Raw genomic sequence first — 108,381 nt, forward strand, 5'->3', positions numbered from 1 at the left:
GACATAGACTTAAAAAAGAGGAGGAGGTGTTACATTGTATGTTAGGAAAACATTAATCTTCACAGAGATTCAAGCTTCAGAGCATAGTCGTTCTGTGGAAACTGTTTGGGTAAGAATACAAGGAGAGAACAGGAATACCATTGTAGTCATTTACTATAGGCCGCCTGGACAAGCAAAAGATATGGATGAACTCTTTCTACATCAGGTGGCCAAGCTCTCAAAAAAGCATGACATAGTGATTATGGGAGATTGTAACTATCCAGACATTTTTTGGGAATCTCTCTCAGGTAAAAGTAATGGATCCAACAAATTCGCATCCGCTCTTGCTTACAGCTTTATCTTCCAAAAGATCAAAGAGAAAACAAGGGGATCTGCTATCTTGGACCTAATTCTTACCAACAGGGAGGGAATGGTTGAGGAAGTAAGGGTGGCTGGGACCCTAGGAGGCAGTGATCACGCTATCCTTGAATTTTGGATAAAAGGGGAGGAAGGCCTGAGAAAACTCAGACCTCAAAGCTGGATTTCAGAAAGGCAGATTTTAATGAACTCAGAAAGAGGGTAGGAAGGATCCAATGGCTGGATGTTTTTAAGGACAGAAATGTCCAAGAAGGTTGGGAAATATTATGAAATGAGATTCTCTATTTTAACAATCCCTAAAACAAAGAAGAATGGGAAGCATTTAAAGAGACCAGGATGGATGAACACAGAACTTACACATATGCTAAAAGCAAAGAAAAATATGTTAATCAAATGGGAAGAGGGGGGAATATCTAAAGAAGAATATAATGTGGTCCAGATGTAGGACTTCTTGATTGCACAAGAAAATAGATCTTGCTCTCTTTGAGCCCCACAAAAGTCTATTGGAGGTGCGCAAATGTGCAAACAATATGCTATGGGATATGCAAAATACGGTGTAATGCCGCGAAAAAATAACACATCTGGACCTCATTTTGCTAAACAGCCATGGTGGAGTTTAGTGCAAGGTTTCTTATTGACACTAATGGGAAACACTTGCTGATCCCCTAGAGCACTTCAAAGCTACGCTGGGGGATTGATACCTCACAGAAGTGATAGGAGGCTTTTTGCCTGAAAAATGCCTCATATCCCATGAAAACGCACGTCGGTGAGCATGATATCGCGCTCTCCCGTGTGTAGGTAGACTCATAGGAATGAATGAGCGATTCTTTAACAGAATCACCCAAAATAGGAAAGGCTGCGATTTTTCTATCTTTGACTCCCATGTAAACCTATTTAAAACAATGGGTTCTTTTCATGTGTGATTTCTGTGCAGAAATTGCGTGTGAAAATCACCTGTATAAATACACCTTAAATATTGCACATTGATCACTTATCCTAAGCATAAGCAATCAGTTTTATATCCTGGAAAATCTTGTTATGTCTTAAAGGGTTAAAGGAATAGCTAACAGCTTGTGATTCTGTTGATGCAATGGGTGGATTTCTACATAAAGCTTATATAACAAAGGAATTTGTGTTTAACCGGCTACAGCAGTTGTTACCCAAATCCCCCATGTAACCCTATTTCACATTGGTAAGTGCCACGGCTTGTACAAGCTCATGTTACCGGAGTATAAATAGAAGTAAACAGTTCACATGATGTACTCGGCTGAGCAGAACTGAATCTCAAATACTATTTTAATGCTACATCAAACAACACTGCTGGAGTGCTAATCCTCCAAACTCTCGGCCAGATAGCAAGCATGGACCTTCTCACCATCGGCGTTCTCTTATTAGGCCCTTTCAGACTTTCCGAACTCGTTAAACTGTCTTTTACAGGCTTAACAATCAGCTTATGTGGACAAATGTTCGCTAGTATGATCATTCTTCCCCATAGTCCGGCTCTACACCTCTTTGTTCACACTGATGTACAGCCGATCAGCGAGCATTTTAATGCTTGCTGAAACTGAACGATCAACTGATGAACACGCGCTCACTAGTTCATCAACTGATCGTTGGTCCTTTTTACGCAGCCAAAACATATGTTGGTTTGTAGATAGCGTGGCCTGCAGCAAACATGGAGGGTCACATCTAGCCTGTGCTCCATGGGGAACCTACTTATCCTGCCTTTATCCTGAGTTGCTACCCTCTGTCCTAAATGTAAATTATCTGCCCTAGCAGACTGGAATCCCTTCGACCAGCCACATGTGGTGAAGGGAGTCTCTGCCAAGAGGTCCACACCATTCCTGTAGGCCCTATTTATGCTGGACTGCTTCCACCGCTCGCCGCTGACTGGCTGCAATAGCTCAGTGGAGGTCTGCTCTGGGGCTGAAATCAGTATCTCCCTGCAGTTCCTGGCATCTGGACTAAGTGAGGTGGTGTCTGGTCATCCTGCTGCTCTGGTGCTTTGCAGATTGCAGGAAAGGGGATTCTACCACCATACCACAGATGCCTGCGGTATCTTCAACGTCCTCCCTGCTAGTCTGTGCTCCTGGCATAAAAACTGCACCCTGAGTACGGATTGTGACAAGTAAAAACAATGAGTATCTGTCTTAATTTGGACTCCACAGACGCCATTTTAATGCTTCTTTGGATATTTCCCCTGCACACTGCCCACCTTATCCTTGTGATCTGCACTATCTACTTATACCTGTCAGTTGCTAGTTATGTGCCTACAGTCCTGCTCTGGCTATAATTCCACTGGGAGGTTTTTTTGCCACTTCTGCCTCCGATTTATAGAATCATAGAGTTGGAAGGGACCTCCAGGATCATCAGATCCAACCCCATGCTCAATACAGGATTCACTAAATCATCCCAGACAGATGTCTATCCAGCCTCTGTTTGTAGACTTCCATTAATGGAGAACTCACCACCTCCCATGGCAGACTGTTCCACTCATAGATCACCCTCACTATCAGAATTTTTTTTCCTAATATCTAGTCTGTCTCCTCCTTTTCAGTTTCATCCCATTCCTTCTAGTCTTTCCTTGTACAAATGAGAACAGGGCTTATCCCTCTGCACTGTGACAACCCTTCAGATATTTGTAGACCGCTATTAAGTCTCCTCTCAGCCTTCTTTTTTGCAAGCTAAACCTTCCAAGATGCTTTAACCGTTCCTCATAGGACATGATTTGCAGACCGCTCACTGTCTTGGTAACGCTTCTCTGAACTTGCTTCAGTTTGTCTACGTCTTTTTTAAATCGGGGTGCCCAAAACTGGACAGTATTCCAGCCACTATATCTTCTTTATCTTTCCGTAAGCTGGGGGAATCGCAAGACCCTAAAATGAATCAAAACTCACTGCTCTCAATATTAGATTGCTTAAAGGAGTTTGCCAGAGCGTCACCTAATGATCATGCTCGGGAGCCCATTGCCCCTTCCAGGCAGTCATTGCTAAGTCAGGACTCTTTCCCTGAGAAGCAGGAGCCCACCTTGCAGCAAGTTACCACACAGTTACTGGAGGCTATCCAAGTAAGTACCACCTCACTCACTGGCAAAATAGAAGTCAAAATTATGTGGGTCTCTTGCGTCAGGACTTACACAATCTTCTGGATTGTGTCAAAGAAGTAGAGGCCCGTAATTCACACTTGGAGGATGTCACTGCTTCGGTACCGGCTGAGATGGCTGAGTTGGAAAAAGCCAGAGAGGCATGGGTGCAGTGAGCAGACGATGTGGAAAACAGGATGTGAAGAAACAACTTGCCCATCCTTGGTCTGCTGGAGCGTTCGGAAGGTCAGGATCCTTGTGAAGTTTATGAAAAGTGGTTGAAAGACATTCTACAGAATGCTCAGTTTACAGCTACATTTGCCATTGGGTTTCAGTGTGCCAGCCACCTCCGGGAGCTCCTTTCGAGACCTATGCTGGCCCATTTGTTCAGCAGTAAAGACAGAAATGCGGCGCTACAGGAGAGGGGCATGGGTCACACAGAAGCCCCCTCCTAGTGATGGTAGTTAGCGTTCTTAGTTGTTGAAAGTATTTACAGCTCTAATCTCACTAGCTAACTACCATCAATGGGAGGAGGCCTCTGTGTGACCCATACCCCTCTCCTTCAAAGTAAGTGTCTGTCATTACCTCTATTGACACCTTAAACTTTGGTTTCATTTTATATCCGTCTTATGAGTGCAGAAGTTTAAAAAAAATTAATTAATTAATTTGTTTTATGCTGTGGAGAGCTCTTTTAGAACTCTCTGAAATCCATGCAGATCTCCTTTTCACCACTGGATGCCTTAAAGGCGTAGGAAAGATTTACCCAGTAAGGGCTCAGTCACATGGGCGTTTTGACACATGAATATTTGAACGCATCGGTTATGCGTTCAAAAATTTGCGTGACCGAAGCGGGCATCACGGCACAAAAAACGCTGCTAGCAGAGTTTATACGCTCAAAAAGAACGCTGCCCGCTATCCCCCGCTGTGGCTGTGACAGCTGCAGCAAGAGAATCCTTGGATGTGAAACCCCTGGATGCTGTCACATCCAGCGGTTTCACCTGTGGTCATTGGGGCCGGCGGAAGCTGCGTCGACCCCATTGACATACAGAGAACATTGCAATCCTCTGCTACAGCTGTGACAGCTGTGGCAGAGGATTTCTTCATCTCTGTGGTGAGTCCTATTGTCACTGGACACTGTGAAAGCATTGTGACATTGAGACTCCCTGTGGAGATAATGAAATCCTCTGCAACAGCTGTCACAGCTGTAGCAGAGGATCATGATGATCTCCCATTGAATTCAATGGAGCTGGCAATACAGCCGGCTCCATTGAAAGCAATGGGCTGCCAGCCCTTAAAATATAAGCCCTTCCCTGAAAACCATTCTAAAAATATGTAAAAAATAGAAAAAAATCTATACTCGCCTTTCTGCAGCTGCCAGGGCTCAGTCGCGTCTAGACGGGACTACAGGTGTGGCAGCTGGTTATCGTTTGGTGGGTCCAGGTGTCCACACCAGGTAAGTCACCCGTTTTCTTTCATTATAAACTTTCATTGGACATCTTTCCAAGGCACTTTTCCTAACTGTTGTTGTTTTTGACATAAAAACGCCTTTCATCGCAGTGAAAACGCACGTTGACAAGCACGATATCGAGACGAGTTTCTCGGGATCTGAGAAAAGATGCTCTAGAATTGTTGTTTCATGGGGGTTACTAAAACAGACATGTCAGGAGAGGTGAGAGATCATCTTTAAATGTTCTTTGCTTTCAGCAAGCTGTTTTGCACAGTAACACACACATATGTACTACTGTGTTGTTGTGTGTGTATTTTGATGCTTCTTACATTCAAATTGGCAATTTTCTAAAAATGTCCCTATGTGAACTTGGCCATAAAGTGGGAGTTTGTGTCCATAAATTACCAGATGACCACTGGTTCTTGCCTGTACTACAGCTGTGTTGTTAGAGTAGCTTGGCTTCACGACATAGAATGGATAATGAGGGAATGTCTCTGTTCTTGACTCATCAGAGCTTCAGAATTCCCTCCTGCACTGACACACGCGGAGCCCTTCATGGAATGTGCCTTATTTATAACAAAATAACATTAAAACTGTTGTGGTCGTCCAATTCCACCATCCCTTGAGATATTGATATCTCTGCTCTATCTAAAAAAAAGAAAACAAAGCGGAAAAAAGACAGAACACAAACATTGTACATTCTTGGATGACAACATGGAAAAAACTCAAAATAAAACAAATGAGGCACAATATAAGTTATAATAACGGATCTGTCAATGTGAAAATGTGCAGATCGTAAAAAATCTTCTCAACAAAGGGAGATTACACTTTCAGCAATCTCAATGTCATATCAGGAAATATCATTAGTTGTAGTCTATGTAAGAGGAAGTCTATGATGCCAAAATCAAAGGGGCTAAATAATGGTGTAGTGGCCCGGGGGTCCTACAGGGTAGTCATCCAGTCCTGTAAAACCATGTGTTCCTAGGTGGCATAGAAGGTGGCATAGAAGGTGCCGTAAGTTGGAAAACCCCTGTTTTCCCCTTTCTTCTCAAGCTTCAGCTAAACTGCTTGGCAACAGCTGGCCGCTTATTGGCTGCTTGTCAGCCAACTGATTGGTAGAGGGGAATGGTGTGATAGTGCACTGCGGGAAAGGATCAGGGTGAGGCAGGATGTTAGGGGGAGGTGTAGACAGAAAGTGGGGGAGTTAGACACGAAGAGAAGGAGTGGTAGGGAGGAGTTCGTAGTGAGCAGTCGGAGGAGGAGAACTCGGGAGGAAGTGCAGTAGCATGAATTAGATCTAGAATGCTCCAAAGGAGTTTCCTAACAAGCTGCAATGCAGAGGATAAAGTGTGGGACCCACCATCACAACAGTGAGTTACACGAGCCTCTGTTAACAGTGAAGCCAGGAAAGTGTAAAAAGGTCCATAACAAAACTATCTTCACTAGCTGCATAACAAAACAAGCGCCAGAGTAACCTTACAGATAACTAGGGCTGTTGGAATTTCTCTGGTGTTTTACAGCATTTTTAAATGGCGTTTTCAAATGCATTTAGCAGTGTTTGCAGTGTTTTTAACCACCCCCCATCATTGCAAAGGGTGAGGAGGTGCGTTAAAAATAGCTGAAATGCACTAAAATACAGCAGTGTTTGAAAATTGCGTCCTTAGAAAATGAGAAGCCCCATTGAAATCAATGGAGGTGTTTGAAATGCCACGCAAAACAGCTGGTGTGAGAGTGGCCTAAGGGCTCATGTCCACGACCATGTTTTCACCGCGTATGACGCAGGTGTTGCAAGGACGCATGATACGCGGTGAATGAAGTTAATGAAAGTCAATGGACTGCATATTGATACACAAGAGAAATAAATAGCAGCATGCGCTTTCTCTGTGCGTATGTACTTAGTGTGAGCTCTATTCACTTGTATGGGCTGCATATGATACACTGCCCATACGCAATACATTGCATATGAGCAGCGAATTAAAAAAAAATCAAACTGCGCATATCCATGTGGGTGTGATTCGCAGGCATGCGCAGTGCCATACGCAGTCTCTGCCAGCAAAGTGTATGGCTGCAGAATGTGTAAAACCCTGGAGGGACACCCACAGTGTTTTAAGCATACCGCCATCGGCATGAGCCCTAATGTAATAATTAGTGTTGCTCGTCTTGATTTTAGCTAAATCAAATTAGCTAACTCTGAACCACTTTTTGCAAAAAACGAATTTCCCATAATGCCTCCTGCAGAGGCTAGAATGCAGCCAATCAGCTGCAACTTTGGGCGCAAACTTTGGTGCACACTACAATTTTGGCACCATTTGGCATCATTAACCCCCTGTCATGTTGTGCTCCTGGGACCTAGAGCTCTATGGGTTTCCAGGAGCACACTGCTGCAGGTGTGGTTAATTTGGCTGGCTGATGGTGTGGAGTTCTCCAGCCAGCCAATCACCATGCATCTGTATACATAAATACCTGCCCCTCTTACTATAAGGTGCTGGTCATTATCCATTCCTCATCCTTCCTCTCAGAACTCTGGTGTTTGGAGCCCTGCATGCTGTCTTGTTGTTTGTGTCGTTCTCCCACACACTCCCTGAAGATAGTCTGGATACCTGATTCCACAGTTCACATGAAGATGGCCCCATAGAGCGCTTATATGGCACTATATGGGGCAGTCTCCAGCTGCCAGAAGGAGACGAAAACGGCCGAAAGAGCAGAAGCACTCCGAAGTGAAAGTGCAGATACTCTTTAAGTATAATGATCACCTGACAGCAGTTGGCAGCAAGTGACCTCTACTGATAGCTATGCATTATAGCAATGCTTTACAGCAAAAAGGCAAGAAGTGTACAGACACTCACAGACAAAAAGCCACTCCATGAAGAAATACTCGAAATGAGATGACACTCAACAGACAGATAGAAGTAAGTTCTAAACAATCAATTTGAATATCAAACAATTACACATCACTTGTCGCCTACTAAAACTGGCCAGAACCAACAGATGTGGATCCACTGTGCCACACACGGGTTTGACTTTGGATCAAATCTAGAAGCGACAATGAGGAAGCCCGGTCTTCACTTTTTAAAGCCCAGCAGACAGGTTCTGTCCTTCGCTCCAGGGTACCCAGGCCATCAAACTTGAAGTGGTCCCAGTCAGGGGCGTAACTATAGGGGATGCGGTTGCATTCCCAATAGGGGGCCCATAAGGCCTCTCTTTTCCATACAGGGATCCCAGTACTATGAATAAAGCATTTGGGGGCCCCATTACAGGTTTTGCATTGGGGCCCAGAAGTGTGAACATACACCTCTTGTCCCAGTTATATAACTGCTGATGCAACTACAGACCAAGGTGTGGTACCTGATTGTGTGAGCAGAGGCATGGTCAGAGGACTCCTGGATCGAGGCAGACAACGTAAACTTCAACACAAGAGACAGTCCAGAGTTCAGGGCACACAGAGTAGGATCATCATGGTACGAGGGTCTGCTGATAAGTCTTTGGCTTTACTCAGAAAGAAACGAGATGGGAAGATGAAACTTTACATTTATTCCACATACTCTCCACTGATGCCAACACACTTCTTACATCAGTATTCCAAGTTCTGTAAGCCTTGCAAAAAGAAGGATTTTGTATATATATACACCTTTTGTTTTGAGACATCTCCAACAGAGCGAAGAGTAGTTTTTATCTATTTTGTTAAGAAGTTCGGGGGTTTTGTACCATCTTGATATGATCTTGTAGTTTAGTTTCTGGATATTAAGCTTGAGTGCGAGTTTTGTAAGATTTGTTTCACTTCTTCTGGAGAGAATGATATATCTAAATCTCTCTCCCAACTAGCTATATAGGAGGGTGTTTCTTTGTTGTACAGAAGGGTTTGGTAAATTCTAGATATCTTCCTCTTAGTGCGATAATCCCTTCCACATTAATTTATGAAAAAGTAAGTCATGGTTAGTATTAAGTATATCTGCTTGGTAAAGGGAGATTCAGTCCTTAATAATATGAAAATCTTGATGAGGGAGACCTAGTTTATTTTTAAGCATATTTTGGTAAATAAATATATTATTTTCATATAACTCCAGAGAGCAAGTGGAGGCGATATTGGGGATACCTGATATTTTTAATATGCTTAAATTTGTTGGGTATTATTAAATTTGAATCCAGCTATTGGCAACATGGGAAAAACAAACTTGCTTCCATTCCTTATAAACGCCGCCAAAGTATTAATTCCCAGACATTGGAAAGATACAGATCCTCCTGTCATTCAAGAGTGGTACAATGAGCTAAATACCATGAGCAGCTATGAAAAAACTATATGCCTCCGAGATGTAAATCTGGATAGATATCTGGAGACTTGGAGTAAATGGCTATGCTACAAAAACAGATAGAATCTCTTACCTAATAGCAATGCATAAGCTTCCTAATGACAAACCACTCTCTCCATTGTAAGGAAAAGGGGGAGGGAGGAGGGGGGAAAAAAGATGGAATTTTTGCTACCTGACTACATTCAGCATAGATATACTTTCTATTACAAATTAAATATTGTAACCATTTGGATAATTAAACAGAATCGTCCACTTTTAATTTGTTCTAATAATGCTCTGCATGTTCGCAGAGAAACCGTTTCTTGTTTTTCTTTCCCACATGCTTCCCGGGTTTGAATCCGGATAAGTGGATTTCCTTTTTTTCTTATTGTGTCCACCCCAAAATTTATAAATAAAGAATTTATACAAAAAAAAAAAAGGATTTTGGTTGTGCCTCAAACCAGCCATCCGTAGCAGCCATGACATCAAAAATGGTGTGACATTTGGTACCCCTGAGGTGTTTCTTCAGGTTTGGAAACAGATGAAAGTCGGAGGGAGCTAGATCTGGTGAATAAGGTGGTTGGTCAACCAGCTGGAAGCCTACCTCCACCCGTTTTGCCATGGTCGCTTGTGCAGTGTGAGCGGAGGCGTTGTCTTGCAGGAACAAGATTCCTTTGGACAGCTTGCTGCACCTTTTGGCCTTTAGAGCTGCCTTCAATTGGTCCAAAAGTTCAATGTAATACTTTGCATTGATGGTGGAACCATTTTGAAGGTAGTCCACTAGCAGCACGCCCTCCTTATCCCAGAACACAGACGCCATCACCTTAGTGGCTGATTTTTGCACCCTGAACCTCTTTGGGCAAGGAGAACCACTGTGCATCCCCTCTTTTGACTGCTCCTTGGTTTCAGAGTCATACAAATAAATCCAGGTCTCATCCATAGTGACCAGCCGATCCAGGAAGTTCTTCTTAGTCCGGAAACACCGTCAAATGGACCGCATGCTTTTCTGATCTGTTGTCAAACATTGGGGGACCCACTTTGCAGATAGCTTCTTCTTGTTCGAATGTTCATGGATAATGACACAAACACGTTCACGAGAAATCCCCATGATGTCTGCTATTCCTTTAGCTGAAATTGGCCGATTCTCCAGTATGAGGTTGTGCGCAGCATCGACGATCTCTGGAACAACAATCTCTCTCGGTCGTCCAGGATGTTCCTCATCATTGGTGCTGAAGTGGCCCGTTTTAAATTTGACAACCCAGTTCTTAACTGTAGAATATGAAGAGCATTGATTCCCCAATGTCTGCAACATCTCACCATGAATATCCTTTGCGGACTTTCCTTGCAGAAACAAGAATTTTATCACTCCTCTGCTTTCATTTGCTGTGAATATCGCCTTAGACTCCGCCATATTGTTTTTCCGCGTGCCTAGATCACTGTTGCCATAAGCTACAAACACAATATTTTGAAAACATATATTAGATACATAAGGGTTTGATGTGATGTAACATACGTTACCATAGAAACAAAAAAAGAACACAAAGCCAAAGACTTATCAGCAGCCCCTCATATAATCAGGCCAGTAGTTGGGGCAGGCAGCAAACAGGAGAATGGTGAATAAAGCAAGCTGTGGTCAGGAGTGGAAAATGCAGAGTAGCCAGAAACCAGGAAATCGGTACCTTCAGCTGGAGAAGAAGACCAAAAGCTTAGTCATCTTCCTTTAGGGGGAAAGTGCTTTGTGATTGGAGGAGGAAAGATTTCAGGACACGTGCTGGCCTTTTAACTCCTTTTTACGTCCTGCTTTGCTGGGTGTTAATCCCCTGGGCTGTAAAAACATGCTTCCTCTAGGGATTACAGCCCTGCAGGCTGTCAACGTGACTGGAGCTGTCATGAGGGGCTGCGGGGAGCTTTCCTACGAATCACTTAAAAGTAAACATGAGGGCAGCTGAGTGTACTCACCCCCGTCCTTCACGATGTTTCGCAGTGATCTGGTCCAGAAAGGACCTGACGCCGCCTTCTGCACATGCGCACCAGACATATGACGTCACGCGCAGAAGCCCGAGAGGCCCGGGAGATTTGACATCTCCTGGCTCCCGACTACTGAAGGTAGCTGGGGGGACAGGAGATGTTACCCGGGACCACGGTGAGTGGTCCTTGGGCCTGTGATCGCCATTATCACGGAAAAGTGAAAAAAAAGGTAAAGTTTGGATCCATAACAGCAGCTGAAAATACACACCTTCGTCCTCCGTGATGTCCAGTGGCGATCTGGACCTGCCACGGGCTTCTGCTCATGTGCTGATGTGGGACGCATGCGCAGAAGGCTGGAGAGCCCGGCAAATTTAAAATCTCCCTCCTCCCGGTTGTCAAAGATAGCCGAGTGCAAGGAGATGTGACCGGGGACCGCTGTATGCGGCTCCCGGTCACATGATCACTGTTATCCAAATGGTAGATTTCATTCTGCTGACTACCTAATTCAAATTCGACCCAGCTCCAGGTTCTAGCTGCCTGTTAAGTGTCTGCAGCCCAACGATCCAAAGACGTTCGATAAAACGTCTCTCAACAGCATCTTAATGTCTCAAAGAGGAAGTCCCGCAGCACTCCAAAGTAAGCCTGTATCGTGCCGAGGTATTTACTTACTTAGGCCTGAAAAAGACTTCTTACAAAACGTTGCCTGTATTTTTAATATGGAGCAATAAAAGTTGTTTTTATTTGAAATCCACTGCTGATGCTGCCACTTCTTTTGTTTCTCTGGTCAACAGCATCTTAGAGATATCTTTGTTTAGTCGTTCACGACTTTCAGCGACCCTAAAGGTGAGCTCCCTCCATCCTTAATCTTTATCCAGACACAATAAAAAGACACAAAATCATGTCCATTGGTGTGATAAATCCTCCAAGGTTAATTGTGATTGGCCTGAAACTGCATTCTCTGGTCAACAGCATCTTAGAGATATCTTCGTTTAGTCGTTCACGACTTTCAGCGACCCTAAAGGTGAGCTCCCTCCATCCTTAATCTTTATCCAGACACAATAAAAAGACACAAAATCATGTCCATTGGTGTGATAAATCCTCCAAGGTTAATTGTGATTGGCCTGAAACTGCATTAATTTGCTTGTTCGTCGAGACATTGTATAATGCTGCGACTACGTGAATTTCCATGGTTGGGCATTTTGTCTGTGGGGCAGTGTAGTTGGCTGTGTGCGCCTGTAGCGATAAAATGTACAGTCCATGGATTACTGCAGGGATACAAGAATAAATGAGGTTTCTTCTTTTTAACTGGCCTCTTGCCATTGACCAGACACTTCCAGCACATCCACTATTGCGTTTGGAATAATTTGCTCAGATTAAAATAAAAAAGCATTTCCATCAAAGTGTAAAACTGACCATATTTGGTTATTCTTGTGTTTATTCTTCTGCTTCCTTGATGAGGGGTCCTTTTTTGCTAAAGTGAGAACAGCTGTCATATTTATTATCACTCAACTTCTTAAAGGAGTTCTCCCACCTCGGCACTTCCTGGCTAAGATGAGAAACCCGCAGCTGGTTTCCCAATCACCTGGATACAGCTGTATCCATAACTTCCTTAGGGCTCCTTTACACTGGCGATTGCGATAATGCCGCGAGAAAATCATAGCAAAATCGCATCTTTTTCCCCCAGAATTTTTGAGCATCCGTGCTGCTTTTTTTCACAAACACATAGTTGCCACTTACGATTTTCTCATCCATTTTTTTTTTTAGAGCAAAAGTCAATAGGATTTTCTAAAGTTAAAAACGCATTGCATCGCACGAAAATCGCAGGTTTGTGCTTTGCAATGCGATAAAAAGGAGGCTCCATAGGAAAATATAGGAGATAAAAAAACAGCAAAATGCAGAAAGATAGGACGCGATTTTTTTCCTTGCAACATCGCATGAGTGAAAACATCGCAAATGTGAAGTAAACCATTTAAAATCATTGGGTCCATAATTGTGCATTTTCACTCACTCTCGCATCACACGAAAATCGCGTGATTTTATCACCAGTGTGAAGGCAGCCTTAGGGATTATTCAGATGACCGTATATCGGCTGCGTTTTCACGCTGAGCTGATATACGGCGTCCTTGTCTGCAGGGGGGGGAGGATGGAAGAGCCAGGAGCAGGAGCTGAGCTCTCACCCCTTCCCCGCCCCTCACCACTATTTGCAATGGGAGGGGTGGGACAGGGGCGGAGCTAAGCACGGTTACTTAGCTCCACCCCTGTCCCGCCCCCTTGTATTGCAAATAGTGGCATGGGGTGAAGAGGGGGCGGGAGCTCAGTTCCTGCTCCTGGCTCTTCCATCCTCCCCCCTGGCAGACAAGGACACCATATATCAGCCGGGCGTGAAAACTGAGCCGATATACGGTCGTCTGAATAAGCCCTTAGGGTGGTTACACGCAGGCGAGAAAATAGTGCGATTTTCGCCTGATGCGAGAGTCAGTCAAAAAGCAGATTCTGAAACCAATGATGTACAATAGCTTCCTTCCCAACTGCGATGTTTTTACTGATGCGATGTTGAGAGAACAAAAAAATCTTTCTGCGGTGTGTGATTTTTTTTTTAATCTCCCATGTTTCCCTAGGGCCCCTCCATAGTGTTGAATATGTTTGTCTTGCTCAATGGTATTGTCAGTGTCTACGGTGTTGTATGCATTTGACGTGTATTGCACCTCTGCAGCACTGAATGGGTTAATGTCTGGGTTATGTTTGAGAAATGTATCATGTTATGTGTCATGTGACCTTGTGGGCTATACATGTGTTTAGAAGGGGAATGCAAGGGTGGTTATGAGCTTTGGTGTGAGTCCGACGGGAGCCTGGCAAGAGTTTGCAAGCTAGCCAGTAAGAGAGGAGTCTACCCACACACAACCACTGTCTTATTGGTCGGTGTGTGAAGGCATGGAAGAGGCTGAGCGATTCCCTGTTGTGCGGCCCGGAATAACTCTGCCTGGTATGTACCAATGCTACAACTACGTACCGGGTGAGAAGAGGGATTGTTACTTAGCATGTTCAGGCTCAGGAAGCATGAGTGTGTACTGGTAGAGAGAGAAAGAGAATCGCCGGGTCAACTGTGGATTGCCCGAGTATCCTCCCTGTCACACCACCTTCACATTATTATTATATATATATATTATTATTATAGATATTGGCTATATCTGTGCCAATCTACTGTCGAACTGTTATCAAAAGTTACAGTAAACGGACATTAATGACTCTTCCCGGTTTTGTTCAGAAAGTTATCCCTGTGTGTGGACTAAGTTATTTCCAACAACAAGCTTCACCACAGAGGACAGAACAGTGGCGTCACGGGTGACAAAGGACATTAGGGTAACTCCTGGTTACTATTCCCCTTTGACTTCCCCCATTAGTAAGGCCTCATGTTCTCTGGGAAATTCAGGCCCGCTCGGATTCTACATGCAGAATCCTACAGCGAGTCCCTCCTTTCCTGCGGACATGAGGCCTGAAAATAAGATTTACTTACCTGTCCGGACGCTGCAGATCTGCCCACCGTCACGGCCGAAATTCATCTGCAGGTGTGCCGCAGGAGCGGACTGCTCCCATAGGCTTCAATGGAAGCCGCAGGAGACCCGCACGAAATGGAGCATGCTGCGGGTGTTTTCCCACACGTGCGATCCACGCGGCAGGAAAAAAATGACATCCGCAGTTATTTAATTACTTGCAGGTGTCCAATGCATCCCTATGGGGCGCGGATCACAGATGCGGGAATTTCTAATGTTAAAAACGCATCGCACAAAAATCGCAAAGCACATATTTGCAATTTTGGTGCGTTGCATTTTTAACATTAGAAAGTCCCATTGACAATCGCGTGAAAAAAACGCAGCGATATTCCAGCGTTAAAAAAAACGCTAGTGGAAAGGCACCCTTAGGGTGAATACCCACTTGCGTTTTTCCTTCCGCGTTTTTTTCACGCAATATCGCTGTGTTTTTTTTCAGCGATTGCCAATGGGATTTTCAAATGTTAAAAACGCATCGCACAAAAATTGCAAAGCACCAACTTGCGATGCGTTTTTAACATTAGAAAGTCCCATTGACCATCGCGTAAAAAAACGCGCAAGAAAAACGCAAGTGTGCAGGAGCCCTAAGAAGTGAATTAGGAGTTCTTCAGAAACAGCGTTGCACAGCATAGCGCACTGTGCTACACTATTTCCATAACTGCCATTCACTTTAAGGGCGCCCACCCACTGGCGTTTTTTTTCCCTGCGAAATTCGCAGCATTTTTTTCTCTGCAGGGGTCTATGGGACTTGTAATGTTAAAATCACGATCGCGCAAAATCGCGATTTCGCGGTAAATTGCGATTTTGCGCGATCACGATTTTAACATTACAAGTCCCATAGACCCCAGGAGAAAAAAAATGCTGCGAATTTCGCAGGGAAAAAAAATCGCCAGTGGGTGGGCGCCCTAATGGGAGTTACAGAAACAGCATAATAGCTTAATTATACGAGTGTTGTTTTTACACAAGTTTTATGCAATGCGATGTGTACAGAACTCGCACAAATATGAAATCCATTCTTTTGAATGCATTTATTCACATAAGTTTTCCTTGCAGCAGGTTCCATTTTTGGGACCTTGTAACAATGACTAGGAATTTAAAAGCAAAGCCAGACTCCATGTACAGACAGCTGTTTCAGGGTGCTTGCCTTCATCAGTGTACAGTAGGAGTCTGGCTTTGCTAGTGAGACGCCTGAGATGGGGGTTCAGAAATGCTATCTTTTCTCCTTTGGCTTGAAAGAATGCTGCCTTCCAATAGGTGGCACTGTGGAGGATTTATTCCATCTCCCTTATTTGCATATTACCCAGAGGAGCGTGCGTGGCCATTTGAGTATTCTCACTCACCGTCTAGATGCTCTCCCTATGGAGAACATGCCAGGACCTTTTAACCGTTGTTAGGCAAATGAGCGCCTGCAGGATATGTCGTTTTCCTCACTGCCCGTCCCAGAAACTGGAACAAAGAGCACAATTGCACAACAACTGAACGGATAATTACAGATTTGACTATTTCAGCAGTACGACCGGTCTGACTGCCCTACTTTCCTATAAACTTCTATTGTTTATCCAACTACCTAAACAAAGCAGTGCAGGCAGCAGGCTGGCACATTTCTCTGTGATACCCAACCACACTTCTAACATACACTATTTTAGTGTAAAGGAATTGCATAACATGTCCTTTTTTTCTGACTTATGCAATCCTCCCCCTTGTAAATCCAAAAAGGACTCTCATGTTTTCTTCCTGGAAACAATAGAACAGAATACTGAAGTGTTTCCATGAAATGTTGTTGACTTTTTTTTTTTAATTAAAGGGATATTACAGTTTTTTTGCATTTTGTAAGATCTGGTCTTGCTGCCATTCAGCGGGAACTTTCTTTGTTTACTTTCAGAGAACAAAAGCCTCTGTCTTGGTCATGTGATGCCAGCAAGTACAGAGGTTACCTCAGTACAGTTATCAGAGCCATGTCGTGTACAGGCATGTCGGCTCACCTGGTTTTACAGGGACTCATCTTATTTTCAACCTCCCTCACCCAGTGATACTTGGTTTTCACCCTGTTGCTGAGGAGAGGGGCTAAAAACAGGGAGCAGGTGCAGCAACTAAAACCAATAAACTAAATCAGCCATTGGATTAAACCAATCAGCAGTGGCCTGTAGCTCCCTTTATATGCGCATGCCTCAGCACAACTTTTTTACACACTGAACAAGTTTTTCTTACGCACATATTAGCATATTCTACCGTACTTTTTCCACCCGCAGGGTATGTTCATTTACACGTGGCAAACAAAGACCCACCAATTGAGATGGCTAATTCATGAGTTCCAGATGTGTTTCATTTCCACCGGAATCACACAATGTATTACGCATCTCCTTGAGTATTACGCTCACATTCGCGCACCCACTATTGACTTCAATCGAAATCTTTGATGTGCAAATGTGTAGGAAAATAGGGCATGCTGCGGGTTTTTGCGCAACCGAAATGCGCAGCAAAAATGAGCACGTGTGAAGGAAGCCATTGAAATCAATGGGTTCTATTCTCTGTGAATGAGACACACAAATTTCGCCTTCCAAATTCAAGGGCAAATACATTTGTGTGAAGGGGGCCTCAGGGCTATTTTGCACAGCACAATTTTCAGCCAGCATATGGTCAGCGATAAATCATTAGATTATCACAAATTGAATCTTATTATTATTTCGCAGGTTGTGGACCAGATTTTCGAAATCTCGTCCACTTTGCTACTACTGTAAATGTAGTGGCCCAGTAGATATGTTCCTGGGCCCCTCCATAATGTCATACATGTAATGACTTGTGTTGATGCCCTGTGCAAAATGTCTTGCCATTCTGTTATATGTATTGCGGAGCTGCAGTGTGTGATGGGTTAATGTCTGTCTGTAATGTAACAATTTCAGTATTATTGTATCTTGACGTCACCAGGAAGTACTGCAGGTCCTGGCGGGCAAATATAATTATCCCGTCCTGGCTCCCAGCCTCCCTGGCTGTTAATAGTGCTCCTCGCTCCTGCAGTTTTTTCCCCTTACAGCAGCGCTGCTGTCAGTGAGCCCGCCCATCTCCCCTTAGCATGTCCCCTTAGCAGCTGCAAAGTAGAGGAGGGGCACAGTAGGGAGCCCACAGTGGCAGGGAACAGTGAGTGACAGCCGGCACGAACAGCCAATTTACACTCAGGCTGGGGAGGAAAGTCAGACGCCTAGGAAAAATGCATCCTAGGACCCTCAAGGACCTTCTGCTATTCCACCATTCGGGAGCTAGGGGTGTGACAGGTGCATTTCTGCATCCAAGGCCTGTCAAACCCCTAGCTTCCGGTGGCGTCAAGATACAATAATACCAACAATTTCTGTTCTGTCACGTGGTATGAGAGAGGTTATAAATGTGTGTGATAGAGAGCGGGAAAGGAGTTCCATGTCTTCAGGAGTGGTGGTCGGATGGTCCAGCTGCATGGGGGCACCTTTAGCCCTCATGTAGGGAAGCATGGAAGAGGAGGAGAGGTTTCCTGTCATGGATGTACTTGTGATGAGGAGTGAGTCCCGCCTGAGAGGGGTGAGAGCAAGAGCAGTTGTGAGCAAGTTCACATCAAGGCCCAGTGCAGAGGTACTTAATTATCTGTTTTGCACACTTGCACGTCCTGAAGTCTGGGACTGCCTGGTGGAGGTACTCCCTAGTTATTGCTCACACTCAAGCGTCCAGAAGTCTGAATCCTACTAAGTGAAGGTACGCGTCTTTAATAAATCACGCACAGGTTGGTCTGAAGTGTGGAGGTACTACCTTCAAGTTAATTGATTTGCCTGCACTGTCTCTTCTTCAAAGTGTGCCTTGTATTGCTAAAGTTTCCACTTAAGTTATTTCTAGGCCCTGGGCGTTCCCGGGGACCTGAGGTACTCAAACTATCTATGGCTCATTTATTTTCCCTGGAAATGTTCATGCCGGTAGGTACCGGAACAGTGGCGTTACTTGTGACAAATCTCTCTACACCTGTTGCCATATTTAGTGTCCAGAAGAGGCCCAGCGCTGCCCTGGCCTTGGCTGCGTGTACCCCTCCGGTAGGGAGCCTGGTAAGTGCCGCCGTGACAAGCCAACACTTTACCCTCCCAGCTCCTCAACATATACCATGTGTCTGGAATTACCCTACGCGACACTGCATAAGTGCTGCAGAATTTTTATGTGGAGGGCCCGCATGGAAAATTTGGGGCAATTCCTCTATGCGTGAACCCCCCTTACAGAAAGTAAGGAAAAAGGATATTTTGTCAGTTCAAAAAAATAGCAGTGCCAGCATTTTGCCTATAAAAACTGAAAAAAATGTTTAACTCCTTAAGGACCAGACACTGCAAATTTTTGGCACTTGGTCCTGGGCTTTAATCCTGGCTGATAATAAAAAATAGGGCACAGGATTAAAACTCCTCCTGCAATGTAGCAGAAACAGGTAGGGTTCTCAGCTGTTAGTTACAGCCGAGGACCTAGAGAAGAAGGGAGAAGCAGTTTCTAACCACTTCTACCTCCTCTTTTGCAGGCTACATAGAGCTCAATGTGCACTATGTAGTGAATAGAGATAGCGTAAGTGTCACTTCCGCTATTCGACCTGGTGATCGCCCCTTGCTATGGCAGAGCTGCAGAGTCCTAGCAGACCCAGATTAGCTCTGTTAGTGACTGATGTCACTACAGGGGGATGTTTTTCCCCATAGCTGGGGCTCCTATGAATGTGAAAAATAAAAAAAGGCAATCAATGGCCCCCAGAGGTCTTAAATAACGTCATGGGGGTTATAAATGTTAAAATGAAAAGATGCGAGAATATTAAAAATAAATAAAGTAAAAAAAAAAAAAATCACAAAATAAAATAAAAATTTATATATAAAAAAAAACGATCCAAAGCCGACGCTGAATAAAACCGCCATATGCACCTTTAAGACTATACAAATTATATATCAAAACGTTTGAAACAAAAGAGGAACCAATTCCTGTACTTTGTTTTAGCGTAAATATACTAATTTTAAAAATAAAAAAACCTATACATTTTAAAGAATCCTTTTTTCAGCTTTTAATTCCTAATAAAACTTAAAAAATAATATATGCTACCATCTGATGCATTAGATTCCAATGCATCAGATCACACAGACGTATTTCAGCGGCGTAAAAGCACAAGGCCCACTAATATAGCGCCGGGCATTTTTATGCCAGGCAGCAAAGAGGGTCCTGGAACTATATTTAAGCCTGGAATACAGCGACCGGAGAAGGGAAGTGGGAGGGAGTTTAGCAGCGGGACTGCTAAACTCCCTCCACCTTTTCTCCTCCTCTCTGCTGCCCTCCAGCTGTTTGCAATGGGAGGGGCGGGGCAGGGGTGGAGCTAAACAGCGCAATTTCCCTCCATACACGTCTTGCAACGGCAGGATGTAAAACTATGATAGGGTGGTCACTAAGGGGTTAAGATTTAACTCTCATTGAATTTTTGAACTAATATTTAGTGTCATAACTGAGAACTGCTTTGACATTGGTGTTGTATGGAGTCTACCAACTTCTGGCACCTCTCGACAGGTATTTCAGCACCACATTCCACAGTTCTTTTGCATTTTTTAGTTTTGCCTCATTAACCACATTTCTGATGTCACCCCACAAGGGATTGAGGTCACTCCTCTTCCTTAATCTTGTTTGTCTGGAACCAAGATGTTGTTCACTTACTGGTGTGTTTTGGGTCATCGTTGTGTTGAAACACCCAAGTCAAGGACATTTCTTCATCGGCATGGGGCAACATGATCTCCTCAGGTATTCTCATATATTCAAACTGGTCCATGATCCCTCATATGTGATATATAGACCCAACAGCGTGGTATAAGAAACATCCCTATATAATGATTTTTGAGCCACCATACTTTGCTGTCTTCACAGTGTACTGGGGCAGTGTCTATTAGCTGCAGTTCACTGCCTAGCAGGAAATACATGACTATTTGGCAGCCCACTTTAGCGCGCATGCGCAATATCTTGCCGCTAGTGTTTCATATAGTATATGAAACACTAGCAGCAAGACATCACCTATGCACAGTCGCACTAAAGCAGGCTGCCGAGGATTCGGCATTCCCTGCTAGGCAGGGAATGCTACGTTGATTGTAGCGTTTACTGCCCTGCAGGAAGCAGAATGTACCTTCGTCACAGGAAGAAGAGACGAGAAATAGGTAAGTATAGATTTTGGAAATCTGACATGTGTCACTTTAACATAGAACAGCTCCGTAAAGGTTTTGCATATCCAAGTGATTCTGACATTGTTTTTTCGTCACATGTTGTACTTCATTTAGGTGGTAAAAATAGACTGATAGAATTTGTGTATAATTATTAAAAGTGCAATAATTGGGAAAATTTTGAAAAAAATTGTAATTTTTTCACATTTTCATCTGCAATATGTCACATATGTGCAAACATACTGTACAAATTTTTGATTAGATATACATGTCCATCTGTTTTACTTTATTCTAGAAGCACATTTGATAAACCCTAAGTTTTTTTCGTAACCATTTAGGAGACGTACAAATTTAACATTAATTATTAACATTTTGAGGAACACTTTATTTTCCTACAAAGGCTCATAGGTGTCAGCATGATAGATCCCCCCACAAATGACCCCATTTAAAAAAAAACTGCACCCCTTAATGTATTCACTGAGGGGTGTCATGAGTATTTTGACCCCACAGGTTTTTTCAGAAATACATGCAATTTAGGGGAGAAAAAATAAAAGTTCATATTTTTTTTTTAAAATATGTCATTTTCAAGACAGTTTTTTCTTTTATAGTGCACATGAAAAGGAGGATTTGCACCCCAAAATGGATACCCTAGTTTGTTCTGTGTTCATCAACAAACCCACTGTTTCCCTGATCTTGTGTCTGTATGCACAACGGGGCCCAAACCAAAAGGAGCAGCCGGTGGCATTTAGAATAGAAAGTTTGCTTGAATATGTTTCAGGCCCCATTGCACACTTGTAGATCACCGAGGGAACCACTAAATAATATAATATAAAATATAACCTTTATTACTTAAAATTAAAATACTTTATACAAAAGGGCGTGATGAATCTGTGATAAGTATCGTGCCTGTCACGACCAAATGGCACCGTACCATACGTTTGATACCTAGGACCTATATGATATTATGGTTACCATAAGATGTTGTATCTAACACGGTGAAGATTCCCCACACAGTGGATACTGTCTAACCGTGTGTTCACCGTGTATCGACATCCACTATATATCCAACAGTCTGTTAAATCTCATCCAATAGTTTAAGATTGATCTGGTGTATCTGTGACATTGATAGTATAATCACAAGATAGTTTAATATTGGATGGAAACATTAATAAAATAGTTTACCATTATTTATTTACTTGGCTATATACAATGACCAACAAACTATGATGCATAAGCTATCACAGAGAAGTTTCTAGGGATATTTAGACTCCTGTCACTATCACCCTTTCACAGTAAGTGGTAGTGATATAGATACAGGAGCTACACCCCTGATGATAGAATAGCGATGAAGGTATGCGTGCTCATATGATAGTTATGACATGCAAGAGTTCCACCATTAAATGGTATGGATCGGACTCATTGGATAGTGGGAGGATATGTAACTACTGTCCCAAGTATCAATTAATATGGTGTATAACTGTTAGCTGAGATGTACTGTCAGCAGTAATACACCAAGCTGCTAGAACGTGCTTATTCTTATTTCAATTATATTGAATAAGCACTAAGTACTTATAACAGCGACAGCGGAAAAATGAAAAGTCCAGCTGTTCATAAGTTATAAAGTACTTAAAGGGGTTGTCCCGCGGCAGCAAGTGGGTCTATACACTTCTGTATGGCCATATTAATGCACTTTGTAATGTACATTGTGCATTAATTATGAGCCATACAGAAGTTATAAAAAGTTTTATACTTACCTGCTCCGTTGCTAGCATCCTCGTTCCCATGGAGCCGACTAATTTTCGGCCTCCGATGGCCAAATTAGCCGCGCTTGCGCAGTCCGGGTCTTCTGCTCTCTTCAATGGAGCCGCTCGTGCAGAATGCCGGCTCCGTGTAGCTCCGCCCCGTCACGTGCCGATTCCAGCCAATCAGGAGGCTGGAATCGGCAATGGACTGCACAGAAGCCCTGCGGTCCACGGAGACAGAGGATCCTGGCGGCCATCTTCAGCAGGTGAGTATGAAGACGCTGGACCGCCGGGATTCAGGTAAGCGCTGTGCGGGTTGTTTTTTTAACCCCTGCATCGGGGTTGTCTCGCGCCGAACAGGGGGGGGGGGGGTTAAAAAAAAACAAAAACCCGTTTCGGCGCGGGACAACACCTTTAAAGATCTGGTGTAAAAGGCAGGACTAATTCATGGTCCAACAATCGCCTAACACCTGATCTTCTACTGAGATCCGTTTAGATAGCTCAAATAGAACCAGCATCTAAGGCACGACTGATTTAATGCACATGCATGCCTGATGCTTAGTCTATTAATTTTATTCACTTGATAGCACAGTGATGAACTAACAACAGTAAGTAGTCTATAAAAAGACTCACTACTGATTACTCAATCAAATGAGACCATCTCAAATAGAACCAACATAGAACCATCTACGCGTTTCAACAGCTCAATCATAAAGCTGTATCATCAGGATGGTATGGATTGATACAATCAAACGGCAAGAGATTGCATCAAAAATTGCTAAGTGCTGCGCCAGTCATAGATATAAGACCGTGCAGCACAGTTAGCTAATATTAGGGATGGTAAAATTAGTTGCAATCCAGATAGAGCGATTGCATCTATAAGTCAGCTCAATACTGCAACAGTCATAGATGTAAGACTGTGCAGTAAAAGTAGCTAGTGTAGAACGGATAGAGATGTGAACAGCCTGGCCGGCTGTATACAACTGAGCAGCAATGGTCAGTAGCCCGATGACAGGGCTTTAAAAAGAACAAACCACGCCTCCCTGAGTGGAGGGCTCGTCCCCGCTCAGCCAATCTGCTTCACTCCTTCACTCAGCACTGCTAGTACCGAAATCTCGCGATAATTGAGATCCCGCGCATGCGCAGACACACACAGCGTCCAAAATGATAGAAAACCTCACAAATGACCCCATTTTGAAAACTAGACCCCTTAACAAAATTATCTTGGGGTGTACTGCGTATTTTGGCCTACAGTTTTTTAATGCGTTTAAGCAAAGCAGAAGGAAAAAAACTGCGATTTTTCATTTTTTTTGCAATTGTGTAATTTTAAAAACAGTGTTTTTTTGTAGAGCACACATATGAATAAAAACTTTCCCCCCAAAATTGATACCCCCATTTGTCCTGTGCTCATAAATATACCCATTGTAGCCCCAATCTGCTTACTGGACACATAGTTAGGCCTATAATAAAGGGAACACCTTTTGGGGGCACAACTGAATAAATTCCAGGCCCTATTGCTCACTTGTAGGGCCATTAAGGTGCCAAAACGATAGAACGCCCCCCACAAGTGACCCCATTTTGAAATCTAGACCCAGTAGCCCATTTGTCTAGGTGTGTACTGAGCATTCTGACCCCACAGTTTTTTGCAAAACTCTAATATAAAGGAGCCTACAGACTTTTTCTTGCGCCACACTTTGACCCCTTTGCATGATATTTAGTGGATGATATTGCTGTAATTAGATTTGTGACATCCTCAGCACTACCTTAAAATCATAACATTTGAGCTTGATACATTTAGTGACCTGTCAGGCAAGGTCAAAGTTCCTATGTTAAGCCTAGCAGTGCTATAAACACTCAGCTCTGCTACATCAGGTAAATACCCTCAGCTCTGCTACACTTGGCTATATATACTCAGCTCTCCTACATGCAGCTATATACACTCAGCTCTGCTACACTCAGGTAAATACCCTCAGCTCTGCTACACACAGCTATATACACTGAGCTCTGCTACATGCAGCTATACACACTCAGCTCTGCTACACACGGCTATATATACTCAGCTCTCCTACATGCAGCTATATACACTCAGCTCTGCTACACACAGGTAAATACCCTCAGCTCTGCTACACACAGCTATATATACTCAGCTCTCCTACATGCAGCTATATACACTCAGCTCTGCTACACACAGGTAAATATACTCAGCTCTGCTACACGCAGCTATATACACTGAGCTCTGCTACATGCAGCTATACACACTCAGCTCTGCTACACACAGATATATACACTCAGCTCTGGTACATGCAGCTATATACATTCAACTCTGCTACATGCAGCTATACACACTCAGCTCTGCTACATGCAGCTATACACACTCAGCTCTGCTACATGCAGATATACACACTCAGCTCTGCTGCATGCAGGTCTATAGTGGTCTACAGCTCAGTGACTGTATTCTCTCTATGTAGTAGATCCAATCTGTAGAGTACACTAGAAATTTTTGCCTTACTCTGGATTAACAAGGGGGAATGGAAATAGGCTGAACTAGATGGACATTCTTTTCTTTCAACCTAACACACTATGTTATGTTCCAAGATATTACATGGGGTAACATACACAGTAACATATACTATACTAAGTGATGTAATATACTGGCATATATTATATACTAATTGACTGTTCCCATGTCCCCAAAACGTGGAAGACCAAGCTGTGGACGGCTTAAAACACTATACAACCATTTTTCCAAAGATTGTATTTTTGCGTAGCGAACATCAGGTTAATCTAGTTATCATAAAAGTATGTGAAAAATAAATAAAATGAATTTTTTTTCATAAATGTCAATTTCCTGACAGTTTTCTTTGTTTCAAGCAGGGAAAACTGGGGAGATTCATCCCAAATTTTATAGCACTAGTTTTTCTGTGTTCAGCACAACCCCCTTGTAGCCCCAATCTACTTATAGGACACATGGCTAGGCCTATAATGGAGGGAACAGCTACTGAATTTCAGGGCACAACTGAATAAATTCCAGGCCCATTGCTCAGTTGTGCAAAAAAAAATTGACTCCCTAAAAAGAATCTCCCTTCCCTTTTCGACATTCCCTAGATACAAGTAATAATGTAAACTGTGTGGTATGTCCGAAGACGGAGGTAATTACGGAGGGGCATTTCTCGACTTCAGTGGCAGGGATGGGGTGTAAAAAGTGGCACTCTGTGAGGCTTCGTAATCTTGCTGAGGTGCAGCGGTCTCACACAGAAGGTGCTTCTCAAGCTGCTCCTGGAACTGGAGGAAGGCGAGCGTTCCCAGGGACTTCTTGTAAATTACATCGGCATTACAGGTAACGATCTGAATAATGCCGAACTCACACGGCCAGCTGTGAGCCCGTCCGTAGCCCTGTGTACGGCCACGTAATGTACCGCGCATAGCTGTGTACTCATACAGGCGGTCCGGCGCACTACACCTTTTTTTGTTTGTTTATATTTCACTTAGATAACGATGATCATATGCCCGAGAATGGCTCACCGCGGCCCTTGGTCACTGCTCCAGGCTCTTGGCTACTTTGGTAGCCAAGAGCAAGGAGACTTTAAATTTCCCGGGGCTCTCTCCAGCTTCTGCACTTGCGTCCACTATTTTGCTGATGGGCACTTGCACAGGAGCCGGGGAAAGGTCAGTGGATCAAGATCCCATTGGGGAACAAGTCTGGGGGCCTTAGGTAAGTAATTTTATGTCCCCTCATGGATCTGATCATGAGGTGAGGTGAAACTTTAACTCTCTAAAACTTTTTTAACTTTTACATGATCACCGTTTCCATTGGATAATAGTGATCACGTGACCGGGGACTGCATACTGCGACCCACGGTGAAATTTCCAGGCTCTATTTGAGAGCAGGGAGATTTTAAATTTGCCAGGCTCTCCTGACTTCTGCACCCGACATCCTTGTAGAATCAGATCATTGCGGAGACCAGAGGTGAGTAGTTCCACATTTAGTTCAGCTTTTATATTCATTTCTCTACTCCTCAAACTGAACAGAGAAACGCGAATGTATAAGTGAGGATAACGCCGGGGTGGATGAGCCATAAGAAATAAAGTGCCTCTACATCACGAGAAATTAACATTTTGCAACTGAACTGTGATGCCGAACATTGCAGAGAATTAAGAGAGACTGATCCCTTGTACTGAAGATTTGGCATAGATGCAAGATAAGGCAAGGTGGCAGAAAGCACATACTGCTATTTACAAAACTCTGGATAGCGTGTATCAATAGTCATAAAAAATTACATATCCCTTATATGAATGACTCATATACAGTAGAAGTGCTCACAACAAACTATGAGGCATCCTGTATACACTGCAGGGACTTGCCACAAGCACTATGACACTGGGATAGGCAGAGTTTACAATTCTTGTGAACATAATAGAGTCCTAATAACACAGCACCTCCTACAAACTGCAGCTTTTAAAGGGATTTTATAAGATTTTGGAAACATTGCCCCATAGCAGGTAATGGTATAAAGTAACATTTAACCATCCAGCGCTGTCCCCCCGCCCCATCCACGACACCCTGGCTCTCCACTGATACAGGAAATTATGTTCATTCAGGTCTTACTCACCTTGCCTATACGAATGCTGGAACCTTTAGACAGAAACAACCGACAAAGACCTAACACACAACAGGCGTCTACACATCTACAGACACAAGGAATTCTTGTGTCTTTGAAAATTCCTGGAGAACAGGAGAAGTCCTAGAAGATTGGAAAAGGGCAAATGTTGTCCCTATCTTCAAAGAAGGGAAGAAGGTGGATCCAGGAAACTACAGGCCTGTTAGCCTGACTTCTATAACGGGAAAGATCTTTAAACAAATTATTAAAACAGCATGAATGCAAGTACTTGGATATAAATGAAGTGATAAACCAGAGCCAGCATGGGTTTGTAACAAACAAGTCATGCCAGACAAATCTAATTTCCATCTATGACAGATTCACCGACTGGGTTTATCAGGGAAATGCGGTGGATATAGTATATCTTGACATTAGTAAAGCATTTGACAAAGTATCTCATACTGTACTTATTGAAAAAATGAGCAAATATGGGATTGACAAGGCAACTGTTAGGTGGATTCAGAACTGGCTGAGTGGTCGTACTCAAAGAGTTGTCATAAATGGCTGCACATCCAAGTGGAAGAATGTACCACGTGGGGAACCACAAGGCTCTGTCCTAGGCCCAGTGTTGTTTAACATTTTTATAAATGATATGGGGGAGGGAATGATGGGAAACTGATCAAATTTGCCGACGACACAAAGCCAGGAGGCATAGCTAATACTAGGGAAGATAGAGCATTCAAAAAGATCTAGAAAAGCTTGCATAGTGGGCAGCGAAAAACGAAAAAAGCACATAAGAAGGGGAGAAATTGGGCTAAGCAGCAGCACATGTGAAAAAGACTTGGGTATACTAATAAATCATAGACTGAACATGAGTCAACAATGTGATGCTTCAGCCAAAAAGGCAAACACAATTCTGGGATGTATTAAGAGAAGCATAGAGTCTAGATCACGTGAGGTAATTGTTCTCCTCTGCTCTTCCTTAGTAAGACCTCATCTGGAATACTGTGTCTAGTTCTGGGCACCCCACTTTAAAAAAGATATAGACAAACTGGAGCAAGTTCAGAGAAGAGCTACCAAGATGGTGAGCGGTCTGCAAACCATGAATGGTTAAAGGATCTGGGAATGTTTAGCTTGCAACAAAGAAGGCTGAGAGGAGACTTAATAGCTACCTACAAATATCTGAAGAGTTGTCACACTGCAGAGGGATCAGCCCTATTCTCATTTGTACAAGGAAAGACTAGAAGCAATGGGATGAAACTGAAAAGGAGGAGACACAGATTGGATATTAGAAAAACATTGTGACCACTGAGTATAACAGGTTACCACAGGAGGTGGTGAGTTCTTCTTTAATGGAAGTGTTCAAACAAAGGCTGGACCAATACCTGTCTGGGATGATTAGTGATCCTGCACTGAGCAGGAAGTTGGACCAGATGTCCCTGGAGGTTACTTCCAACTCTACCATTCTATGATTCTAATTCCAACATACAACCTGCAGATACACCAAATAAGCTGATGACACCAGGTATCTGCACTTCAGCTAAAAGCCCATTTAGACACAACGATTATCGCTCAAAATTAGCTCAAAAGCCATCTTTTGAGTGACAATCGTTGTGTCTAAATGCAAGGCCATCGTGCACTGTTGATGCATTATTCATTCATCATTGATTTCTAGCAAGCTGGAAATCACAAATGACTCTTAGCGCTGCACGCTGATTTTCTCTGGTGGTGGCGCTAATAGCATTCTTTCAGCTGGTGTCCCAGCTCCAAGAACAATGCAGCTGTTTGCATACACAAAACAGCTGCTTTGTTTTCGCAATGCAGGGTGTCCTGCTCTGCCTGCATTAACCTTTAAGTAGCTAATTAGCTACTTAGAGTTATGCAAAGATGATAGCTCAAAACTGTCACTCAAACTGTCGCTTGAGCAATTTTTGAGCGATCATCTTTCAGTCTAAATGTACCTTAACAGACACTGAACAAGACATTGTTCGCACCCCACTGAAAAAGATACTGTTCACACCAGGTGTCTGCATACCTACAGTTACACCAAACACATTTCTTATACCATGTGATCGCACACCTACAGACACAGGGGAATCCCACCCAGAACTTCATACATGCATACATACACCGAAACAGCCATAGTTTAAACATCCACACCCACACACATAAGGGACAAGATATCAGACATCACCCATATGACAGTGTAAAGAGCATCAGATGTCTGAAACCACACCTGACAGACGGGTAAAAGAGCAGAGGCCCGCAGAACATGCGAACAGGGGAATCAGGTGTCCAGACCATTTTCAGGGAGTGTGTGGGAGAACAACACAAACAACAAGAAGGCATGCATGACTCCAAACACCAAAGTTCTGAGAGGGAAGGATGAGGAATGGAGCAAGAGGAGCTGGTATTTATATGTACAGACGCATGGCGATTGGCTGGCTGGAGAACTTCACACCATCAGCCAGCCAAATCAACCACACTTGCAGCAGTGTGCCCCTGGAAACCTATGGTAACTACAGGTCCCAGGAGCACAATGTGACAGATGTCAAATTTATTGTCCACATGACAGCTGCAGCCAATCGCTAGCCTCAGTGAGAATGCGTGTATGAATGGCATGTGACTGCTGAGATCAGTGATTGGCTGCAGTGGTCATGTGAATGGTGATATTATGATCGTGTGGGCAACTAAGCACGGGGCCCACACAATCGTGACCAAGGGGTGGATACACACAGGTTTCAGACAAGTTGCCCTGTGCTACAGGGAGGATGACATGGCCCTACCTAAGCGAGGACCTCGCCCCAATAAAGGGCAGCCCACCGGTCTTTGGATCTGGGCCCTAGCTGCTCCTAGGAGCCACACATCAGAATAGGATACATAAACATGCCACATGACAGGGACAGAACAAGAGGACACGCAGAGCCAGAAAACACAGCATACAGCAGCCAAAATGCAACCACTAGTAATAGTGGATAAGCTATATATAAATACCATGTATTAGTTGACATTTTGATCAAAACATGGAAGCTAGCGGGCCACTTCACAGATCCTGGCTATACCACTAGTCCCTACACTAACCAGGAGTCCAGCACCGGACACAAGTCACACAGCAAGCTGCAACAGGACAGACAACGGCACATAGGTCACACAGCAAGCTGCAACAGGACAGGACAGAACACAGATCACACAGCAAGCTGCACCAGGACAGAACAGAGCACAGATCACAGATGAAACTCACAGCAAGTCTATGTGTCCTCATAAAGGGGGGATAGACAGTCAGCCACCGAGCTGACATAGGGAGCTGTGTCAGGGATCCACTAACTGACACACAGAGCGAGACATAAGTCGTTTGGAGGCCGCACTTGTGAGGGAAGAAAAAAGGGATGCTGCATGTGCTGCAGACTAGAACTACAGGTGTCCAAACTGTCTTTAGGGAAGCAGAGAGACACAACAGACCTATATGCAAACACAGATCTAAGTGGGAACAAGACAGATACATCCTAACAGGACAAGACCAGTCTCAGACTGACAGGAGCTGGGTTTATAAGTGCTGCAGACTAAAGGGGATTGGCTGCTGGAGAATACCACACCCAATTAACCCCAACCTGCAAAGGTGTGCTGCTAGGAACCTTAGTACTACAGATCCTAACAGCACACCCTGACAGGTGAACCTTGCTCTCCCATACCTCCTTAAAGAGACTGTATCAGATTTAGGTAACTTGATAATCGGTGGGGGTCTCACCACTGAGACTCCTGCCAATCTCGAGTACTAGACTCCCATATCCTGATTTCCTGTCACTACGGGGGTCACTTCTCCCCCAATGTGACATCACTCTGAATGAAGTGCTAACTGAGCATGCACGTTCAGCATTCTATTCATTTCAATGGAGTTGACAGAAATACCCAAACAATTGCTACTCGGCTATCTCCATAATCCTATTGAAAAAAAATTGAAGCACTGGTGTGCTTGTGCATTTGGTGCTTCATTCAGTCTCCTCCTCATTGTGAATAGGGAATAACTTAAAATTCTGGTACAACCCATTTAAAGATTGGACAAAGCACTCACAGTTGCCTGATCATTGGGAGAATTGACTGGCCACTCACAGCTGCACTGTTCTCCCACCACAGATCTGCATGATCGGTCCAGGGCAGAAAGGGAGGCCGATCGTCAACTTCACATCGTGTTTAGCTTCCTTATAGGACACATCGCTGGAGCCTAGGAAGGTTGGCAAACCAAAAGACTGCATTGGTGTGTTCTATAAAGTAGATGAAACACGGAAGACGTAACAAAAGTAGGAACTTGAAATTCCCAATAGAGTATCATGATATGTGCTAGATGAAGTGCATGACGTAGGTTCTTCTAACATACCCCACATATATGATGCCTACCAATGCAGTGATCTTGTCCTAATCTTGAGAGGAACTACATATTCCCTGTTAGAATGCGTAGAATACCTCAGCACTAACCAATGGGGTCTATAGTTTACCATGAAGTTCTCTGATAAAGATATTGATTACTTAATTTGATCTTATTTCATAATTAAGGAAAAATGTGTACAAAAACATTTTTTATTTAAGTAAACCGTAACAAATATTTAGATTTTCACAGTAGCCATTGTAAGAAGTAGAATATTCCATTCAGCCCAATTCAAAAGATTGAAAAGAAATGTAGTAGAATAGGGATGCTTTGTGTTGTGTCATGTATGCTTGAGAACGGGGGTTATAGTTCCCGAGAAGTGTTGGTACAAGGATAGTTTCATCATAAATCACGAGAGAGAGAGAGAGAGAGAGAGAGAGAAGGCAGAGAGAGAAGAGAGAGATGCAAATCAAAATGAGAAGTGTTCATACTTTTAATCCATACAGATGGTCACCTTTCTGTTCAATGTACTCAGGCAATATCAGTAGATGTCATGATTAAAAAGTGGTTGCCCCACAAAAAATATTACGGCAGATTTACTATTGAAAAGTCACCAGAAAACTCTTGGAAATGCTTTGTGCCACATTGATCATGTGTTTTAGACACTATCGTCCAGCCAAAGGGGCATGGCTTAAAATCGACATTGTACACCAAAAGCTGTGCCAAATTTTTAGAGCCACCTAATAGCTCATATAAACTTAGACCAGATAGTCTAAAAATGTTCCAGATTTATTATCCAGCAGAGTCACTGTGATAAATTTGGCACACTTTAAGGCCCAATGTCCACTTGCACGCATGGATTCCACTGCTGGATCCTGCAGCAGAATCCCGCCGTGTCTGCGGACATTGAGAGAAAGAAACATTTTCTTACCTCTCCGGGTCCAGCGCGGATCTCCTTTGCGCCAGCCGGAGCTTCTTTCTTCAGTACGGCGGAATGCATTCGGACATGCTAGCAACGAGCCGGACGCATACACAGTGCTATTTTTTTTTAATCTCCTGCTTGCCCGCGGATCCGCGGCACAGCCACAATGACAGCTGCAGGTGTGCCACAGATGGGACGGCTTCCATTGACTTCTGCAGGATCCACCGGGATCTGCAGGGAAATGGAGCATGTTGCGATTTCTTCCTGCGCGTGCGCTCCGCACGTCGGGAAAAAAAAAATCACATCCGCATGCTTTTATTTGCAATCCTATGGGCTTCTAGAGCTGCGGATCTCCCGCGCAGGAGACGCGCAGATTTATAATTAAAATCTGCCTGTGGACATTGGGCCTAAGACTGCCTTGTCTAAGTTTGCACTAATCATTAGACCATATTAGTAAATCTACCCTATTGTTTCTAGTTAAATGCAGCCCATAATTATAAATATTTTTTTTGTATTTACACTTATTAAATTTAATGTTTCTATCCTCTGATATTCCAGGACTGATGTTAGAATGTCGCCACCTGCTGTTTCTATTAATGAGCCCTTCTGTGTCCGGTCCACCTCAGTAAATGTCCCAGGCTGATCACACTGCTCAGTCTTGCTTCTCTGCAGTATCGCTGTCTCCTCTCTCATCACTCACTCTGCATATCTTCTGACATCAGCAACTTCAGATGCAGCCGCTAACCGCAGCAGGGATCCTTCCTTTTACTCAAGGGAGCAGAGACAGAAGCAAGACTGAGCAGGTGTGACCACTTCTGAACATTTACTGAGGCTGGGCTCACACACGCGTAACTTCCAGTGTGCCATCTGTGAGAGATACGTGTATTGGCTGCATGCTGCCCAATTGCCATATACTATATTGGCATGTACACGCCTTATACGCACCAAGATAGAACATGCTGTGATTATTCTTGCATGCGCATCTTACGGACTTTGTGTAAGTAACAACATGGCTGCCTATGTGATATTGGTACAGCGTATTACACAAAAAAACCTCTACATGATATGCTATGACCATAGGCTTGTGTGAGACAGCCCTAAGGTGGACACAGAATAGAAACAGCAGGTGGCGCTATTCTATCTGGGGATATAAACTTTTTTTAAGAAGTGTAAATACAAGTAAAATTTTATTATTATGGGCTGGATTTAACTAGAAACACTTTTCATCAGATAACCTCTTTTATACCGACTTAAAGTGAAGCTCAACCTCAAAGGCACTTAAAGGGGTATTCCCCTCCCAGAGTCCTACAGTATATCGACAGGATAAGCAATAAAAATATAATAGATGTGGGTTCAAGAGGTAGGACCCACAGCTACCTCAAGATCTGACGTCCCCAACCCCCAGCCTGGCTCTGCATGAGGGCTGGGAGAGGTCTGCCATGATTACCTGAAATTGGTATACCCCTTTAATATGCCGGGTAATCGCTGCAATAGCAATTCCCCTAAAATGTTACTACTGGAATCAACAACTGGTGAACGCATTCTGATAACAGCAAGAAGAATTCTTAATGTGTCATGCTTTCCCTGCAGACACATTAGTCAGACAGTAGCGCTTCATTGGACTCCAGGCTATAGTCTATTATATCATATCATATCAAATCATATCATAAAACAGGATTTGTCTGCTGCCTGTTCTGAAGGGCAAACAAAAACTCCCACATTCCTGCTTGTTGCTACCTGACTGCTTGCACAGCTAAAAAGTGACGCTGCAGTAACAGCCTTAGGGTGCGTTCACACGAGCGCATAAACGGCGCATTTTTGCGCCCAATCGTATAAACGTTACCATCTGAGGCATTGGTTTCCAATGTATTCGTTCGCACGGGCGATTTTACGGCGCGTAAAAACGTCAACCCGAAAAAAAACAGAACATATGCGACCGAAATACGCGCCAACGCATATTCGATGGCCGAAAAGACCGTTTGAAAAGTAGGAACAAACGGAAATACGCTTTCTAGCTCTGGTCGTGATTGGCGAAAAACGTTCTTTCCGGCGATTATACGCTGCGCTCGTGCGAACGTAAATACGCCTACGCTCGTGTGAACGCACCCTTAGCTCCAGTTCAACCTATGCTTTGACACATAGGCTGTTTTCACACACAGCATTTCGCAGCTTTTTTTTGTTGCATTTGTGTGTTTTTTTTTCCTTTTTATGTGTACAGTTGTTACGAATAACGGATATCCCATCTGGGAAAATCCTAGTTCAATGTGTTTGAAATCACAAACCAATGCAATCACCCATAACATGTTTATTTCCAAAATGCTCCGTTCTCCAGATATTGATTCCTCTGCCCTCTGGTTGTTTACTACTTGTTGCCAGGGAAACAGACCACCTCTTATATGGAAAGAAACAGCAGAGGAGGCTAAATCTGCTGGCCGGGATCTCAGGAGCGCTGCACACTAGCTTTCGGCCACCATCTACCATTCTTTCCATACAAGAGGTGGTCTGTTTCCTTGGCAACAAGCAGCAATCTGAGGGTAGAGGAATCAATATCTGGAGAACAGAGCATTTTGGAAATAGACATCTTATGGATGAAAATTAGACGGCACCATGGAGACGAGGACGCTAGCAACGGAACAGGTAAGTGTATAACTTCTGTATGGCTCATAATTAATGCACAATGTACATTACAAAGTGCATTAATATGGCCATACAGAAGTGTATACCCCCACTTTGTTTCGCGGGACAACCCCCAAAACTCTGCCAAAAAAAATGAAGTCTTCACTGTCCAGTCCGAGCCTCCAGGCTGATAAGCTCATGAAAGAAGACTAATACATAAAAACTGGAAGTATAAGATTTATTTAGGGGATCATGTCCATAGTGAGATGTCAGGGGCAAGAATGACTGGATAGGTCAAATTTAAGGGCACTTTTAGACAAAGAGATTTATGCCTGTAACGACCACCGATATCCATTCATAGCTCGTTAGTTGTAGATTTCCATGTAGCAATGATTGTGTGATGGTTCATATGACTGATCTTTGTTACAAACCGCTTTACATTATTGTTGGCAGCACATCCCTTTTTCACATGAGGAGATGTGCCGCCGGCAAACGATGTTTTATGCCCACATGAAAGATACGACAAACGACAAAGTAGCGTTTTATCAGCTGTAAAGATGAGCGGGCGTACTCGCTAAGGCAAATTACTGGAGCGGGTATTGCCTCTTGCGAGTACCTGCCCCCGCCGGCACCCGAATTTTTTGAGACGAGCGAGCAGGTACTCGCATAAGGCAATACTCGCTCGAGTAATTTGCCTTAGCGAGTATGCTCGCTCATCTCTAATCATCTCTAATCAGCTCCGCATATTCATGTTGATCAATGATCTGGAATGAGCATTGTTCAGCCTATTAACGGCACATGTGAAAGGGTCTTAACTAGAGATGAGCGAGTATACTTGCTAAAGGCAATTGCTCGAGCGAGCATTGCCTTTAGCGAGTACCTGCCCGCTCGAGACAAAAGGTTCAGGTGCCGGCGGAGGGCAGGCAGCTGCAGGGGAGAGCGGGGCGGAATGGAGGGGAGATCTCTCTCTCCCTGTCTCCCCCCCCCCCCCCCCCCCGGCTCCCTCCTGCTGACTGCCACTACTCACCGCTCCCCCGCGTCGGCACCCGAACCTTTCGTCTCGAGCGGGCAGGTACTCGCTAAAGGCAATGCTCGCTTGAGCAATTGCCTTTAGTGAGTATGCTCGCTCATCTCTAGTCTTAACCCCTTGGTGATATCCATCATACATGTAAAGCAGATGTGCATGGGGTTTGTATGCAGCGGGCTCAGGAGCTGAGCCTGTTTCATACACAGGGGATGTCATCTGTCTTTGACAGCTGACACCCGGGCACAGTTGCTGTGATCAGAGATGACTGATTGCAGCTGTTAACCTTGAGATTTCTGCTGTCAATTCTGACAGCGTCATTTAAATGGCCCAACAGAGTGAGCGCGCTCCATCTGACTCCCAAGCAATGATACTGTTTGAGTGTCATAGCAGCCTTTGGCCTTGTGACGGCCCCCAGGGCTGCCATGTATTTCTGCCTGTTAAGATGTGCCTGTGGCATGGCTTAATAGACTGCCTGCAGAAATACCATGTACTGAAGTATTGCAGTACATTGCATTAGTGATCAAACGATTGTTAATTCAAGTCCCCTATGGACAGTAAAAAAGTAAAAATGAGTGGAAAAAAAGGTTCTATTATAAAAAATATACAAAGTTAAAAAAACACTTTTCCCATTTTTCATTAAAAAGCAAAACAAAGAAAATAAACACACGTGACATCACCGCCTTTGGAAAAGTCTGACCTATTAAAATAATACACTATTTATACCACATGTTGAATGCTGCCAGAAAACAAAATCCACAATGCCAAAACTGCACTTTTTTGGTCATCCCATTTTCCAAAATAGAATTAAATAACAAGTGATCAAATAGTCATATGTACCCCAAATTGTACTAATGGAAACTACAAGTCATCCTGTAAAAACAAGCCTTCAAACAACCCCATGGACAGAAAGATTAAAAAAAAGGTTCTGGTGGTCAGCAGATGGCGACAGTGGGTCATTTTCTGTAAAGATATTTTATTCCTTATGTCCGGCTTCACCCAGGCGAGAAAATCGCGTGAGATTTATGCATTGCGAGACACACAAATCTCGCACAAATATGAACCCCGTTCTTTTGGATGGGGTCATATACATAAACGATGTTTTCCCGCATGGCACCGTAATGCGATGCAGGAAACAAATCACAGATGTTCTATCTTCCTGCGTGCTCTCGCATCACACCACCCATTCTCTTCAATGGGGCCGCCGGCAGCATCGCATTACATGCTAGGTGCAGGCGATGTGATGTTTCCAATTGTAGGATCCCTGCACCCCCGAAGTGATGCCAGGCTGTTTTGACATAAAAACGCCCCGCATCCCTGGGGAAATCACATGGTGGGGAGCGCGATATGGGGCTGGCATTCCCCAAAAATATGTTAAGTGGCCCTGTCCTCAAGGGGTTAATTTGCCAGCATTCGCCTACATTCACACGGGTGAGTGCGATATCAGGCCGATAAAGCTGGCCCAATATCTCACTTGCAAACACAGGATTTTCGCGGCAAAGCGTTTTTGATTAATAATCGCATTGCTTCTGTGAAATTGCGATCCTCAGTTTCCCATTGACCCGGCGGCACATGTTGCGGCATGCGGGTGTCATGCGAAGGCTTTTAGGGTCCCGGTGTAAAGAACAGTTGAGGCGTTTCGAGGTGATGGCTAAAAATAGAACGTGGCGCTATTTTTCACTAGTGTGAATGAATCCATTCAAAATAATGTATTTTCTATTTGTGCGAGTTGTGTGTTCGTGTGAATAAGCCCTTTATCTATCAAGCTGTTTATTGCACTCTCTCTACATGTATGTGACCCCAGTGCACTCATTTATAGGGGACCTATGGCTATTAAATATGTTTGGGCAGCTTCAGTCTCACCAACCTACAATGGCTGATAACAGAGAACAACAGACGTGGGATGCAGTTGGGGTGTCACTGTAAGAATCTACCCTCAATGGATAACTGAAGATTAGCACTTTCTAATCACCCCACTAACCCCCCCCATCCAGTGGTTAGCAGACATTCTGGGAGTTGTAGTCCAGTCCCATCCAGAGCCATGCCTGTCACACGCTGTCAGCAGGTGACGTGCCACCCGGCGAGAACTACAGCTCCCGGCATCCCCGGCGGCGCTGTGATTGGCCGGGGCGGGTGACGTCACATGTTTTGGATCCTCAGTGTCATGTGTTCAGTGCTCTTTGTTTTCACGGAGACGGATCAGAAGTTGTATCATCATCATCATCTTTATCGTGTGAGGACCCCGCATCCCTGCAGCTCCTCCATGCTGGGGACAGCAGCCAGGTCAGTCCTTATACCCTGCCATCTATATCTTAGTAAGTGCCCCCTACAGCAGCTATTGCCAGACTACCAGCCCCAGGTACGCTGGGAGTTGTAGTTCTCCATGACAGCTGGAGTGTCACAGCACAGAGAGGCGACGAGGAAGTTATATAACTATATTCCAGGCTTGTTTATAGACTTTCCACACTTTGTAGTCTCCATATATGAAGTTATAGGATGGAAATTACATCATCCGTAGCAAATCTGCCAAGAGAGACCCCTCTAGATTGCAGACCGCCACGGACGTACAGGTAAGACGTCCAAAACTGCCATTTATTATGCAAATTCCGTATCTAAAAAAAAAGTATAAGAGCTGCTGAAGTGTACAGAAGTTGCACAATGCACTTGACCTCTTGCACTGCTTTGACTTAAAGGGGAACTCCATCTAAACTGACTTTAAACCTGTGTTTGGGATGGTGCAGGTTGAGATCCCATAGGGTGCTATAGGGCACCCGGATCAGAGATTGCAGACACTGAAAAGGTAGCAGAAGAAGTTTGGAAAGTCTTTGGTCTGAATTTACCCCATAGGACATATCTATGTAATGAGGGTCACTGTAACAATATGGTTATTATAATAGATCGTATTTAGCATCATTGCTGCACTAGATGCTATTATGTAACATCACTGATATCTCAGTAAACACGTTATTATTGAGGTTCTGTCTACTTAGAAGACATATTATGGAGAATGTTCTCCGTTTCTGGCATTCGGCCAACTAGGTTTTTTTTTTGCTTTCTCACAATACTTTCAGTTGAGTTAAAGGGAAAGTGTCATCAGAAAATGACCTCTTGTATAAATCACGTTGTTGTAGTAAAATTATTGGTCCTTGTGGGTTACCTGGCACCACTTTTTAATATATTAAAGAATCTTTGGTAACGTTTTTCGGTCATGATATGTATATATAAATTTTTAAATTCTAAAATGCATTTTTCACACTGGCCGCATAGTCTGTCACTTCCTGAACTGTAGTGAAAGCTGGAAGAAAAAATGCTGCATGTAGCATTTTTCTCCACATCTGCGACAGAACCCCCGACCGGAGGTTCCAGTGCGGATGTGAACCTGGCCTGACACCTATACATAGATAACACAGGATCCACCATTCACCATAGTTGTGACTCTCTATTCCCCTTCCCTGTATAGGTCACAGAGCAAGTCTAGAGCAGTCTCCCATAATCAGTGGTCCCCTTCTGTCCATGAATGGCCCATGAGGCTGCAGTAAAAGCATCTCTCTAAATGCTGTAAATGGAGCTCAGGCAAGCTGGCCGCCCCCAATGTTATGTACTGACAACAAAATACAAAGTTTTACACTCCGAAAACAGATTTAAAAAAAAATGAATAATGTTTCTCTGTTTCTAACTAATACAAAGACACTTTGGTGATCTAGTCCCTTTAAGGTACCTTTACACAGTGAATGGCGGTGGAGCAGGAGATCGCTTCCAGTTGCCCACCTCCATTGAAACAGGCAGTCCTGCATAGTTGATTGACAGCCTGTATACACGGGCCGATTGACGCTTGGGTTTAGCTCTGCTGCAGGTACATTTACACAGGGCGATTATCACCATAATAATTGCTGGAAACAGTCGCCCCGTGCGCACAAGACATCGCTCACTTGTCGGGGTCACTTGCTTTTAGCAGAACTAAAAATAAAGCAAATGTTGACCCGTGTAAACAGGCAGTGGTTCATCTATGAATGACTGCCTGTTCAATGGAGGCGGGGGGGGGGGGGGGGGTGAAAGTGACCTGCTCGCTCTGCCTCCATTCACAGAACGTCTATTGCTCCTGTGAAAAAAACTTGCGCATGTGATCGCACCATAAGGACTTATTTAGACAACCGTATATCAGCTGGGTTTTCACGCCGAGCCGATATACAGTGTCCTTGTCTGCAGGGGGGGGGGATGGAAGAGCCAGGAGCAGGTACTGAGCTCCCGCCTCTCTCCACTATTTGCAATAGGAGGGGCGGTGGCAGAGCTAAGCACTGGTGCTTAGTCCTGCCCCCGTTTCGACCCCTCCTATTGCAAATAGTGGAGAGGGGGCGGGAGCTCAGTACCTGCTCCTGGCTCTTCCATCCTCCTCCCCTCGCAGACAAGGAAACCGTATATAGGCCAGGCGTGAAAACCCAGCTGATATACGGTTGTCTAAATAAGCCCTAGAGATGTTTAACCAGATCCAATCTATTTTTCAACCAGCAGAATTGTTACAATAAATATTGATACAACCCGTTGGGAGTGAACGGATCAGCCCAAATCATGGAAAGCTGTACTAGAATCATTATACTTGGGTCACTACTTGCCAATAAGCAAGGGGGGCTTTACTTGGGACAACGATCATGTGATTGGTGGCTCAGATTAGTAGCTAAGCATACCGGTGACTGTTTGTCTGCTTTCACATAGAGCGATTGTTGTCCTCTTGCTGTCATGTCTCACAGTGGCTGCAGCGCACGCCTCCCGGCAAACGTATCGGTTAATCATTGAAAACAAGTGATTGCCTCACAATCCTTTCAGCTGAGTTAGATATTATGTCCGCCCCATCTGTACAGCGCAGAATCATTTCTACCCCAGTGTGAAGCATTCAAATGTGAAGTTTTCAGATACTTTTGCAGAACTTTGCAGTTATACTCCTGACCACTAGCAAACTACAAGAACGCTTATCCAGATGCAATCCATTGATCAGTCGGGGGCATGGATTGTTGCATCAAATATTGATATAAGCCCTTGTGAGGGATTGGATGAGCGCTGCTAAACTCCCTCCCACCTCCTTTTTTCGGCGGCTCCCTATATGACCGGCTGCCGTATTCCGGCCAGAATATCTTTTCCGGACTGCATAAAAACAGCCGACCAGAATGCGCACCGTATGCGCTAAAACGGCCATCTGAACTGAGGCATTGGAAACCGATGCATCAGATGGGTAGCGTATAAAACGGGGCTGATATACGCTCTTGGGAATGATTTAAAAACGTGTCAATGTGGATGGGTCCTTATTGGTGATTAGGCAACTAGAATACTGATATTTGGGTCACTTCTTGCAAACAAGCAATAGGAGCGTCAGCGACTAAAGGTGGCTTTACATGGGCCAACCATCATCCGAATAGTCACTTAACATAGTGGCCAAGCATACGAATGACTGTGTGCTTTTGCACAGAGCGATTGTTGTTCACTTCTTTGCAGTTCAGTTTTGCAGAAGCGCTCACCTCCCTGCAAAGTTATTGGCCAGCCGCTAAAAGACACAGGATTGCCTGTTCGCACCAGAAGATAATCAACCCGGGACTATTTTTAGGTGACCTGAAGTGACTAGAGACCAGTGAACGACTTCTCGCTCTTCACTCAGTTGGTACACAGAACAACTGTCGCTTACATTCACTGTATCAAGTCCCATGTAAAACCACCCTGATCTGTACAGTCCTATGTAAATTGATTGTCGCCTGCATTGGGTCAGAGCTCCAGTATTGCTTGTCTCCAGCTGCCCTAAAAGGAAGATGGCAGCTGAGGGCACCCAGTGCTGGATCATGGATTGTGGCTACAATTGGTTGGCAGCGAATGTTGTGTCTCCTGCCAGCCTTTCTTATGTCTATACCTTGGGCTATAAAGTGAGGTTGACTACAGTGCAGATGACTCTGGTGATCCGGCGGCTCCAGGGTGTCTATAGAAATCAGCAGCACAATAGAGAAATCTCTCCCTTGGGTTAAAAACGGCTCTTAAAGGAAGTTCTGGTTGTTCTCCTCTGCAGACGGCTCACCTGTCCTCGCTCACCTGTGCACAAACACAAACAGCTGCTGGTGCGGGGCACAGTTGGGGCAGAGTAGTCCAATCATGTGAGCTTTCTTCTAATGTTTATTTACACCGTGTCCCAGTGCTTGCATCAGAGGGGAGGGCAAGGTTTCGTAACGTTAGGTAAGGTTATTTGTTCTTCACCAGCCTAAGACACCTTGTTGGCTGCATTACATGCCTGATTAATGTCTTCTGCAGATTAGTGTGAGATCTGTTTTTACTATCTGCTCCCTCGGGCAGAATAACTACATGACGTTCAAGTTCATATGAGATTTTTGAGAATTGGTATTATAGGAAAAATGTAAATGTTGTTGTGCCCACCACCTCTTCCACCTGGTGGGCACAGCACAAGTCCCTCTGACTTTCCATGCCAAAGGGTGATGTGACCATGCAGATGGTTACACAGGTTCATCAGCAATTAGGTACTGGATTGGTAAATCTAAATTATCCACTACGCTGGCAACATCAATAAGTAACTTTTTTTGGAGTGAAAAAAAGAAAAGCTGCTTAAAGGAATTGTCCAGTCGTGAACTATTGGTGGCGTATCTGCAGCAAAGGCCATCAATAGTAGATCAGCATGAGTCCACCACCTGGGAGTCTTGCAGATCAGCTGTTTGCTGGGCCGGTGTGCAGATGTACTGCATGATTTCTGAAGGAAGCAGACAGCTCCATTCACACTGCACTGGCAAGGCTTGGTATTACAGGCAAAGTTCCCATTGAAGTAAATGAGAACTTTGCCTGTAATACCAAGCTTGGCCACTGCAGAGAGAACAAAGCTGTCTCCTTTGTACAGAAATCAGCACAATGCATGAACACATTGGGCCAGTGAATAGGAGAGATCCCAGGTAGCGGAACCCTGCTGATCTGTTATAGATGGCTTATCCTAAGAATAGGCCATTAATAGTTTACAACCCCTTTAAATTAGATAAGTCACGGAAAGACTTTATTAATGAAGAATATCCTGTCCGAGATCCTGCTCCTTCCGCAGTTACTCTGGTCTTAAGATCTGTCATTTCCTTCCATGCAGAATACAAGTAACTGGCATCTTATGTAAGCTTTGTACACTGCCAGGAATTAGCCCAGATTGCTGTTTTTGCAAGTCGACTGGGGCTTGTTGAAGTCCATTTACATGGAGCAATTAGTGTATATGCCCAAACAATCAGTAATCGGCAATCTCTGTAACACATTATGCAGGTTTCTGTAGCCACCGGAAAACAGAGCCTGATATGTGGATCCATATTCAAGGCTGCATTGTCCTACAAGTGGTGGCAAATACAGATGTGCTATAGGAAATGCACCCATCAGCAAAATAGAGCATTTCAGGCTAAAGTGATTTAGTTAAAAACGGAAAGATGGCAGGTTCTCTACAGCCTCCTAACTGCAGATACCAACAACCTACCATTGGAGTTGTAAACTATTGATGGCCTATCTACAGGATAGTAGTAGATTGGAGGGGGTCTGCTGCCTGGGATCTTTTCTGATCAGCTATTTGCCAGACCAGTGTGCTTTTATGCAATGAGCTGATTTCTGAGGGAAGCAGACAGCTCCGTTCTCACTGCAGTGGCCAAGCTTGGTATTACAGGCAAAGTTCCCATTCACTTCAATGCCTGTAATACTGAGTCTGGCCACTACAGTGGTAACAGAGCTGTCTGCTTCCTGCAGAAATGAGCTTAGTCCAAAGAAGAGCTGATCAGAAGGGGTCCCAGATGGCGGACCTCTGTCAATCTACTATAGGTAAGCCATCAACGGTTTTCAAATTATCTATTGTTATCGGCTAACGATACTTGTTCTGTTCTTAATAACAATACGTCACTTTATGATCCGGGGCTATAAATGTAAATAATCAGTGAGGCTTCTGAACTTTGCTTTTGCAATAAAACGCAGAAGGATGTGCTGTGTTTATGGTTTTAAGTGTTTTCACCCGAATGGCCAATATCTGCTGAGAATGCTGTAATATTGATAGCGGTTTATTTGACATTTTAGTGGTTTAGCAGGTGATGTGTAATAAGTGTAGCGTGTCAGCGGCGCGGCCCCCTCCGCTGTTCTGGCACCATACACTTACACGGCCTGGCCCCAGCTCCATCCTACATTGTTTATAGCAGCTCTGTTGTTCTCTGTTGCCTGCCAAAGTTTTGCAAAGAGGAAACTGATCTGGCCGCTGGTAGAAGAGGAGCGTGCATCGCCTGCAGTACAGGTCACCGTGGCCAAAACGCTAAAGTACCCCCCTCCTGTTGCCACACGGCTCGCCCCTGGCCACTTATGAATAAAGTATCTGTTTCTGCTCGGAAATAGATTTTTCTCAGTTCCATATTGACTTAAGTGACTCAGAGAATACTGTAATTCTGCTTCACATTTCCCAAAGCCTCAGCTCCTCTTTAGTGAAACGTAAGGCCGGCCTCGGATAGCGCCGCCCAAAACAAAAACAAACAGGGTTTTTTATTACAAGTCCTGAGAATATAATAAAATCTATTGCAAACAAGGAAATGTGCTTGGAATCAAATTCGGAGGTGTTGTATGTGATTTAGAAAAGCGTTCGTTCCAGAAACAGCGCCACCATTGTCCATGGCTGTGTGTGGTATTGCAGCTCAAGCAAGTGAAATGATCTGAATTGCAGGCTAATGGACAACACTGGCGGTATTTCAGTAAGAAAGTATCTACATTATGCCCCTGTTACACGGCACAATTATGCGGCAAATTGCTCATTAGATGATAATTGCGCAGTGTGAACGCATGCAGGGAAAGAACTATCCGCATGCAACCTAAAAGTCATCGTTAGTCGTTGCATGTAAACAGACCGTCGTTTACCTGGAGACACCCAACAGTCGTCCTGTTTAAAAGGGCCTCAGGTCTGTATCACACGAGCGTATGTGTATTTACGCTCACATTTGTGACGCGTTATTGCGGAATCTTCGTTGCATTTTTGCATGCGGTTCGGCGTATTTTGCTGTACTTTTTTTGTGTCCAAGTTGTGCGCTAAAAAACACGCATTGATGCTCTCATCCGCTGAAAGGGTCAATTAGTTTAGTGATGTAAGATGCGCTTTTTTCCTGCAATGAGAAATAAATCATGCTGCATGTTTTTCTGCACGACCGAAATGCGCGGGAAAATAAGCGCGAACCCAATGAAATCAATGGGTTCTATTTTCTGTGTATTGTGCAAGTAAACTTTTTGTGCACAGATACACCTGTGTGACACCGACCTTTAGGACTTATTCCCACGAGCGTGTATCGGCCAGCGTTTTCACGGCCAGCCGATATACGCTTCCATTTAAGCAATCCCCCCTTCCCTCCCACTCACCGACTATCTGCCTCTCAACTCCATTCCTGCGTTTGCAATGGGAGGGGGCGGGATGGGGGTGGAGCTAAGCTCCGCTCTGTTCTGCCCACTCCCATTGCTGGCTATGGACGAGGGGTGGGGAGGGGCGGGAGCTTAGCTCTACTCCCACCCCACCCCCTCCCATTGTAAACCGCTAGGAGGGGAGGAGAGAAGCAGAGAGGCGGTGAGTGGGAGGGACAGCGTATATCGGGCAGACGTGAAAACCTGGCCAACATACGCACGCCTGAATAAGCCCTTATACAGCCACTTATAATATCACTGCAAAAGCGTTATATTCCAGTATAGACCAAATATAAAGCTACAAATATATCCCTACATGAAAACAATAATTTTTATTATTATTTCATTAAAAACATCCGAAAACGTATGTATCACATACTTTGAGCCTGGTTATTAGTCATTGAATATATGATATAGATGTTTTGAGATGTTTGAAATTAAATATTAATAAAAAATTATTGTTTTAAGATGGGGATATATTTGTAGTTTTATATATGGGAGAATGAGTCAAAAAATTATCCGCACTCTGGCTGTAGAATTTATTTTAATCCACTTTCAAAAAAGACAAGTACATTATATTTCGGCATCATCTTCCTGCTTTTCAGTACACTTTGTCCATCTGTCAACAAGTTTTCGAATTCCCTCATTATTAAATGTTTTAGGCTGACCTGCGAGCCATGAATGCACCGCTGTCTTCGCCTCTTCATCAGACGTGACTTTTCTTCCTCTTAGGGCTTCTTTCAGGGGACCAAACAGGTGATAGTCTGATGGGACAAGATCAGGACTATAGGGGGGATGCTGTAACATCTCAAAACAATCAAAAAAATCTGTTTGCGTGTACGCTCAATGTTGTCATCAGCCATGGGTGTCCACTCCTTCTTCATGGCTGACACTTGTGCGACTTTCCTCCATACCGTGCACAAAGTCTTCAGTAAATACCAGCACCCAACACACCCGCACACCACAAAAACCCAATCACTGCCCGCTACGGCAGTCTGCAACGGAAAGAGTTCACAAGACAGTGCAGCCAACAGAAGTTTTAATATAACTGGAGTAGGGATAACTTTTGACGCACTCTCATATCTTAGGGCACTTCCACACTTGCGTTTTTCTTGCGCGTTTTTTTACGTAATATTGCTGCATTTTTTTTAATGCGAATGCCAATGGGACTTTCTAATGTTAAAAGCACATTTGCACAAAAACGCAAGTTGTTCCTTCGGTGTCAGCGCAGGAAGACTGCTGAATGCATTGAGCAGCGCTTCCAAGTAGTCGCCCATTCTAATTTTATAACGGGCGGACTACTTATCAGCACTACTCAATGCATTTAGCATGAGCACTGGGGAAATGGAGGAGGTAAGTATAACACTTACATCCATGGACTCAGCGCATCACCTACTTTCAGCCCATGAGCTTAGCTCATAGGGCCAAAGGTAACTGACTGAGTCAAGCAAAATCCACACTCGTAAATTCTGACACAGATCCCACGTGGATCCATGTTAAGACACGTCATTTTTTTTTCCCCCAACAAACCGATTTGAAATCCATGATGGAAAATCCAAGATCGTGATGTAGATTTCTTATTCAACTGAATGGAATAAGTATTGTTAGCGGATTGTGGCACGAATATTGGTACAGATTCAGTGCCATATTCCACCACGTGAACATACTGGAGCGCGGAACAGAATTCTAAGGGGGACTATACGGGTCTGGATCATAGTCCTTGGAAAACTCCATCAGATTACTTTCTTTTTTTAAATTTTCTTTAAAGGAGTGAAAAGGCTACACTATATCGAAAAATCATAAACCATAGCACCGTTGGTGGGGACGAGATGGTAGCGACCCTTAGATGGAGAGCACTTGAGCAGCTCCCTCTTTGCCCATTCTTTACCAAGTCAAATGTATAAGGTTCAGTTCACATCTGCTCCATTTGGAGCCTCCATTGCCGATCTAGCACAAGATTCTGGGCAGAATAGCTCTGGGTGCTGTAAAACTTTGTCCGGGAGACATGAGAGAAACCCAACATACTCAGTGGGGTCCATATTTGTGCCCATCACGTGACAGAGCCATCCCCGGCTGGCATTTCTCTGATGGAAGCGGACAACGGAATGCCCTGACCTAGATGTGACTATGGAATGGCCCGCCCGTCCGTCCCCTATGATGTTGTGGTTCGGTAGGTCTGGCGGTGTGCTGTTGACACGATGTCCTGATCCGTTGATAAGAGGAACGTCTCCAATAATAACATTATACTAGTAGTTATGGCTCCGGACCAGGACTGCGCCGTGCCATCTGCCGTGTTGCTTTGGTTTCGGACTTGATTCACCTCCCAGCATTGTCTCTCTATTTGAATATTTCGTTGACCGAGGCGCGGAGGTACAGGACGTGTTTGTTCTGCTTTCCATACCCTGTCAGTTTGGCTCAGGTCGGAGGATCGGTTAGATCATTGCACGGCTGTTGCCGGGGAGGTTATTTTAGTATATCAGTGTTTTACTTGTCTTTTCTTTGAGTTTCAGGCAGCCTGCCAACACGTTAGGCCTCAGGCGACTAAACGAATCTCCGTGCCCGTGTCGGCCTTCTGTTACCCTTTTTACATTTTTTTTTTAAGCTGTTTTTTTCCTTTGCCTGTAATTCAAAGAAGAGGAAGGGGCGTTTTGCTTTGTTTCTACTTTTAACCATCAAGGAAGCTGACGTATTAGATCTGCCTTATGTCCGTGCTGCTTTTTTCTCTTCTCTCTCGTATGTTGATCAGGATGTTCTTCAGTTCGGCTTTTTTTTTCTTCTTAAAGTGACGGAATGTTTATTTACTGCTTCTTCAAGAACATTTAAATTACTTTTGAAGTTCTTTCTAAAAACATATAAGTTTCTGTTCCGTAGCTGGCCTAATATGTAACAGCTGGATGACATTATATCTACACAATTACAAATTTGTTAGGCTGTGTTCCCAGGCGCTGTTTAGGATGCCTGGCAACATAATTGACCTCTTTATAGTCAATGGGTTACGTTGGGTGCCATACGTTTCTGCCGGATCCTTCCCAGCTGGCATTCTGTTTTTTTATTACTGTGATGGAACAAAAAAATGAAATGCCCAAACACAGATGTGAAAGAAATCCTTAATATACTTTGTAACAAAGGATAACTCGGGATGTGTACCTAGTGACGGATTTAAACCTTTCCAATCCAATTTGTATCCTGGTTTTCCTAGGGGTCTTACTCTTTTTCTGCCATTAAACAGTGCCATCTGCTGGCTAAAGCCAGTACTGCATGAGGTGACATGTTGGATAGGCTCCGACAGCAGAGAGGCTGGCAATATACAGTAAGAGAACCCGAGGGACATCTTCCAACATCGGAGCTATACAGCCTTAAATCATAATGTCTTAAATCAGACATCACAGTGGATTGGAAAGGGTTACTTTAGGACTAAACCAGGGAGGGGAGTTTAAAGAATTGCATGTTCTCCACCCTTTTAAGGAGCTGTACCAGAATTACTTTCCATCACCCATCCTTAGGCCTCATTCACATGAGCATTGTGAGTTTACGACGGTCGTGTTGCGGCCAAAAATCGCAACAATGCAGAATAGTAGCTATCAAGGCCCAAGTTTAATTAGCGGTTTCTTGTCCATTCACATGGGCATATCGCGTGAAATGAATGACTTAAATAAAGCCAGCTGTCTTCTTTTCCGTGTACCGGACGCAGGTAAACTCCCTCCCCCTCTCTTTTCTTTCAGCTCTAGTTGGAGTCTATGGAAGACTATGCAATTTTCGTCAAAAGATAGGTCAAGACCTATCTTTTGACGCAGCGTGAAAAATCAGCGATCGTAATCTTATTTGACGTTTTAAAAAGTGTGAATAAGGCCTTGGTCTGATCGGCGAGAGCCTCGCCACTGAGCTCACCACCAATCCAGAGAATTGAATGATGCCTCCAGCTCATTCTGCTGGAGATGTCATACGTTCCACCAAACGTTCCTGTGCCTCACCAAGGGATCGGATATGTACACTGTGACTCCTGAATTATGTCACGCACATGCGCCTGATCCATCAGTGTGGCACAGGCATGTTTGGTGGAACACATGACGCCTCCAGCAGGGGGCATGATTTAGCAAAGAAAGGGGCATGTTTGAGTTGAAGAAGCAAGGAGAGAGCCCGAGCCACTTGCAGAGGTGAATTGTCCCTTGGACAGTTCACCTCTAATTTGCATGGAAGAAACCTGGTGGTGATATCTGAAGATAGGAGCCTCAGCGGAAAAAAATAAAGATATGGATGCATTCCTCGTTCAGGCACACATGCATCAATATATAGTGGTAATAGGACAAAAACAGATTTCCTTTAAACAACTGCCGATTGACTTGTTGCAGCGTCAATTGGGGCTCGTTATTGGGTGAAGTATAGACTTTCCCACAAGGATTCTCCAGGTTGCCACCACTGGAGTAGTCCTTGTTAGTAACAGCTGATGCATGGACGCTGAAGTTCTAAAATCCTGGTATGGAGGCTGTAGGTATGAATTGTTGTCAGGTAGAGCAAAGGTCGATCCATGCGGAGTTCTGATGTAGATCAGCTGGAGGTCAGGCCAGGCTGCAGATGAGAGAACGAGGTCAGAGGAACCAGCTAAGCCGAAACAATATTGCGCTGGAACAAACGCACGTTGCAGCAGAACCTAGTGGACCTTATTGCTTATATCCAAAGTGGAGGGTGGAAGAACCGAATAAAGCCTGGGATGCAAGATGATTGGCAGGATCAAGGCAGGGCGCTGAGCATGCACTGGCCCTATAAGGGTCTGGGAGCCAGCGCAAGCACATAACCTGCAGGCAGCAGAGGCGAGTGGCGGGTGACAGCAGAGCACCGGTTACCAGTGGAGGTGCATCGGCAGATAGTTATAGCAGCCTATTCATGAGCTGCTAGCCTCCCCAGCTTCTTTCCTATTAGCCTGGATGGGACGATAGCGGTCAGTCACTGTTTAACCCCATATAGAAATCTTTTAGAGAAGATGCATAGCTGATCTTAATTTCTGTACAGCACCTGTAATAACAGATAAATGGATACCATTATTTGATCCTAAAGTTAGAGGAATACCCATTAATGGCCTATCCTAAGCAATGTGTAATCCATGGGGTCCAACCTCAAGACCCCCGTATTCATCAGAACAAAGGAGCTGCTACACTTGGTAGATCAATGTGTCTCTTCCTTGTTTTCCCAGACACATAGATACATCCACACAAGCCGCTGGGCACCATTCCAGCACCCAAGTGATGTGGCCCCTTTGTTTTACTGGTTGTGGGGGTCCCAGGGGTCGGATCCCCATTCATCACACATTGATATATTCTAATGTGTGTGGTTAGCGTTAACCCTGTACTTCTTAGCTGTGTAAATTGCAAAGACAGTTATCCCCCAGGGGTACGAGACAACAGTACAGACACGTCGAGGCGCAGGTGTCTGATGCATGTTGGCTCCAGACTCTCCCGGTATTGGCATACTACATGTGAGGCCCTTTGTTAGTCTAGAATACCACTGATTATATCTTTGTGTGATACGGCCCCAGCATTTATCAGGCTCCTGAAATACTTCTTTGTACTCTAAAAAATGAGTAAAACGTACCTGAACTATTCATGAACCGTGACTGGAGGGACTTATCAGTTCTTCCATCTCGACTTTTACACCCTGAATTGTTATTTTCAGTAAACGCACTTTGTCTTAGTTTCCACTATAAAGGTGTAAGGCCGCCTGCAGACGGCCGGGTTGGACCCGAGACCCTGCAGGGACCAGCGTGGCACTCACCTCTCCCGCAGCTCTGGCTCTTTGATGTGCCGGCTGCCGGCCAGCCGGCGCATGCACAGAGCGGAGACGTCGGCCGGGGAGTGACATTTCTATGCCGCGATTTGTTTTCCGCGTGTGATTTCATGCAGACAGATCGCGGCCGTCTGTATATATTTAGTCCTACAAACCTGTGGGTGGCCAATCCCCCAGACATCTACGAGTCAAAGGTTACAAGACCATTCAGATACTTGATGGCTCAGGGCCAGGTAATTACAAGGCTCCATTTGTTTACAGGATACCCCTCCCCCCCTCCCCTCCTTAAGTCTTACAGAGATAACACCCTAGGCAAGTGCCTATCTCTGGTGCCCATTGCTTACATCTCCCCATGCTAAAGGGGCTTTCCAGGATAGGTCATCAATAGTTGATCGGCCAAGGTCCGTCGCTCGGGACCCCGATCAATCAGCTGAGAGGGTGCCATGCTGTCAGCGCCCGCAATAACACAGAGGTCGGAGCGTAAGTTTCTGCTCCAACCTCCGTGTAGTGGCCGGCACTTGAAACTGCAGGCACGGCTTGAAATCAGCGTGATCTGTGCTTGCAGTTACAAGCGTCGGACACTACACAGAGGTCGGCAAGGAGACTTCCACTCCGACCTTTGTGTATTTGGAGAAGAAGCCTCCACGCCAACCTCCCATATAGTGTCCAGCACTCATGGAAATCAATAGGAGCTGTGCCTGCAGTTACAAGCACCGGCCACTACACAGAGGTTGGCGCAGAGGCTTCCGCTCCAACCTCTGTTATTTTGGCGCTGACTGCATGCGCCCGCTCAGCTGATCGGTCGGGATCCTGATGATGGGTCATCAATAGTATTTCCCTGGAAAACCACTTTAAAAAGAGATGTACAGCCAAATTATAGGGACAAACGAATATAATAGTGATCATTAATCCCCATAAGCCAATACTAGGCCTGTGTAAAAGAAAATGAAACAAGCACTGACCAACATGCAGTGAGTGCAGTCTGTTTTTTTTATTTTATGCCGGAATTTTTTTTTTATAGTGATGATGCCCCTTTAAATACAATCAGCGTTCATGGATTTTCTTAAAAGTAAAAAAGCAAACCACCTTACATAAAGCCGCTATTAGTGAAGTATAAACATACACGGTCGCTTTTAGGAGCATATATAAGAAAAAATTCATAGGCGGAAAAACTTCCCTGGTCGTAGACTTCCCGTCACTGGCCTCAGAGCGAAACACAATAGACATTGTAGTCCGATAGTAGTGAACAATAGTTCACATTGTATCTGCTATGAAACATGCAGGTTGGTAGGGCTACGTATGAGGATACTCTGTGTTTTAGTAGCTTTCTAATGTGCTTTGTAGTTCCATGAACTAGAATGACCTCTCATTAGGTGCCTATGTACTGTAGCTTGCGGGATGCATGCAGTCGTGGCTATGAGGAGGAGAAGCATACAAGTCACATCTTCACTTCAGCTCCTACAAGCCCATAATTTTAGTTTTTGCATCTCCTAGGAGCTGACGGATTCCCCTCTAATTAAAATGATCCCTATTCTGCATCTACAGCTCCTATGCAGACCTATGTGTCTCCATGGTTACAGACTACAAAGGCTATGTAGCTTGATACGCCATCGTGTGTTGCTCCTTTCCATCCGTTATACCCATATACATTCGACTTGTAATCCAAACCCACCGACTCTTGGATATGTATGGGAGCGACGCAACTTTTCCCAACAGATGATATCAGAGGAAAGAAGGATCGGGGGATCTGAATTTTGCACACGGGCAGATTTGTGCTGCAGAATCCGGAGCAGGCATCCAGCTTCATGTTCCGCAGCAATAACCCTACATAGCACGTTATGGAAAAATGATGCTTCATGCACGCGAGTGGCAACTTATGGCGGTTTCCACTCACGGATAATAAAATCGCAGCATGCTCCATTTTCCTGCGGTTCCAGCACAGACGGCTTCCTGTCCGCACCATGGATTCTGCGGGAAAAGCCTGAGTTTTGAAAAAAAAAATCTGTACTGTGCATGTCGAACGGTGAGCCGTGCGGACCATCCCCATTACAGGTTCAAGATTCAGAAAGCAGGTGTGTGGGGACGCCGCTGCCATCAGGGCTGGATTCCACTGCAGGATTCTGCATGCGGAATCCAGCACTCCCGTGTGCAGGCGGCCTTTCAATGCCCCATCCTTTCATTTCTTGAGAAAGGCTTACCAGAGAAGCCGAAACGCGTTGCAGTGGATTAATAAATATAACCACTCCTCTTGCTAGCCTTCCTTTTGCGCTACACCTGTTACACTATACGATACCTGGGATTAGGAGTGCCGAGGCTCAGGCACCCCTGTGAAGTAAGTTCCATATTTCTCCTATAATATTCTTTATTCTCCTTCTCCCTATAACACGCACCGCTGGGAATTTTTACAACCTATACACATCTTTACTTTTCCGGTATTTACACATGCCTGGAACTATCGGATGATGCTCTCCCGATGGGATGTCGCAACTACACCGGTGTATCGGAAACTTATCATTCAGCTGTATATACAAACCAGAATATGTATACGCCGGTGTGAATGCACCCTAATGGATGTGTTTCTGTCCTCGGTGTAGTGCCTGGTCAGATTGCAGTGTACTAAGTAGAAGCCTTGGTTATTTAGGGATATGTTCTTTCTACTGTGGTGGGAAAACTCCAGGGTTTATCTGTTAGAAACCCGATTCCTTAGGGTGCATTTACACGGGCGAGCTTCATGCGAGTGTGATAGCGCTCCGAGACACTCTGGCCAATATTGCACTTGCAAAGATGTGATTTTTTTTATTTTTTTTTATGTGAGTGTGATACGTTTTGCGAGAAAAACACATCACACTTGCATCGCAGCACTTGTGAAAATCGCCCACTATACCCTATAGGAGTAAAAAAAATCACATCACACTTGCATGTACATTGGAGTGCAATGCAAAATTTTTTTTTTTTTTTAAAGCTCCCATAGGGAAGAACGAACCATATTGCCCCAAATTTTCTCTTGCATCGCTTCTTCTCGCAGGTTCTTTTCCCATGTGATTTCTGTGCATCTCACAATGTACAGAAATCATGCAGGAATGCTGTTGTATGTACCCATAGAAGCAGAAGGCTGGATGGAGATAAGAGCTTACATTAGCTTTCCTCCTCCATTCACATCTACACATTCATTCCAGTTCTGCTTCCAGGGAGCCGTGCACTGTGAGATTAGCCGACACACAGAGCTGGCTGAACTTGTTGAAAAGCCCTGAAATGTTCTCTGCGCTATTGTGTTGTGTTGAGATCTGCAGGAACTTGCAAACTTCCATCTTCTCTGCCAACTTATCTTTCTAACAATTCATGCATGCTCCGCTCAGATAACGGGCCATTAACCCATCGGGGGCCATATTAAAGCGGTTCTATCCAGAGATCAGGGTGATAAGAACTGAACACTTGCTATATCTGGACAGATGACTATCCGCCTGTGGCCGCTAATCCTGCGTTTAGCCAGCCATGTGGACGAAATTTGTCAAAAATCTCGTGCACACTGGCCGGCGAATCCATTGCGGATTCCCCGGCCACAGCATGTCTATTTTTTCTTTTTCCCGTTACGGTCCCGCTCTCCTCTATGGGAACGCTGGCCGCAACGGAAAAGCATGCGGCCAAGCCGCTCCACAACCCGCAGCTAAGTGCCGCGGGTTTTGAAGCAGCGTTTTTCCGTCAGAAATCTCACGTTTTTTCACTGCGCCCAAATCGTGAGATTTCCGGTGGGATTCCGCCCTGTGGGAACCCAGCCTTATGCTGCATTCAGAAACTTGTTCAAATGAGAGAAACTGAACGACAATCGTTGAGTGTAAACATGAGCCAACGACTTAACAACTTAGGCTGGTTTCCCACGGGATTGAAATCACGCGGAAATCTCGTGGAATGTCCCCAGTGGGACCGTGCGGAAATTCCAGGACATTTCCGCAGCTGAAGTCCAGCGAGTTTTAAAATGGGTTTTGAAGCAGCTTATTCCGCTGCGGCCATGTCTCCCCATAGAGAGGAGAGAGCCCGCAGCGGAAACAGTGATACCATTGACATGCCGCGGCTTTGAATTCCGTGCAGCTTGTCCAATTCAGTGCGGCTTGGCTGCAGCGGACTGTCAGCAGCGTGTGGATGAGAGTTTTGCACATCTCGTTCACTTTGCAGCGTAGTCTCCGGTTTAAGATTGAAGGTGGAATTTCCATGCGGAAACCGTTCAGTGTTTCACACAGGAATGCCGCCTCCCAATAGGTGGCGCTGCAGAGGTATTGTTCCATCTCCATTATTTGCACATGGAAAGGTGAAACACTGAATGAGAAGTGAACGATTCTCAATGCTAGTAGGCCTGTCTAATCAGAAAAACGAGACTCGAGTGGGCAAAAAGCACATAAATTGGATCAGGGGGCAGCGGAAATCATCACCTGGTTAGATGAATCCAGATGTCTGTTGCACCATGCTGATGGGAGGTCAGAATTTGGTGCAAGCAGCATAAATTGATGACCCTATCCTGTCAGGTGTTAGGAACATGTCAGCACCTCCATCTGATCTACTGCAATTGTAAGAAGCTTCCTGTCCGCACGGGCCAATATTCCTGCAGAACAATCTTATCACCTAGCAGAAGCTATACCTCGACAAACTGTTGTGGTTCTGAAGGCCAAAGGAGCCCCAACACACTGCGGGACGAGTGTCTCTAATAAAGTGCCTGTTCAGTGTATATATGGATGTTAGAGATAATTAAAAAAAATTTTAGGTTTCGTAAAAATTCTTTTAGCTCACGTCCTTACGTATGCGCCAGATGGAATAACTTAGTTGACTATGCTATTCTGTCCAGCATAAACTCCAGAGAGGAGCAGAGCCAGTATCGTGCCCCAATATAGGCAGCCCACGGGAGCGCTACAGCGCCTGTATGGCCGAGGGGCCGACCCTATAACTCAGTGTAGTCTTGCCAGGCTTTCCTTGAAAGTCCGTCTGGCAGCAGCACGAGTCTCCTTGTTACTCCCACTCCTGTGCCTCGTCTAGAAGAGTGCGTTTGTTTCCTGTTAGCTCTGCTGTGAACTGTAATTAACAATAAGTGGTATACAATTGATCCCAGAAAGGTTGACCTTGAGTGACTCGTGCCTTTTTTTCAACCTAAATACCCTAATGTAAGGGCCCTTTTACGTGGAACGATCAGCATTCATCTAATTATTGGATCATGCGAATCTGAACGGTATTCGTTCAGTTTAAGCACGGACAACGATTAAACGCTAATTAGTTTGCTTATCATTCGTTGTTCATTTTATGGTGGCATAAAAACTTAACAGTCGGCCTGTGTGAACAGGCAGTCGTTTATCTATGAGCAACTGACTGTTTACTGTGAATGGAGGTGGGCGGCTAGAAGAGATCTCCAGGCTGCTCCACCTCCATTCAGTTGTTCCGTGTAAAACGACTCTAAATTTACTTTTAGACTGTACAACTGTGGAGCACTTAAGCTTCCGACAGACGTTCCAACAACTATTGTTCCTATGCTTTCACACAGGAGCAATATTCGCTCCATGGATGGAGGTGGAGGACGCCGGAGATCTCTTCCGACCGACCACCACCAATCACTGTGAATAGGCAGTCGTTCATAGATGCATAGTTGCCTATTTATACTGAGTGAGAAGCCGCTTACCAGTTGCTTCGTTTCATTGAGCTGAAACAAAGTAACTTGCGACTAAAGAACGATTTCTCGCTCACTAGCTGTTGAGTCCTGTGTTTTTACAGGACAGCTATTGGTCAAAATCACTCATTTGAGCAATTTTTCGGCTGGTAGTTGGCCCGTGTAAAAGTACCCTAAGGATATGGAGGAAGAAGTACTTGTTTTGTAGCGTGAGTCAATCAAATGTGAATGCCAAAGAGAAGAACTGATAGGAATCTATTAACATTTTTACAGCTGGAGAAGTAACAGGCACCGTGAAGTGGAAACTGATGACAAGATAATACAGCCGGGACTATGTCAAGAAGAGTAAACGGCTGTGAAGGGTGGTGGAGGTGGCAGTGGATGGGTGACGACAGTGCTTTGTAACCATAGAACATAAGCAAACTGGATGAAATGGTTAAAAAGTAGAAGCAAATGCCTTACATGAACATTATGTGTTCATAGTTTTTTCCTATCAGGTTCTCCCTATCATCTTCCTGCTTTCTGATATCAGCCATACTTTTTATGGCTGCCATTGGGTTCTCGAGAAATCTGAGGGCAGATAAATGTTCACATAGCCTCAATGCACAAGATAAGCAATGCAGTACTTATCATGGGGAAGCTAAAATGTGGATGAAGAAGGAAGTAGCAGGTAGCTGTAATAGCATCTTGGGATCTCCTAAGTATGATATATCCCTTCCAAGGAACACCACACCTAGAAAACAGTGAGAAAAGTAAATAGGAGATAACCCGATCCACACTGTACGTCTGCAGGAATTTATTGTATATGTCTGAAACAGTCCTGTAGACAACACCGAGGTCATAGGAGTTGTGTCAGGATTGAAAGTTATCCAATAGGGAGTAACTATCTGATCGGTGGTGGTCCCGGCAATCAAAACCCCAACCAATCAGATACTTATGCCCTATCATGATCACAAGAACAGGAGTCTCATTTCTCCCCCGTATGAATGAAGTGGCGGTCGAGCATGTGTTCTGTGGCTTGGTTCATCTCCATGGGACTGACGGACATAGCCAAGTGTTTCAGTTAGATTTCTACGACAGTTTCATTGAAACAAGTGGAGTGACTGAGCGTATTCTTGACAACTGCTCCATTTACTTGGAACCCTCTGGTTGGTAAGGGTCTAAGCAGTTGGACCACCATAGATCAGGTACTTATCCTTCATCCTCTAAATAGGGAATAACTTTCCGTTTTTGCCCAACCCCTTTAATTACCTTCCATTTTCGGTTCGCAAATCAGCAAGAGGGAGCTTTACAATCTTTTTTGTCCTTTTGCAGACAGAGCAGATGGCCTTCCACCCAACTTTAACCCTTTCCAATCCACTGTCTGACGTCTAAAGACATTCTGATTGAAGGCTCCACAGCTCCGATGTCGGAAGACGTCAGGCAGGGTATTCTTACTGTATATTACTGGCTGCTCTGTTGACGGGGGGGGGGGGGCTGCTCCAGCATGTCCCATACCGCAGTACTGGCTCTAGTCAGCAGATGGCGCCATTGTTTAATGGGAGAAAGAGAAAACTCCCTAGGAAACCCTGAATCTAATATTGGATTGCAAAGGGTTAAACCAGTGCTCTGCCCATTCAGTGTTGCACAAAGATCTTTGGTCCTGTTATTTGAAAGCCAAGGTAGGGGCTCTATTACAAATTTGGCATTGTGGAGCTTCAATTATGCATCTGCGCCTTTCCAAAAATCCAGAATGCGATAGGCCAGTTTCACATCTGAATTGGAACTTCCGGACGGAGGTTCCATCACAGATCCGGCTCAAAATACCGGAAGGAAAACCGCTGCATGCATCACTTTTTCTTCCGTTCAAAAGTCGGACAGCTGAGTGGAAATCAAACGGACCCCATTATAGTCAATTTGGTCAGTCTGGAGCTGTTTTATCCATCTAGAGACGAAGCAATTTAGCCGCAGAGATTCCCCTTTCCTGCTCCCCAAACAGAGCAGGAAAGAGGAACCACGAGCGCAGATATGAAACCACGCTCAATCCAGCACCTATCAAGTCCCATCAAAACTAGAGTAAAGGAATTTTACGGTATAAAGTAATTTAAAGTAAAATAAGAAGAAATGTTAATTGTAAACAGTATCATGTAGTATTTGTTGATCTTCCTAAGACCTGATGTCATCTCTGAATCTGGGCTGCTGAGCACTTAATCTGTTTCTCTGCCATTGTTTAGGCTGAGCTAACATACCTGTTCTGCACCAGTGAGTGTAAATATTGTTCTGCAGGCTATGTGATGATCTGACAGGTCAAAGATAGGTTTCTATACCAACAATAATGGGTCAAGGAGCAAATGTGAAGTTTAGATCAAGAAGAACGTACTAGGTCATGCCAAGGACTTATGTACATACATTGCTTCAGTGTAATTTAAAGTGGAAGCCCAGTCATAATAATCTAACATTTCCTAGATACCTTTAACATTATATTGCCGAAATCTGTAGTCTGAAGGTGGCCATAAACATTAGATCAGTGCTGGCCTTCGGTCAGATGACACCCTGTGCTGAATCTTTTCTCCCCCCTGCCCAAGTGCAAGGTTAGTACTAAGCAACCCTAAGTGGTCTCTTAGGAAATGGATTGTGGACCATCAAAACAACCACAAATGATGAAAACAACCACTAATCATCTATTTGCTAACAATTTTCAAGTCTACGATCCCAGAAGTAGCATAATACACTTCGTGATGAGAGATGTTCGTACATAATGTGAGAAATGTTTGACCTTAAAGAGGTTAAAAACAACCTCCTTTTATAGCCTCAACTCAATGCCAGGCCAGCTCCAATAAGGCCTGAGTAATTACTTGGAAGCAAAACCTCCAGTAGATGTAGTTGGAACTTCAATAGTAAGTACATTTAAACATGCCTGGGATAAAAGTGCCCATACACTATCAACTCCTGTTGGCTGAACACTCTGTTGGCCTACATCTACAGTACAATATTCCGGTATTCTTGTATCTTGTCAGCATCGGAAGTGTGGGTGGTGACAAGATAGAGGCTGCTTGACAGGCCAGCCACACAGCCCTCTCAGGTCCTGGCAGTCACTAAGAGCGGCTTGCCCAGCGCTCCAGCGCCTTTTTCGCTGTCGGCAGCCTCCCTGGACTGGGCATCGGCGGTGGACACTGAGGAAGTGGCGGCAGCACAGCCCTGAGTGACAGTGAGTGAAGGAGATGGGGAGACTGTGTGGAAGGCTGCAGGGGAGCGGGGACACAGCATGAGCGGGGGAGTGGCAATGGCAGCACAGCGCTGGGTGAGAGTGGGTGAGGGAGGGGGACGGGGATAGTGCAAGAAAACTCTGGGGACAGCACTGGGTGACAGTGTACCTGGCATGGAGGGTTAGGGTGAGGGTTGGTTTCAGTGTTGGGGTTGTATTATTAGCTGTAAATCCCTCCATGTTCATGAAGCCGGCTGTGACATGGAAGCATTAACAGCTACTAATGTCATCGCTAACACTGAAACAACTCCTAACCCTACGCCACCATCCCAGCATGAAATTAATCCCCATGCTGCTAGGATCTTTGAGGACCTGCCTGCACACAGCCAATCAGCAGTGTGTGGGCGTGCACTAGGTGGATACAGCCCTTTACTAGGTCTCTACCCATTCTACTGGTGGTTACAAGATACAAGAATACAGTAGTCCTCCCGAATTCTTCATACACAAGCACGGTTGAGCGTTCATATGTTTTACAAAGCAACAGTGTAGTAAGTTGCTGTAAAACACCTTTGGCGGCTGCTTATTTCCAAGGAGAACAAAGGATTGAGTGTAGACATTCAATGTACCCAATCCTTCTTTTCACCCAGACATCATCTGTCATGGAAAGCTCCCACCCTAAACACATACAACCATTGGTCCATCCTGCCCAATTGGTGGGCTTGGATGACTTTTGCCTAATGAGTATAAGGGACCTTAAGCTGGCCTGGCCAAAAAAAGGAGAAGATCAGCTTGTCAGTTGTCGAGCCATTCCATACCTCAGTCTGTATGAGGTGTCAGATTTATCTTGATATAAGGTACTTCTATTACATGCAGTACATTCTACACCAATATTTCCATTGAGTGTTACTACTGCTCCATTAAGTTTTTAAAGGGGTATTCTAGTAGCTGATTGGTTTCTTCAACAGCAGCATCCCAAAAGTTTCCTGACTAAATGGAGCGGGGTTGGGCATGTACACCGCTACTCCACTCATTTTAATGGGACTGCCAAAGATAGTTGAGTTCAAGCGCTCGTCTATCCACTTGAATGAATTGGCGACTTCCGTTCTATTCATTCGGGGAACTTTTGGGACCCCCGATTGTTGTACACAATTCCAGCAGTTGGACCGCCACTCAGTTTTTGCTTATCTAGTGAATGGGTGAAAGATTGAAAAACCACTCAGATACCGGAATACCCTTCTGGTACGTAATGTACAGAATGCAATAGAAGTAAACCCCCCCCATAGTTGGATCTCTTGGGAGTCTCAGCAGTCGGACCTCTACTAATCTACCCCTTTAATGTATACTCCAGGGCTGTGACATTTACATCGTCGCCTACAATTGTGTTCTACAGAGAATTCTATCAGCTTTATGTACTATTCTGTCTAATGTTACTTTATTTTCACAGATCTCTTTGTTTTGTCACTTGTAAAGCCGAGGTGTGGCTCATGTTGGAGGAGTCAAGCCGTAACTTTCTACCAGGACATATAACACTGATAGATGCAGATATAAGATCACAGGGTTCCTGGTTTAGTCTAGGTGTGTGAATGTGCAAATTGTTTAGAAAGCGGGGAGAGGCAAAGGATTTGGGTTGAACTAAGGTAAGGAGGAGGGTGCTGTAATAAACCAGCCTTTCCCATGCACTCTGTACTTTCTTGTACACATTTGGTTTCTGATGTCATATAGTTTATATACACAGATCAGCCAATATTAAAACCACTGACAGATAAACTGAATAACATCAGTTCCCTCATGACAATGGCACCTGTGAAGAGGTGAGATATGATAGGCAACGAATAAGCAGTCAGTTCTTAAAGATAATGTGGTGGAAGCAGGAAAAATAGAGAAATGTAAGGATCCGAGAGACTCTGAAAAGAGGCAAATTATAATGGCTGGACAATTGTGTCAAAGCATCGCCGACAACTGCAGGTCTTGGGGGGTGTTCCTTATTTATGGTGGTTAGTACCTAACAACAGTGGTCCAAGGAAGGACAACTGGTGAACTGGCGACAGGGTCATGGATGCCAAAGGCACATTGATGGACGTAGGGTACAAAGGCTAGCCCATCTGTTCAGATGCCACAAAAAACCTGCTTTACTACAAAAAGCTGAAAAAGCGCTAGCTATGGTAGAAGGGTGTCCGAACGCACACCACATCATAGCTTGCTATATATGGAGATGCCTAGTTGTAGGGTGTCAGAGTGTTCCTGCTGACCCCAACAATAAAGCTCCTACAATGTGTATATGAGTACCAAAAGTGGACCATGGAGCAAAAGAAAAGGTGGCCTGGTCTGATGAATTACATCTTATTTTACAACTTGTGGACAGCCAGGTCTATGTGTTGTTTACCTGGAGAACAGAAGGCACCAGATGCACTATAGGAAGGAGATAAGCTGTGGAGACTATGTGATGTTCTGGGCAATGTTGTGAATCATAGTGTTGGAAGGGACCTCCAGGGTCATCGGGTCAATCCCCCTACTCAATACAGGATCACTAACTCATCCCAGATGTCTGTCCAGTCTGTGTTTGAAGACTTCCACCATTCCACCGCCTTAGGTTTTGGCATTCATGCGGATGTTACTTTGAAACGTACTATCTTTCTAAACATTATAGCCCCCTTCATTGCAGTGGTATCCATTGCAGGATAATGCATCCGGCCAGACTGCAAAAATTGTTCAGGAATGGTTTGAGGAACGTGACAAAAAGTTCAAGGTGATGACTTGTCCACCAAATTCCCCAGGTCTCAATCCATTTGAGCATCTGTGGGATATGCTGGAAAAACAAGTCCGATCCATGGAGGCCGCACCTTACAACTTACAGGACTTAAAGGATCTGCTGTTTGGTGGCAGATACCACAGGACACCTTCAGAGGTTTAGTGGAGCCCATGCCTCAGTAGGTCAGAGCTGTTTTGGTGGCACGAGGAGGACCCACGCAGTATTACGCAGGGGGTTTAATGCTATGACTGATTGGTGTAGATTTTCTATTTTACTATTACCATTCTCATTATCAGCTTATTTTATGGAGTTAAAGACGGTTGTGTATTCTATGAATCTTTGGATTCCTCTAAATTTGGTCCGAAAGGCCCATTCCAAGAATAATACATTTCTTTACATATTCGTAATTTAATTCAAGTATACTCTTCAACAAACTCTACTAAAATTCTCTTCTCTATCAGATTTTATTGCTCGTTTTTTTCTGCTTTGCATCTGCCACATAATCTGAGAAATGTATTACCGTAAAGTAGGAAGAACTATTTTTAGGTCCTGTAGTTTTCCATATTTCTGTCTACCTATGTTTAAAATAGTGATGACATCACTGTTCTCCACAGGTGTTGGATGACATCCATATATTACACAAGGGCACAGTCGTCCGAGGATCTTGGGTATGAAAACGTAGCACTCCTATGTGACTCTCTAAATAGATTAATTCATCCTGATTCATGTCGCCACCCAGAAAGGACCTTCATACTGCAAATGTGAACCAAGACGTGTTATACAGCAAGAATGGCATCTAATAGCGAGTGACAACTGCTGCAGTGAGTCAGAAAGGGGCCCTAAACAGTTGTCAGCGTCACAATGTTGTGAATGTGAGGCTAGTGCTTTTGTGTCTTACATGAATGCAGGTTGTGTTCCGTCCTGGAAGGAAATGTGGTTTAATTAGATGATTTTTCTTAACATCAATAAGCCAGAGTAAACAAAATAAATGAGATTTCTGGAGACACATAGTCCCTTCAAGGTCTCCATAGAAATTATTCCAAGAAGTTCATTATGTGTGCTAATATCTGGGTGGGGGCACTTATTTGGATTGGTGATGAATTAAACAGTGCTGGGGGGGGGGGAGGGTTCAAAGAAGGGCAACTGTGGAAGATGCAACTGCAAAATCTGCAGCATTTACACTACAACTCATGTAGTAAGACCTAAAAAATTTTGTTCACATTTTGCGGAAAAATTCCATACAGAAATGGACCTACACTGTGGATTTCAAATCCACAGCATGCCAGTTGTTTGCTGCGGATTTGAATGCAAATACAATGCAAATGGGGAAATCCATAGCAAATCTTTGGAAAAACCCTTTAGGTGTGGATTTGGCCACTGCAGACTTCCTACTGAGAAAAATCTGCATCAAATATGGCCTGTGTGAACATATCCCTGGGCATCATTCACACAGGCATTTCACTATCAGTTTCACATCGGATATTTCCAGCTGAAATCATAGTCTGAGCAATAAATATAGAGCCACCGAGCTCCGGTCTACTTGTTGATCAGTAATCCTGGCAGGCAATAAGCTGCCCACGTAAAAGGACCTTTATGGAACAGTTAATAATCTGAACTGGTAATGCTGATTTTGACTTTTAGCGTGAAGGTTGTTTTTCACTTTGTTTTTTTTAGACATTTATACAGTGGGGCATCACCTGCTTTTTATTTTTTGCCAGATCATATTGTTGGTTGCTTTTTTTAGCTGCCTTTTATTCAGACAGAACTGTTATCTGTGGCTACAGTGTCTACTGGGAGTCTGCAATAGTCTGAGACACACCCCCATCTTGTCATTGGTTCAGGAAGACACACCTCCTGTCTGATCATTGGCTCATTCTGCTGTTCTCCCTTTCCCCTTGCAGCTCTGTCTCCTCTGATTAGCTTCTGCCGCACATGTACTGAGGGGAATGAGGCTTAATGATGGGAGCCTGGAGGTTCGCTTTAATAGTAAACTCTCCATTTAATAAAATTGTCAGCCAGTTCTGAAATGTAGATCTAAAGCCAAGAAACACATGTAGCATAAGTTATTACTTGTCTGTGTGGAGGAGTTACTATAACAATATCTTGGTATCTGAAGCACTGACAGGTCCACAAGGCTCTCCACGGGCTGAACATTACTCTGTTATGTCTCATCATGTTTGGAAACACTAAACCTCTGAAATGCATAAGCAGAAAAACTCTGACAGATGGACTAACGGACATCTATTCAACCCGATGCAAAAGTATTGCTTTTCTGTATGTTATGGCAACTAGTGCCACAAGGGAAAGTGAGAGAAATGGGAGCTGGCATGTGAATGGCACACGTGGCATTAGTGTATTACTGCCCATATTATGATCTGTGAGAAATTGTCGGAGGTGAAAAGCTTTTGCAGCTGGAAAAGGCTGAAGTCATTGATTGCATCAGCATGTGAATAGTGAATGTGGCATAAAGCGTTCCTCCTCTGAAGAGTGCAGGGATCACAGTGCCCTAAGGGCCTCTATGCAGTATCCTTGTGGAGTCTATGGCTACAGTCTCTGCCCCTTGGTGCTATGGACCTTTCCTTCTTACTGGAAGTTGCTATTGTCTACCATAACAGGGCTTCTTCACATTAGCGCTGATCTATGTTGTCTTTTTCCATTGCTTGGCTCTGTACGATGATAAAAGTGGAAGTGTTGGACCATCACATGCCAGACCAGAATAGAACCCGTTGACTATAATGAGTTTCGTTTGATGCGGTTATACACTCCAGCATTTTCACGAATTGTCCTAACACACTCCCAGCTATCATTGGCATCGCTCTGAGTACGGCCAGCATGGAGGTGAAGTGGGCATGGAGAGTGTTTTTCATCCACCCACCTCCATTCACAGTAAGCAGACAGTTGTTCAGAAGTGAAGGCTACTATTTACACCAAACAGCACAATTCTTGTTGAGTCACTGCATGCATGTGATTGGCTCTCGAGCGCCGTGGCTCAGCCAATCAGAGCCAGCACTCGATGAACCAATCAGAGGCAGCCCTTCCGGCAGGCGGGGATTTTCAAATCCCTGACCAGGAAGAGATGCCTTAAGACCATTGCCGGGGACCAGGGAGAAGACGCAGTGGAGCTGACAGCTCTTCTTAGGTGATGTATTTGTTTTTTTCTGCAGCTTGGGCTTATTTTCAGGGTAGGGCTTATATTTCAAATCCCGGCAAAAGAGTGCTACAAAGTCGAGCGTCTTTGTACTGACATAAAATTATGATATATCGCCCTGAGAAAATGCTGCCACATCACTGGAGCTACACTTTTTCTTACACATTGCTTCACATTAAACAAAATGTATCATTGACCAATGTGGATTGCAGAGAGGTGCCGCTGGACGTCACTCAAGTAGTGCTGACTACTGCCTGCTTGGCCCTGTGTTGCTGCACTATCAGACGGCATCAGTGTAGTAATATGCATTAGTATTGGTAACGCGTACTCAGAGAGAAGCTGAACCTCTGTCTGTTACATTAGACGAAAGCTGCCCACAAACCAGGCTGAACAAGGGAATGAGAAGCAGTGCAAGAAGATGGAAATGAACTGCGGGAAACTATTTCAGAGCTATGCATTACCTTTAATTTACATTGACTTTTAGTATGCCATAGATTGTGCGTCCCAGCTACGGGTAGCGCAAGTGGTTTACCACTAATTGGCAGAACCCCAACCTGCAACTGGAAAGAATGGCAAGTACATGTGCCGCATGCCAGGTAGTGGTAAATTATGCTAGTTACACCAGCTAACACTCATGTACCATTAGGGGGCCCGTATATAGTACATCCTAACCCCAGGTAGAGCAAGTGTTTTACTACTAATTGCTGGGTTATACATGAACTTGTAAATTGAAAAAATGGCTAGTACTGGTGCAGCCCAGTATGGGATACAGCATGTACAGTCATCCTGACATGGAGTGAGGAGATGTGTAATAACCCTTTTATACAATGCACAAAGTTAAAGTAGTTGTCCAGCTGTATCTGCAGGATAGGTCATCAATAGTAGAACAGTAGGTGTTTACCGCCATGGTTTTCTGCAAGTCACCGGTTTGCTGGCCCGGTGCGCTCAAGTTGATTTACTGCAGGAAGTGAATAGCTCTGTTCTCATGGCAGTTGCCGGGCTTGATGGTACAGGCAAAGTTCCCATTGAAGTGAATGGGAACTTTGTCTGTAATACCAATGCCTGCCACTGCAGAGAGAATAGAGCTGTCTGCTTTCTGCAGAAATCCGGTCAGAGAATGGGCACACTGGTCCAGCGAACAGCTGATCTGCAGAGATCCTGGGTAGCAGACCCTCGCCAAATTTCTATTGATGGTCCATCCTAAATCTAGACCATTAACGGTTTACACTTGAACAACCCCTTTAATTGCAATGAATGATCAAATTATTGGACTTGCTTACTAACTGCTGATCTTGTAATTTTGCAGGCCTTAGAATAATTCTTACAAACCTGTTGTGTATCCACACAACCGAACAATGGTACTCATATTGGGACGCCGATTAAACAGAGAGGAGGGTGGAGTTCGTGAGTCTCCTGCAACCAAGAGAAAAGTCTTTGAGATGGACCAAAAGTTGTCAGGTCACGAAGTGTTTGATTTTAATTCTGGATCTTCCCATTCTGAAAGCATCCTGCAAACCTTCAACGAGTTTCGGGAGAGCCGCTTGTTTACGGACGTCATCATATGTGTGGAAGGCAGAGAATTTCCATGCCACAGAGCAGTCCTCTCGGCCTGTAGCAGCTACTTCCGCGCCATGTTCTGCAACGATCACAGAGAGAGCAGGGAGATGCTGGTGGAAATCAATGGGATTTTTGCCGAAGCTATGGATTGCTTTTTGCAGTACGTATATACAGGGAAAGTCAAGATCACAACTGAAAATGTCCAGTACCTGTTCGAAACCTCCAGCTTGTTCCAGATCAGTGTGTTGCGTGATGCGTGTGCCAAATTTTTGGAAGAGCAGCTTGACCCATGCAATTGCTTAGGGATCCAACACTTCGCTGACACTCACTCCCTGAAGACGCTCTACACCAAGTGTAAGTCATACGCACAACAGGCATTTGAAGTTGTTGTCCAGCACGAAGAGTTTTTGGAGCTGGAAAAAGCTGAAGTCATTGATTACATCAGTACCGATGACTTGGTGGTCAGCAAAGAAGAGTTTGTGTTCGAGGCTGTCATGAGATGGGTGTACCACCATGTTGATCTCAGGAGACCCATGTTGCATGAACTCTTAAACCATGTTCGGCTACCTTTGCTGCATCCTAACTACTTCGTACAAACGGTAGAAGTTGATCAGATCATTCAGAACTCCGCAGATTGCTACCAGCTGCTCCACGAGGCCCGGAGGTATCACATATTTGGAAATGAGATGATGTCGCCACGGACCAGACCACGCAGGTTTGAATTATCTCAGGTCACTTATTGTGTATTTTTGACAACCCTGTTTCATATTCTCTAAGTAGGGGGATTTTTTACTCCGGACCTTCTCTAGTAGCTGAACCCAAGAGCGGTAACCGAACACAGAAGCTCTCGACACTGGTAGACCGTACAAGTGTCCATTGATTACTCAAACATTTTTGTTCCCCCACTGACGCAACTCTTTGTGGAGGTGGAGGACTACCTGTACCACCCATGTAGTGAGTTTTATAAGAAGGGGACCAGCATTCTGAAAAGAGGTTGTCAAAATAGACAAGACAGTCCTACAGCTCCTGATATAATGTAGTTGAGATCGAAGATGAAGATGCCTTGTTGACCGTAATGGTTGGTGAAGCATCTCACTGTCTGGCCAGGTGTAGTTATAATGTAGTTATGCACTGTAAATATTGGGGATTCATGTAAAATCTTACAATGCATGAATGACGTCTCTGCACAACCTCTTTGTTCTCTTAAGGGTCATTTACATGGGACGTAATCGCTCAAAAGTCATTCAAGCAAACAAAATTGAGTGATAATTGTCCAGTGTGAATGCAAAAAAAATTGTTTACTATTCATTCAGTTCTTGTTATCGCTGACTTTCAGTCAGCATACAAATCATTTCTGGATCGCGGGATTCTCGCTCAGTGTAAACACTCCCCACTCAGTGCTTCATGTAGAAGAAGAAGCGTTGAGCGTGAAGCCCATGATCCAGTGGTGAATTCTGCCTGTAAACACTCTGCACAAGTGCTAATGACCTTAGTCGTGACGTCAGTGCCTGCGCAGTTGTTTAGACATCTGTTGTCCTGACTAAATGGGACATTAATTGTTGCCAGGCCCAGTGGTGAAATTGTCACTACTTAGCAAGTGACAGTTTATCCTAGTGACATGGCATCATTTGTTTAGGTTGGGAAAATCTTGACTAGTCCTATCCATATGCCATATTTTGGCATATGAATGTCCCCGCATGGCGACCCATCTATATGAGTCAGAGCAAAGATCTGCTAACCTTCTGCAGAACTTGGTTTGTTCAGGTATACATTTGACTGTCTGAATATGGAGGACTCGGGGAAAGAACACTCAAAGTCCACTTTTTTTGCGTTTTTAAACACAACCCGACCTATTGTAGATGAATGTCGTAGAACGCGTTGGTGATGACACATAAATAAAACACAGTCATAGTTTATTCAGAGCTGTGCAAAGAACGATGTAAACAGGACATGTTTAAAAACTCATAATGCGCTTTCACGCTCATCGTATCTGCGCCAATGTTTTTTTCCCATTCCAAACAGAAGGGAATGGGAAATTATGCCTGTAGCACCCCCTACTGGGCAGCATCACAATGCATAGAGTGGACCTTGAACTTTGTCAAAACTCACAAAACATAAGATGTTAGAACATTAAATAATCTGCAATCTGCTCTTCTTCCAGTACATAGCAAAATCCGCAACAAAACCCACATATCTTACATGCATATTTGCTGTTGATTTTACTGCGGATTCAGTATGGATTTCACCTCATTCATCAAAAGGGATAAAATCTGCAATGAAAATCCGCAACACAAATTACAAAATTGATAATAAGAAATATATAAGATATTATGAAAATTCCAAATAAAGACGGCGTAGCCAGTGGTGGTCAATATGGCCGACACGAGCAGGAGGCTGTAAATTGCTATTATACACCAGTACTACCAGACTAACAGAATATCTACATGTTGATATCTCTGGTATTATTCCAGGTCTACTGGCTACTCTGAGGTCATCGTAGTCGTCGGAGGTTGCGAGCGCGTTGGAGGATTTAATCTTCCGTACACCGAATGCTACGATCCAGTGACCGGGGAGTGGAAATCATTGGCGAAACTTCCAGAATTTACAAAGTCAGAATACGCAGTTTGTGCCTTAAGAAATGACATCCTTGTGTCGGGTAAGGAATACGGTGACGCCGGTATTTGGTTGGCGGTTAACTATTACTAGAAGCATTTTATTACATATGCTTTTGAATGACATTGGCAGTCGCGGTGTTTGGTCATACACCCTTCTTGCCCTCCCATTTTGGCTGAGTCTTTATGGAGTTGTGCAGGCCCATATGATATAGACTTACGGCTCTCTAATATTTGCTCAGGTTATGGTTTCTCAGGTTGTACAAGCCATTTCCCAGGAGCGCTGTGTTTGGGGAGTTACTCACCAGCCCGGTAACAAACACTTCTTCCTAGGCTGACGGCCAGGACAAATTTGTATTACATTCAGGTCATTGAATTGTTATTGGGGTTGGTTTTAAAAGTCACCGACTATGATTCATTTACATTCATGTAGGGATAACTACTTGTTAGTGAGCCAAAAGTGGTAGCTAGGACTAGAGTTCTCAGCAAAGGGTGTTACATATTGTAGAAGGGTCTCTAGTAGAGATGAGCGAGCATACTCGGTAAGGCGATATACTCGAGAGAGCATCGCCTTTTTCGAGTACCTGCTGGCTTGTCCCTGAAGATTCGGGGGGGCCGCAGAGGTGAGGGGGCGTTTGCAGAGGGGATCAGGAGAGAGAGAGAGAGGGATCTCTCTCACTCTCCTCCCCACTCCCCCTCGCTGCCCTGTGCATATACGTACATCCTCGTGAAATACCATATGCATCCGCGATCGTCCGCAACCATCCGCCATTACTTTCCGCGATACCCGCATGCGGATTCCGATCCGTTCGTGTGAGCTCAGCCTGACGGCAAGTGTTCAGTTTCCGTGCAGGACCTCCGCAGATGGAATGACTCCTTGCATGGTGGCCACTATAGTCAATGGGCTGTTCGTGTAATGGACGGCTATGAAGGGTCCTCCAGAGTAAGACGCTCTTGGTTGCTGCTCTTTGCGTTTGAACAGAGGACCTCCCTTTATTAAATCCGAATTCCCTAACAAAGCATTTCAGTTTTTTTCAACCCAACAACCCATCTAATGTAACTGTTCTATCCACGGACGTTGCGCTATTCTTCTCTCTCATAGGGAATGTATCACCTATAATTTTTTTTTTACTAATTAGAACCAGATGGTGAAACCCATATTCATTTTTGTTATTTTTTTTTTTTGGATTGCAGATTTTTTTATTCTGTTGTATGTACATGACTATGGGGCGGCCATCTTTGCCTGAGCTGCAGTTAACAGCGTTTGCTTTACAGCAGGACCAATTCACACAATAGACAAGAGCTGACCCATTCTATGAGAGACTCCTCTAGGCATCCTCCGTGAGCTGGGCAGAGGTCATTGTGCAGAGAGGGGGAGGAGGTGGGCTGTGACCATCACCTATTGTGAATGGTGGATCCTGTGTTATCTAGGTGTTTACCTCTCAGTGTAATCCTGTCTGTGATGATAATGAGATGACTGCTGAGACATTTCTCTCTACAGAACAGAAAGTGTCAGACTATTATTAGGCTTAGTGGTCAGTGTGAAGAAGAATTTTAGGATTGTTTTTTAAATATAGATTGTGGCCATTTTTTTTTTTAAATGACCAAAACTCTTAAAAATATGTTTAACCCTTTTCAATCCACTGTCTGACGTCTGAAGACATTCTGATTGAAGGCTGTATAGCTTCCGATGTCGGAAGACGTCCGGCAGGGTATTCTTACTGTATATTACTGTCCGCTCTGTTGTCAGGGGCCTCTCCAGCATGTCCCATACCGCAGTACTAGCTCTAGCCAGCAGGTGGCACTATTTTATAATGGCAGAAAGAGAAAAACCCCTAGGAAACCCTGAATCCAAAATTGGATCGCAAAGGGTTAACATAAAAACTTGATTTATACAATAAGTCATCTACTGAGGATGCATCGCTTTAAAATTGCTGGATACTACAAAGTGTATCCTCTTACCTCTATAACATGATTTAATAAAGGAAAATACAGAATGCATTAATCTTACTGAATTCATCTTACTTTTTTTTCAGGTGGAAGGATCAACAGCCGTGACGTATGGATCTATAATTCTCAGCTAAATATTTGGATCAGAGTTGCCTCCTTAAACAAGGGAAGATGGCGTCATAAGATGGCTGTCCTCCTAGGAAAAGTAAGTTAATATGTAGAGATGAGCGAACGTACTCGTCCGAGCTTGATATTCGTGCGAATATTAGGGTGTTCGGGATGCTCGTTACTCGTAACGAGTACCACGCGGTGTTCCGGTTACTTTCAGTTTCCTCTCTGAGACGTTAGCGCGCTTTTCTGGCCAATTGAAAGACAGGGAAGGCATTACAACTTCCCCCTGCGACGTTCAAGCCCTATACCACCCCCCTGCTGTGAGTGGCTGGGGAGATAAGGTGTCACCCAAGTATTAAAATCTGCCCCTCCCGCGGCTCGCCACACATGCCTTGTGAGTTAGCTGAGGGACAGTGGTATCGTGCTGGAGCACTGTATTTTTTTTTTTTTTTTCAAAATTGGATCTGCAGAGCATTGTGCCCTGCAATAGGGACAGAAGTGGTGGTTAGGCAGGGAGAGTGTTAGGAGTTAGTGTAGGCTTCAAGAACCCCAATGGTCCTTTCTAGGGCCATATTTATCCGTGTGCAGTACTGTCCAGGCTGCTGTTAGCAGTGTTGCATATTTTTTTTTTTTTCTCAAAACCGGCTGTGCAGACCATTGCACCCGGCATTAATACTACAGGGATAGAATTGTGTAGGCAGGGCCAGAAGACATACATTATTCATTGAATAGACGCAGTGTGGCTTGTCCTTTGAAAAACAAGGGAAAAAATTGTATTTCGCCTGCCTCTGACAGTCCTCAGGGCTCTGGGTACGTGTGTGCTGCGTGCAGAACGTTAAAAAAAATCAGACGCAGCCAGCTACGTTTTACTGCAGGCTTGCGCCAATTTTTTTCCTGCATGGGAAATCCCTGATCTGCTGGAGCCAATAACTTTGCATCACTGCAGTTCTCTGACACATTTGCAGGGCCACAACACAGTTATTAAACTTAGTAGTATTCATTGAATACACGCAGTGTGGCTTGTCCTTTGAAAAACAAGGGAAAAAATTCTATTCTGGCTGCAGGCTTGCGCCACTTTCTTTCCTGCCTGGGAAATCAAATCACTGGTAATACACCATGCTGAGGGGTAGGGGTAGGCCTATAGGACGTGGACGTGGGCGTGTGGGCACAGGCCGAGCCAGTGTGGTGGCCAGGGGTAGAGGCAGGGCCAGACCGAATAATCCACCAACTGTTTCCCAAAGCGCCCCCTCGCGCCATGCCACCCTGCACAGGTCAAGGTGCTCTACGGTGTGGCAGTTTTTCACAGAGACGCCTGACGACCGACGAACAGTGGTGTGCAACCTTTGTCGCGCCAAGATCAGCTGGGGAGGCACCACCAACAGCATGCGCAGGCATATGATGGCCAAGCACCCCACAAGGTGGGACGATGCCCGTTCACTGCCTCCAGTTTGCACCACTGCCTCTCCCCCTGTGCCCCAACCTGCCACTGAGATCCAACCCCCCTCTGAGGACACAGGCACTACCGTCTCCTGGCCTGCACCCACACCCTCACCTCCGCTGTCCTCGGCCCCATCCAGCAATGTCTCTCAGCGTAGCGTCCAGACGTCGCTAGCGCCACAGTTTGAGCGCAAGCGCAAGTACGACGCCACGCACCCGCACGCTCAAGCGTTAAACGTGCACATTGCCAAATTTATCAGCCTAGAGATATGCTGCCGTATAGGCTTGTGGAAACGGAGGCTTTCAAAAGCATGATGGCGGCGGCGGCCGCGCGCTACTCAGTTCCCAGTCGCCACTACTTTTCCCGATGTGCCGTCCCAGGCCTGCACGACCACGTCTCCCGCAACATTGTACGCGCCCTCACCAACGCGGTTACTGCCAAGGTCCACTTAACAACAGACACGTGGACAAGCACAGGTGGGCAGGGCCACTATATCTCACTGACGGCACATTGGGTGAATTTAGTGGAGGCTGGGACAGAGTCAGAGCCTGGGACCGCTCACGTCCTACCCACCCCCAGAATTGCGGGCCACAGCTCGGTGGTGGTATCTGCGGCGGTGTATGCTTCCTCCACTAAAGCACCTTCCTCCTCCTCCTCCTCCAACGCAACCTCTGTCTCGCAATCAAGATGTGTCAGCAGCACGTCGCCAGCAGTCGGTGTCACGCGGCGTGGCAGCACAGCGGTGGGCAAGCGTCAGCAGGCCGTGCTGAAACTACTCAGCTTAGGAGAGAAGAGGCACACGGCCCACGAACTGCTGCAGGGTCTGACAGAGCAGACCGACCGCTGGCTTGCGCCGCTGAGCCTCCAACTGGGCATGGTCGTGTGTGACAACGGCCGTAAGCTGGTGGCGGCTCTGCAGCTCGGCAGCCTCACGCATGTGCCATGCCTGGCCCATGTGTTTAATTTGGTGGTTCAGCGCTTTCTGAAAAGCTACCCCCACTTGTCATACCTGCTCGGAAAGGTGCGCCAGCTCTGCGCACATTTCCGCAAATCCCACACGCACGCTGCCACCCTGCAGACACTGCAACATCGGTTTAATCTGCCAGTGCACCGACTGCTGTGCGACGTGCCCACACAGTGGAACTCTACGCTCCACATGTTGGCCAGACTCTATGAGCAGCGTAGAGCTATAGTGGAATACCAACTCCAACTTGCGCGGCGCAGTGGGAGTCAGCCTCCTCAATTATTTACAGAAGAGTGGCCCTGGTTGGCAGCCATCTGCCAGGTCCTTGGAAAATTTGAGGAGTCTACCCAGGTGGTGAGCGGCGATGCTGCAATCATTAGCGTCACCATTCCTCTGCTATGCATCTTGAGAAGTTCCCTGCAAAGCATAAAGGCAGACGCTTTGCGCTCGGAAACAGAGCCGGGGGAAGACAGTATGTCGCTGGATAGTCAGAGCACCCTCCTGTCTATATCTCAGCGCGTTCAGGAGGAGGAGGAGGAGCATGAGGAGGATGAGGAGGAGGGGGAAGAGACAGCTTGGCCCACTGCTGACGGTACCCATGCTGCTTGCCTGTCATCCTTTCAGCGTGTATGGGCTGAGGAGGAGGAAGAGGAGGAGGAAGAGGAGGATCCTGAAAGTGATCTTCCTAGTGAAGACAGCCATGTGTTGCGTACAGGTACCCTGGCACACATGGCTGACTTCATGTTAGGATGCCTTTCTCGTGACCCTCGCGTTACACGCATTCTGGCCACTACGGATTACTGGGTGTACACACTGCTCGACCCACGGTATAAGGAGAGCCTTTCCACTCTCATTCCCGAAGAGGAAAGGGGTTCGAGAATGATGCAATACCACAGGGCGCTGGTGGACAAACTGATGGTAAACTTCCCATCCGACAGCGCTAGTGGCAGAAGGCGCAGTTCCGAGGGCCAGGTAGCAGGGGAGGCGCAGAGATCATGCAGCATGTACAGCGCATGCAGGGGAACATTCTCCAAGGCCTTTGCCAGCTTTATGGCTACCCAGCAAGACTGTGTCACCGCTCCCCAGTCACGGCTGAGTCGGCGGGAGCACTGTAAAAGGATGGTGAGGGAGTACGTAGCCGAACGCACGACCGTCCTCCGTGACGCCTCTGCCGCCTACAACTACTGGGTGTCGAAGCTGGACACGTGGCCTGAACTCGCGCTGTATGCCCTGGAGGTGCTTGCTTGTCCTGCGGCTAGCGTCTTGTCAGAGAGGGTGTTTAGTGTGGCTGGGGGAATCATCACAGATAAGCGTACCCACCTGTCAACCGACAGTGCCGACAGGCTAACACTCATCAAGATGAACAAAGCCTGGATTTCCCCAGACTTCTCTTCTCCACCAGCGGACAGCAGCGATACCTAAGCAATACGTATTATGCACCCGCGGATGGAAGCATCGTTCTCTCTCACCATCCAAAACGGGGACATTTCTGCTTCATCAATCTGTGTATAATATTCCTCCTCCTCCTCCTGCTCCTCCTCCTGAAACCTCACGTAATCACGCTGAACGGGCAATTTTTCTTAGGGCCACAAGGCTCACTCATATAATTTTTCTAAACAATTTTTATACGTTTCAATGCTCTTAAAAGCGTTGAAACTTTAACTTGAACCAATTTTTCGTTAAACTGGGCTGCCTCCAGGCCTAGTTACCACTTAAGCCACATTAACCAAAGCGATTAATAGGTTTCACCTGCCCTCTTGGTTGGGCATGGGCAATTTTTCTGAGGTACATTAGTACTGTTGGTACACCAATTTTTGTGGGCCCTCGCCTACAGTATAATCCAATTAATTTTTTGCCCACCTGCATTACAGCTGACGTTACATCCGCTGTGTTGGGCACTGCAATGGGATATATTTATGTACCGCCGGTGGGTTCCAGGGAGCCACCCATGCTGTAGGTGCACACGGAGTTTAACCTACATGTGTCCACTTGTAAAGAACCCCAGTCTGACTGGGGCATGCAGTGTGGGCCGAAGCCCACCTGCATTAAGCACGACATTACTACCTCAGCTGTGTTGGGCAATGCAATGGGATATTTTTATGTACCGCCAGTGGGTTCCAGGGAGCCACCCATGCTGTAGGTGCACACGGAGTTTAACCTACATGTGTCCACTTGTAAAGAACCCCAGTCTGACTGGGGCATGCAGTGTGGGCCGAAGCCCACCTGCATTAAGCACGACATTACTACCTCAGCTGTGTTGGGCAATGCAATGGGATATTTTTGTGTATCGCCGGTGGGTTCCAGGGAGCCACCCATGCTGTCGGTCGACAGGGACTTCACAATAGGGAGTTGTACCTGCCTGTGTCTATGAATTAAAAAGCCCGGTCTGACTGGGGCATGCAGAGACACCTTGACAGAATGAATAGTGTGTGGCACATAGGTTCCCCATTGCTATGCCCACGTGTGCAGCTCCTGATGGCGGTGGCACAGGATTCTATTTCTCATTGCTTCTGTACAGCATTGTGGGCTATCGCCCCGCCCCTTTTAAAGAGGGTCGCTGCCTAGCCGTGCCAACCCTCTGCAGTGTGTGCCTGCGGTTCCTCCTCATGGCAGACGCACTTCTAAATAGACATGAGGGTGGTGTGGCATGAGGGCAGCTGAAGGCTGCGCAGGGACACTTTGATGTGCGCTGTGGGGGGAGGGGGGGCGGTTGGGCAGCATGTAACCCAGGAGAAGTGGCAGCAGAGTGTCGTGCATGCAGTGATTGTGCTTTGTTGTAGGTAGTGTGGTGCTTAGCTAAGGTATGCCATGCTAATGAGGGCTTTTCAGAAGTAAAAGTTTTTGGGAGGGGGGGGGGGGCCCACTCTTGCCGCTATTGTGGCTTAATAGTGGGACCTGTGAACTTGAGATGCAGCCCAACATGTAGCCCCTCGCCTGCCCTATCCGTTGCTGTGTCGTTCCCATCACTTTCTTGAATTGCCCAGATTTTCACACAAGGAAACCTTAGCGAGCATCGGCGAAATACAAAAATGCTCGGGTCGCCCATTGACTTCAATGGGGTTCGTTACCCGAAACGAACCCTCGAGCATCGCGAAAAGTTCGTCCCGAGTAACGAGCACCCGAGCATTTTGGTGCTCGCTCATCTCTATTAATATGATATGTCGAATATAACTGGTCATGTGATGGACAAACAGGCACTGATAACTGTACTGCAATGGCCCGTGTACTGAGGGTCCATCGCTTGACCAGGACCGATTCGTATCCACTAACAGTAACCTATTAATGTTCCTATTAAATAACTGCAAATAGAGATCTTGAGAACTATGAAGGATCAACAAACAATTGAAAAGTTGTATAATGTTCTCATTATATAATGTTTAAAGGGGTTGTGTGGGACTTTTACTATTGATGGCCTATCCTGAGGGTAGGTCCTCAATAGTTGATCTGTGAGGGTCCACCACTTGGGATCTCCATCAATCAGTTGATTACAGGACTGCTGTCAGTGCAGATAGCACTGGAAGCAGATAGCGCTGTCTACATTGCAGTGGCCTGGGTTGGCACTGCAGGCACAACTACCAAGTTGGGCCATTTTAATACAGACAGTGCTATGTGCTTCCAGCACTGTCTGCCCTGATAACGGCCCGAGGGTCAGCTGATCCTAAGTGTCATCAATAGTAAAAATCCGAGAAAACCCCTTACATTTAGCGGAGATGCTGCGGATGTTGTGCAGCTGAAAATTCCACAGTAAGATCCGCAGCATTTCCGCAAAAGACACAGAATCAAAATCGCAATTTCAGTGTGGAATTTGACTAGAAATCAGCTGCGTTTCCATAGCTGATTTCAGAAGATACGGCGCTCCCCTCACTTCCGAAGAATTTGCGTTGTCGGCGCTTTATTCACCCGGCGGCCTCTAGTGTGCGCAATGCTGCTGGTCAAGTGATGCCACTTCTGACTGCACTCTCTAGGGGCCGCTGGGTGCCCGGTGAAGGAAGCACTGTCAGCGCAGCTGATTTCTAGTCAAACTCCACACTAATAGTGCCGATTCTGACTACTTTTGATGAAATGCTAGAGATTTTCCGATGTGGGAATTCCACAGATTTCTGCTATGTGTAAGTGTACCCTAAAGCATTATTTCTGAAACCGTCCCTTTAAATTGACTTATTGTAACCGCTTGGATTCTTTATTGCTCTCCTGCAGGTTTATGTGGTTGGGGGATACGATGGACAGAACAGGCTGAGCAGTGTTGAGTGTTATGACTCCTTTTCTAATCGATGGACTGACGTGGCTCCTCTGAAGGAGGCTGTGAGCTCGCCCGCCGTTACAAGCTGTGGTGGCAAACTATTTGTGATTGGAGGAGGACCAGATGACAACACATGTTCTGACAAAGTAAGTTATTTTGCCAATTAAATGGGTTCTCTGGGACTTTAATCATGTTGACCTATCCTTAGGATAGGTCATCAATATCAGATTGGTGGGGTTCGGATTTCCGGCACCCCTGCCAATCAGCTGTTTGAAGGCACCATGGTGCTCAGGTAAGTGCTGCAGCCTCTGTATTGTGTACCAAGCACAGCGCCGTACATTGTGTACTGGTGGTGCCTGGTACTGCAGCACATTCACTTAAACAGTCCCTAGAAGCAAGGCCAGCTGAAGAAGTATTAATTAGCAGCTTCGCAAATAGTTTCCATGGGACACGCCAGCAGAACGTTTCTTGACTAAATACGTAATGTCAAATGTAAAGTTGGTTGTGGAAGGAATGATATGCTGAGCCCGGACTTCATGGTACTCTTCATACTGCTGGGACCTCCACAGTGTCAAAGACGGGTGTCCTGACAGTCCTGACTTAAATAAAACAGCAGTTGCACATGCACGCCTCCATTCCATTCATTGACAGTGCTCACATCCACCGATTTCCGGTGCAGTCATTGAAATAAATGGTGTAGCAGTGCAGATATGTGACGGCCACTTCATTCATGCAGGGACTGTGGGGACTCCTGTTCTCTTCTCAGGATGATTGGGGGTCTCAGCAGTATAGATCTCCGCTGACCATAATGTTATTCCCTGTCCTGTGGATAGGGGATAACTTTATATTTTTGTACAACCCATTTAATTCTACAGTAGGAAATTTTTCTAACTTTGTAGCAATGTGCCATATATAAATAAGGTCTATATAAAATGGTTCTCCAATATTGGTGTGGAAGACCTTTGTTCCACATATTCGGCTTTTAACGTCGTATTCATCAGTCACATTACCTTTTTGCAGCTCTGTCTCATTCAAGTGAATGGGAGTCAGCTGCAATACCAGGTACAGCCAGTACACTAAGTACAGCGCTGTACCTAGTAAACAGTGAAAAGGCTACAGTGGTCACCTGAACGCCACAGCTTTTTCAAATATGTGGGGGTCAGAAGCCAACCAATCAGATATTGATGACTTATAATAAAGATGGGTCATTAATATTTCTGTCCCAGATAACCCATAACGGATATTATATCTGCAAATGAGGGGACTAAAGGACTGATACCATATCAATGACTATCAGGCACACCTCGTGTAGCTCTGAGGGTCCCGTGTCCACGTAGCTATAGCCATGTCTTGTATGTTCAGTTTCTGCATCTGAGCTGCCATGTGACTACACAATGTCTTCTGTATGCCAGCACATAACAGACAATATTCTTTGGTACTCAGGTTCAGTGCTATGATCCAGACACAAATTCTTGGCTACTACGGGCCTCAATCCCTATAGCGAAGAGATGTATTACAGCGGTGTCCTTAAACAACCTCATCTATGTTGCTGGAGGGCTCACAAAGTCGATTTACTGCTACGACCCCGTGGAAGATTACTGGATACATGTGCAGAATACATTCAGTAGACAGGTAATCAATCATTTCTGAATCGTTTAACAAGTTCCAAAGATTCTGCTCTGTTTGCAACTCCAGTCCTAGGAATAAGGCACATATGTGAGCTAAATGTGCAGCTTAGGTATAACGCCACCTGTTTGCGTGGAGCAAAGTGATATAACATTTTTTTTTCAAGGGTCATCACACAAGGAATATTATGTTTATCCATGTAGAGCGCCGAATTATAACCTAATTTTGTAAAGAGTAACTGCACTTTCATTTTTTTTTTTTTACTGAAATGTACAGAATAGGCGATTCTAAGCATTTTTACAAAATGTTTTATCAGCCTATTCTGTAGATTTTTCATACAAAACCCCTATTCAATTATGCAGCTAGGTGAAAACAGTGCTGAGAACTCTATCTTCAGTGAGCTAAGTGCATAGCTGAACAGGAAGCTCCAGCTGTGCCTGCACTGTTCTCTCTAATGCAGGCACAGATGTTTCCATATAACAGTTTATTAATAAAGTCTCTTTATATTTAATTGATTTTTAAGGATACTTGGTCTGTGCTGCGATGATGTTTCTCCCAATGCTTCCTTTATTAGTCTCCTGCCTCTGCTGTTCTGTACCCCAGCGCTATGTAAGGAGGAGCTGTTCTGTGCTGCAGACGGCTTCTCCCCTTCACAGTGCCCGTTCCCTGCAGAGTCCATGCACTGTCCAGATCTCGGGCTGTGTCATACAGTATAGTACACCCCGAAGCACTGAGATCCTAATAGTGATGGAGTCTGGCAGGGAACGGGCGCTGTGAAGGGTAGAAGCCATCTGCAGCACAGAATAGCTACGCCTTACACAGTGCAGGGAATAAACCAGTGGAGGCAGGCGACTAATAAAAGCAGTTTTGGGGGACAGAGCATGGCAGCACAGACCAAGTATGTTTAAAAATCAATAAAATATAAAAAGTCTTTATTAAAAAACTGTTATATGGAAACAGTTGTGCCTGCACTACAGAGCGGTGCAAGCACAGCTGGAGATTCCTCTTCAGCTATGCAGTTAGCTATCTGAAGACTGATTTCTCAACACCATCTTCAACTAGCTGCATAGCTGAATATGAGTTTTGTATAAAAAAAATGGGCAGAATAGGCTGATAAAACATATTGCAAAAATGTTTAGAATCCTCTATTCTGTACATTTTAGAATAAAAGTTACGCTTTAAGCTATTGACTGAAGCGTTATGACTCTTGCATAGTATGGCGCCACCTGTGTAGCAATGTGCATGACCACTTAATGAGCCAAGTCTAAGTGGGTTATCCAGTAAGGGCTATGCTTACCTTTGTTGGGGATGTCATCACAAGTATTCAGTTCCCTGCCTGTGCCACTACAAGAGACGGAGCATTACATGGTACCATTTCAGGTCAGCGGCCTATTGTCCAGAGAACATGCTTTGTGGATGCTCTCTACTTCTGCCAATTGATGGTGGTTATAAACAAGGCAGTCTCTTCAACTCAGGGTATATTGGGGTCTGTAAAAAAGGATGTTCTAGGTAAGACAATCCTTTAAGTGTTACTCGGCTGCCTTGTCTTTGTCCTGTTTTGGGGTGAGACAGATAACCATTGGGAAGGGAATGTTGCCCAAGTAATCAATGACTATATCAACTGTGACACCTTCAGGAAGTAACTGCTCTCCCCTTATAGAAATAGTCAAATAGAGAGCTGTATTGAGCCCCTATGAAAGGAATCAGCCTTTGTTGATGGTGATTCTTGGCATTTGGCCCAAGATTCCAAAATAGGTGGAGGTAGCAATAAGGCTGGGCTCACATTGCATACTGTCTGCGTGCTGCTTATCGTCACATACTATCTTGGCGTGTAGGTCGAGTAATACGCGCCAAGATAGGATATGCTACGATGGTTGCCTATAGGAGATTGGTACAGCGTATAACGTGTGCGGAATACACTATACCAACAGGCTCGTAGGAGCCCAGCCTAACTAATGGTTTCTTAAAGGGGTTGCCTAGAGAAGTATATTTACCAGTGACGCCAGCACCTGCACTTCTGGCCTAGTTCCAACACCGGGTCATATGGTATAGAACTTCCTTTGTGACAGAACTGCAGGGGATGCGGAGACAGAGATGGGGGCTGGCTTAGTTATTGAAGTAAGTTAGTCAGCCAGTCACATCACTGACCCCCAGCGGAGGGGATGAAGATCTATACATGTGACCCAGTTTCGGAAGCAGCACAGAAGTGGAGGTCCTGGCGCTGCTGGACCCAGACTGTATTCAGGTCGGGGTGTAACTATAGGGGATGCAGTTTCACCCAGGCCCACAAGCCTTAGGGGGCCCTTAAGCCCTCTCTTCTCCATATAGTGAGCCCAGTACTATGAATAAAGCATTATAGTTGGGGGCTCTGTTACAGGTTTTGCATTGGGGCTCAGGAGCTTTAAGTTACGCCTCGGGTAAGTAAGCTTTTCTGGATAGCCCCTCTCCTATTAAATGTGTGACTATAATGCGCTTGTGTTTTATACACAAGGCAGGTGCAGCCGTTATCATAACTTATCACAAAGTCACAGCTCTTTATCTGGTATCTTTTTATTCCATATTACAATGCTCCAGCTCTTTATCTCGCACCTCATATCTCATATCTCCAGCAAACATCATTTATACACTTGTGGTTTTTACACTGTAAATCTGGATTTCCCCATCCTTCCGATTCCCTGCAGGGTGTTAATGGATGCATGAATTTCCTTTGTTATCATTCCACAGTTAATATTGCTGCAGGGGCCCAAACACAAAAGCCCCCATTGTCGGCACTGGCTCCTCATACACCCCTCATGCGCCATCACTCCTGCTTTTGGAGAAGTGACAATCTCTGTTCTGTTTTGCAGTTTTGAAATCTAATCAAAGTTTTTGCATTTTGTATAAATACTTCTGTAACCGCAGGAAGGACATTGCAGGTCATTGCAGAGTGGATCCGGCTGGGACATGCTTCCTATACTACCAGTATATTACTTGCCGCATTGCCCTTAGGAGGACAAACCTATTGTGCAAGTTTATGGTGACTACATAAATGTCAGCGCATGCACTTACCTTCTCTACAGTAGTGCTCAGGGGTCCAGTGTTGACTTATTCCTATGACCAGATGCGCAAAAACGCTCGTCCAATGTATTTGTCTATGAATGAGGTTGGATGAGGTACATTTGCGTAAATCTCTCCACATAGTACTGCACATTTTTGCACCCTCAGGGTCAGTTCACACATGCGTGCGACACATCCTTTCCAAGGATAAAAAAAGCTATTAGTCTAATGAGGTCCAGATCTGTTCTTTTTTAACAGATCCCCTTTGCTATTCGCGCACCTTCCATGGACTTCTAAGAACGTTCCGGGGAAAAAAAAGTCGCTGGATGTCTTATTTTGCAGCAATTTTTCGGACAACAATCACCCATGCAAGTCTGTGGCTGCATTTAAAAAATCGGACCACACTTGCATGATGCAAATGTGATCTGATTTTAATGCAGATAACCACGGAAACCATAGATAATAAAAAGAGAAGCAAGATGTGACATATATATATATATAATGTGTGTGTGTGTGTGAAAGATGCAAGCATCAAACGGAAAAATTGCAAATGCACACAAAAATTGCAGAGAAATTGTTTGCAAAATAAGACTATTTTATACGGTCCGAATTTGCAAACACCGGCCTGATTAAACCCTAAGGTCAGTGCCACACGAGCATATGTGTACTTACATGCACATTTGCGTTGCATTTATGCAAATTTCTGCACGTAACAGTGTTTTTCACTGCAATTGCACAAGTGCTAAAAAAAACCACGCACCGATGCTCCCAGCCATTGAAATGAACAATTAGTTTAATGAGTGTAACATGTGCTCTGTTCCTGCGAAGTAAAACAGAGTATGCTGCGTTTTATTTTGTGCGACCGAATTGCTTGTGCTAAATATGCGCTTGTGAATTAATGGGTTCTCTTTTCTGCATATTGCGCTCACACGCTGCTGTGACTGGCCAGCTCACATGTGCTGCATTTGTACTCCACCCCTGTTGTATCACCCCCGAAGAAATCAAAAGCTAATAAAATATGTTCATTTATTAAAATAATTCTCATATGAATCTACAGTTTATCAGAAATGATATATGAAGGGAACATCCCATAATGTGCTGTGGGGCGCCCCCTAGTGTTTGGTAATGATCATTGTTACTCATCGTCGTCAATATGAATCAAGACTTCCTTCTTTGCTGTATGTTCCGCCTTCTATTACTAGATTCATCTGTAAAATCTGTTGTAGATCGTTTGTGCTTTTCGTTCGTTATGCAGCATAAAAATCATGGTTGGCTCGTTGAACCTACATGACTTGGCTTGTTTATGGTGAAGTCAGCAGATATACCAGGTGACGTGTTGGGTTACTGCACCAGCGCAGGTCATCTACATTATTAGTTTTTTACAAGAACACAGGAATATCACTCATTTGCATATTCAGTAAGAAAAGGTCCCAGTCCAGAGTAGTGTAGTGACACATGTTTACCATCTACGTGCAACAGGGTGACTGCATCATAACACGTACCGCTGGTCTTGTGTGTTCCCTCTTTAGGCCGGCTGTACACGGCAGAGCTGGATTCAGCCTGCAATCCGGCTGTGCCCCGGCCGGCAACCCTACGTACCTTTTTCTGTACTGCGGATGACCGCAGACGCTCGCCGTCAGTCATGCGCAGTACAGACTTTAAAAAAAATATTTGCTTTTCCCGTGCTGTCACTAGGCGATGACGCAGGTACCCACTGCCTATCCGCTATGTCAATGGCGGATGGGCTGCAGGTCGAACGGCTTCCATTGACTTCAATGGAGACCGTCCGCGCTGTGTCAGCAGCAATATAGAGCATGGTGCGATTCTTCCTCCACTAGTGGAATACGCAAGTTGTATCCGAGAGTGTGAAGGAAAAAGCGATTTTTACATACCTTTCAAAGCATGCAGTTTGCTGCAGATCCACCATGCGGACGTGACCGCAGATTCCACTCTAACAATCCGGTTGTGTGAGGCCGCCCTTGGGCTGTCTTCACACGTAGCATAAATGCTGTGGAATTTGCTGTGGAAATTTTGCAGCATTTACAGTACAAGCCGTGTAATGTCCTTCATATGATGCAGAAATATCCCTCAGTGAATCCGCCATGTTTTTTGAATAATGCTGCAGATTCTAAATCCACAGCATGCTATATATGCTGCGGATTTCAACCCTCGAAATACAAGGGTTAAAAATTGCAGCTTTTTTTTACTACTAAAACCACAGCCAAAAACCATTAAAGGGGTTGTCCCGCGAAAGCAAGTGGGGTTATACACTTCTGTATGGCCATATTAATGCACTTTGTAATGTACATCGTGCATTAATTATGAGCCATACAGAAGTTATTCACTTACCTGCTCCGTTGCTAGCGTCCTCGTCTCCATGGAGCCGTCTAATTTCAGCGTCTAATCACCCGATTAGACGCACTTGCGCAGTCCGGTCTTCTCCCTTCTGAATGGGGCCGCTCGTGCCGGAGAGCTGCTCCTCGTAGCTCCGCCCCGTCACGTGTGCCGATTCCAGCCAATCAGGGTATGGAGCAAAAGCAGATAAATGCAACCCTTGTACGGTGTCCGGCGCTGGTAATTGCAGGTGCAGTTCCCATTAAACTCCATGTGAGCTGGGTCGGACACTTCACAGGGTTCTAAGCATCAGATTCAGCTCTATACACTGTAGGCACCAAAACAGCTAATCAGTCGGGTTCGCAAGCGGTGGACCTCAGCCAATCCATACAAATTGCCCAGGAAACCCCTTTAAATTGTTTTTAACCCTTTCCAATCCACTGTCTGACATCTTAAGACATTATGATTTAAGGCTGTACAGCTCCGATGTTGGAAGACATCTGTCAGAGTTCTCTTACTGAATATTGCCAGCCTCTCTGCTGTTGGAGCCTATGCAATGTGTCACCTCATGCAGTACTGGCTTTAGCCAGCATATAGCGCCGTTCTATAACAGCAGAAAAAAAGAGTAAGTGCCCTAGGAAAACCAGGATACAAATTAGATTGGAAAGGGTTAATCAACAGAGTAGGTAATTCTAAGCATTTTTATGATATGGTTTATTAGTCTATTCAAGAGGGGTGTCGTCTCTCCTTAAGGAGAGCACCCAAAAAGTGTGTGGAGACACCTATGGGGGTGAGTGGGTCAGGGGAAGGTATCATCTCTCCCCACGGAGAGCACATAGAAATGGTGTGAAAAGACACCTGAAAAGTGAGTGAGGAGACTTATAAGGCCATGCACACTCCTCTGGGTAATTTATGCAAATAAGGAAGATGGAACAGTAACTCTGCAGCGCCACCTATTGGATAGAAGCATTCCTTCAAGTCAATGTACGACTTTTTAACAACACCCCTTTTGACCCATGTCACAGGCCTCTCACCAGCCAAGCCAGAATCCTTCTGCACACTGATGAGGGGCAAACACCCCGAAACAGCTATCTGTGTATGGATTTCGGGCTTGGTCTCCTATTCCCAATCATTGTTTTACAGACTTGTTAAAAAGTCGTACATTGAGTTGAAGAAATGCTGCCATCCAATAGGTGGCGCTACAGAGGTATTGTTCCATCTTCCTTATTTGCGTTAGACTGTTCCGAACATATTAAGTAGAAAACCTCTTCTTTAATTATGCAGCTATGAGGAACATTGCTAGGGAACAACAACATAACTTAACGTAATCAGTTTTCCATGAGCCCATGACAGCACCTACGGTATGAGAGAGCCCACCTCTCTCCGGACAGGAAACAGGAACCTCCGAGATCTCTTTAAAGGCAGGAACACTCTTCACCTCTCAGTTCTGATGCAAGATCTAAGGACTATTTGAGGCCCTTTTCTACTTATTTTAATATTCACTAACAAGGTAGTACTAGATCGTGTCAAACCAAAAACATCCCTAGAGGCGAAAATTTCAAAACAAAAGCTATCTTATTTTGGACACATCATGCAAGCTAATGGACTGGAGAAGGATATTGGGCTGGGATTTGGGAATAGTTCACAAAGAAAAGGGTCATCAAAGAACTCATTGGTTAGACACACTCATGGCAGGACTCTTTCCCAGTTAAAAGAAGCTGTACTTGATAGACAAAAATGGCGAGAGTTGATCCATTGGGTGACCCAGAGTTGGCAACAACTGAATGATTAATCATCAACTATTTATGTTATATCTAAACCATTTTTTTCTTACACTTTTACACTTAAACTCAGCAGTGATGGGGTGGGGGTCATGGGCTCATAGAAAATTAATTAACAGTGAATAATCTTGTTTTCCTTATGCCCATGACAGCATCTATGACAGATTAAACTAGATAACTAACTAGGAGGGTCGCTAGCTTTAAGTACTGTTCTACTGATGGCTAATAGCTCAATGGATTGGAGAATCCACCAATAGAGTACTAGTGAAACTCCAAGAAGATCTCACAGATTTAATAAATGAAAATATTGCTATCCTCTACTCCTGATGTTAAAATCGTGCCACACAACTAGATGGACATTCTGGCCCTACAGAAATATATGTTAACTCTTTAGTCCCCAGGATCCAAATGGGCCTTCCTGAAGTGGTTTCTCTACCACAGCCATCCAGATAATAAAACTCACTTCTTTATCATTCCTAGTGTTAAGGACCGATACACAGTCACATAACCTTTCAAGTCTTGAGGTCCAAATTAGTTCGTACCTGGATGCATCAAGGAGGCCAAAAACTATACAAAGATAGTTATCAGTTCCCACAGATACGTAGAGTTGAGCTGCGGCAGATATACAGCTCACTCTGCTTAAGGCGCGCGTACACTGAGCGTTTATTCACTTTGGTATAGTTCTAATACAGGAATACGTCATTAGTCACGGCGTTAATCTCATTGGGTTAGAAAAACATTAAGAATCATGCATTGCTCAGCAATCAGTGTAGTGAGAATATATCTGTAATGTTCTTCAAATGTCTGTTTCTCCCAGCGTTATCTTGGTCCTCCCTTGTATTCACTTTGTGATTCAGGTGGCTGTAGTACAGTCAGTTCCTTTGTCCAAGTCTCCGAATGGAGGTGTGGGAGGGCTTCTTCTGATAACAACTGCGTCCAGACTTGGTTCTCATGAAAAAGAACAGACACACATCATTAGACATTGTACCGTATCTCATGCTCTAAAGCTATATCTGCTTGAATTATTGTTTCACTACGCACAAGCTTATTTACATCTTATAATGCTCCATTTTGTATCTAGCGGCCATTTTGAGACAGATTCTTCCATTTTATGAGCCTGTACTTTCTCACTAGTTTCTTGATAAGGGGTGGAAGGATGATTTCAAGAAGGAAAGGTAACATTACATGAAGACATTGCACATAGGAAGATACAACCTTCGGACAAGCCTACGCAGAGTTTAGTTTCAGCTCTAACCTGGAAAAAATAAGATCTGTGTAGTTTGTCACGTAAGGAATCCCAACTGTAGTTAAAGTAACAAAAACTGATCCTAATGGTCAGTATCCTAATGAAAGCAAAAAGTCAATGGTAAAGGCACCTTACAACTACTCCTTCACATCAGAAAGCAATACGGCAAGCCAAAGCTCAGAGGCTGTACAGGCCAAGCTGAGAATCATAGAATGGTAGAGTTGAAGGGACCTCCAGGGTCATCTAGTCCAACCCCCTGCTCAGTGCATGATCACTAAATCATCTCAGTCAGATATTTGTCCAGCCTCTGTTTGAAGACTTCCATTGAAGGAGAACTCACCACCTCCTGTGGTAACCTGTTCCACTCATTGATAACCCTCACCTCCAGAAAGTTTTTTTCTAATATCTAATCTGTCTCCTCCCTTTCAGTTTCATCCCATTGCTTCTAGTCTTTCCTTGTGCAAATGAGAATAGGGCCGATCCCTCTGCACTGTGACAGCCCTTCAGATATTTGTAGACAGCTATTGAGTCTCCTCTCAGCCTTTATTTTGCAAGCTAAACATTCCCAGATCCTTTAACCATTTCTCATAGGACATGATTTGCAGACAGCTCACCGTCTTGGTAACTCTTCTCTGAACTTGCTCCAGTTTGTCCACGTCTTTTTAAAATTGGGGTGCCTAGAACTGGGCACAGTATTCCAGATGAGGTCTGACTAAGGAAGAGTAGAGGGGGATAATTACCTCACATGATCTAGACTCTATGCTTCTCTTAATGCATCCCAGAATTGTGTTTGCCTTTTTTTGCTGCTGTATCACATTGTTGACTCATGTTCAGTCTGTGATCTATTAGTATACCCAAGTCAATTTCATGTGCTGCTGTTTTCCGCATTCTTCCTCTTGGATGTGCAGCCATTTATGACAACTCTTTGAGTATGATCACTAAGCCAGTTGTAAATCCACCTAACAGTTGCCCTGTCAATCCCATTAGGTCATTTTTTCAATAAGTATGGTATGAGATACTTTGTCAAATGCTTTACTAAAGTCCAGATGTACTATATCCACCACGTTTTCCTGATTAACCCAGTCAGTGATTCTGTCATAGATGGAAATTAGATTTGGTTGCCATGATTTGTTTGTTACAAACCCGTGCTGGCTCTGGTTAATCACTCCATTTTTATCCAAGTACTTGCATACATGCTGTTTAATTTGTTCAAAGATATTTTCCAGTATAGAAGTCAGGCTCACAGGCCTGTAGTTTCCTGGATCCACCTTTTTACCTTTTTTGAAGATAGAGACAATGTTTGCCCTTTTCCAGTCTTATGAGACTTCTTGTATTCTCTCCCAAACTACCATGCTCTGAAGCTTGAATCTCTGTGGAGATTTATGCTTTCCCAACATACAACGCAACACCTCCTCCCCTTTTTTTCGGTCTGTTCCTTATAAATATGTTGTATCTTTCAAGCCTTGTATTCCAATCTTCTGTATCATCCCACCAAGTTTCTGTGATGCCTATGACATCATATTTTTCTTCCTGTGTTAGGAGCTCCAATTCCCCTAGTTTGTTTCCCAGCCAGGAGTTCAAACACAGATGTGAAACCGGCCTTATACAGTTCCTCATTTGCAATGTTTTATAATCTTCATTGCTTAGATATTTGTGTGGCCCTACCCTGAATGTCTCTAATTTTCATGTCGTTTAGGTGGTAGGGCCTTCTGAATTGAACACAGTTCTCAAGGTGAGATTTCACCCGTGATGTACAGTAAATTCACTTTTAGCCCTCTATCACTATGTATTTCATGTTTTAGTGAACAAGGAAGATGGAACAATACCTCTGCAGCGCCACCTCCTGGAAGGCAGCATTCCTGCAATCCAATGTTAGACTCTTTATACAAGCCTTATAATGGGCATTGTTATAAGCCTTGCATAAAGAGTCTAACATTGGCTTGCAGGCACTGAGCACTGTATAACATACTAATAAGGTTTAAGCAGAGTATGTACATAGGAGTGTTCCTCGCCTATTTTGCCAGCATACCACTACAAGTAAACATACAACTTTTATATATATATTTTGTTTTAATAGGAAAACTGCGGTATGTCTGTATGCAACGGGAAAATCTTTATACTTGGTGGACGAGGTGAGAACGGAGAGGCGACGGACACCATCTTGTGTTACGATCCAGCCACCAGCATCATCACAGGAGTGGCAGCTATGCCCAGACCAGTTTCTTACCATGGCTGTGTGACAATTCACAGATACAATGAGAAGCCCTTCAAAATGTGACCTCCTGGAGAAGGAATGGGACCTTCTAAATGAACACCATTGAATGAAACTTTTTACCATCCAGAAAATGGCCATTTATTCAGTTTTTTTAGGGAATCTGTCATTGGGGGACCTGATACAGAACTGACGCCTACAGGGGAAAATGTGGCGCAAGGAGGTGATGGCAGTCCTATTCACAAAGACAGTGCAAACCCTCAATGATAGAGCGCCTATCGCAGGACATAATGCACATTTTCTGCCTTTTTGTTATCCTTGTAAGTACGCCAAATAGATTTTGTGCGAACAACGCCTTATTTATAGCCGCGGGGAAAGGACTATTTGTATTATTTGTATAAACACTTTTTCTATGCGCTCTTTTCTATACGTGAATGTGTTCTAGATTCTGAGTGTATTTAAAACATGGATTGCATGAAAGCATTTTGTGATTTTGGACGGTAGAGGATGCTGCGTATTCCCAAGTTGGATCATTGACGTTCCCTGCATGTGGCAACTTCACTGGGATAAACTATTTGCAAGCGCAATTGAGATGCAATGACAATCTAACTGTAAAATACTGATAATGTAAGTCCTTATATGTAATGACTTTAAGATTTTGCTAAACCAGGACAGGAGTGAAACAGCGCCTCTCTTACCTGCGGGCCGTGTCTGATGTTGCAGCGTCAGGAAGGAATTTTTTTCCCTTAACCCTTTCCAATCCACTGTCTAACCTCTGAAGACATTATGATTTTAGGCTGTACAGCTCCAATGTTGGAAGATAGCCGTCAGGGTTCTCTTACTGTATATTGCCAGCCTCTCTGCTGTCGGAGCCTATCCAACGTGTCACCTCATATAGTACTGGCTTTAGCCAGCATATAGCGTCATTGTATAATGGCAGAAAAAGACTAAGCCCTCTGGGAAAACCAGGATGCAAAGTGGATTGGAAAGTGTTGGATGGGGAGAAGTGGCTTCTACCTCATTGGGTTTTTTTTTTCACTTCTTCTGGATCAACATTGGGGAGAAACAGGCTGAACTGGATGCACAAGTGCCTTATTTCGGCCTTACATACTATGTTACTATACTAGCTCCATTTATTTCAAATAGGGGTGAGCTGCAATACCTGATGTAGCCCATGGAGAAAAGTGGTGCTATTTCCTAAACAATTCCTGGTCCATTTGAGGAGCAGGAAAGGGGAATCCCCGTAGCCCATCGGTTGTGTTTCTGGGTGGAACCAAACAGCGCTTGACTATAGTGAGATTTGCCCGGCTTTGGGACAGAAGAAGTAATGTTGCATGCAGCTCTTTTCCTTCCGGTATTTTCATCCGGATCTGCGACGGAACCTCCGGCTGGAGCTTTCGACGCCGATGTGAAAGTGGCTATATGCAAGAGTGAACAGCTAATTCCAGCTGAGTCAATCCATATTTCAGCCGATGTCTATTAGCAGTCAACCTTAGATTGGTTGTTCATGGAAACCATTTAATTTCCTACCTTTGATCAGCTAAGGCCTGCATGAGTGCAGGTAGTTTGTGCGCTCTCCGATTTACACGGACACAGCACATTGACATGCTTTGGCATAGCCTATTTATCAGCAATAGAACATACCCAATCCCAAATCCGGGGCTCTGCTGGGGGCCTAAAGTTTTTTTTCTATGTATAAAAATAAAAAATGTACTAATGGGATAATAAAGTGTAAATCTAGTGTAAATCAAAATCTAGTTTGTATAACCACGTAAATCAGGAGATGTTTTATTTCATACCCGTGTTTTCCCCGTTCAAGCCAATTTGAGTATTGACAAGAAACAGACCATTCACCACTATATAGCCATGTCATATGTACCTCACCTTACGTGTCACCTGGTGACCACAGTAATCCCATCTGTGCTCACTTCCCTCAATAGTCACAGCAGAGCTCACCGTCTCCCCTGAAGTATTCTCAGTAGGTGAAACAGTGCTCCCTTCTAGTAAGTGCAGCTGAATGCTACTCCTCGCCATAGTTGCAGCAGTGTTCCACAATCTCCTCTAGTAGTCTCGGCAGTTCCTTCCTCTGTCCCCTAGTAGTCACAGCAAAGCCTACATACTTAACCTCCAAGATGCTCATGTACTGTGCAATCTCCTGGTAGGAAGTTACATGCAAGCATGATATTACCAGCTACTGCATACAGCTTCCTGCACCAAAATCCGCCTCTGCTAACAGAGAACTATATAAGAGGGGAACACAGTTAGCGGACAGCCCCTTAATACCGGGTCTTCTTGGCATTAGCTGTCTGCATCAGCGGGATACATCATCGTTCTATGATTGTTCGGGTTCCGATCCTGAGAATGAAGGGGCCATAGCGCTGGTTTAGTTCTGCATCTCCTTCATTGTTTTACCCTGTATACCAATGTTCAGGCCGCCTGTTGCACAGGGAACTGCAGTGCAGCCCCATTTAAGTGAGTAAGGCCACCCAACCAGGTGACTTAGCCAATGCTGTGAATCAGAACACAGTGCTAAACCAGTGCTGTGCCTCCTTTTTTCTTAGAATTGGCCAGGGTGCCCGAGTTCGGACCTCCACCAATCATAATATGATGCCATATCCTAGCGATGATGGGAATAATCCTTTAAAATAAATCAGTGCCATTTCGAACTGGCAAGTTCATGTCCGTATTGACAGAAATGGGCTACAGCGAATCTTGTTTATGTAATTTAATCTATTCTTTATATGGTGGTTTAAATTGCATGCTTAATGTCATTAACTGCGTATTACAAGATCAGAGCAGCAACACCTCCTGATACAACATATGCTGGGGATGCTGTCACATGGGGCCCCTCAGCCAATCAGGATAGGGTATGAGCTACCAGGTGCCAACATTTATTACTACTGTAACATCCATTGATGCATGCTAGTATCTGCACCTACACAGCCACTAGCAGTAGGCTTGAGTTATTTTGGTGCACCGCTTTAAAGTGTACTTCCTGTTTTTGAAAAGTTCTAACATGTCATAAAGAATGTACAATATGGTTCTAATAAAGGCCTTTAGACATCCCACCCATAATACTATGAAGAGCTAAGTACAGCAAACTCTTAGCTAAAGTTGGAAAGGCTTTGGCGCTTGTAAAGGTGTGGTTGCCCCTACAGTCTTGCAGTCAGTACCCTTTAAATATAAGGAGTTAACACAGAGCAGCAGTCATACATAGACTGAGAATATGCACTTGTCTTTTCACCACCAGCTACCACAGATGTCACTTTCTTTCTGATGATAATTCTGTAAATTAATAAGGTTTGTACTATTTTGGTATAAGAGAAGAGGTTTTTGGTTTAAAGGGGTGCTGAACCTACAACAATGTGTTCAGAAATTAAAGGGGTTGTTTGGTTATTTTTTCAAATGTTAAAGTAACCAACTAAAACAATAAATCAGTACTTACCCGTCCTCGGCCCCCGGTGTTGCAGCCCCGCTGTTCTCCTAGTCTATATTGACAGTGGATGTCAGGTGGCTGTCATCTGCCAATCAGTGGCTGAAGCATCACCATTCCAAACTCCTGGCATCATGGCACCCAGGATGACAGTAGAATAAATGGTAACACAGCAGCCTCTGATTGCCAGGTGGTGGTCAACTGACTTCCACTGTCAACAATGCTTGATAACAGGGCTGAGGCAGGTAAGTACTGCGGTATTTGTTATTTTAGTACATTTGCACCTGTCTTTAACCCTTTACAATCCAATTTTTGGATTCAGGTTTTCTAGGGGGCTTTCTCTTTCTGCCATTACACAACGGTGCCATCTGCTGGCAAGATGGCAGTACTATGGTATGGGGCATGCTGGAGAGACCCCCGACAACAGAGCGGCCAGAAATATACAGTAAGAATACCTTGCTGGGCGTCTTACGACATCGGGTCTGTACAGCCTTCAATCAGAATGTCTTTAGACGTCAGACCGTGGATTGGAAAGGGTTAAAATTTGAAACAAAAAAATGGACAACCTCTTTATTGACCCGAGAAACTTGATGCCAGACCATCATAGAGTTAAAAGCTGGACATTCACTTTAAGATTACATTGGTTGCTTTTCAAAGGAGTTTTAGGAATCTTGAAACATTTATAGCCTGTCCTCCAACCCACAGGACCCCACTGACCATCAGAACCCAATGAGCACCACATCCTCTTCATCATTTACACCTGACTGGGACTGCGCTGTAGTTTTGGACACAACGGTCATATGGATAAAGGCCCTTTTATACTAAATGACAACTGCACAATTCTCCTATGCCCACACTAACAAGCTGGTGATGTCATCATCCGCGCTTGTGCAGCCCGTTTAGATAGGCAGATCATCGTTGAGAATCGTTCACTTCTTGTTCAATGGTTCACATTCCTATGTGATACACTCAGCGGGTAATGTTAAAACGGAATGAGGCGTGAACGAGCCGAGAGTGATTTTTATGCCAGTTGAATCTGAACAAAGAACGAAAAGTGAACGATTCTCCTTCAGTCGTTGCCTGCGTTTAAACTGAACGATTCTCCTTCACTTTCGCTCGTATTAACGTTTTTTTGTCTAAACTCGCCTTTCCAATCCACTGTCTGACGTCTTCAGACATTCTGATTGAAGGCTGTACAGCTTTGATGTCGGAAGACGTCCGGCAGGGTATTCTTACTGTAGATTACTGGCCGCTCTGTTGTCGGGGGCCTCTCCGGCATGTCACATACTACAGTACTGGCTCTAGCCAGCAGATGGCGCCATTGTATAATGGCAGAAAGAGAAAGTCCCCTAGGAAACCATAAGTCCAAAATTGGATTGCAACGGGTTAAACCACCTAAACAATGAAAGGGGCGCTTTCCACGGTGCCTATCATTAAAGTAAGCCAATTTAAAAGTTGTTATTATACTGCTATTACCAGTATAACAGTTAAGCAAAAAGAAGCGCCTTGGAAGACCCCTTTAATGCTTGGCCATGGAGGGGTTTGCTTCTTGTGTCTAAACTACTCAGAATAACAAAATTATGTTTTATTGCATCCAGCAGGGTTTTTTGTTTTACTTAGCTTTGGGTCATCTAAAGATCATTATATATGCAAGAGATGTACAAACAAAAGTTTTCCCAGTTCTCATCTAAACTTTTGCCATTATGTACTTAAATCACAGTTTCTGTTTAAATTTCATACTATATCAATTATTACTTTTTTACTTGTTTTTACATTTTTATTACATGTCCTGCTATAATCCTGCTACCTGTTAAAAGTATAGAACAATAAATTGCTTTGTAGGCAGATTGAAAGATTTTACAGAAGTGTGTTACTGTATAGGCGTTATAAGTTATGTATATGTTATTTTCCTGAGCTTTGTGACTATAAGATTTTGTCTTCTAAATCTTGAAACTTTTCATTAGAGGAACCATCTGTATCTAATAGTTTCTATTACAGGTTACACTGTTTGTCACCTGACAGATTAGTCCCACTTACTGTAAAGTACATACCCGTGTATACATGTGATTTGCTGTAAAGTTCTCACTTGGCGGATGGTTTTTTGTCATTGGCATTACAGAACTGCTTTCGAAGCTACACTATAATTTTGTGTGTCAGTAGCTGTTGGTAGCTAATAGTTTTGGTTAAGTTTAATGGTATTGATAGTTTTGCTTGTACATTAGCTAATATATAATGCAATTTCCCAATAAACTTTTATTAGCTGAACAGGAGGATAAACGATCAGAAGATAGAGAATGGGTAAATCAGGGTCTCCACAATGGGTTGTTGAAGGGTTGTAAAGGAGTCGTTGTAATTTCACGGCTCTACTCTCTTCGTGTTCAACCGACAGCCATTTCCAGCGGCTTCTCCATACACATGAAAGTTCAGCTTGGCCAAACATTCGTGCTTAGGGAACTAACTTGCCATCAGACAACTCTGGCAATGGCTTATCTCTTGGAGAACAAAAGGATCGGGCTTTGAAATTCGACGTCCCCGATGCTTCTTCCACCCAACATCATCTGTCGTAGGAAAGTTGAGCCACCCCCATAGAGAGTTGTCCAGCTCCACTGTCTTAGGCGGGTTCAGACGACTAACCTCTAATGTGTCTGGAGGCCTGTACGCCCTCAAGCCTTACTACAAATCTGTTTTATGTATTCTTAATTCAGGGCCTATAGAATTGTATGATCCTAGATTGTACCTCCTAATGGTTCCGGTGTCATAGAGGTTGTGACGCAGAAGTATTTCCTCAATTCATCTAGAAAATACATTGAGTTCAGTTCCTTTGATGGAGTATTATACTGGAGCATGCTGTGACATACTGAGTGCCTAAAGATCTTTAATGCTTTGGGTGCTGCTGCACTGGGCCTTTGGGTGCAGCCTACTTACAGCAGGAACTGTTCTGCTATTGAAGTCTATTACGAAATTGCAGAAAATTAGAAAATAGTAGACCATGCACATCCATAATATAATAACCTGAGTACTTTCAAACCACAAATACCCTTTAAAGGGATTCTGTCCTCAGGTTCATACTGCCCAATCCACAGGCAGCATGAATCTGGGACTGAGATGCCTGTAGCCCCAGTGGGGGTTTTCTTCTGAAACGCTGCACACTTTGTAGTTTGACTCAGAGTTGAGCTTTGAGTCATGGGAACTGGCCAAGTCGGACTCTCCCCACACACTGCATGGAGACTGACAGCTTCTCTCCATGTATGTAGGGCGAGAGCTGTCATTGTGCATGCAGAGGGTGGGGAGAAGCTCGCACTGCCTACCCCTGTTAGGAGCTCATTTCTGAGTCAAACTTCAAAAAATGTGTATTATGAAACACCGTAACAATTTTGAATAAAACACCCATGGGGTAACAGGTATCCCAGTCCCAGGTACCTTCTGTCCATGGTTCAGGCAACATGAACCTGGTGACAGAATCACTCTAAAAATGTTGGATTTGCCAATACCAGGCATATACTAGATGTAGACAAGGTGCCACTGTTATGCCAGCTATGTCATGGCTGCCCATGTTTGCCATGTAATGTCATATAATGGAGATTTGTGACAGGGGCCACTAAATAAAACATTTGGAGGGCTGCATCTGTGCCTTTGCTTTTACCAGAAATTTGGGTCCTTATGGGGCTGTTAATTAATGAATGCGTTTTCAATCAGTAAATAAATAGAAGCATACCTTATAGAGCTCTGTTGCCTGATTCCATATAACAAGCATATCGTAAGTGCAATTCTTTTTCTCTGTTTTATTCAATTTTTTCACGGTTTTACCCATACTGATAGCCTTTAACTGTGTTTCACCTTATTTGGGGAAAGGGATGATTCTGAGTGCCTGTGTTTTGTATTGTGTATATAAACTGTGGAGGATTTCTTTCTTGCAAAAGGGAACATGCATAGTAATTGTTAGTGCATATGGACATGACGAAACGTTGGTGGCATGACATCACTGGGGTATCCTTCCACAAAACAGGTTCCATATTGATTGAGATCTGTAAAATGTATTGAGAGAACATGTTCTGTGATAGATGCAATAAACCTGGAAGGAACGGAGAGTAGAAAGACTGTAGGGTGGGGCACTGCACATTTACCAGGCAGCCCGGTGCCTTTGTTTTTGTACAGTAACTTCATGGCTTCATTTTTGTGTTGTTTTTTTTTTTAATATGTTTGAGCTGTTTTATTGTGTTGTATGACAATTATAATATTGTTACTGATGTCCGATCTTAATAAAGATGCAAAAAAAGTGTGGTGATTTCTTATAGTCTATTGCAGAATGTTGAGATGGATCCAACTTGTCGTCTTCTTCTAGTTCTCCATCTTAGGTCTAAGCTATTTATCTATCCACATACCGGTATATCTTTTCTACTTATATTCAAGCCTTAGACCAAGTAAACATAATATAGCAACTCAGCTCTAGTATCCCTCTAAATAATACTGTCACTAGATATTAGATACCTGCTTTAGCGACTACAGGTGATGTTCCTCTGGAGTTTTAATACTTTTTTTTGTCTATATGGACCCAGACCACCATGAAGACTTTTCCCAGGTATGATTCACCTCTGCAAACTCTCCTCATCCTGCTGCTACCTTCAATGAACCTTTCAGCCCCCCTCCTTTTGAGCCCCACACAGTAATAATTCCCCTATAATGAACTCCACAAGAAATAATGGCCCCTTTGTGTCTCAAATAGTAGTAATTCCTCTTTGTGCCCTCCCACATGGGAATAATGCCCACTTTGTACCCTTGAAAAATAATACCCTGTGTGCTCCTCAAAATAATAGTGGCTTCTCTGAGTCCTCTCAAAGTAATAGTGCGCCCTCTGTGCCCCTCAAAATAATAACGTTATCTCTGAGCTCCCTCAAAGTAATAGTGCCCACTCGAGGTAAGATTGTATTCACACAGGACGGTTTGGATGCATAAAAGTAGCATCAAAAACCACATCAGCAAAACCATGTTCATTTTTGCAGTGGTTTCTGTAAAAATCCACAATTGCCGGAAAAAACTCTTGGTTTTTGAAGTGTTTTGTTACTTTATCTAAACTGAGCCATGTGCATACAGCCTAATAGTGCCCTCTCTGACCCTCTTAAAGTAATACAGCCTCTCTGTTTTTCAAGTAAAAGTGTCCACGCTGGGTCATTCAGGGTAACAGAGTCCCCTCTAAGCCTCCCAAGTAAAACTTCCCCTCTGTGCCTCTCCCAAGTAAAAGTACTCCCTCTGAGCCCCTAAATAAAACTGCCTCTTTGAGCCCTTTGAAAGCAAGAGCACCTCTGAACCCCTCCAAGTAAAAGTGTACCATCTGAGGCCTCTCAAAATAGAGCCCCTTCACCTCCCTACAGCAGAGTAATGGTCAGATCAAACCTCATCAGCATTCACGCTGCTCTATTGGGCTTGTACACGCATAGCCAGACTCCTCCCCCTGTCTCCAACTCAGTATGTGCTTGACATGCTGGAGACTGGTAGGAGGAGTAATGCTGTGCTGTGTCCAAAGACATACAGCCAAACAGAATATTGTCATTGCTGATGAGGTCTGATCATGCTGGTCGGAGGTATAAAAGTGCGGGCAATGGTGACCTGCTTCAGTGTAACACACGGGTAACACACGGGTGGATTTAAATTGCAGAAAACGGTGAGCGCAAAATAAATTGCAGCATGCTCCATTTTAGAGTGGATTCCGCAAGGACAGGCTCCATTGATCTATATGGAAGCGATTTGTAGGCGGATACTTCTCAGGTTGTTTGGAGACTAGGCAGGTAGGTGGGGGGATGATCCGCGGTGCATCTGCATACATTCGTGCGGAAAAACCATTGAATCTGTGATCGCCCGCAAGCATGAGGCCTTGGGCAGTGAGTAAACAGTCATTTCTTAAAGTTTGTGTTGGAAGTGGGAAGGGTATCATTTCTCGTTGTGGAAATATGCAAATAGATATAGTACGATGCAACCAATTGGAAGGCAGGATTCCTGTAAGTAAAAGTCAGTATCAGGACTCAAACTCAGAACCTCCTGCTCCCAGATCAGCGTCTCTTCCTGCTGAGCCATGCATGCCTTTCGACAAGTTCACCCGCATACTTTAGCCTTGTTCCCGGATCCAGTCTCTGTTCTGGCACCTCCCTGTTCCTGATTAGGCTTGCTATATAAACCTGGCCCTGATCCCTCCTTCCTTGAGTGATTATAGTGCTCCAAATCTTGATCAAGCTCCATTTCTGCCTGCTCCTCTGCGATTCTACTGAGACCTTCTTATACCGACCTCTGGCTTCCCTTCTGACAACGCTACCCGCCTCATCCATCTGTACTGCGAACTGAGATCTCCTGTTGCTGACTCCTGGCTCTTCCCTGACTACTTTCCAGACCTGCGGCTATTACACCTGAGGCTCCAACTCAGTGCCTGAAACCACTACAGTCAGACCTTTTAACAGGCCTTACAATGACTGGGAATATAAGCCAAAAGCAGAATCATCTCCACAAAGAGAAGATAATCACGCACAGACAAGTGTTTTCCTAAGGAGAAACAATACCCTTCCTGACCCACATCTATAGGCCTTTCACTATCCAAGGCAGAAACATACTGCACACTGATGAGGGGCAATCACCCCGAAACAGCTGTCTGTGTATGGTTATCTTTTCTTTTAGTTATTGTTACAAGGCTTGTTAAAAGGTCTGACATTGACTTGGAAGAATGCCGCCTTCCAATAGGTGGTGCTGTAGAGGTATTGTTCCAGCTGGATAAGTATAAGGTCAGTCTCACAAAGGCGTTTTTTAGCGTTCTCAAACGGTGTTTGCAAATTGTGTTTGACAGCATTTTTAATGCACCCCATCATTTTAATGGGTGATGAGGTACATTAAAAAGTGCTGCAACGCACTAAAATAGAACAGACAGCATTCGATTACCGCAACGTTAAAAACGCTCATCTGAGAAGCTCTATTAAAATCAATTGGGGCTCAGTACAGCGCATTTAGCGGGCACTTCAAACGCCCGCTAAAACGATGTAAAGAAGGCCTGTGTGAGGGTGGCCCAAGATATGCATTCTTGTGATTGCTGGGGGTCCCAGCAGTAAGGCCTACAGTGATCATACATTTTTGTACTCATGCACATGCATGATGTAACATAGACATACATGTGCTTTAAAATCAGCCCGTTTTTCACGTTGGCAGATGAGGGGGATGCCATTACAGAGCCAGCATCACTGCAGTATGACATGCCCTCTGAACGCCAGGGGGATGACTGCTCTAGTGAGAAGGGGACGGGGAGTGCAGGGCAGGCTAGACAGGTCCTAGTGGTGGGGGACTCAATTATAAGGGGGATAGATAGGGCAATCTGCCATAAAGACCAGGATCGTCGAACGGTGTGTTGTCTTCCTGGCGCTCATGTTTGACACATCATGGATCGGGTTGACAGATTACTGGGAGGGGCTGGTGAGGATCCAGCGGTCATGGTGCACATCGGCACGAATGAACAAATGGAGGGCCCTCAAAAACTATTTCAGGAACCTAGGATCCAAGCTTAGGGCGAGGACCTCCAGGGTAGTTTTCTCAGAAATACTACCTGCACCACAAGCCACATTAGAAAGGCATCAGGAGGATCTTAGGGAGTTAAACAAGTGGCTCTGGAATTGGTGTAAGAAGGAAGGGCTTGGGCTTCTGGAGAACTGGGCTGACTTTGCTGTCGGCTACAGGCTTTACCATAGGGACGAGCTGCATCTCAATGGGGATGATGATGGACCTCTGTGAAGTCAGCACCCCATCTTTCAAAAAAGTTAATTTTTTTATAAGTTCTGGATGCACCCCAAAGAGTTCTAGAGTTCCCAATTAATTTTAGAAATAGTTCTAGCAAATTAGGCAAAAAAATCAACAAATGTATCTCTGCGGTGCTAACTTCCAAAAATGATATTACTAAATCAGCGAGAACTTTGTAAATATTGGTTCTAGAGCTTCGAGCATTAAGAGTTTTCTTCAGAACTCTTGAGGTGCTACCCAGAACTGTTAGAAAATCGCAGGATTTCCCAAAAAATTATTTACACATAATAACTGAAATTTTTTTGATCCGGCATCTAAAAATCAGCGAGAACTTTGTAAATATTGGTTCTAGAGCTTCGAGCATTAAGAGTTTTCTTCAGGACTCTTGAGGTGCTACCCAGAACTCTTATAAAATCGCAGGATTTCCCCCCAAATTATTTACTCATAATAACTGAATTTTTTTTGATCCGGCATTTGAAAATCAGCGAGAACACTGTAAATATTGGTTCTAAAGCTTCAAGCATTAAGAGTTTTCTTCAGAACTCTTGAGGTGCTACCCAGAACTCTTATAAAATCGCAGGATTTCCCCCCAAATTATTTACTCATAATAACTGAATTTTTTTTGATCCGGCATTTGAAAATCAGCGAGAACACTGTAAATATTGGTTCTAAAGCTTCAAGCATTAAGAGTTTTCTTCAGAACTCTTGAGGTGCTACCCAGAACTTTTATAAAAACGCGGGATTTCTCAAAAAAATATTTACACATAATAACTGAAATTCTTTTGATCCGGCATCTAAAAATCAGCGAGAACTTTGTAACTATTGGTTCTAGAACTTTGAGCATTAAGACTTTTCTTCAGAACTCTTGAGGTGCTACCCAGAACTCTTATAAAATCGCGGGATTTCCCCAAAAATTATTTACACATAATAACTGAAATTTTTTTGATCTGGCATCTAAAAATCAGCGAGAACTTTGTAACTATTGGTTCTAGAGCTTTGAGTATTAAGAGTTTTCTTCAGAACTCTTGAGGTGCTACCCAGAACTCTAATAAAATCGCAGGATTTCCCAAAAAATTATTTACACATAATAACTGAAATTTTTTTGATCCGGCATCTAAAAATCAGCGAGAACTTTGTAACTATTGGTTCTAGAGCTTTGGGCATTAAGACTTTTATTCAGAACTCTTGAGGTGCTACCCAGAACTCTTATAAAATCGCAGGATTTCCTAAAAAATTATTTACACATAATAACTGAAATTTTTGGATCAGGCATCTAAAAATCAGCGAGAACTTTGTAAATATTGGTTCTAGAGCTTCGAGCATTAAGAGTTTTCTTCAGAACTCTTGAGGTGCTACCCAGAACTCTTATAAAATCGCAGGATTTCCCAAAAAATTATTTACACATAATAACTGAAATTTTTTTGATCCGGCATCTAAAAATCAGCGAGAACTTTGTAAATATTGGTTCTAGAGCTTCGAGCATTAAGAGTTTTCTTCAGGACTCTTGAGGTGCTACCCAGAACTCTTATAAAATCGCAGGATTTCCCCCCAAATTATTTACTCATAATAACTGAATTTTTTTTGATCCGGCATTTGAAAATCAGCGAGAACACTGTAAATATTGGTTCTAAAGCTTCAAGCATTAAGAGTTTTCTTCAGAACTCTTGAGGTGCTACCCAGAACTTTTATAAAAACGCGGGATTTCTCAAAAAAATATTTACACATAATAACTGAAATTCTTTTGATCCGGCATCTAAAAATCAGCGAGAACTTTGTAACTATTGGTTCTAGAGCTTTGAGCATTAAGACTTTTCTTCAGAACTCTTGAGGTGCTACCCAGAACTCTTATAAAATCGCGGGATTTCCCCAAAAATTATTTACACATAATAACTGAAATTTTTTTGATCCGGCATCTAAAAATCAGCGAGAACTTTGTAACTATTGGTTCTAGAGCTTTGAGTATTAAGAGTTTTCTTCAGAACTCTTGAGGTGCTACCCAGAACTCTAATAAAATCGCAGGATTTCCCAAAAAATTATTTACACATAATAACTGAAATTTTTTTGATCCGGCATCTAAAAATCAGCGAGAACTTTGTAACTATTGGTTCTAGAGCTTTGGGCATTAAGACTTTTCTTCAGGACTCTTGAGGTGCTACCCAGAACTCTTATAAAATCGCAGGATTTCCCAAAAAATTATTTACACATAATAACTGAAATTTTTTTGATCCGGCATCTAAAAATCAGCGAGAACTTTGTAAATATTGGTTCTAGAGCTTCGAGCATTAAGAGTTTTCTTCAGGACTCTTGAGGTGCTACCCAGAACTCTTATAAAATCGCAGGATTTCCCCCCAAATTATTTACTCATAATAACTGAATTTTTTTTGATCCGGCATTTGAAAATCAGCGAGAACACTGTAAATATTGGTTCTAAAGCTTCAAGCATTAAGAGTTTTCTTCAGAACTCTTGAGGTGCTACCCAGAACTCTTATAAAATCGCAGGATTTCCCCCCAAATTATTTACTCATAATAACTGAATTTTTTTTGATCCGGCATTTGAAAATCAGCGAGAACACTGTAAATATTGGTTCTAAAGCTTCAAGCATTAAGAGTTTTCTTCAGAACTCTTGAGGTGCTACCCAGAACTTTTATAAAAACGCGGGATTTCTCAAAAAAATATTTACACATAATAACTGAAATTCTTTTGATCCGGCATCTAAAAATCAGCGAGAACTTTGTAACTATTGGTTCTAGAACTTTGAGCATTAAGACTTTTCTTCAGAACTCTTGAGGTGCTAACCAGAACTCTTATAAAATCGCGGGATTTCCCCAAAAATTATTTACACATAATAACTGAAATTTTTTTGATCTGGCATCTAAAAATCAGCGAGAACTTTGTAACTATTGGTTCTAGAGCTTTGAGTATTAAGAGTTTTCTTCAGAACTCTTGAGGTGCTACCCAGAACTCTAATAAAATCGCAGGATTTCCCAAAAAATTATTTACACATAATAACTGAAATTTTTTTGATCCGGCATCTAAAAATCAGCGAGAACTTTGTAACTATTGGTTCTAGAGCTTTGGGCATTAAGACTTTTATTCAGAACTCTTGAGGTGCTACCCAGAACTCTTATAAAATCGCAGGATTTCCTAAAAAATTATTTACACATAATAACTGAAATTTTTGGATCAGGCATCTAAAAATCAGCGAGAACTTTGTAAATATTGGTTCTAGAGCTTCGAGCATTAAGAGTTTTCTTCAGAACTCTTGAGGTGCTACCCAGAACTCTTATAAAATCGCAGGATTTCCCAAAAAATTATTTACACATAATAACTGAAATTTTTTTGATCCGGCATCTAAAAATCAGCGAGAACTTTGTAAATATTGGTTCTAGAGCTTCGAGCATTAAGAGTTTTCTTCAGGACTCTTGAGGTGCTACCCAGAACTCTTATAAAATCGCAGGATTTCCCCCCAAATTATTTACTCATAATAACTGAATTTTTTTTGATCCGGCATTTGAAAATCAGCGAGAACACTGTAAATATTGGTTCTAAAGCTTCAAGCATTAAGAGTTTTCTTCAGAACTCTTGAGGTGCTACCCAGAACTCTTATAAAATCGCAGGATTTCCTAAAAAATTATTTACACATAATAACTGAAATTTTTGGATCAGGCATCTAAAAATCAGCGAGAACTTTGTAAATATTGGTTCTAGAGCTTCGAGCATTAAGAGTTTTCTTCAGAACTCTTGAGGTGCTACCCAGAACTCTTATAAAATCGCGGGATTTAAAAAAAATTTACACAAATCCGCAGCGGCGGCTTCTGGCGGCTTAGACGCAGCGGATTTGCCATCCCGTGTGGATGAGATTTCTGAGATTTCTCAGCTGTCATTCAGCTGAGAGCTGCCCCTGATTGGTCCCTGCGCTGAGCCAATCAGAGACAGCACTCACTCACCCGTTCATGAATGGGTGTGAGTGAGAGCTGCCTCTGATTGGTCAGGCTGTGACCAATCAGAGGCAGCTCATTCAGCAGGCGGGGATTTTAAAGCCCCGGCTGCTGAATACTACTCTGAGCAGTTCAGGAGAAATGCCGGCCGGCCGCGGCTGGACTCCGTCTGCCGGGACCAGGTGAGTATACATATATATATATATATATATATATATATATATATATATTTTTTTTTTTTTTTTTTTGTTTTGTTTTTACACATTTCTGGATGAATTTCAGGGAAGGGCTTATATTTTTAAGCCCTTCCCGAAAATTCATTGTGAGATCACCCGCAGCCCATTGCTTTCAATGGAGCCGGCTGTATTGATCTTGTATATCTGGATTTCTCTAAAGCATTTGACACCGTGCCGAATTATAGGTTGATATATAAAATGAGGCAGCTCGGATTGGGCGAAACTGTGTTTATCTGGATAAATAACTGGCTTAGAGATAGAAAGCAGAGGGTGGTAATAAATGGTTCATACTCTGATTGGGCCACCGCCGCTAGCGGGGTGCCACAGGGTTCAGTATTAGGCCCCACTCTGTTCAACATATTTATCAACGACCTGATAGAGGGGCTGCACAGTAAAATATCGTTATTTGCAGATGACACAAAATTATACAAGATAATTAATCCAAAGGAGGACAATGTGCGGCTACAAACGGACCTGGATAAGCTGGGGGCTTGGGCAGAAAAATGGCAAATGAAGTTCAATGTTGATAAATGTAAGGTTATGCACATGGGCAGGAGAAACGGATGTCACCAATATACACTGAATGGGGTACTGCTAGGGAAAAGTGAGATGGGAAAAGACCTGGGGATACTAGTGGACTGCAGACTAACTGGAGCAACCAATGCCAGTCAGCTGCTGCAAAAGCTAATAAAGTCTTGGGGTGCATTAAAAGAGGTATAGGGGCGAAGGATGAGTCATTATTCTTCCACTATATAAGGCACTTGTCAGGCCTCACATGGAATACTGCGTACAGTTCTGGTCACCGGTGCTCAGGAAAGATGTCACAGTGCTGGAGGGGGTTCAAAGAAGGGCAACTAAATTAATAAATGGAATGACGGGACTGGAATACCCAGAGAGGCTATCAAAGTTGGGATTATTTAGGCCGGCTGTCCATGGGCTTTCCGAAGTCCCGCGGCAGATCTCCGACACGGGAGCCGCCGCCCGGGAGCAGGAGCCGCCGCCGAATCTCCGTCGGTCAGCCCTATCTGATAAGCTGGCCGCTGAGAATTGGGGCAATTCGCAGCATGCTATGTAATGACTCTCCACTCATGGACAGGGGACGGTGCTTTCCATAGCAATACTATGGAGAGCGTCGGCCGGCATGATTCGCCGGCAGTTTACCGCCGGCCAAATCACTGCCGTGGACAGAGGGCCTTACCCTGGAGAAAAGACGGTTAAGGGTGAATACCCACTACAGTTCTTTTTCACTGCGAATTTTGCAGCGTTTTTTTTCCAGGTGTCTATGGGACTTGTAATGTTAAAATCGCATCGGGCAAAATCGTGATTTCGCGGTAAATTGCTATTTTTGCCACGATGCGTTTTTAACATTAGAAAGCCCCATAGACACCTGGGGAAAAAAACGCAGCAAATTTGCAAACGCTAGTGGGTAGTCACCCTAAGGGGCGACCAAATAACTGTGTATAAATACATTAGGGGGACAATACAAGGATCTGCCATGATCTGTTTATATCCAGGACTGCGCCAGTAACAAGAGGGAATCCCCTACGCCTAGAAGAAAGCAGGTTTCATCACCAACATAGAAAGGGGTTCTTTACTGTAAGAGCAGTTAGACTGTGGAACTCTCTGTCTGAGGATGTGGTGATGGCAAAATCCATAGAGGAGTTTAAGAGGGACTAGATGTCTTTCTAGAGCGCTGATATTACAGGATATAGACATTAGGTGACCAGTATTTGCCTTCCTCTGGACAAACAAGGAGTATGTTAAAATAGGCTGAACTAGATGGACATTGTCTTCATTCAGCCTAACATACTATGTTACTATCTATACGTGATAAAGCCCATTGTTCTCTATGGTTGTAT

At 44.2% G+C, this 108,381-nt stretch overlaps 1 protein-coding gene across 2 annotated transcripts; it reads left to right on the forward strand.

Moving 5' to 3' along the window:
* Positions 1-38,279: 38,279 nt before the first annotated feature.
* KLHL24 (kelch like family member 24) lies at positions 38,280-98,853 on the forward strand. 2 transcript variants are annotated; one of them, XM_066598238.1, is made up of 7 exons: positions 38,280-38,403; positions 67,350-68,315; positions 70,072-70,256; positions 72,249-72,367; positions 78,873-79,061; positions 80,359-80,547; positions 91,016-98,853. In XM_066598238.1, exons 2-7 carry the CDS (start codon positions 67,399-67,401, stop codon positions 91,214-91,216), a joined length of 1,800 nt encoding a protein of 599 aa, XP_066454335.1. In that variant the 5' UTR covers positions 38,280-38,403; positions 67,350-67,398; the 3' UTR covers positions 91,217-98,853. The 2 variants fall into 2 exon arrangements, with proteins under 2 accessions (XP_066454335.1, XP_066454336.1); XM_066598239.1 differs by lacking the exon at positions 38,280-38,403 and adding an exon at positions 38,631-38,690.
* The last annotated feature ends 9,528 nt before the right edge of the window (positions 98,854-108,381 follow it).

Source organism: Eleutherodactylus coqui, chromosome 1 (genome assembly GCF_035609145.1).
Source record: "Eleutherodactylus coqui strain aEleCoq1 chromosome 1, aEleCoq1.hap1, whole genome shotgun sequence".
Lineage (NCBI taxonomy): Eukaryota > Metazoa > Chordata > Amphibia > Anura > Eleutherodactylidae > Eleutherodactylus > Eleutherodactylus coqui.

Coding starts and splice junctions, on each gene's coding strand:
- KLHL24 (XM_066598238.1), top strand. CDS start 67,399: ATGGTACTCATATTGGGACGCCGATTAAACAGAGAGGAGGGTGGAGTT. Junction 72,368..78,872: donor TGGCTGTCCTCCTAGGAAAA/GTAAGTTAATAT, acceptor GCTCTCCTGCAG/GTTTATGTGGTTGGGGGATA. Junction 80,548..91,015: donor AGAATACATTCAGTAGACAG/GTAATCAATCAT, acceptor TTGTTTTAATAG/GAAAACTGCGGTATGTCTGT.